Source organism: Vanacampus margaritifer, chromosome 13, assembly GCF_051991255.1.
Source record: "Vanacampus margaritifer isolate UIUO_Vmar chromosome 13, RoL_Vmar_1.0, whole genome shotgun sequence".
Lineage (NCBI taxonomy): Eukaryota > Metazoa > Chordata > Actinopteri > Syngnathiformes > Syngnathidae > Vanacampus > Vanacampus margaritifer.
The window spans coordinates 10,011,233-10,155,411 of NC_135444.1; the positions used below are offsets into that span (position 1 = coordinate 10,011,233).

At 38.6% G+C, this 144,179-nt stretch overlaps 7 protein-coding genes and 1 long non-coding RNA gene across 22 annotated transcripts; 2 read left to right on the forward strand and 6 right to left on the reverse strand.

Moving 5' to 3' along the window:
* Window positions 1–17,984: 17,984 nt before the first annotated feature.
* Window positions 17,985–34,666, reverse strand: LOC144062857 (uncharacterized). The gene is made up of 5 exons (XM_077584632.1): window positions 34,532–34,666; window positions 32,486–32,605; window positions 32,309–32,387; window positions 30,780–30,917; window positions 17,985–18,728 (listed from the first exon to the last, which is right to left on the reverse strand). The coding sequence occupies exons 2-5, from the start codon at window positions 32,564–32,566 to the stop codon at window positions 18,676–18,678; spliced, it is 351 nt and encodes a 116-aa protein (XP_077440758.1). The 5' UTR covers window positions 32,567–32,605; window positions 34,532–34,666; the 3' UTR covers window positions 17,985–18,675.
* Window positions 34,667–35,176: 510 nt separating this feature from the next.
* On the reverse strand, window positions 35,177–63,099 carry opa1 (OPA1 mitochondrial dynamin like GTPase). Of its 9 annotated transcripts, none has more exons than XM_077584621.1 (31): window positions 63,031–63,099; window positions 62,872–62,952; window positions 53,878–54,196; window positions 53,416–53,512; window positions 53,163–53,270; window positions 52,050–52,103; window positions 50,866–50,942; window positions 48,275–48,433; window positions 46,870–46,923; window positions 46,605–46,709; window positions 46,384–46,470; window positions 46,148–46,261; window positions 45,951–46,031; window positions 45,797–45,871; window positions 45,626–45,697; window positions 45,283–45,382; window positions 45,050–45,180; window positions 44,787–44,859; window positions 44,609–44,681; window positions 44,392–44,507; window positions 43,326–43,390; window positions 42,766–42,842; window positions 40,868–41,033; window positions 40,431–40,583; window positions 40,219–40,327; window positions 38,938–39,017; window positions 38,710–38,850; window positions 38,506–38,622; window positions 38,323–38,416; window positions 38,046–38,156; window positions 35,177–36,786 (listed from the first exon to the last, which is right to left on the reverse strand). In XM_077584621.1, exons 3-31 carry the CDS (start codon window positions 54,193–54,195, stop codon window positions 36,722–36,724), a joined length of 3,072 nt encoding a protein of 1,023 aa, XP_077440747.1. In that variant the 5' UTR covers window position 54,196; window positions 62,872–62,952; window positions 63,031–63,099; the 3' UTR covers window positions 35,177–36,721. The 9 variants fall into 9 exon arrangements, with proteins under 9 accessions (XP_077440747.1, XP_077440745.1, XP_077440744.1 ...); XM_077584619.1 differs by lacking the exons at window positions 62,872–62,952; window positions 63,031–63,099 and adding an exon at window positions 54,990–55,214 and having other exon boundaries at window positions 35,177–36,469; window positions 36,715–36,786; XM_077584618.1 differs by lacking the exons at window positions 62,872–62,952; window positions 63,031–63,099 and adding an exon at window positions 54,990–55,214 and having other exon boundaries at window positions 35,177–36,626; window positions 36,715–36,786.
* On the reverse strand, window positions 56,247–85,545 carry atp13a3 (ATPase 13A3). Of its 2 annotated transcripts, XM_077584615.1 has the most exons (34): window positions 85,339–85,545; window positions 78,431–78,516; window positions 75,695–75,782; window positions 75,431–75,604; window positions 74,340–74,570; window positions 74,076–74,146; window positions 73,782–73,865; window positions 72,483–72,552; window positions 72,222–72,356; window positions 70,867–70,939; window positions 70,096–70,227; window positions 69,833–70,015; window positions 69,421–69,578; window positions 68,961–69,149; window positions 68,747–68,808; window positions 67,072–67,222; window positions 66,789–66,905; window positions 66,587–66,604; window positions 66,075–66,228; window positions 65,741–65,861; window positions 65,433–65,557; window positions 65,127–65,287; window positions 64,839–64,967; window positions 64,680–64,759; window positions 64,558–64,600; window positions 64,371–64,480; window positions 64,177–64,273; window positions 63,869–63,941; window positions 63,618–63,795; window positions 63,207–63,385; window positions 63,031–63,119; window positions 62,872–62,952; window positions 62,212–62,295; window positions 56,247–60,591 (listed from the first exon to the last, which is right to left on the reverse strand). In XM_077584615.1, exons 3-34 carry the CDS (start codon window positions 75,743–75,745, stop codon window positions 60,403–60,405), a joined length of 3,792 nt encoding a protein of 1,263 aa, XP_077440741.1. In that variant the 5' UTR covers window positions 75,746–75,782; window positions 78,431–78,516; window positions 85,339–85,545; the 3' UTR covers window positions 56,247–60,402. The 2 variants fall into 2 exon arrangements, with proteins under 2 accessions (XP_077440741.1, XP_077440742.1); XM_077584616.1 differs by lacking the exon at window positions 62,212–62,295.
* A 3,518-nt stretch (window positions 85,546–89,063) lies between these two features.
* On the reverse strand, window positions 89,064–90,868 carry LOC144062858 (sulfotransferase 1A1-like). Of its 2 annotated transcripts, none has more exons than XM_077584633.1 (3): window positions 90,596–90,868; window positions 89,401–89,581; window positions 89,064–89,146 (listed from the first exon to the last, which is right to left on the reverse strand). In XM_077584633.1, the coding sequence occupies exons 1-3, from the start codon at window positions 90,635–90,637 to the stop codon at window positions 89,097–89,099; spliced, it is 273 nt and encodes a 90-aa protein (XP_077440759.1). In that variant the 5' UTR covers window positions 90,638–90,868; the 3' UTR covers window positions 89,064–89,096. The 2 variants fall into 2 exon arrangements, with proteins under 2 accessions (XP_077440759.1, XP_077440760.1); XM_077584634.1 differs by lacking the exon at window positions 90,596–90,868 and adding an exon at window positions 90,465–90,558.
* On the forward strand, window positions 90,091–101,039 carry LOC144062859 (uncharacterized). Of its 2 annotated transcripts, none has more exons than XR_013296460.1 (4): window positions 90,091–90,439; window positions 96,322–96,467; window positions 97,017–100,039; window positions 100,108–101,039. It is a non-coding gene; the product is annotated as an uncharacterized LOC144062859 (long non-coding RNA). The 2 variants fall into 2 exon arrangements; XR_013296459.1 differs by lacking the exon at window positions 90,091–90,439 and adding an exon at window positions 95,235–95,337.
* tmem44 (transmembrane protein 44) lies at window positions 91,996–98,458 on the reverse strand. 4 transcript variants are annotated; one of them, XM_077584631.1, is made up of 11 exons: window positions 98,274–98,458; window positions 97,494–97,620; window positions 97,341–97,431; window positions 97,038–97,198; window positions 96,584–96,670; window positions 96,327–96,497; window positions 96,114–96,239; window positions 95,908–95,973; window positions 95,721–95,792; window positions 94,002–94,065; window positions 93,639–93,927 (listed from the first exon to the last, which is right to left on the reverse strand). In XM_077584631.1, the coding sequence occupies exons 1-10, from the start codon at window positions 98,456–98,458 to the stop codon at window positions 94,045–94,047; spliced, it is 1,107 nt and encodes a 368-aa protein (XP_077440757.1). In that variant the 3' UTR covers window positions 93,639–93,927; window positions 94,002–94,044. The 4 variants fall into 4 exon arrangements, with proteins under 4 accessions (XP_077440754.1, XP_077440753.1, XP_077440757.1 ...); XM_077584630.1 differs by having other exon boundaries at window positions 95,661–95,792; XM_077584628.1 differs by lacking the exons at window positions 93,639–93,927; window positions 94,002–94,065 and adding an exon at window positions 91,996–92,263.
* On the reverse strand, window positions 99,158–105,822 carry lsg1 (large 60S subunit nuclear export GTPase 1). The gene is made up of 14 exons (XM_077584626.1): window positions 105,586–105,822; window positions 104,485–104,611; window positions 104,203–104,323; window positions 104,039–104,125; window positions 103,864–103,950; window positions 103,719–103,779; window positions 103,464–103,640; window positions 102,756–103,097; window positions 102,511–102,612; window positions 102,279–102,422; window positions 102,062–102,185; window positions 100,090–100,169; window positions 99,812–99,976; window positions 99,158–99,727 (listed from the first exon to the last, which is right to left on the reverse strand). The coding sequence occupies exons 1-14, from the start codon at window positions 105,682–105,684 to the stop codon at window positions 99,548–99,550; spliced, it is 1,896 nt and encodes a 631-aa protein (XP_077440752.1). The 5' UTR covers window positions 105,685–105,822; the 3' UTR covers window positions 99,158–99,547.
* Window positions 105,823–106,552: 730 nt separating this feature from the next.
* On the forward strand, window positions 106,553–108,518 carry fam43a (family with sequence similarity 43 member A). The gene is made up of 2 exons (XM_077585140.1): window positions 106,553–106,608; window positions 106,711–108,518. The coding sequence occupies exon 2, from the start codon at window positions 106,740–106,742 to the stop codon at window positions 107,766–107,768; it is 1,029 nt and encodes a 342-aa protein (XP_077441266.1). The 5' UTR covers window positions 106,553–106,608; window positions 106,711–106,739; the 3' UTR covers window positions 107,769–108,518.
* The last annotated feature ends 35,661 nt before the right edge of the window (window positions 108,519–144,179 follow it).

The window sequence follows — 144,179 nt, forward strand, 5'->3', positions numbered from 1 at the left end:
CGTGTGTACACGTTAAGACAACATGCTGGCGGGTAACCCCAATCCACCGGAGGGGTTCCTGCTCATTACCCAGAGGTCACAGCCCCCGCCTGACCACTTCCTGCTCGCCTCCCCCTTCCCGCAGATGCGAGCACGCTGGGCTGCGGATCACGCGTGCAGCTCACTAACAATCCGGCTTCCTGGCCCAGATGGAGGGAAGACACGTCGTGCCAGAGAGCGCTGGCTTCTATCTGCTCCTTGCTGTGCTCACTTCCTGCTCTCTCACGCTCTCACTCTCATTCATGACCCTCCTGACAATTCACGACAAAATACTCTCAGGGACATCTTGTTCCAAACTTTCTCCCTGCTCTCCTTCATATAAAGCGTGACTCATATGGGCCTCAATCAGGCTTGAATGAGGAACTTTCCACAAGTGGGCCTTGGAAAGCGAACTGGAGGAAGTGAGCATATAAGCAAATTGTGCTATGAATGGCTTGACCTAATGATGTGTGTTTGATTTATGCAGTCATTGTTACAACAAAACAAAGAGTAAACAAGGAGGAACAGCCATTTATGCATTGGTGTTGCACTTGCCCTCATAAGAGCAGGTGAGCTGGAGCCGCCGAACCCACCTGGCACACACAATGGATGGTAAAAGTCTACACACCCGTTTTCAAATGACACGTTTTTGTGATACCTTAGGCTTCTGCCAGAAAAGCCTACTAGAACATCCAAACTTTATTTACGGTTAATCAGAGGCGGTTGTGTGGTGACTCCCATTTAACACAACTTTGAATGTGATTGGTTAATTCTGAACACAGACGCATCCGCATTAGCTAAAAAAAGAACATAATTTAAACAGGGGTGTGCACACTTTCTATATACAAACAGCCATTCACATCTAATACACGTTAAACTAGCATACACAAAGAAAGGCCATGCAACACAAAGAGACATGGAAACCAAAAAGCCAAGCTGAGATTTGAACCCAGAACCTCTCAACTGTGAACAAGTCATGCTAGCTAGTAGCTACTACATCTCTGTAATTTACAACAAGGAACAAAGAAAACAAAATTCCACATAGAAAACGTTGAAACCGTTCCAGGGTTCAAGTGTTTTATTTGAAGTTTATTTTCCTCTTTTGAGGGTCATATTTTGCACTAACAAGGCGGTTAGCTTCCAATCGAACATGCATGGCTTTTAGGGTGTCCAAATCTGGAGTTTTTTTTTTCCCCATGTCCACTCTGTCCTCTCCTTTAAAGAAGCACATATTGCGCCTTGTTTTTCTCCTTCTTCCTCATTTTGTTGTTGTTGTTCATCTAAGAAGCTTGGGGCGCTAATTAGGGAACTGACAGGCTTCCCGTTCACTGTTATGTGTTATTTTTGTGTTTCTTGGACTTTCGTTGTGTGTTTTTACATGGCCAATAAATCTGATTTGGATTCAGGTATGAAAGTTGCACTGCACTGTAAGCATGACAGCACCTTAGTAAATAACCAACTACTGTATTAGTTTCTAGAAATTACTGTAATAATAATAATAATAATAATAATAATCCCACCAATTTTGTCGTCAATATCTTTCACAACATCTCCCGTGCGTTGTCAGCTTGAAATTGTACTGTACATAATTCCCACCTGATTCCCACAATTCTTCCGATCGATAGCATGTGTCTTTTTGGAAGTGCTAGCCAACAGCCAGCATCCAGTGAGGCGCTAAACTAAAAAAGGCAGTCAAAATGTAGAGTGATGTGCTGAATGGAATCCGAGGACATCTTATTGATGCCAGATGGGCTTTGTGATTGCTCGATTGGCCCCGAGAAAGAGAGCTTGCACAAACATTATTGTTTACCGGCGCACGGCCATTGTCGGCGCGGCGTCCGCCGCTGACGTAGCAGCATCCTGCCAAATTAGAGCGCAGCGGCAGGGGTGCTGCTCTGCCTTTGCTTTCATGGTCGCCGCAGGACTCCGCACAGGCTCTTTTGTGATTGGCTAGCAGCCGTTACAATGACCCTCCGGGAGACTGACCCCCTGACTCACCGCTGGAGGCCCAGCCTAGGTCCGAACGAGGTCAGACGAGTAAAAGCCGCTGGTCAGGCCGGTCCGAGGTTGTTGACTCGGGGACCTGACCCTGGACCGCTTGCCTCCCGCAGGGTCAGGTCTGGAACTCAGAAGACCTCGGTCTCCCGCTGAGACCAGGGGATGAGCAGCTATTCAGTGGACCTTTTGTCCGGATCAGCGCTGACCAGAGGGGACCTATCGGGTCAAGCGGGCCGGGATCCCGCTGCTGGCCGCGGAGAGTGAAATCAGACGCTCTCATTAGAGAAGCCATTCTACTCAGGAGAAATGTGTGAAAAGTTCCAATTAGCTGGAATTAGTGGTAGGGATGCCCCAATTGATCAGATTGATCACACTCCTGGTGTTCAGTGCAATTCCTCATATTCACCAAGGCATGATGGCAGCATCAGCCATGCAGCACTAACACCGGAAAAAACCACCAGATGGTCAGTCCACCTTTAGTCATCAAAGCAGCTGAATGCCACTAGGCCTCTTTGGAACATCTCAAGATCCATGAAAAGAATTGACCGTTTGTACAGATGATGCATTTAACAATTTTGGAATATTCTTAATAGTGCAATGTTAGATTCATTAACAAATGCAATGCTTTTCTTTAAAAAATTAGGACATTCCTAACTCTTTTTTTTTTTTTCTGTCTGTACAACCCCTACCACCAAATGGCCCCTGATTTTGAAGCTCACACACTCTAAAAACAGTTGGGTCAAAAATGGACCAATCCTCTACTAGGGTCAATTTGACCCAACTTTGAGTCAAGAAATGGGTCTTTTAGTGTAAAACAACTCATAAATATTGGTCAGATCCTTTACTTGGGTCAAAAAATTTATATTAAACAACCTAGAAAGTTGAGTCAAATTTACCCATAAAGTGGATCGGTCCATTTTTGATCCATAATTGGGTTACTTTTTGACCCAACTGTTTTTAGAGTGCATGATTGGGTCAATAACTCATCTGTAAGAACTTGACTTTCTGTGGAAAAGATGTAAAAATGTCAACTAATTGTTTGGAAAGATGATATTCTCCTTCTTGGCTACTGTCAAGGTGCCCTTGAGCAAAGCACCATCCCCATACCCAGTCTTTTTCTTAGGCAGGGAGAAGTTAAAGTCCAAAACAAAAGGGTTTTATTAATTAAACAAAAACAAGGTGGTGCACAACGTGCCGACAAAAATCAACAAAGTCCTAAATCAAAGCAAACTCAAGTGGCATGATGAGGAACTAGCAAGACATGGGAGAAACGACAAAACTTGGAAACGACAATGGACTGACCCAAACACTGGACAAACACAACAGACTTAATACACCAACACTAATGAGACACACCTGGCGAACACAATAGGCTGAGGGCACCAATTGGTCAGACACACTGGGAAGGGAAGAAACACAGGTGGACGTGATCAGACATAACGAGACAAGGGTAGAAATCAGGAATACTTAACAAACACCAACCGCAGACAAAAACAACGAACATACCCATAATAAACAAAATCCAACCCCTACAAAACCGAAACATAACAAAGTGCTTGAAAGAAAGAACCGCTGTTCGGCCCGGTTCAAAACGAACCGTGCATTCAAATTTGTTTATTTGCTGTGACGTATTCTTCATGACGCCACTCTTTCATAACATTCAAAATGGTGCACGGGGGAGACAATAGTTTGTTTCATCCAACATGAAACTCAGTTTTTAAATGACCAGAAACGCACACTCATTAAAACTCCAGCAGCTGACAGCACGAGAAACATTTATTTCAAAAGAAGACGAGTTTCAAGAATATACTAACAACCACTGGCGGCCATTTTACGATACCACTTGATAAGGCCGCCTAATTTGAATACAAAGATTTCTCCACAGCGATTTTATGTTATTTTTTGTCTTTGGTGAAAATGCCTCCGTGTATGTACGGCATACGGTTGTACTGATAAGATTGGGAGAAGCGCTACATGCACATTTAATCAGTAAGGTCGGCCATATTTGGCTGCCAAAAAAATGAATTTAGCACATTCAGTTACTTCAATCTAGACAAATGTATTGGATTTTTTCAAGTCAATACTGGAGGAAAAAAATCAGATCTATCGTTGTCATTTCAATAGGTTGAAATCACAACAAATATCCCCAAATGGTGAAAAAAGGTGCAGAGGTGAGGAGGCGACTTGATAAGACATCAAGACAGGCGGTGTCTTGTTCCGCACGTCCATCTCCCCCTCATCCATCCGTCAAGCAAGCGGCACATCCATCTCTCTCTGTCAACAAGCGATGACCGGGCTCAGGGCCGCAGAGGAAGCCCCTGTCAAGATAGCCCCCTTATCACGGCCCGCTCAGCCCCGCCTGTTCCCATCATCCATCAGGCGGGCAGCCACCTGGACGACTGCTGACCCTCGCTACAAGCTGGTTGGACGGTAAGGCGGAGAGGACACACAGGAGTGGAGGAGATAAGACAGATAAAGGGGCTTGCTTACATTCTTGTGAGTCACCAAGTTGGGATGTCCACCGCGCAATTTTCTACCGATATCTTAAATGAGATGTTGTCCTTTTTAACAATGAGGGAGCATCTGGCCTTTTCTCAACAAGAAACAAGGAAGCTATTTTTAACTCCATTTATGATTGCTCAAATTAGTTCATGGGATTAAAGAGCTGATAGTTTGCTACAATGTGTAACATCTTGTATTACATTTTCTGTTTCTTCATAACATACAGCCATTAAAATGTAAAGCAACTATTCTCTTTCTCAGTCTTATGAGTCCTCTGGTGCCATATTGAACTTAGAGTAACCAGTACGAGTGTGAGGATAATGTAACACACCTGCACCTTCACCCTTGAGACCTTGTAATGAGCCAGAGGACAGTAGGGAGGGGAAATGGATAACAATTTGAGAGAAAAAAAAATGTTGAGTTCCATTTTCATGCTGATTCCAAAAAGGCAGTTTTTTCCCCCCTCCTCCAGAGAAGAGAACATTCAACTGGTTAGCTGTAGAAAGACTGTAGTAAGAAGAGCTGATTCAATGATTGGACTCATCTACAGCTACTTGGAAACCGGTTGTGCAGTCACAATTGAGACAGCTTGGTAAAAGGTTTGTACAGTTCCCAGTGGGTCAGTACTATCAATATCTGATCAATGCTGACAGAAAGCTAGCATAATACAAATTCAGAGGATTAGTGATGTTTTTTCTATTTCATTCTGAGTTGTTTTTTATTGGTATTATTATTATTATTATTATTTAGTTTTCAAAGGTATTCCATCTTAGAGTTTTATTTACATACATACTTTTTAAATAATTTATTTGATTTTTTAAAGAAAACGGGGATCTTAGAGGTAAAAATCAGTTTGGGATTCCGTACAAAAAAATTAGTTGAAAACCTAGACCCAGACTTGACTCACAAAAATTGTGTTCCCCAGTGTAATTCGGCCCAATTTGGCCATTTTTCACTTAGGGGTGTACTCACTTTTGTTGCCAGCAATTTAGACATTAATATCTGAGTTATTTTGAGGGGCAAGTGAAATGACACCATTACGCAAGGTGTAGACGGACTACTTTGCATTGAAATGCTACGATAATAGTATCTTACTCTTCAGGGTCAAGTGGTGTTGGCACCGACAGGGCTTTGCACGTCATGATTTTTTAGATCAAACACGTCAGACAGACATGTCTGGATCCTGTTTAGCATTGGCAGAGGTCTGCGCTCTACTTTCTATTTGTATTTGAGTTATGGAAAGTCCTGAGACATCCTCTGAGATCTCCACCTCCTCTTTTGTTTGCTTTGTTTGTATTAGCGGCCCGCAGGAGTGAATTAGGGATGAAGAGAGGAGCATCCATCTCCGTCTGGATTTAGACTCCCGCTCGTGCAAAAATAAGTGGCCAATTAAATTGGTGGCAACCGTGTGCGCTTGTCCCTATCTGACTGCAGATTAATGACCGGCCAGCGCTTTCCTTCCCCACGCCCATTTATCAGAAGCGGCAACTAGGTCAGATGATGATTAAATGTCCGGACCGCCGGGTCCTCCTGGGGCCCAGGTCCTAGCATCGTCGTTGGCTCCTGGCTGGATTTAATTGCTGGCCTTATTCCTGACGCCGAGAGGAAAAGGAGGCCATTGCATTGGCAGCTCCTATTAGCCCCAGAGTACTGCGATGTCTCCCATCTTGAAGAGCCCACTTCATTAAAAGATTCCCACTTAGGCACAATTGGACCTTTCTCACACTCACTGTCAACCACCCAGCACACTTTGACACTTTGACACCCTGCTGCAAGTACCAGTGCAGAAGTTAAGAAATTGATGATTTGGGTCCAATTAGAAAAGTGAGGAAAAGGAAAATAGACTTAGTCAAGTTCCAGCTGCTGTGAAGTGATCTTATTTTGAAATGACAGGAAGTTGATTAATCAGGAGGGGGCAAAAAAGAGGAAGTGGCCAAACAGGAAGCAAAACAAAACAGCTGTAAACAATAGAGATGGTTGCTTCTGAAAGATTGTTTGATGCTGTGGTTCACACTTTGTGTTACATAAATTTACTTATTTCAAATAACTTAATTATTCTAATAATAAATAAAGCGATAATCATGGTTATAATCATGTCAATTGTGGCTTTTTTGCCGCTTGGACCTAGGGAAAGTCTGACTTCCCACCTTCCTCTATTAGCCTAGCCATTATGCTAATGCTAATTTGCTAAACTTGTACAATTTTCAAATGTTCAAATAATACTTTAATGCTACTCTATTAGCTTTGCAATTAGCTTGTTGTGCTAATGCTAGCGTTAATTTCTAATTGTCAATGCTAGCTATCATATGGCCTGCTAATGTGATAAACTGGAGCCATGCTAGCATATCTTAGCTTATCTTAGCTTATGCTATGTGTTTATTTTCTTTGGTAGGATGAATACCTGTACAAATTTTTTGTTTATTTAAAGTAATTGTAATGATAATCAAAGTCTGTTTCATGTTCTTTCATTCAATGGTTTTCAAATGTTCGAGTTAATGCAAAAAAAAAAAAATGAGGCAACCGCCAGATAACTTGACACTGTTCCTGGGGTAAGTTTGTTCCATTATAAATACGTAAATAACCATACAGACAAATGTCAAACAAGTTTAACAAAAAGCTTAGTTACCTACTGATAAGCATGATAGAAAATTTATTAAAAGCACATTTATTTTCTATACCACTTATCCTGTTCAGTGTTGCAGGTATCTATCTGAGCTAACTCAAAAGCAAGGAGCTCAGCAGTAGCACTTTCAGTGTGTCACTTTAGGGAGCCTGCAAGCGCACACGAACACTTCATGTCTCTTTTAACTCATCGATCAGCGGGTGCTCTTGAAATGTGATTAGTGGGTGCAAGGCAGCGAGAGACGCTTGATGAAATTAGCCTAGCGGGCCCGTGTAATAAAATTAACGTGTGTGTGAGCGTCTAGGGGGGTCAGCCACTCTCACATGAGCATCTGTGTCAAGAGTCTGACTATCAGCTGCTAATTGACTACTGAGTCAACAAGCAGAAGCGTGTATTACTCTTAACTACATAGATACTTGTTTACACTCTTCTATACGTAATATATTTGCACGTAGTGTCAAATCTCCACTTAATTAACCTTTAAAAAACACAGAAATTTAGAATGTATTTTTTTCCATTTTAGTCCCCTTTTCATGTACGAAAATAGATTTTGAGAGGAAGAAAACTGAAATATTCAATCAGTGTGGTTTCACATCTAACCGCAGCGTAAGTTTGGGTATCGTTGGCATGTGAAAGGGTTCCATCGTGACCCGGGCCTTTCAGCCCCAAAGCTTTTCAAGCGGCGGCTGGCCTGACAATACGCCACTGGACTCGGAACGGCCCCTGAGCCGATTATGAAGCACTAACAACGGCCATCTTTCTGGTCCTGTGAGGGGGGAGGCGGCACAGGGGCCAAGGTCAGCGGCCGGGATGACCTGTGATCTCCCGCCATGTTTGGACACGTCCACGCACAAAAGCGTCTCATTAGAATATGCATGGAGAGGAAGGAGGGCAAGAGGGCTCCGGACTGTTGCAAGCGTTTCCATGCGCGTCTACGTATGATGTTGGCATGGCGACCTGGTCAGTGACCGCCGGACCACCGGACCGTCTCCCCTGCATGTGTCCTCTCTTGTCCGAGGTCTCATTGTTAGGTGGCCAGGGGGAGGAATTACACCAGGGATGATCCCGTATTACTGGGCCGGGCCGCTATTCAGGTTGCTCTTAGTTTTGTTGGCCTGCTCTAGTTTTATCCTCCTCCCTGAGTCGCACCACTGAGCCTTGCTCTTTGATGTCCTCATGGAGTGACCACCACGAAACCCAGCGCTGGAAATTCCCTGACTCCTGCCGCACACCTCAAATGCAACACTAACACTTTGTTGCCTTTGGAAAGTTGAAATGACAAGCTGTCGTGTGAATTTTAATTTTCAAATATCTAAATGTAGGCACTTTGAGGTATTAGTTACATTATATATAATACAGAGCAAGTATTTGTCATCAAATGAACATGTGAAAGAAGATACTAACAGTCCTGTTTCTGGATTGGACATGACCAACATATTTTAATCTATAATCAAGCATCAAATCAGAAGCCAGAAAATAACTGTTTGTTCAACTATTTTTCAATTTATTTTAGGGCTGTCAAAATGAATGTGTTAACTCTGGAAATTAATGTAAATTAACTCAGTGTAGGACTCACTGGTGGGAAGCTGAATAAACAGACTCAAGGTAGTTTTACTTTCTGATTTACTTGCTTGTTGGAGAACTCCAAAGTAATTTGCACACTTTGCAGAGTCAAATTCAAATAGCACATTATTTGTAAGCCTTTGGCGTATCATCTGAGGGCAAAATATCCTGCTGAAGTTACCTCAATGGGGCCTCGCAAATCAATGCTGCTGGAGTGTAACAAAATCTTGAAGTTCTGAGAATTGTTTCTATGACAAAAAAAAGATGGCCTGTAAAGCAGAGCCCATTTTGATCGTTTTAACAGTTGTATTTTACAGAAGTATTCTATTTAGGATCAAAGAAAGCGATTACAACAGTTTTTGATTCTAAATATACTTTCTATTTGATAGTTTTACATTCATTTCAAGAATTTACCCAAGTAAATATCTGTTACAAGAAAAAAAAAGTAGAAGCAGAAGTAGGAAAATTAATTAATCGCGATTAATCACGGAAAATTGTACCATTAACTAATTCACTCCCAGCCATTTTCACTGAAGCAATCCCCTTTGCTCCCTGCTAGTTTACCAGATTTTGACTGATTTTGCAAGACTCATTGAATATTGTGTTCTATTGCTATAAAAACATGGAAGCTAGCAAAAGAAAGATTAGAGTATTTTCTTTCATCAGGAAAAAAAGTATATTTGTATCTGTTTTGCAGCAATTAGCATTAGAATATAGTGTCATCATTATTCACAAATCTATTTAAAACAGTGGGGGAAAAAGCTTTTTTGCAACATGGCTCTGGTTGGTCTCTTATACTCTGCTGCTACCTGCTGGCTGTTTTTGTAATAACTACCATTGCTTTACGCGTTCTCTTCAGGTCAGAGGCTGCATCAAAGCCTTCTGTATGCTCTAGCATTAAACAAAAAAAAAAACAATAATAATTTTGAGACCATGACAACATTTAAAATAAAACGTTTTTGTACATTCTTGAGAGAAAATGAGTTTATTAATTTTAATCGTTTGAGAGCAATAATTCATTTTAAAATGCTTGCAATATCTCACATCTCAGTGTTGTTAAAAGTCAAGAGAATTTGCAAGAAACAAGAAATCGACACATGATTTGCCTTTGTGGGCCCCTGGGCCTCGAGTTTGATACTTTATAATCTTTTGAATATCAACAAATGTCAATTGTGTGAGGGATCAGGTAAAATAAAATCAAGCACATTTGTGTACAATTTATATTTACTTAAAAAAAACAATTATCATACTTTTAATGAAGTTTCATAATGACCAAAGGCTGTTGTTGCAGTACAAAGAGAAATTAGAATTTTGAAAGTCAGTTCAAGGGCAATAGATTTCTTGGTAAATAGATGAAAAAACAGAATTATTAAAAAAATTATGTTTATTCAAATGATATCGATTTTTTTTTTTAAATGTGTTTTTTCCCTTCAAATTGAGTTGTAAATCTTAAAGGTCACATTAATGGTTGACAAAGTTTTCAAATTATTCCATCTGCCATTTAAACAGGGGTGTGCAGACTTTTTATATCCATTGTGTAACTCCTGATAGCACAGAATGGACTGATCCTATTAAAAATGATGATACGTTCGCAACCGTTTGAATGCGACTCCTCATCTCTATAGCGCCCCCTACATCATCCAGCTGTTACGACTTTAAACAGCGACCTGCAACTAACCTCCAAAGCAGTGCGTGCGCGTGTGTGCGTGCATGCGCCAGTGGTCCATACTGTTTTTATTGCTCACGTCATACACAGCCAGAGGGTGTGTATGTGTGTGTGTGTGAATGTGTTCATGTGTGTCAGGAATGGCTGCCGGGGGTCCTGCTCTGCGTGTACTCATTCAGCACAGAGGTCGTGTGTCAGGGGTCAAAGGGTGTATGCGGAGCGCATGAGGTGGCTTGAGGTGCTGGTGACCTTAGGTGGGGGAGGGGCGTGATGTGGGTGCGTGAGCGTGTTATGAGCGCACATGCCCTGAGGCAGATAGGCTATCTTAATTGGCCTCTGGAGACTTTTTGTGTGCATGTGTTTGAAAGTGTTTGAGGGGAAACCTGCTGTGACTTATTGGATATGTACGTATATACTGTAGTATGATCCTGATCTATATGGTATTGAAATATAGCATTTGAAAATCTCCGGACACATTATTAGGTACACCCGCCATGCAATTCAATGCAGACACTTTTCCATCCTCTGACGCCACATTGGTCGGAAGTTAGAATTATGATTTATGGATCATTACAGGAGACATTATGGATTTTTTCCCCTCCCATAATTAAGAGTTCCAAGGGGTCTTAATTTACAATTGTATATAAAAACTTACTTGTACTTTTTTCGTGTTTGTATTTGATGACTTTTTAATAATTTATTTGTAGGTCGATTCAAATTCTCTCAGAATATATATATATATATGAATTGATTTTATGTACGCTATTTTACATCCTCATTTATAAGACATTGTCATAAGTTGATCATATAGTTGGTATAAAGCAGACAAAATTATTGAATTACTTCAATTTTGCTCTCCATAATATTCTCAATTTATTGCGATTCACCGGCATGTCCACATGAAAAGAATCACCCTCGTCTTGTTAGCCAGTGTGTGTGTGTGTGTGTGTGGCACTGTTTGCTGAGGGCCAGTCAGCAGGCTGAGCACATTATCCACCTATTAAAGTCCTGACATTATTTACCTCGCTCCTCTCCAAGGGATCGCCTGATGAAAGGCCGCCAAGTGCTTGTGTGTGTGTGTTTCACTCCAGTCTGGAGAGACGACGACAACTACAGTCGTTTCGTGTTGGCAGAGCAAACACTGCTAAGCATCCGACAGCACACACACACAAGTGAAACAAAACACCGCCGCTAAACAATTAGCTGAAAGCAGTTGTTAAAGTGTGCAAATGTTTTGCTACAAAATATGCATGTTGGTACAATTTTAATACATTTTTACAAAGAATGATTTTGAACAGAAGTCAAGGAATAAGCTTTGGCAGGCCGCATAAAATGACTTGGTTGGATCTTGCCCGTGAGCCTCGACTTTGACACACACGACTCAAGTAGCTGATTCGTGGTCGCCATGACAACATCAGCAACGCTACTCCCATGTGTCATCCAAATGATTTTCTGTTGATATTTTGTTAACGGATTTCTGCTCTAAAATGCCCGAACAATAAATCATACAGCTTGTGTTCAGTTATTTTTTTATTTATTTAACAACACTACTAACTGGAACTCTACTGAAGAAGAGCCCACACCGCACATGAACAAAAACATTCCGATGTAATGTGTCTGGGGTTTATTGTGGTCCGGTTGGCTGTCAAGCTGCTCTAAGATGACCAGTAAACAGTTCTGCGTGACTGGCTGCTCTCATGTTTGCCAGAGCAGAGAAGAAACGTGTGGAGGTCAAAGAAGGTCAGTGGGGCAAAAGCAGTGACCTTTCATCTCGGCCACCAGTGACCAGCAGGTGAACAAACAGAGGCAAGGAGGGTGGGAGCGAGAACGAGAGCGACGGAGTGTGTGTATGAGAGAGAGAGAGAGAGAGAGAGAGACAGAGAGACAGAGAAACAGAAACAGAGACAGAGACAGAGAGAGAGAGAGACCGAGAGAAACAGAGACAGAGAGAAACACAGAGAGAGACAGAGAGAGAGAGAGAGAGAGAGAGGAGGGGGGCTGAATAAAGACAGGTAGAAAGAGAGAAAGAAGGGCAGAGAGGGAGAGAAAAAGAGGATGTGACAGAGAGAGCGAAAGAGGGGTGTAGAGAGAGGGGTGAAAGCAAACAGTGAGGTAGAGAGAGGGATTGGGTGAAATAAAAGGGGTTGAGAGAGAGAGAGACAGACAGACAGACAGAGAGAGAGAGAGACAGAGAAACAGAAACAGAGACAGAGACAGAGAGAGACCGAGAGAAACAGAGACAGAAAGAAACACAGAGAGAGAGAGAGAGAGAGAGAGAGAGAGAGAGAGAGAGCGGGATTGGGTGAAATAAAAGGGGTTGAGAGACAGACAGACAGACAGAGACACAGAGAAACAGAAACAGAGAGAAAGAGAGAGAGACCGAGAGAAACAGAGACAGAGAGAAACAGAGAGAGAGAGAGAGAGAGAGAGAGCGGGATTGGGTGAAATAAAAGGGGTTGAGAGACAGACAGACAGACAGAGAAACAGAAACAGACACAGAGAGAGAGAGACAGAGAGAAACACAGAGAGACAGAGACAGAAAGACAGGCAGAGAGACAGAGAAACAGAAACAGAGAAACAGACAGAGAGAAACACAGAGAGAGACAGAGACAGAGACAGACAGAGAGACAGACAGAGAGAGAGACAGAGAGAGAGACAGAGACAGAAAGACAGGCAGAGACACAGAGAAACAGAAACAGAGAAACAGAGACAGAGAGAAACACAGAGAGAGACAGACAGACAGAGAAAGAGAAACAGAGAGATTCCCTTTTAATTGCATGGCACCGTGTGGTCAGCAAATTTCCCGCTTCTCCTTTACTGGTCATGTTAAAAAGTTTTGATTATTCCCATCGCAGGTGTGGGTCAATAGGAGTGGTCAGCGTGGATTCATAGGATTGAAATATTAGGTTTTTTTATGGGCAGCATGTGTATTAGTGTTTACCTTTATTAGAGACTCTAAATTCTTCACTGATGTGAATGTGAGTACAAATGGTTGTTTGTACATATGACAGGCGACCAGTCCCAGTCCCAAACTCAGCTGGGACAGGCTCCTGCTCACCTGAGACCCTAACGAGGTCAATGCTATAGAAAATCTTTGATCAATATTTTATACTTTACTGCAGTGTCAAAAATAAATTAAAAAACCGTGTACAGTATTGCTAATATTTGTAATTTTTGGGTGACTTAAGAAAATACTTTTTTTGCAGGTAAAAAAAAAGAAAAACTGGAGATACATGCAGACACATGTTAAATAGCCACAAACGAGCTCATTTGCTTAAATCGTCCTCATAATCCAATTTGTAAGTGTCATTTGTGTCAAGGTCATGTGAAAAAACAATTTGTGTGTGCGGCGCCAGGATTCCTGACGCCGCTGTGCATGTAAGCATGGCAATTCCCTGGTCTTAATGTAGAGGGACGCTTGGCATGTTGGAATTGAACAATGGTGGGAAACATCACACATAAGCCTGTTTGTCCATTTAGCTGGCAGAAGTCATGTAAAACAGGCCTGTAAATCAAATTAAAAGACTTGAAATGAGATTCCCTGAAAAGAGACCCCCCAAAAAAAAAAGTTGACGCTGACTTGGTCAGCCATGTTTGTCGTGTGATGCCGCCAACATGGCGGCGCGTTGTTTACATTTGGTTTTAACGCCCGCTAAATCACTATTGACGGCCAGTCAAGTAACCTCACCAGACCGTTGTTGGTCGGACACTTAGGCGATGAAAGGTGGTCCTCGGCATCCCCCCTCCGACAACAAGTGACGGCGGACGGATACAATGTCAACCTGGCAACGCGGCCTGGATCTGGCAACCGGGATCAGTGTTTACCTAAAGGCTCAGGCGGCTCAGGCCACAGCTCACCTGCCGTCCTGAATGGCTTCATAATCCTCCTTAATAATCCATGCAAACCCACACAAGCTTCTCGGGCCTAAAGCGCCCCCCCTTACACTCGATTAAGAAACACTTTGTGCCTCCATCACTTGTTCCATGGCAACTTTGCAGAGAGAGAGAGAGTTCCCACCCAGCCCATTTTTACACACACAAGTCCCTTTTCAATGCTTGCGCCTGTTCCTGCATTACATCACTCAATCACTCTTTAACTGACTGCTTGACCACACAGGCCCGATTGAATATATCTTTACACATCGTTAGCTGGGGATTGTCTTTTTAAACTTTATTTATACCACACAGTTTAACTACGAGATGTACAGAAGATGGGTTATTTTTTAACTCATTCACTGCCATTGACGCCTATAGACGTCAAAAATTCATTTGAACGATTTCTGTTAGTTTAACATTTTTTTCCACTTTTGTTAAACGTATGAAAACCCAGAGAAAAAAAAATATTGCACATTTAGAACAGATATAAAATTTGTTATTAATCGTGAGTTAACTAGTGAAGTCATGCGATTAATCACAATAAAAAAAATTATCTCCCGATGCCCCTAATTTATAATAATCTTTTATTTTTTAATTGTGAGTTAACTAGTAAAGTCATGCGATTAATTACAATTAAAAAAATTAATAACCCTTAATTTTTAATCATCTAAAATAAAAAAGGCAATTAAAATTTGTCATCGTAATTAATCGCATGACTTCACTAGTTAACTCACAATTTTTTTCTGTTCTGAATATAAAATAAAAAAAAATCTAGTTGTCATACTCTTGTTAATAAAAGTGGAAAAAAAGTTAAACTAATAGAAATAGTTCAAATGAATTTTTGACGTCTATAGCCGTCAATGGCAGTGAATGAGTTAATAGATTAGCTTTATGCAAAATGGACAAGCTGCAGTCCCATTGGTAATCAGGTGGACACAAGGCCTTATTTCAACTTATAGGCGCTCGCAACGACGGCCGATACCTTTTAGACGGTTTTACGATGAGAATTTGACGTTAGAATTTAGAAAAACTCAAAATTGCCATTAATTTCATGCAATTTTAGGGGAAAATGCTTTATTGGAGATTTCTTTAAAAATGACCTGTCAGATTTTTGAGGGGGAAGTTTTCTGAATCAAAAGTACTAGTGTTCGTAATCGTTACTGGTGATTATTCGAGTTGAGAAATCATACTGGTATCTGTCTAGAAAAAAAGTGGTATCAAACATCTCTAATTTTTATACCACGCTTTGTTCGATACACACAAAATTTATGTCAAATAACTACTTTAAAATACAATTATATATAAAATATTTAAAAAATTAACACACACATATTAAGTTGACCAAGCATAAACTATGAAAATATTAGGTTACTTACAACAATGCTATTCAAACAGAAATATTAAGAATACCTCAATAAAAATAATTTAGTTACATAATAAATTTAATTGAGTAACAAGTTGACATGTAATATTTTAAATAATCTAAATGGTGCATCATTTTGAGTGTACAAAAAAAATGTAACCGTACAATCCAATAAAATGAATTAATAAAATACAGTGCTTTTATGCCATCCAAGCAATGTTTGTTTGTTCACATAATAAATGTTTACATTTAAATGTGTGTGTTAGGAAAAAAATACATAACTGTTAGGGGTGTAACAAAACCTAAACATTAAAGAAACTTAAAATAAGGCTGTCATTGGCACCGATACCTGGTATCGGTACTCGCCCATCAAGACTTACAAGTGTTGTATTTTAGTAGGCAGATGAATGTTAAAATAGCATTTTAAAAGACTGATACTTACTAATTTGGTCTGTAACATGTCAGAACATTACATACAGTATGGAAAAATGATGATCACTGTTTTCCAAAATAAAAGCAGATGTTTGCAAATGTGCAAATTATGAGATTTAGATCATTTTAAATTAAACAAGATATTTAAACAATTAATGGACTATCAAAATAATTATAATTGAATTTGGCAATAGACTAGTAATAAAAAAAAATGTTGCACCAAATCGTTCCATTTTTAACCGTTAACCGAGATTTACACTCCTAATAACAGTGGAATCAAAGCAAAATAAGTATTAGAGGAAAAGTCAATGTTGACATTTTTAAAAGGCTAAATGCTCAAATTCAAGATTTTATTAAGCTTTATGAATTTTATATTTTGTTTGTATTATTTAATTATTATTATATTCTTCTACATGATGGAATGACATTTTCAGCGACTGAAGATTCAATTTGTTAAAAATATTTATTTATAAATTCTGTTTCTTTAAAAAATATTTATAATTGTGTATTTTTACAAGTTTGTAACTATTTCAGCAGAAAAAATATATATACATGTTTTTAAATTATACTCATTTTTAATGGTCTATAAATATTAGCTTTTTGGTATGCTGTGTTTTATCATGCATTCCATATCATTGGAATCCCAGTCTAGCATGTGTGTGTGAGTTTTTTTCCCCCTGTGGGTGCGCATGGTAGACGAACGATTAGCTGAGATGAGTCGGAAAACACAGACAGCGCATCACCATGCCACAAAGGACTGATTCATTTGTGACGTCTCGTGCGGGGAGACGCTGAGGTCATCTTGCGAATTCTTGAATGGATGAGATCATCGTCTAACTGCACGCACACACACACGCATATATTAATGCATACTGGACCACCTAAGAATTCACACTTCCATTAACTTGAAGCTTTAAATCTGCTCATAATTTATAGCTCACACACACACACACGAGAACAGCCTTTTCTATATGTGTGTGTGTGACAAACAAAGGTCAGTAACCTCCATGACTTGGCTAAAATCCCCACGGGCCCAATTCAACGGAATGGACCCCACAACGCAATGGGAAGAAGGCCCGGACATAATGAACACAAAGGGCAATTGTGACGGCGCGCCGCAAAAGAACGAGGCCCCGGGGACAGTAGACGTTTTGTGGGCTGAAGGCGAGAAGCGAGATTTGGACTCCAGTCTCAGATAAGATTCATGCGGGAGGTGACTGTTTACATTGACATCCTTTGTGTGGATGGGACGCCGCTGACTCAAGTGCTGACAAGTGACTAGCATTGGCCAAATGTAGTGGCCTCTACGTGGCGAAGGGTCACTTGACTTCCTGTACAGTGTGGACAATGCGTGCTTGCTGGTCAAAGCTCAATACAACAATGCTACTTGAAAGGGAAACGGTTCTAGAATTGAATATCACAAACGTCGACAATTATTATAAAACATACACGAAAGGGAGAGCTAAAATCGAAAATTCTAAAACCCAAAATATTCTGAATCTTTATCGGACTGAAGGGAATATAATCCCAAAGCACAACCCATCAGTTATTTAATTTTATTTTTTAGCACAATTTAAAAACAGTGCAAGGAGGGAATGAAGCCGAAACGGCTTATGCAAGATTCCACTCCATACCCAAAGTGTCATTTCAAATTTGAACAAAAAGATTCATTCGAGATAATAAAATCTCCCTTATGAATAATTAAATAAGGAATTGTGTATTACATTTGAATATACACTAGTCCCTACTAGAAAAAAAGACAAGTTTAATCAATAAAAAAATTCACCCACTCTGTGTCATTATTTTGTTGCTATGTGCAAGGTTGTTGTTTTCCCCCCCAGCTCCATACTGTGCTCCTCTTTAACCCTATAAAGCCTGAACCATGAAATATGAGAGAAAATTCAGATTATTTGTAAATAATGTATTTATTGGTCCCTTTGAACAAAAAAAAAATAATTAAAATCAACTTCCACATATGACTTTTAATTTGTGTCATATTTGATACATCCGGTCACAATGCTTTTAAGTCGTACATTTATAACTGTCAAAAATAAAATAATAAACAGACATATTAGTATTTCCCAAAATCAGAAAAAACATTTCACAGTATTATTATAGAAGGCTATAGGTGTATGGAGCCACAACACTGACAATAAGATTTGGTATTGGGGTAAAAAACAAAAAAACAAAACGCAATTTTCTTGAAGCATATTTTTTTGTATTATAAGTTCACCAGGAACTCCTAAACCACCTGTAAGCCACAAGGTTATAATTAGTTATATATTATGTTACGTGCCATATGTTACTTGTGGCGTTAAAAATACCGTGTTTGAAATTACTTTATGTATCATGTCATGCTAATTTAGCTAACATGCTAACTGGTTTACTAGAAAAACAATAACACTGACTCCACAAGGTTAAATGTAGAAAAAAAGATTTACAGGCGGTATAGTGTTTTTTTAATATCTGTATTTTATTTTTTCAATGCAACCTTTTATAATGCCAAAACTTGTTTCAATGCAGCTTTTTCCACAATATATATTTTTTTTCATTACGAAATCTTATTATCAGTGTTGTAGCTCCATATAGGTGTCTCCCCTTTCTCAATTTGGGCGATCTTCCAAGGTCGGAGTCTTAACTGTGCTTCAGGTTGCTTCTTATTTGGATATCGACCCGACGTTTGGAATCTGTGCTTTGGAACACAAATAATTTGTCACTCTGAGCAAATTGAAATGGAAAAATTTCCATTAACACACCCCACACCACATGATAATCGTCCAAAAGACATCAGGGGAAATGCTTAAATTTGGCCTGATTATAAGTATGTGTGCACACCAACAAGCGTTTGTGATCCTAAGTCATTCACTGCCATTGACGGCTATAGACGTCAAAAAATCATTTTAACTATTTCTTTTAGTTTGCTAACAAGAGTATAAAAACCTAGAATTTTTTTTATTGTACATTTAGAACAGATATAAAATTTGTGATTAATCATGAGTTAACTAGTGAAGTCATGCGATTAATTACAATAAAACATTTAATGGCCTGACACCTCTAATTTTTAATAACCTTTCCTTTAAAAAAAATTTTTCCTTTTAAAAGAGGAAAATATTCTTTAAAATTATCGACGTCAGGCGAAAATTTTATTTTAGTTGTAATTTTATTTTTTTAAAGAAAAGATTATTAAAAATTAGGGCCGTTTGGAAAAAAATGCTAAACTAATAGAAAAATGGATTTATGGCAGTGAATGAGTTATTAGTAAATTTTGTCTGTAAAAAAAATAAAATAAAAATGGGTGGACCTAATTTGATCCACAAGCTCAATTAAGATCTCCATAAGAGAGGAAGAGAACAAAGCCAGTGTTGCCAACAAGAAGGCAAACAAATGCAGACATGGTTGCTAATGTCCAAAATCAGCCATCCTCACTATTTATGGCCTTCTTTCCCAAGACGTATTCACACTTTCCATCATATACTGACCAGTGCCACGCCCTCTGCCACAAGACAAAATGCATCTGTGTGGTAATGTGGGGGATTTGGAAAAAAATGAACAAGACGGGCTCTTTTATTGGGAAGAAAGACTAGAAATGATGCTTTGTGCGCATCCGCCGCTGTGGCACATTTGACAGGTCTGGCCCGGCAGCTTTTGTGTGTCCAGCATAAAGGGGATTGAGGGAGAAACACAAACTCAACTAGTATGCCGTTGTGGCGCAGGCTATTAGTCAACGTGACGGCCTTTGCAGATGCTAATGGCGTCTAGTGTGTCCCGGTATGCCTCCAGAACGTGGCCATGTGATAGCACAAAGGCATCCTGACGGAGGTTGACTTTCAACCACGCACCCCCCAAACCCCTCCCTCCTCCCTCTTCTTTTCACAGCTGCTACATAGTCATTAGACACTTTTCCTTCGAAATTGCCGCACTGAAGAAGCATGTTGACGAGAGCTGTCTAAAGCCTCAGGTGATGGTATTGCCCCGCCCGCTTCGGTGAAAGAACTCTGGTGGCTGACTTGATCATCATTCAAGCCCTCATTCAGATTCACGAGCAATCTCAGGGGCCATTCATTTGATGCCTGAGAATCCACCACACACCCAGCAACATCACTGAAAACAAATTAACTCGCGTTAAGTGCAAGGTTTGGCAACTAGTTTTAATGAGTGGCCGACCGCTGGTCATTAGTTTCCAAAATTAGAATCGTGTATAGGCTTGAAGCTCGAAATAAGTGGTTTGGCATCGAAATTGGAGCTAAACTGAGAATGAACTACTTAGACAACCGCTTAAAGAAAGAAGGACTGTTGTGACGAGATTGTCCCAAAAAACTTTACTGAATTAACGTCATCTAGCGCGGGTTGTCAGAGGTCGAGCGAAGCCCTGTGCTAGTTACGCCGAATATGCTAGCTAGCTAGCTAGAGTGACAAAACACGTTGCGTCGGTAATCATCGCCTCGATGGAGGTGAATGAGATACATTTCTGATAAGTATCGTCCCGACAGAGGGATGACGAGAAACGACAAAGACGCCATGCTAATTGCTAAGCTAACCTTAAACTGACACGGCTTGAGATTTTAACACCGGAATGAAGTGCTTGTGAGATTGAGTCCACTTTTCACAGACATCTGGATGGAACTGCATTACAATGGAGGACATTCAACTTTAAATAGAAGGCAAATTAATAAACTGAACTCTGAAGAGAAAATTATACTCGCTAAAGGGAATCGGAAATTAATGAATTTCTGTTACGGTGCACGTCAGCCAGGAGAAGTGGCCTATGAGCTTAAAGTATGTTACTATACTATCAAATATTGTAATGTTATTTGTTTGTTTTCATAGTAGTCTTGAGTTTTGATTGGTCTTCACAATAAATGTTCTTTTTTGCGTTAGATGTTAGATCACAGAAGGGCTTTTTTTTCCCTTTTAAAATCAATTTAGTTTTGCTTCTAAAGTTTGCTGCTGTACCAGTTGATTCGGTAAAAAAAAAAAAAGAACAATTGTTTATTCATTAAATCTTGCTCCAGTTAAAAAAAACTCCACAAAGTTAAAAAGTTTCTGTAAACTGCTCTACAAAAAACAACTATTTCGAGCCTTGAGTATATAACAAACATGCACAATAAAAACTAAATCACATTTGGATAACCTGCATGTTTTTTAAATGGAGGCCTTTCAAGAGTAGTCCAAGCCCATCAGAGTCTTTCTTCCCTCCAGGTAGAGATTCCATCACATTTCTCACAGCAAAACAGCAGATGGTCCATGCTGACAGGGACAGTCAAACCTTAAGGCAGCTTCTCCATTCACATCATATGATGATGAAGACTTGCACGTGCAGTCTTTCCCAAAGAGGAGAGGCCACATCAAAGCATGTGGTGATACGTAACCGGCGGGCACATGGCTAATGGTCAGAAGGAGATAGCTCAACAACAACATGTCACATGAAAGAAAGAAGGGAGAGATTACTGGAAAAAACTTCCAGTCACTTCCCCTTATGATCACACATCTTTTGTCCGGACATTACATGGGACGAGCGAGCTCTTCACTCTCACGTACCGTCACACGAGATGAGCGAGCGGTGTGAAGCGCTCTTAATCGCTGATTAAACAGTGGCGGAAGAAAGTCGGACTCAAGCTGGTAACACGGCCTCGCAGTCTTGGGCCTGGCTGGCGCTCTACTTGCTAATCTGCCTCGAGCACAAACTCAAACAAACAGTTCTGATGAGCAAACTGGCTGCTCGATCCTGCTCATTTGGCTCCAACCACCTTCAGTGGATTTGTTTTCCTACCAGGAAGCCCGATGACAACAAAAGCTCGAACTCGCCATTGCAAGGAAGATTAATCATTGTGGTGTGGCGCTCAAGGCGACACTGTCCTAAGTGTCCATTTCAGGTCAGGACAAAGGTGACAAGTATGCACGTGCTTTGCAGTGAAACCAAATCTCACCACGGCTTGTGTGTAAGCACCTTTGATGGAGCGCGGCTGCTGAAGTATCTCTTTCCTTACAGATGAAAAGCACACGCTTGTTAGGAGAAATGTGAGCACCCCGCCCCTCTCCTGAAACAGTAGCACAGATGTGGAGGGCTAAATAAGACCTAAAAAACGGAATCGCATACAAATATGTTTTTCCCATAACCTTAACACACTCAGACAAGGTGGCGGAGCATTAGTGGGAGATTACGACACCTAATGGAGGCATTAAGGGAGCCTGTGTGGGGGCACGCCAATAAGCCAAAGGAGCAGGTGTGGGCTCGAATGAAACATGACCCGAGCTCCGCCACAGCGCCACGCGGGTCTCCACAAGCTCGGCTCAAGCGCGACCGGGAGTGAGCCGAGTGAACCACAGGACGACATAACTCAATCCGGGCCAATCAGAGCAGGATTACCAACATCTGTCCACGCGGATGAAAAGGATTTTGGAGGTGGAGGGAAAGTAGGCTGCCAACTGTGGGATCATCAAAACACGGGAAAGCCCCCAGCTTGGGCTTCAAAGCTTGACTTGTTCTGATGTGGCTGATGATAAAAGCATTGCACAGCTCAGTGCAGGTAAAAACGAATAATTTTTTTACTTACTAAGAAGTTAGACTAAAGGGTTTGCGGGAGATCACGGTACCTGCAACCAGACACTGATCCACTACTGATGTTGGACATTTCCTCGCTAGTTTACAGGATGACACAGTCTAACCCAATATCCTCTATCCCGATCTATTCTAAAACCCAATACTGAAATGGAGGATTTACAGAAAAATAACTACACGAAGGGACCGGAAACAAAAATAAGACAGCAGTATTAAAGTGACAAAGTGTAAGTTTTAGCGCCATCTTGTGGTTAACTAATAATTCCATCAATTAAAGAAAACACTATGGATGGATTTTATTTTTTTTTATATATACTTTCTACAGCTGGGGCCTGCACGTGGCCGTCGCTGAGTCGCTTGTCATCTTCTGCTTTGCTCTCTTATTTTTTCCTAGCTTCTCCCGCTAGCCGCTCTTATTAACCACTCCAGCCTATGGCTCCGACTAACTCCCGCTAGCCACACTTGTTAGCTGCTCTGGCTAAAGATGCTCATTCGATCATGTGAAATGGAAATTGGCGTTAGGCTTGCGAAGTTTAGTCTCCCTGGGCCACTGTAGTGTGCTTTGAAGTGTGTGTGCTTGGAAATGCGTGCGCTTCGACTGCGTTCTATGATATAGCGACATCTAGTGGTCACTTATTACTCACTGTCACTTTAACTTACTGGCAATAGTTTTATTATTGAACCTGGATTTTCAGGAGAAAGGCTCGGTAGAGGACCTGTTCATTAATTGTCCAGCCAACGTTTGAGCTTAACTCAGTCATTCCCAGCCATTTTCAATGAAGCAATCCCCTTTGCCCCTTTACTGAATTTTGGCTGATTTTGCAAGGTCCACAGAATATTCTGTTCTATTGCTATAAAAACATGGAAGCTACCAAAAGAAAGATTAGTCTCTTCTTTCATCAGAAAAAAAGTATTATTTGTATCCGTTTCAGTTTTACAGCAGTTAGCATTACAATATAATAGCTAAGTTTCATCATTATTCACAAAACTGTTGAAAACACTGGGAAAAGGAGCTTGTTGCAACATGGCCCTGGCTGATCTCTTATACTCTGCTGCCACTTGCTGGCTGTTTTTTTGTAAAAAAGAAAAAATAGAAAAAGAAAAAATAATAATAATTATAGCATTGCTTTAAGTGACCTCTTCATGGTAGAAGCTGTATCAAAGCCTTCTGTATGCTCTAGCATAAAAAACATAAATATTTTTTTGTGAGTGCAGGACAAAGTATTAAAAAAAACGTATTCATAGGTTTTAGGGTTTGTATGAGTTAAATTTAACGACTAAACTTTCATCACAGAAATCTAGTAATCATTCCCTTTTATCGGGATGCTAAATGACTTCAATATCAGTCTACGTCCAAGGGTACGACTGAATGGTGTCTTTCAGTAAAGAAACAGATATTTATTCCCCCAACCAAGGACTTCAACAGCCCACAACAAGATTTTCTTAGTGAAAAGGCAACAAAACACAGCGGACAGAGTCACCATTACTGTTCCTCCATAGAAGTAGCAGTTAAGATCTAAAACTCGATTCCTGTTTACTTAAGAGATGAGCCCCAAAACACAGTCATTCAACCGCTCGTCCCTTTATCTCGTCATGAATATTCCCATAATCCTCTGGCTTGTATCCCGGAGGCCCCTTCTTTTAAGATGCGGGGAGTTGTGTGGGCTACTCCGGGTGGAGGGATTCCCGCCTATTTACAGAAAGAGAGGGAAGCCCAATCCCTTCTTTCAAGAACTTCTCGCCGCTTGATCTCCACATTAAATGATATCTCGTTCACTCTGTAGGGTCTGCTAAGCCTGCACAGCAGAAGTAGACCTGCACCACAAAGCTGCTAATTGACCTGTAATTACCTCAGACATTGAGATAAAGTTTTTATTTGGGTTTTTTCCCGTTTATCCTGCTTTTTAAATATAATGGGGTAGGCAAAAACCATTTCCATAATATTATAACTAGAATCAACACATCATGAAAATGAGATCGGAGGTTGTAATTCCAAAGGAAGTTTTGTGATTGCACACCGAAGCAAGAATACTCGAAGAATCGGTGAGAGGGTTCACAGAATGAAGGACAGCGAGGCTCACAGCTTACCCAGAGGCCAAAACAAAAATAATCCTCTTTCTAGAGTGGTGCCCACTCTTTCAGACTGGAGGTAAAACAGAAGGATGTCAACGGTCAGGTGCCAAATGTCCAGGCTTCTTTTTCCTCCAAAATACTGACAACAGCAGCAGCAGCATCTCTCAGGATGGTCACTAGAGACGCAGTATGAAATTCAAGTCCCAGCTTGTCATCAAGCACATCTCAACTTTACATCATCTGAGTGCCAAGGTCACGGTGTAGCTGAGGACCTGGAACAGTTAAACATTCTGTTCTTTCCATCTTTTGTAAAACAATCTCTTAATGTAACAAACAGAAAACTCCTTTTTTTTTCCCTCCACGTGAGGCTTGATTTGTTACTAAATGTGGATTGTCACAGTGTAAAAAGCAGGTCGAGCAAAAAAAATAAAAAATAAATAAAGAGCAGTGATGATAGACTGAACACCATGTCAATGACAGAGCAATGAATCAGTTCTCGTACTTGCAGGGCTTATCTAGAAAACAGATTCTTGGGAAAAAGCAGCCAAAGATGAGGAAAGACATGCGGAGGTCTGAAAAGGTTCAAGCTTGAGGTCAGCCACGGAGCAAATCGAGCCAAAACTACATCATGCCGAGGAAAAAAAAGAGGGTCAAAGGCTGTGAATTGGCAGATTATCATTTTTTTTTTTTTAATATACTGTATATAGAAAAGATTGGGAAGCAGCACAACACTGGGAATTTGGATCTGATGGGTTTAACTGAGGTCATGAAAATTGTGTGTCATAACGAGCAGGTTACAGACAATGAGTCGACAAATTGTTTGCATTGAACTCAAGCACGCACATGAAGTTGTAGTGAAGTGTTGAATAACCACACGAGCCTGAGGATGTGACGCTGACAAGTCTGCTGTACATGCAGATCTTGTCATAAATCTCCACCTACACAAGTGAACGCCCCCATAAGGAAAATACCAACTACAGTACCAATTTGTGGGGAAAGATAACATACCATGCACATACTGTCCATAGCTAAATTCATTTTTATTGACATATCAATAGCATTTTCCGAAACCACGTACCCTCACTTTTTAAGTAAAAGTAATTCAAAAAGGGATATCCCAATCATAATTTTTTTTGTACGCGGGTCCGAGTCTCTAGATTTTGAGCATCTCCCAATACCGAGTCCCAAGCCAATATTTCGGCAATGCATCAGCAACAAAGTAAAGTACTAGTTTTAGTTTTAGTGTACGTGAACTACGCTCGATTTTGACATTTTTACTTAGGGGTGTACTCACTTTTGTTGCCAGGGGTTCAGCTTTTAACAGCTGTGTTAAGCGTTATTTTGGGGGAACAATACATTTACACTGTTAGGTAATAGGTCACACTAATGGTGGTCTCACCATTAGTCTCATTTATTGATATAACACAAACCTGGTATTTGAACAGGGATCTGTACACTTTTTTATATTCTTATGTGAAGGACGCTTAGAGGGTACCATGAGGAAAAATGGGCTACATGTGACCATTCCGCAGCCTCAGCCACACCGGCCCACTGTTTTATGGAAACCAAGGGAAGTGATCTGATGGAATCCAGAAAATGGAAACATGTTGGGCATTCCTGTGTACGATCCGAGACAACCAGAGCGTTTCTAGAGTCCTCCTCTTCCCCATTAAATCAAGAGAAAACGTGAGTGAAAAGACTCATTATCACTGTTCTATAACTAAAAGTACCCCCAACATCTCTAGAAAAAGTTTTCCTGGAAAGTTAGTGGAGCCAAACTATTGTAAGAAACAATTTTCTATTGACTTCCTGAACATTAGCTATTGTCAACATTGCCATTATCACGATCTTTTAGGTGTCAAGGACCCAATTCAGATTCAATGTCTCCATATGGTGAAGGGAACACAATCTGTGTTCATGGAATAAGAATTAAACACATAACAAACCCGTTTTCATCCATCTCAATGTGCTGATATTTTATTTTGCACCACCTGCTGCTTTCATTTGACGTCAAAGTGCCCTTGACAGTTGGATTTAGATTTTTTCCTGAATCCACATTCGGAAGAGGCCAGATTCCAATCTGTTATGCTGCCATGACACATATCCGAATTGTGTCACTTTAACATACAATTTAAACTGAGCCTTACATACACACAGGCGACAAAGATCACAAATACTGTACAGTTACGCTCATACAAACTAGCCGATTAAAAACAAATACATCGCAAAAAAAAAAAAAGTTTAAGAATGCTAAACTTGTTCCAAATAGTCATCTACCTCCAAGACTGGCGATGTATGTCCACACAAGCATCTCACAATGACGAACATGACATCTCACACTTTATTAGCGAGTAGTCATTCTAGAAACATGCTAGCATCCTGCACTTTTTCCAGTGCAATACGCACAAACGATCGTTTCCGATGAGGTGCGGCCAAAACAGCCAAGCGACATCCCAGTGGGTCTCCAAAGAGGCTTGTGCTCGCACGTTCGAGTCTGGGCCTCGCTCCAACGGAGGCAAGGTGCCAAACAGCTGGTCTGGCACACGCTCTTGTGAGTGTACACACACACACACCTTGTGCGTTGTCGTTTGAACCAAGTGATTAGCGCTGCTTTCACGCGCTCACTAATGCACAAACCTAACCCCGATTTGCAACCTGAGATGCAGCAGGCCTTTCTGCAAGTAGGGGCAAATACAAGTTAACAGCAGAAAGCCCCTAGGAGCAGATTTCTGCCTTGGTTAAGTGTTTATTCTTCCTCCCACCTCCTTTCTCTTTCTCCTGTATTCCTTCGCTTGTGGTTATTTCAGAGGTGGTCAGGTGGAGGTGCAGCCTGCTCAGTGGGCTGACCGAGGCTATTTTCAGGTCATAGTTTAAGGCCTGAAGTAAAATGATCTCTTGGAATTTTATTCCTTTCAGTGTATTAGGAAAACAAGTAGGGTAATAACTTAATACACGTTATAATACAATAGAGTCAAATAGGTACAACAGTGCAATATAAATAATCTGTTTGGGGACTCTAGCTGACCTCTGTTTTGTAGATAATTATGATTTAACATTCACAGAGGAAATAAAGAAAAAGGAACTTATCTACCATTACAGCATTGTAACATTTCAACATTCAGGTTAAAAAAAAAACAATCTTCTAATACTCTGTAATAAAACTAAAGTGTGTTCACACTTAGTTTTGAATGACACCAAAGCCTTAGAAAATAAAGTTTGGACAGTGACAGGAGAGGGCGCCATCTTGTTACCCAGCTTGACATAATGTCACTATGTAATGTAATTGACTAGTGTTCCAAGTTGACTTTCTTTAATATTATTCTTAGTTTTATTTTATTTTTTTGTTTTATTTACGCTTCTACTGAGCCATTAAGAACCTACCGCCACCGCCACCTCCACCCCGCCCCCACGCCCACCACCACCATTCTGAATATTTGTTGCACTTAAATTTAACCTTTAAAATGTTGAATAAATACCGAGCTGATGATTTTTTTTTTTTTTAGGCTACGTTCATAAATTAATGTGTGGATGGATGCGCTCCTCGACACCGCATGAGGACAGTGATGACGAACCACCATCTTAAAAACTACGTTCAAGTTCGTTTGTTTTTTTAAAATCTTAAAATGGCTTACCAGAAACTGGGTTACTCATGTCCCAAATGAAAACCCGTGATAGAGTGAAACTGCAAAAATCGAACAGTTAAGTAGTGGGGGAACACTGCATTTCCAAAACGTACGGCATATTTTCAAAAGAATCTTCACGTTAATCTGAGATTATAGTCATGGACAACTATAAAAGAAATGGGCTCCGATTCTTAAGAGAACATACCGGTAAACTTTTTGCTTGTATATATAAAAAAAAGAAGTATTTTCTCTCTCAAGATGAGTTCATAATTCATCTCTTGAAAGTAATGATGCTGGATTGATCTTTTTCAAATTAATGAACGTAGGGTTTACCTCCCATACCCACAGTTGTCATCTTTTGGAGTTTTTTCGATAAACAATGCATCCGCACAGCTCGTCCAGGTTGAATGAAACAGCCTACAGCTGCACAAACGACCATTTTTCCAAAAATCCACTGAAAGAGCATAATGCAAGACAACATAGCATCCGTAAGATATAGTATGTGATGTGGATTTAATCAATGCGGAGCAGCGTGGGGCGATTGAAGAGTGAGTGCCCAGTTAACATGTTTTCTATGACTTTGACTGACAAATTGCATATAGGAACGCAAGCATAGCCAAAAGTGAGTAGACATGCATGAACTCATTGTTGCTTTGGTCATATTGTCCTGAGCAGTAAGAACATAGACCAAATTTGCCCATTATACTGACACGAGATTGCAACATTTTTTACTTTGTGTATCAATGGCCATCATGACACTTTTCCTGTGTGCCATCATCCACGAACCTTCGTGTTGGCCCAAAAAAAAAAACAGCAGGAAAAAATCTAAATCCACTTGAGAAGTTGAACTTCGATTCTCACTGTGCTGACATTATGCAGATTTTCCAGAAAATCTGGGTCAAATTCCAAACTTTTTGACTTCATGGGTTCCATGGTTTTCCTCATTTTTAATACAAATGACTGCACTGTCTAAAACGAGCAGTTAAAAAAAAAAACTGTTTAATTTTGAAGATGAAGATTGCCATTATGGGCGATCTCCTTGACAGCTTTTTGATCACTTCACTGAGGCTGCTGGAATTATCGAGCTATGTGGCAACGATGCCAAACCATAAACAGGACTACAAACCTGCGAATGCACTTAAAAGAATAGCAGTAAAATGTTTCTGCAGACTTTTGCAGTTGGTCCAAGAAACCATTGTGCTTTGGGCCGTGTCAATGAGCCAGCCCATCCGCCATTCTCAGTTGAGACTGGACTGATGCAGCCCACATATGCGCACACACATCCGCAAAGTCTTCAGCAGAACAAGTGTCAGACAGCTGATGACCCACAACTGCCACTCAACCATTACCCTGACAGGCTCTGCAAGATGACGTTTTTGAAAGAAAAAGAAAAGAAAAAATTCTGTCAATAACTTAGAACAATAGTGCAAAAAAAAGAGACACCATGTTTTTAATTCCGCATGAAGTGTACATGGGTGTGTTGCGCTATATGGTTCAAACTTGCACAACACATGAGACATTCCAACTAGCGCTTGCATTTCCACATCTGTTGCCGAGTAGGATTTGGTTTTGGGAATTGAGAATGTCAAGTCTGTTTGGCGAAGTTTGGGATTTACTTGCAAGGCCAGGTGGGTGCACGCATTCCCACGTGTGTGTGACTTTAAGGGAGAGAAAAGCGTGCTTGTTCGTTGTTCTTCGTTCGGATGTCGGTTTTAGGTGGGCTTGCCCTTCAAGTTTCACTCTGCAAACCTGAGCTGTTAATAAACATTGCACGAGATCCATGTGTATTTAGACAAACTATAAACTTTAGATCCTGCTTCTTAAGGATATGCGCATGGGTGCTTGGCAGTACCAAAAGAACCAATAAAGGCCTTTGTGTGCTTTCTAAGGACAATTACCTCTCCTGGTCAAGCAAACCAAACATTGAGATAGACCAAAAGGCCTTGTTTTGATCAACTGTCGCATTTTACAATGACCCCTTATCAGGATGCCAGGATACACGTTTTAAGAGGAGCATAAAAAATGGGTATTGTATTCTTAGTTTACAAATTTAAATAAACGGTTTTTTTTTAGGGTTTACTATGAAAATATACTACTAATTCTACTTACTTTTAAGTCAAAGTGTTCTGGCAAAACTGCATTTTCAGAAATACACGGTACCATTTTCTTCTTCTCTTTTTAACAAACGTATTATTGACTTCAAGACAGTATTGATACTCGTTATTAACAATCTTGTTGGCAAGGGCATAAAAGGTTTTCCTTTTTTAACTGACTGGTCTGGCTCACTGGCTGAATTTTACCACTCTAGTTCCTTTCTTAGCCACTGCTGCCACCTACTGACCACTTTGACAAATGTTATAAGTGTTGCAATCTTACACCCTTCTAAAAATGTAGACTTTGATGGAGAGACGGTGCACATATACACACACACACACACGCATGCAATCTTTCACACCTACCGACAAGTCTGCAATTAAACTTACAGGCAGGTTTTTCTAATGTGGGCGGAAGCCGGAATACCTGAAGGGCAATCCATGCAAACTCCACACAGGAAAACCGGAGCCCAGATTCGAACCCCGGACTACTGATTTTTTGATATAGCTGATGCCATAGTCTTTGACCTGGAGTGAAAATCAAAGAGTTACTTGGTGGACCACAATATACAACAATTATTAAAGTACTGGTACATTATATACAGTTGTGTTAAAAAATAATAGCAGTCTAACATGATTAATCTTTTTTTTTTTTTGTAGAAAATCTATTTCGACATGGCAAACAATTTAATAGTAGGTGTAGTAGAGTCACAGAAAACTAACAGACCCAGCCCCTTGATATGCATGGTCCTAAGTCTGTGCAATTAGATAATTAATTGAAAGGGGTGAGTTAAAAAAAAATAGCAGTGTGGAGTTCAATTAATGAGGTCAATCATTCTGTGAAAAAAACAGGTGTGAATCAGGTAGCCGTTATATAAGGGTGAAGTCTGCACCTGTCCTTCCTTTTAGAAAACCTGAGAAAAATGGGTCGCTCCAGACATTATTTAGAAGAACAGCAGAATCATTGCAGAAGGGAAAACATATCAAGAAGTGCAGAAAATAATAGGCTGCTCGGCTAAAATGATCTCCAATGCTCTAAAATGGAAAGCAAAACCAGAGAGACGTGGAAGTAAACAACCATTCGAACGGATCGAAGGATAGACTCAACCAATGATCAGCTACAAGGAGATCAAAGATGGTCTGACTGCGAGTACTGTGACAATTAGAAGACGCCTGTGTGAAGCTAATCTATTAGAAAGAAGCCCTCGTAAAGTCCCACTGTTATTAAAAAAAAAAAAAAAGAAGAAATGGGCGTTTCAACAAGACGACGACCCCAAACATACCAGTAAGCCAACAGCATCTTGATTCCAGAACAACAAAATTACAGTTATGGAGTGGCCAGCTCAATCCCCGGACCTCAATCCGATGGGGCGATACCAAAAGTGCTGAGGAAAAACCAAGAAATGCAGAGGAACTGTGGACTGTTGTCAAATCATCCTGGGCTGGGATACCTGTTGATGGGTGCAAGAAGTTGGTCGACTCCATGAAACACCGATTTGAAGCAGTTCTCAGAAACCAAGGTTATACAACTAAATATTAGCCTAATGAGTGACAGGAATGCTAAATCCAAGAAAATTTGAGTTTATAAAAGTAAATAATCAAATCTGTAAAGAAAAATACAGACACTGCTATTTTTTTTTATCAGCACAATTATCATTTTCTTAAAAGCAATTAAAAAATTGAAAATGTCTTCATGTTTTGATTTAGAATATGATCTGCAGTGTTCCCAACGTATAAAAATAAAAACTATTGGACTACTACTTTACTATTTTAACCTTTTTAACACAACTGTACATATCATGTAATTTTTTTGTACAAATTAGCCCATGTGATTAAGTGTTGGTATGGTATTCAACATACACAAGAGATCATATGTTAAGCGTGCTTGTGGGTGGGAAAAAAGCTTCCAAGACACATACCGTCTTTGAGGCGTGACTGCAAGGTTTGTTCGATGAGCAGAAATGTTGCATCCCACTCAAGCTCGTCTGAGATCACCCTCTGATGGACACACACCACAACAAGAACATTGCAAAAGGCCATCTGACATATAATGACCTTGTATTCAGTTGGCCAGAATATGCTGACAAAATGTTTACCAGGTCGTCGTTCCACTTGATGCTCTCGTCCTTCAGCTTGTCAAAAATGTCACCCTGGTCTTTGCCTTTGTACTCAGCCATGAAGCGAGCAAATTCCTCCTGTAGCGTTTCCCAGGCAACCTAAAAACAAGACCATCATTGTTGAACAAATTAGATGTAAACAAGTAGCTCTATGAGACAGGTGAGAGTCCTAGGAGAGGAACTAAGGAAAAGCTATGTGTAAGTCGAGTGTCTAACTACACTATAGCGGTGGTGGTATCAGTTAATGAGGTGACAGTGAGAAAACAAGCATGAAATGCTTCCGATTGACTCACTTCCAAGTGTATCCCCACAAGTGCGGTTGCACTTGACTGTAGATTCCAATACAGTTTCACTATGGCCAGTTAAGTCTCCCCTTATGGAATTTTGACAATGGAGCAACATCACATCATGTCCCCATGAGACCAAAGTCGAGCTATGACTCATTTATCACAAAAAGATGCTCATATTTCAATATGGCTCCCTTTTGTTGTGGATAGCCATCTACACTGTCAATAAGCATGATCTTCAATAGTGCGGGTTGGATAACATGTCCATGGACCATCCATCAATGAATGCCGTTAACAGCAACTCCCAGACTGCTAATGGTGCTAGTTTAACAAAAATCAGATGATGACTTAACACACTTAAGTACCTCTAAGGATAAGAGAGGATGGGGACTATTGCACACTCTTGTCAAAATTCTGTAGTTAATTTCTCATTTATGTGACGGCTTCTACACGTATACACAGCCCCACATGCACCCGGTGCCAAGCCACTGATCCCTATTCACAGTGCTGATTAGGCTAATTGCTGGATTGCGGGGCTGCAGTGGCGCCAAACAAGGATGGTGGCTGGCTGAGGGGGATTTGATGGGCTGTGGGATCGATACAATACACAATGGACCAATGGGAACTGCAGGAGCATGGCTATAAATCTTTGGTTCTCTTAGCCTGTGATTGTCTCAACTAATTGCTGCAGGAGGGCAGAGCTTACATAAGAAAAGTGGCAGGATAGCAAACGTATGGCCAATCAAGTGGGCTGGAAAAGGGGGGTTGAAAGGAGTAATAGTACATGTTCCGTTAAAGGACAATGTCTAACCGGCACTGTAACCGCCAATGGATTAACTCTTTGACTGCCAGACGTTTTCAGAAAAGGGATGCCGTGGGTGCCAGCCGATTTAAGCATTTTTGACTGATCTTTCAAGGTCCACAGAAAATTATGTGTTTGGACTATGGAAACACACATACTACCAAATGAAAGATTGGACTCTCATCTTTCATCAGAAAAAAAAAGTTTGTTTCTACCTTATTCCGTTTTTCAGTAATCAACTATAGAAAATGGTTAGTTTCACCTCTGTTTTGGAAAAAAACGTATTTTGACGTCTTTGGCACTCCTCTATAGGATTTTACTAAACGTTATTTAACGTTTTTGGCAATCAAAGAGTTAATAGCTTAATGAACAATAAGATTAGTTGTTAGTCAACAGTTCACTTAAACCTACTTTCAATGAGGATAAATTAAATCAGCGCTACTTTGCTTTTGCCACGAACAATGACGAGAAAGCTAAGCCCATCAGGAAAAAATACATATCAGCAAATAGATTCTATTTGCGGATCAATAATTAGGAGACTGTCGGTGACTGTTAGTCACATTCAAGATAGTGAGATAATATACTCAAGAGACTCTCAGGGATCCTGGCGAAAAAAAATCATTTTAACAGTGTTGTCAGTGAGAACTTGTAACAGTGGGAACACGTAACAGTGGGAACACAAGATGGCTGCCATCTGACTTCAGCCACAAGAGGCCACTTGAGTCAAGATTTTTAGACATCCGTGGCAAAAACTAGGCTGGACTTGAAATACTTCCGGTTTTCATTCTTCTTTCAAATGTAGTGTCAAACAAGAGTACCATCAGTGAGTGGTCAGCATTGTTAAGTATACCAAAATAAATGTGTCTCTCTAGAATGGATAATAATTATATGCCGCCCATTTCTGCATGTGTTATGCAAACTTTCCATGATACTAACCTTTTGAAAAAGTTATGAAAGTTTGAAACTCGAGCCGACAGATGAGCCGGGACATTTGCAAACTGTGATGTCAGTTTCAGTTGACAGCAGGTACCAGTGCAGGAAAAAATGGCCGCCTCTCAAATGGATAAAAATGAGTTCATTTTTCTGCTTCATTCATTAAAAGAAAATCTGTACTTACTTACCCAGGGATGGTGGCTGGTGGTGAGTACGTTATCGATCATGCTTTGTAATGTGCAAACATGCTAAAAAAAAAAAAAATAAATAAACAAATGAAACAACTGATTTTAATAATCAACCGTTAACACAATAAATTGTTAACTCACCTTCAACTCTAGAAGCTGTCAAACATGACGGAGGATTATTACATCTTGTTCCTGGGTGGTGAGTCTCTTCACATAAGAAATAAAACACTGTTCTATATTCTTTTTCTTTTTTAATCCAGTGCTGATTTTGTATGTCACAGTAAACATAGCGAATGTATGGTCTTAATATTAGCATCACATTTTTCCTCTTTGCATCTTGTGTGGTTTTCGCTCTCACTACTGTTGGAATTCTAAAATGCAATAAATGACCACTTGATCATGACAGCGAAAAAAGTTTTCTGTGAACTGTTAATTGAGAAGTCGTGGGAAAAAAAACATCTCTCATTTGTCAATTTTATTCTTTCCTTTTAACACAAACGTAATAAATAAAGAACATCCGCTGGGTCACACCATGCAAACATGACTTTCAACATAAAAGATTATTTAGCAACCATCTCACTGGCTGGCTTTGTTTTGGACAAGTGTGCTTGTCCTCATATGTATGATGCAGTGACATGTGTGCCCCTAATTTAACATCAATGTACCTGTTTGACAAAGCACAGGCTATTATGTCTGTAGCCAGCTATTTAAACATACGGTACATACAGTACAAGAATACTGTGCACATAGCCTGTCCGCACACCCTACGTCAAAAGTAGGAAGAATGAACGTTTACATGGGCGACAGTCAAAAGTGTTCCAAATCAATGTGATATGGGGAAGAAAACTTGATCTGGCTTATAAGAGGAAAAAGAAACATGTTTTCTATTGTGGTTGACAAAGTGCAAAATATTAGAAACGGCTGTAGGTACAATTTAGTGCACTTTCTGCACCGTTGCAGACTACAACCAGATCGGTAGATGCTTTAATATATTAAACATTATGTTAAATTAATACCAATAAAAAGTGAACAATTACATTTGAAAGGGCATCATTTTTGTTACAATACAGTATTTGTGTTACTTAGTAATCATGTGTAGCCATTGCTGTGTTCCCAAGTAGACCAGAAAGAAATGCGGGCCTTTTCCCCTTTATCTATTATGCTTTTATTACATTATTCTTAGTTTACCATTTGTCCAAATTAACACACAGGCATGCTAACCTTTTATTGTAACAATTGTATTTACACATTTAAATAAAGTGGACTATTTTAGTAAAATCTTTTGGAACACTGAAATATGCACCCGGCTGTGAAAGGTTGATGATGCAAACACAAAGGCACACATTCACAGATAAACAGAATATGGAATATGAGGGTATATATTGTATGGACTTTGTGGACATAATAAAATAAGTACTTTCTGAAAGTCCAGTACAGCAGAGATGATGCTTTAAATTATTGTGTGTCCAGGTCCACAGTAGATTCTGTCCAAATGGTGCCATTACGATAGTTGGGGATCCAATGTGATGCAAACTTCAAGGGACAGCACAAATACTTTGAATCTTTAGTGCAACCAAACGGGGATGAAACGTTCAAAAGGGGCAAACCACCAAAAATGTGTCTTCCTCCAGATTTACCTACAGGAGGTTCTTTCCTACTCCTGACCGGGACAGCTCCCCCAAAAAATGGAAAAGAAAAATATATTCCAAGAGAAAGTCTTCCTTCTATTAAAGGTCCATCTTTCCACCGATGTCTGAGGAAGTCAGGGAGGGAAGGTGTGAATTTTAAAATCAGATGAGTGGGCTGTGGGTGACGTGTGTGTGATCCGGCAGTCTAACACGGTCACATTTGATTAATCAGTGCTTTTTTTTTTTCTCTAAGCGAAATATTACCAATAATTCTCAACAGTTCTGTGAAACAGAGTAGGGGAATAAACAGACATGAGACATTCCACATGTAAAATGAAACATTTGGTTTCATATCTCCTAACTAATCTACCTGTCTTTTATTTCTCCTTGTGTAGAGCTTCTATGAAGGCTTCAAGCTTCTCCTGGATCTCACGAACTTTCTCTGCAAAGAATCACAAAAATCAGGTTTCGCTTAGACACATACTCAATAGTCACACATTTGAGAGAAATGACGAATGCATTTTACAGAGTGTCATTTGCAAAAAAAAAATTCCACTCAGACTTGTTTTCAAGTTCCAAAACAACATTGTCACCAACATGGACAGCCTAAGATAGAACCCACTTTCTGCAGTCGGAAGGAAGAAACCTAAAAATTCCAACCTTTAATTGTCTGTTAACACACTCTGATTAGGTGGCACAGCATTATTGGGAGATTACGACACCTAATGGAGGCATGCTAACAATCCAAAGGAGCAGATGTGGGCTAGAATGAAACATACACACGGGTCTCCACAGACTTTGGGCTCAAGTGTGACTGAGTGTGACCACAGCGCCAATCAGAGCAGGATTACCAACATCTGTCCACATGGATGAAAAGTCCTTTGGAGGTGTGAGGAAAGTAGGTTGCCGACTGTGGGATCATCAAAACAAGGGAAAGCCCCAACTCGGGCTTCAAAGCTTAACTTATTCTGATGTGGCTGATGTTGCATGTGCTACACAGACTCAGTGGGCTGTTCAGCGCAGGGAAACATCAAAATATTTGCATATTACCAGTTGGCCAGAGGGCATATGAGGACTTGTGGGTGTATTAAGGTAACTAAACTGAAAGGAGACACTGATTCACGACTTGATAATGGACGACAGACACCTCACAAGTTTACATACACAATCTATTTTAGGATTACCCTCTCTAGCCCTATCCCGGTCAACTTTCTGTCAATACTTTTATTAAGTCAGCATTGTTGTAGAAACCACCAAAATATTTGTTAAGATATTTTAAAGAGACACTTCCGGCTGCCAAGAACAGTCATTTGGGTGGGACCACTGAAGCCCTCCTCTCTTTTTGAGGTGGGTTTTGCATATTACTGGCATCGGGTCAATACCTCCATTGTCCAAAGTTTCAAGTCAATTTCAGTTTTTTTTTTTTTCTATTAACTAATCGATACTATTGGTCAGTCCCGACATGGTTATGTTATTTTGACAAATTCTTAACCAAATTGACCAATCTAAAGTGTTTAAAATGGCTTGCTCTCTTTGACAATCCAGTGTTAACCATCCTTGAACAGAGCTGAATAGTTTCACATTAGCCGCTCCGTTAAACACTGCTGCCACCTACTGACCACTTGGAGAACTCCTTTTATTGCTGCGATATTACACCCTGCAAAAAAATGAATGTACAAATTCGTTCAAATTATGTCTTACTGAGATCCTCGGCTAGTTGGACTCGGCGGCCAGTAATCAGCTGAGATTTCTTCTCTGTATCCTCTCCAAAGTCCTCCAGCACCTCCTTAACATTTTTCTCTAGTCGGCGCACTGAGGATGATAAGTATTGAGTGAACAAGTCCAAAACACACACAACAACAACTCATAATCTAATAACTATATATTGTGACAATCACTTCAAACCAAAGACTAACTGACAGACAAAACATTTGGATATTACAGAATGAAGCCAGATATCCAAAGTTTCTATGTTTACCTTCAGTGTTGGTGAGCTGTTGTCTTAGTGTGTTGGCTGTGATGACCAACATCCTCTGTATTCTCCAGAACAGAACGACATCATTGCACTCCAACTGGGAAAACGTGTCAGAGTCACTCACCGAATATAGCTAAACCGAAGATGATAATGACAACCTTAGAATGTGTCTTCTCTTCTTTTTACCTCCGAGTCAACAAAGTGCCTCTGGTAGTAGTAGAAGCCCCTTTTGCAGAGGTTACAGTGGGAGAGAGCTTTTTGCAAAAAGTGTCGTCGATATAGCTGATGCCATGTATCTTTGATCTGGAGCGAAAATCACAACGCTACTCAGTGAAGCACATTATAGAGCAATTATTCCCGTACAATAAAAAGTCAGTATCATGGACTCACTAGCACTGGGTCTACTTCTACCGCTCGTCCCTCCAGGTTCTTCCTGACAGTGGTGACCTCATCATTGGCTAGGTAAGCAGTGTGCTCATCGTGCAACTTCAGCAAGCGCTCAAGCTCTGTTTTGGTTTCATTTCGGATATGCTGAAAAAGTGAGGCAAGTTGAGCACTTAATCATGTGTTATATTAACTTTAATACAAAAGAGCCAGTGAACAGTGTAGAAACACTACCTGATCTGCTGTTCGGTTCTTCCAGTTCATCCACCTCTCCTTCCAGTCTGGACCAACCATATCTTTGATTACAGCTTCGGCTGCAAAATACGGACAATGATAAGGGAAGATTAACACAAAAAAATGTCTATTTGGTCCAGTGTTAGTGAAGTGGCACCATACATAAATATCATCAAGCATATAGTCACAATATAAACTTTTCCGGAAAACAAACAAACAAACAAACTCTTCTTGCTTGAGTTACCAGACACCGCATTGTTAAAGTTGCCAGCTAGCTAAAGAGGAGACTGAAGGGAGAAACCCCCATAAACAAACAATTTAAAGAAGTCGGGAGTAAAGGCCAGGAAAAGCATTTCAAATGAAGTACGGGTTGCAGGCGTGATGCAGTTATTGCAGGTAAGGGTTATTCACGTTCAGTTAATTTAATAATGTCTTTTGCAATAGTTTTGTTCACTTGAAAAAAGGGTAGGTTCAAAAAATGCTGCACTAATCATAATTGATTAACACAGCTAGATGTAAATACTATGAAATAAAAGCTGGAATTGTTTTTCTAATAGTACTTCTTTTGATCTGAAATGCAAATGCCTTCAGTATACAACAAAAACAAAGAAACTGATGACCATTTCAGCACTTTTGGAGGTGACTGTATTTAAGTACCAATGGAAATAGCAACGTAGGAAGATTTTGCAAAAATCACAGTCAAAATGCAGAGTCTGGTTGGAATTGCAAATTCAACCTGCGTAGAAGCACCAAGAATTTTGAAAATCAGATGATGGATGCCAAGAATTTTGAAAATCGGATGATGGGTCTGGAGAAAATTATTTTTTATGTGCATGGTATTTTCAGGCAACATTTTTGTATGATATCACCTATAGAGAATCTGGTCAAAAAATACATTCAAATTACAATAAATCAGTATAACTTGATTTTTTCTCACCCCCATCTCCTTGACCCTTGTATTTCATCTGCTACTTGGAAAACCCCCTTCTCCAACTTACAGACAACTTTCAATTAAAAATACTCCCAATAAGCTCATACAGGCCGAAATTCTGAGGGGTTCTCCAAGACGATCCGTCAAAATTATTGCGTTGTTTTAAATAGTGTCACTTGCCCTAAAAACTTGACCTAAATATGCAAATGGAAATTGCAGTTGAATAGGTCGTCTACTTTTTGGAGGCGTTTGAAGTGTGCACTCATATTTTTTTAGAAAATTCCACAAAGGCGGGTCACTTGTCACATCGCTAACAGAATAAAGCTTCCAACACAAAGCACGTCACATACTGTCTTTGAGGCGTGACTGCAAGGTTTGCTCCATGAATTGAATTGCTGCATCCCACTGAGGCTTGTCCGTGATGGAACGGTCTTCTAAGGCATTGTGCTGGATCACCCTCTGATGACACACACCACAAAAACATCGCAAGAACATTACAAATGCCAGCTGACGTATATGACCTTGCATTCAGTTAGCCAGAGTATGTTGACAGTCTGTTTACCAGGCTGTCCATGGCCCTCTCGTTCCACTTGTGCCGCTTGATGCTCTCATCCTTCACGGCCTCCTTCAGCTTGTCAAAAATGTCATCCTGGTCTTTGCCTTTGTACTCAGCCATGAAGCGAGCAAATTCCTCCTGCAGCGTCTCCCAAGCAACCTAAAAACAAGATCAGTGTCGTTAAAGCTGAAGAAGAAATATGGAGGAAGTTGTAATGAGGTAATTTGCTTCTCAACATTTTAAATCTTCTAGGTAAAAACAGGAATTTAGGAAGGTGTTTGTCACTCAATGTTTACAATAATGGGGTAAAACAAACAGACATTAGTCCATTAGAACACATTTTTATACAATATTAAAAATCCAAATGTCAAACCACACATTGGACTCAATCACAGATTGAACGGCTCGATGAATGCATCGACATCTATGTTGAAAGTCTTTACCTCAAGGGCTTTGTGTGGAAGCTGCTTGTCAGTCCACTGCTTCAGTTTAATGTCTACAGTGGTGTTAAAGGTCCCCGAGTCCATTGTTTGTGCAGCAGGTAGATAGATGTTCTCTATCACATGCGTTGAAACACGCTCCCACAGCTTCTTCTGCAGGATGGCTTCCCTGTTACGGTATAAAATGAATCATGCCAACTTCAAGACTCAACATAAAGGGTGACAGCATTTGATTGTTAATCGTGGTATTTGATCGTTAATAAAAGCAGGCATACTCTCGACTGTACATTCCTATACAGTTTCACTATGAGCCTGTTAGCAGTTAAGTCCCCCTACTATCCCCTCATGGCAGGCTGACAATGGAGCAATACCGCCCTTGCCTGTGCACCAAGTCCCAATACGACCAAACCATAGCTATGACTCATTTATCACAAATGGATGCTCATATTTCAATATGGCTCCCTTTTGTTCTGGATAGCCATTTACACTGTCAATAAGCATGATCGCCAATAGCGCAAGTTGGATAACAGGGCCACCAATGCTCATGTCTGACCATTCATCAAGAAAATTGATTGCAAAGACATGATGGAAAGCATACTGGGCACAACAAACCAGTATACAAAGATTCCTATACCCTTCAATACCTCCTTATATAGACTTACATTAGCTTCCCCCTTATTGAGCGATGGCATTTTTATTAATACCAAGATGCCTTTTCTTGTTGTCCAGAGCATCTTTGCGTTTAGTATGCCTTGAAAGACTATGCCTTTTCTCTGTTCCATGTTCTCTCCTGCTTATCTTCGGGATCCTCACCTTTTGCAGCTGACTACAGGTTGAACAGTGGCAAGTCAGCCACATAGCAATTATAAATGGCGCACTGTGGGGAAATTATCCATTTATTACACTCACTTCCATCAATCTTCTCAGTTTCAGAGACATTTCAAACCCTGTTTACAAAAGCCTTATTCAAATATGTTTTTCTATTGGAGTTTAATTGTGATGTATCCATATCAGGCCAGTAGTTGGTACAGTAGTCTGAAGTTCCTGTTAAGTGATTATAAATGTGCCCTCCAAATTTGACACGTCACAGAGATTAGTGTTTTTAACAACCCTGCCAAATTTGGGCAGATTGTAAAGTATATAGAATGTCAATCAAATACTACAAAAAGATGGGAAAAAATTCAGGATATTTCTTATGCCTACACATAACTATTTGTTTAAGCTGGGAAAATATGTCGTAAAGCCGCCGTCGTATGAAATACTGTACTGTATATCCCCACCCAGACGTCACTGGATTTTTCCAATGAGGCACTTGAAAGCGGCCACCCCAGCGCAGTACACACACTGACTATCAATCAAGTGCGTCAAAAAAAAAAAAATTGGAAAACTGAAATGGTGAGAATTTGTTTAATGCTATGTCTCCACAATTAAATACTACATAGATCTTAGTCTTAACACATTAAAAAAACATTTTTTTTCAACTTTTGTCATAAACAGAGCATTTATTTATCCAGCCTGTTATTACTCCCATTGACCCCGAACTATGGATTGTTACACACATCTAAACTTAGCCCACCATCATCTTTCTTCTACTCGCATCTAGTTCTTTGCTTCTTATATAGTGCATAAGCACAAATTGGGGCTTGGACCAACTTTGTTTTTAAAGCAGAGCCAGTGTCAATTTCCAATAGCATCCATATGCAATTGCTAGGTTTGTAAAAATGTTAATCTACCAAATAAAAGTTGTACATATACATTGTATCTTACCTTATACAAAAAAAAAACACTATATATATATATATATATATATATATATATATATATATATATATATATATATATATATATATATATATATATATATATATATATATATATATATATATATAAAATTATCTTACCAGTGCTGTGGTGTTACTTGACTCAAGCTGATGACTTCATCCAAGATTTCATTCTTGGCCTTTTCATATAGTTCATTCTGTAAAAATATATCTGCACAATTAGTCCAGTATCAGATTAATTCATTTAGTTTGTTCATTAAAGCATTATTTCTATTATGAAATTATTAGTTCATAACATAGCTGCAGTAATTTCTGGACTACAAGCCGCTCCTTTTTTTTTACTTGCATTCGACCCTGGGGCTAATACAAAGGTGCGGCTTATCCATCAGATCACAAGGGCGTGCACTATAAATGAAGCGCAAGAGCGTCAGGCAGAGCAAATCAAACCAAGTGAGCCCAAATACAGTAGGAGAGACAGAACGAGAGCAAGACAATTTGCACCCTCATTACGGAAAAGAAAGTAGCGGTAACCCGGTGCTAGGGCGGCTTATAGTCAGGTGCGCCATGTAGTCCAGAAATTACTGTATATGTGACCGTTTGTTTCCATGTCAACAATTTGTATTTCAGGGGAAAATGTTGTAATATTGAAGAGGTTACACTGTGTGTGTTTTTTTTCTTACCCGGTCCAGTTCTCTCAAACGAGGGTAGTTGTTTTTCCACTCCGTTTCCAGGTTGAAGCGGGATGCTAGTAAGAAAAAAAAAGGTATAGTACTTGAATTCTGAACATATAATTCATGAGTATCATTTTAATTTAGAATAACATGAAGCCGAAGCCAGCTGGGATAGGCTCCAGCACCCCCGCGACCCTTGTGAGGAAAAGCGGTCAAGAAAATGGATGGATGGATGCAAGGAAATTAAAATTTTGAGATAATATTCCATTTCCATGAAAAAATGGTTTGCAAATCAACAGCACAGACATGACATGAGCTTGTGTGTTTCACGTGTATGACGTAACAGCAACTCCTAGACTGCTAATGGTGCCAAGCTAGACTAAAATCGGGTAACGATTTACACACTTACCTACCCCCTAAGGACAAAAGGGATTGAGACCATCATCCACTCTTGTCAGAAGTCAGTGGTTTAGTTCTCATTTATCTGAATGGTTTCTACATGTTTACACAGCCACACACACAAAATGGCAACCCACTGTTCCTTATTCAAATTGGAGAATGGGCTAAATGCTAGGTCTTGGTGCCACAGTGGCTCTGAACAGGGATGGAGACTGGCTTAGTGTGATTTGATGAGCTGTGGATCGATACAGCACACAATAGGCCTATGGGAACTGCAGGAGTATGACCATAAATCTCTGGTTCTCTTAGCCTGTGATGGTCTCAACTAATTACTGCAGGAGGGCAGCACTAACATGGGAAAAGAGGCAAGATAGAAAAAGTATGGCCAATCAAGTGGGTTAGAAAGCAAGGCTGGGTCGGGGTAGAGCACATGTTCTGTTAAGAGACAATGTCTGACTGGTACTGGCACTGTGAAAACCAATAGATTCATACCTTCATGAACAAGGTAATGGAGCTAGTTCAACGAAAAGGGAACAGTGTTTTTGTTGTGTAAAATGATTTGAGTCTCTTTGGAATGGATGAAAGGACAACATTGTATGTAGGGGATATGTGAGGTCGTAAGCCAGCTTGTTTACTGATTGTTTTTCCACAAAAGTAATTGTTTTTCTTACACCACCTTTAAAGACGTCAGCTTGCTGCTCTACAGACTCTCTGACCATTTTCCAGAAGCAGTCCGAGACGGCCAGACTCAAGTTCTTTGTGGTCACCTGGTGGGCCTTCAGCATGCCGTCCCTAGTGACATAGGGCAATTAATTGGCAGCAAAACACTAATGAATGCCATAAAACATTGCATTTAACCCTTTTAACAAACGTATAAATGCAAGGACGCTTACCGCAATAATCTGGAGTTCTGGAAGAAGTCCTCCTCATAGTCCTTAATAGAGTCAATGCTCTCCCCACTGCTTCCTATACATGGATCAGCAGCAGGAGAAATGCCGTCATTTCTGGAGTTATACTAAATTGTATTACGAAATAACATTTACTCAAAACAAATCAAAGCCAAAGAATGACCTTTTCCTGTTACGACAGCAAAGTATCCCAGAGCCTTCATGGGAAACAGCTTGCCCTCAACTATCTGTTGGATCTGAAATAATAGATTCGTTTTTTTTATACCCAGCAATCCATGAGCATCAGATTCAACTAAGGATGTGTGCCCTCTTGTGGAGAAGCAACTTATAGCTATAATTGATCAATTTCCTGGCCAAATAGAGTATTTCTGTACTTCAGTCATATGGCCTGCAAATATATTTCAAAGGACTCTAAAGCAGTCTTACTCGGTTGGGGCTGGCCAGGTTCTTCTCGGCCAAGTCCACTTTAGTCAACACAAAGATGGTCCTTTTCCCGTGGGGGTCCATTTGACTAACCAGATCGGTTACAATGCTCCGCTCTGCATCCACGCTGCCATCTGGAGGGAGACAGATTAAAAATAAGGTTTACGCTGCCAGTCACTGTTACCTCCTGGCTTCAATATAGTAATTTTAATTGGAGATGCAAGATCACAGCTCACCCTGAATGCAAAGGATGATTGCATTGGGGTTCTGCATGTAAGCCTTGCTAATACTGAAGATGGTCTCCTTAGTGTCTAATGCCATGCCTGTCGTCACCGTCTGGGAAGGACGTATAAAAAAACACTTAAAAGGACTGCACTCAAAAAAAAAAAAAAAAAAAAAACATGATAGAATGCAATTGATGTCTATGTGGTCTATGATTGACTGGTGGCTGGTTCAAGGTGTAATCGGCCTCTCGCCCAAAGTGAGCTGAGATAGGCACCGGCTCACCAGTGGCACAAATGAAGATGAGTGATACAAAAAATGGATGGACAACAAAAGACATCAGACAGGTTTACTCACACTGATGACCCCTGGCAAATCAACAAGGACCATTCTCTGGATTCCTGGGCCTTTGACACTCAAAGATATTGTCTGTTAATTAAATATACAATCAAATTCACAGTTAACACACTAAGATGGAAGAACCAACATCCCATGCTTTCAATTCAAATGTAAAACTAAAGGACAAACCTCGCAGCTGACAGTTTGTCCTTCTTTCACGCTCTTTCTCATCCTCAGCTCAATCTCATGCCTCAGAGCAGCCAGCTGCACAGAACAAAGAAGACATTTAGTTTTTCTGAATATTTGTGCCAGATGGACAGAAAAAAACAAGTTTGTGTCTTACATCTTCTTCCTTGGTTAAGTCAAACTCGCGGCCACTGTCTTTGAACAAAGCCACATGGTGCGGGCCTTCACTGAGGGTCACCTGCAGGAGAAAAAACCCCATAGTGAAATAAATAAATAAATAAATATACATTGCACGTATTTCCAAGTACTTAAAAAAAAATTGCAACAAATGACATTCACTCAGGTCCAATGTACCTTAACAGGCGAACGTGTCATCATCTCTCCAGATCCTCTAGGGAAAATCCTGGCCTGTGCAATCATCTCCAGGACGCTCGTTTTGCCAGCACTCTGATCGCCCACCACAATCACCTTTCAGGACACAAATAGTGGGAGAGGAAAGGATAGGAAAAAGGATGCAATTCTGGTTAGGACAATACAACGCAAATCTTCACTCATTAATCAGTCATGCAGTTTACCTAGTGCATTCTTACCCTGGGTAAATGGTCCTGTGTGTTGTAGTTGGCGTCATAGTCAGATAAGATGTCCAAAACTTCAGAATACAGATCAATAAGGGATTTCTACAAACACAACAAAGTGAGACATACTTTGACATTCCTGTTATCTTTGGCGTAAAAACAATTGTCCATTCAACGATTGAAAATACTTCCTAAAATAGGTGGGTTTCAAACGGTGCGTTTCTAGAGCAACCCACCTTTACTTTCCTTTGGTGAATCCCTTTATCGTCTTTTTGCAGAACAACTTTTCTCAACTCCTTGTTCTCTTTCTCCAGTCTCTCCAACATGCGCTGATACTTAAGCTATGAAAGAATGACAGAAAACAACCAGTGTCAGCAAGGTCCTCACATTCACTTGAGAACAAAACAATAGGTATATACTGTATTTTTTTAAATATACAATTGCAGCCAAGTAAGGTATTATAGCTTCATGCAGTAAAGAAGTGAGTGAGTGCGAGTCTACCTGGGTACGAAGCAGGTCCTCTTGGAGTTGGTCTACCCTTTCTTTATCTGAGGACTAAAAATCAGAGAAGAGGGGGAAAAAAAGCAAAGAACAATAACAAATTGAGTTAACGCTTCCTTGCTGCAGGACTTCGGATCTTCTTTAATTCTGCATAAGCATGAAATGTGACCATTTCCCACACAACATGCACATTGTAACAAGAATAATTTAATTGTGTGATGAAGAATAAAGAGACAGTGGGGGGATGGAAATTAGGCACACAGTCCTTATTCTGCTAGAGTTCTGTTCCTTTCACCTGATGCAAAACAAGAGCTCACACTTCACACCAAATGACATAAGCTCTTAAAATGATTAGAAGATCGCAACATTTTTCACAGGCAATTCAAGAGTGACTGTTGATTCAAATCCCATTCATTTACATGATTTGTACATGTGCAGCAGATTTGTTTAAATTATCACCAACAAAACAGGAGACAGCTCACATGAATAAATGGGAATTGGCAGGAGAGAGTAAAGACAAGCAAACAACTGCAGAGCGAAAGACTGTTACAAACTTGATGAACTGCACAAACCGTATTAGATTGTTTGTAATGTTAATAAATAAGAAAGCATTGCATTTAGAAGTGATAATCCTGCACACTCCTTGACTGCACCAGAAACATTTCAAAAAGTACAGTTCACACCATGCAGATGTTTTCCATTCTTAACCCCATGCTCCCATTCACAAAAAGAAGTAGTAGTAGAGTGACATCTGAGACCAGACAATGAAGGTCCATGTTTGGCCTGCCAACAAGCTACTCACGTAGCATATTGTAGCTTGGCAATATATAGCTGAAGGTGGTGGGCAAACGGACATTCATGTAGGGGGGTTAACTAATAGTATAGATTTTATTTATACAATTGCTCAGCTATTAAATATATAAATTAAACATGTTGCAATGCATTTGCTGAAAAAGTTAACACTTCCACTTCCTTACGCTTATAAAATGAGGTAACATGACTTTTGGAAAGGCACTGCATCATACTGAGAGTGGTTTCTAAAATTCCGGCTACTTCATTTAGCATGGGAGTTAAGATATAAGAAGTATTAGTATTAGTATTAGTTTTTTTTGGGTGTGGCAGTAAAATGCAATGTTGCGTGTAGTTACAATAATGCTTTACTCAACATCTTGGCAGGATTTAAACTTCAGCTCCAAGTGCCCAATTTCGATTTAATGTCTTTACTTTATTAGATTCACTTGAACCATGCAGTGTAATACTAGCCCTTGTTAGTGGCGTACGTTTAATGCTTTTCATCGAACAACGCACTCGGCCATTGGGTACATGATTAGATAAGCTGTGAACCTTCTAAATGGGATTTGTTTTTTGATAGGGTGGCTCTTGGCGCGGTGGGACCGGGGTTCACCTTGCGTGTGTGATGAAGGGGGCTGGGGTTCGGAGGCGGAGTGGGAGCAGGCTCTGGCGGTGGGGGACGCGCATAATTGGCAGCAGCAGCCCGCCGGACCTCCTCCTCATGCTGTTGGATCTGCTGCTGAATAAGAATGAGCTCGCCGAGCAGACCCTGCTGGGGTACGTCATAGTGAGAGACAGGCAGGAGCACCAACACAAACAGCAACCAGCCCACAAGGCCATTGCTGGATCCCAACACAGAGCTGACACATCGCACCATTCAATGGTACGGTTTCTGTCAATCATCACTGGGTCAAGGATTCAATTATGAGAGTCTTGCCACCATCGTCAGTGCACCGCAACAAAGTCTGAGGCCAAACTTTTCAAAACTGACGGCAGGAGAGGTGACTAATACCACAATTAGCACCTCTCAGCAAGTGGCATCATTCGGTTCCCTCATCGCTCATCATGATAGAAGAGCTGCAACGGGTGTCGTGATTGTAGGCTGCTTAAGACACAACATCATTTGTGGTAGTACTTACTATTGCAGATTAAAACCATATTGACACTGAAGCATGGTGAGGCTGACAATGATTAAGCAAGCGCAGGATATTACTCCATGAAGCGGTGAAACACATACTAGAGCGCATCTAATGAAATTTAGATCACTCCACCCCCATCATGACAATATATTTGTGCAACATTAAGCAGTGTAAACACATCTGTTAACTTATCAATTCATCATTTATCATCACAATATGGACACAAGTCATGGGGGGCCCTCCCTCAATGACTTATATTCAACCTTTAAGACAATTATTTGCTTCCAACTTTGTAAGACTGTGCCCCAGTGCACAAAGTAAGGACTATTCACGTATGCTTGGCTGAGGTTGACATGGAAGGATCCAACCAACCAAACATGTTATGAATGAACGATCAAGCCAGGCACTCTTATTGTCCTCAAACTCTTGTTTCAAGTCTTCCTAAAAGAGAGGATGCTGTTTCAGCATCACAACTTGAAGCATTCCAACTTTATCCATGTATTGTATGTTGAGTAACTTGTGTTGTATGCTATTTTATGCGTCATGTAGGAGATGTTTGCAGATGGGGGGGGGGGAAGGCACATCAGGGGAAAAGAGCAACATTTTATAACCATTCACATACAAAAAAAATTCTATACATAAAAAAAAACTGGGGGGAAAAGGGACAGAGAATAACAAAACAGTACAAGTGGGATGAAGCAAAGATGACGTGATACATGAAGGAACAACTCAGCAGTGTGCATAAACAAATACTGCCGCACAGTGAGTACAATTTGGGTCCTCGATTTACAATGGAGGTCTGTTTCCCAAGCGGGACATAACATAAATTTGTACACAAGTTGAAACCACTAACTGAAACTAATAGTAATAAAAACATAATTTAAGTATACTAATATATTGTGGTAACTGAGCATGCCTTTTTCTGTGTAGTGTGACAACGTGTTCTTCGACTGCTGCCCAAATGAGTTCATTGCATGCTGTTTGAAATCTCGTATCTCTTGACCATCTTAAACCAAACACCAAATTATGTGATAATATTGAACTGGCATTCTTTTACATACTCAGCACCGGTCTTCCCCATCCACTGGCATCCTTTAAACATGTTCATTTTTCTAAACCATAATCAGTTTATAAAGGTCTTTGGTCAATTAATCAAAAATACATACCAACAATCGTGTCATTGCCAAATTTGAACATTTTACCTTTCAAATCAAAGTCAGCAAAGGAAACATCCTCAGATGTCTCAAAGATTAATGTCAGAGTGATTATCTTGGGGGTGTGTTAAGAGGGATTATATTTTTATTATTTTTTTTTTTTAAATATCTGGTTGCTCAACAATCAGGGACGACGATCATAAAGATTTAACTCATTCAACACAGAAAATCCTTATATTTGTGGTCGACACAGTTGTTCTGCAGTTGTGAGTTTCTATTTTTTCCAGCACTACTTTTTTCTTCTTCGTATTTCTCACAAAAACAGATATTTGGTTTTGGGGAGAATCTAACTCCAGATGCCATTACGCTGACTGTAATTATTTGTGAGTGGCCCTTTCAAACGGCAAGACCCCATTAGCATGCAGAAGCGCTAATCACAGGTGAAAAAAATTCACTGACAAGTTGTTGTTTTTTTAAACCAATTAATATATACTATCATGTCCATGTTCAGCCAATGTAGTAAGGGCACATTGTGTGCACCTTTTCTGACTTAAGCACACAGGAGTGGAGAATATGCCCCTATAAGAGCAGTAAGCACAGACATGGTGATGTTGTCCACATCATGTGGGAGGTCTCAAGTTTTTATTTTATTTGGTGAGATGGAAAAAAACTGGATATGTGTGTACCCTGCTTAACATATTTCTCCACAATCAGTAGAAAACAAATTGTGCGCTCTGAGCATGTCAATGTCAACATCTATAGTCAGGGTTGCTAAATGTCATCCATATTCACTCTGTCTAAACAAAATAATATTATAAAAGATAGTTTGCACCTTACATCTTGCAGTTTTGGTGAGCAAAAAGAGGCAAGTAGCAGGAAGCAGATATGAGGCCGAAGGGTGGTGAATTTACCTTTTTGTACTGCTTGTCATCTTGTGAAGCAGCTGTAGAAGCATCTGTAGCTTTCAATGGCGGCTCCCCTGAAGTTTCTAACGGAGAAACAATCGCATTAGATGTGACTGAGAAATATTTTCTGCATAATGTATACATTCTTCAGGTGACGATATTCATTGCTAAATGTCAGATGTGTGGAAAATCTATCCGATATTTTTTTCATAAATTTTAAATGTACAAAGTGTATACGTAGTGTGTGAATTTGCATCTAATGAGATCTAATAAAGTATTCCAAGATTCTGCACCCTGGCTGAGAGGTTGTCATTTAGCAATACTGTATGTTTATTAGTGGGGTTGTAGTTTGCAACAGAAATCTAATTATTTTTGTCATTAGATTCAGCTAAAGCTATTTTCACAAAATTCAAAACACATTATCAAAACGTATAAACAACTCATGGAGGTGACAACAGTGATTTAACATTTAATGGCTATGTTTAGGTGTAAATGCCTCAGGATAAATAAATGTCATTACTAATATGAATACAGAGAAATCACACACACTGGCCAGTAGACCGTTATACCAGATTCCTTTTGTGTTTTTATGACTCACAGTTGTCCACTGAAATTTTGTTTTTTCTGTCTCACTGGAAACAAATTCACCTCAGAAAAATGTGTATTTTCCAAACATCTGAGCATTAACTAGAGAGAGTGAGATTGTGCAATTTAAAACAGAACATACGGAGCAGAGGATAGAGAGGGTGGAAGTCAAAGGAGGCATAAACACACTAGTTAGCAAAGGGTAAAAAAAAAAAAGAAGATTTTTTTTAAAAAAGACGAGGAAAACATCGTGGGTGGGGGTTTAGAACTGAATAAAAAGAAGCCATCCATGTCCTGCAGGAATTTAAATTTAATTTGTAATCTAGTAATAATTGGATTCAAGCAAATTCAAAGGAATGCTTGAGACTAGTTTGAACATTCAAAAGTTCTATTCCGCGCAGTGAGAAAACTACTGCACACTAAATTCAGAACCTACATTGACTGTTTGATAGCAGTAAAATAGAAGCCAATATCCAAGCATGGCAAGGACTCCACAAATGGACAGATGGGCCACCAAACCACTCGAAAATGTTGGTTTAAAAAAAAAAAAGCAGCAGAAAGAAAAGCGGTAGGTGGACAGCACTAATGAGTTTTGGTGTACACACCTAACAACAGAAGCAGGCCAGAAGCTCCTTTGACTTCACTACCCAAACTCACACCTGCGAATAATGTGGAGGAAAACAGAGGGGCATGGGAGGAGGAGAAACACAAGAAAAAAAAAATCATGAAAGACAGAAGCAGAGGGATGATGGTCAATGCAGGGCCACAATGAAATGATGTGCAAAACAACGCATGCTTATGCAATTGTTAATTGTTGTGTCGTTAAGTTAAAAAAAACATGATTAGTCTGATTAAATGTCTCTTCTTTTATTGGCTATATATCTGGAGCGATTTGTATTCGTCCACAAGTCGATTACAGACTGCATCTGCTGCTTAATGGCCGCTTCAAATTTAACGTGTTTTTTCGTGGCTTTCAATGACATTCACAAATCTCATATGAAGAATCCATGCTTCCATGATGTGAAGCAAGACCTCATCTGTCAATAAATCACATCGCTGATGTTTCCGCCTTCATTCTCAGTATATGTGTGGTGGCTGTGTCAAAATTCTAAGCAGGAGAACATGCATTAAAAAATGCCAATGCCTGTATATGGGGGTCTCTCACATTTTAAAGATGTTAAAAATCAGTATGTGTGTATCCCGCCTAAGTACCAACTATTGTAGCATATTACCAGCTGCTTGAGTTCTAAGAGATGGAATGTTTCTTTTTTTTCTTTTTTTTTTAAGATTATATTACAGGTTGCCATGCATACAGACAAGTCACATGCACTGGACATGAGATGAAACACTTATTAAGCAATCACATTCCTTTCATGTTCATATGAGTCACAGCAAATGTGTTCGCTGACATTTATGTATTTCTACAAAACGCCGGGAATGTTGACAATTTCATTTCAGAAGAGTGTGCATTTTGGGGTCTCATGTCTTGCTCCCACATTCCAGACAAATTTACTGGAATGTGCAGATGACTATGTTTGTTTCACGCACTATAAAAAATAAATGGATGGACATTATCAGTTAGCTGTAAACTAATAATAAAGACCCTCCTTATTGGTCATTCAAGTTATTGTTTTAAAATATAATTAAAAATTTTTTTTGGGGGGGGTTGACTTTTCAGGAACATGGATGAGGCATGTTAAGAGAATCTTTTGACTCACCAGAGGACAGGAGACTTTTGATGAACGTGAAGTTCTCTCCTATCTTGTCAAAGTCAGGCAGTAGTTTGGCTATTTCCTCCATCTCCGGGAGAGCTTTGGCCAATTTATCTGAGGACAAAAAGACTGAATTAAAAAAGTGATTCAATGAAATACAAGCATAATTTTCCCATCAATCACTATATTGCACTGTCACACTGTATCACCAAGTATGTTTTTGTCTTTCACTATAGGGTACAACAATGTCAACACTTACCAAGATCTATTTGTTCGCTCAGCTCCCACACAAAGTCAGGAATGACCCAGTTGTATTCGCTAAAATCAGGCAGCATATCCTTCCACTCTTCGTAAGTCTATAAGTGAATTGACACAGGTGAGCAAAACACTGAAATAAAGACCAATAAAATGTTAGCTTTTATGAGGAGTCTTGTTTTTGCATGGTGGCGTAGAATTTTTGTATGGCTGCAAATGCACTGATTCCTAAATGTGGGATGTGTAGACCCTTTCTGAGTGCACCATTAAGTAAAAAGGTGTCCTAACCTGTGGTATACTTCTTGATTGTTGAATAATTTTGACAAAACATATCACAAAGACATGAAATGTCAAATTGTGAAAATGAGTTTTTAAGCTTTATATGATAACTTTGCTCTGAATGGGAATTGGAGTGATGGTTACCATACAGATAGACAACAAAAAAAAAACAGACTTGCATGCATACCTTTTTAGCCGTGTATCCTCCTCCCACAGCGCTGCCAAGCAAAATGTATCGCAGCTTCAGCAGCCTCGCAACGAGTCGGCCCACCCAGAAGTTTCGCTTCTGCTGGTAGCCCCTGCCCCCCGATCCCGGCTTTGGTGGCCGCATGGGCAACCGTGACATGGAGGTGAAATACCGGGCCGCCGTGCGATGAGGAGGACGCTGAGAGTTTGTGTTTCCATAGTAACGGTGGTGGATGGCACGGTACAGAGGGTGCAGTTTCTGAAGTGGTATGCGAAATTTTACCCCCGTCCTGGTGGGGACCAGATTCCTGCATGCCATGCTAAAAGAACAAAACAATTCGACATGATTCTCTCATATTGTTTCACCTGTTTATTGAAGAATTGTACAGTTATTGAACTTTCCACATTTAGAAGAAGTAGAAGACACGATTGCTGCATTTGAAAATATGCGTGTGTGTCCTACTGCCTGATGACCCTGCCCTGAGCGTTATGGTCTGGGTTAGGCAGGCAATGCCGATAACAGTCTATTTTCAGTGGCAAAACAAACTTCGTGAAAAGACAGAAAAGGGGTGAAGCAGGTAGGTACCGCCGCCCAGTGCATGACCCAAGCCAGGCGATTGACCAATCAGAGACGTTCACGGTAAAATAAAGACAGCAGGACAGTTGCCGGTCACGGCAAAATGTCCACTGACTACACTCCATTTTCGAACCGCTTGTCATTCTGACAAAATTGTCTGCGTATAATGATGACGATGACGAGTTGTGATAGAAGTAATGTATTAACACGTAATTCACTCAAGGAGAATATACATTGACTTAACTAAGAGTCAAATCATTCGTTATCTTTATCAAGCTAGCTGTTATTCTAACCAAGCTAACAACATACACCAGTCCAGCTCACGCTACAGTATTGTAAATATTGCTTTTAAAGAATTAGCACATATTTCAGCAACTACATGTACATAAATATTTACTGAGAAATCTAATAAGAGGCGATTAAGATGTCTCTTCTAAGACTGTCAGCTAGGCTAACGCTGATTGCCTTTTACCTCATCGTAGACGACTGGCTAATAGTATTAGTATTAACAGTTTCTTTATTAAATGTAAACTTACCATGCAACTTTACTCCCAACGCGCAACATGGTGCTGATGTTACCAGCCGAGATGATACAGATGTATATATAAGTCACACATTAAGCTTAGCCCAATGCATCTTTACACAAGATACACACCCGCTTGTCTCGTTAGCTAAAGGACACAGGCTAGAATGACAGCCGACTTCCGGTATCCCGGTCCCACAAACAAATCGGCCCTGACGGAACACGCCACGGTAGTTCCACCACAGATTCAGAGTTCAGCGAGCAGTGAAAATATACTCTCAATTGCCCTCAAATTGCCCAAAATTAATTAAATAAACATTAAATAATCCAATGATTAACAATCTATTAATTGAAAATTGCATCAAACAATTAAAGTGTTAAATAATTAAAGACCATTTGAAATATTCTTCTGTTCAATATAATACAGTATTTCACTTTTTAAATTATTAAATTTCTACATTATTCATATTTATATTATTTATATTATTTACATTATTTCGAAAACTCTTTGCTGTCATTTACATAAATGTCATTATTGTAATAAAAACTCAATTAAATGTTTATAGTATTTCATACTTTTGAAAAATTATTTTTTTTAAAATTATGCTGGCATTTTCATAAATTTTATATGGGCACCAAAAATTATTATTGCAATAAACACAATTAATAATTGACAGCACTTACAGGTTATATTTACAGTAATGACCGCTATGATCTGAGTACAGACCGTCAGTCCAATCAGTGGCAAACGGATGTTGGGGCGACCGGCCAATATTGATGAATAATTTTTTTTCTTTTCTTTTTCTGACAGGGTTTGGGGGAGCGTACATAACTTTTGATAAATTTATGGTCATCAATCACAGCAGGATTTTGGTGGTTGCTCCACCCTCACCGTGGTATGAAACATGGTACTTTGGAATCCTACCTCCTCTAGCATTAACCCTAACTTGAAACACAAATCCATGTTTAAAACCCTACTTTGAAACCCCAAACCTATAGTTTAAAACCATACATTGAAACCCTAACCCCAGTTTGAAACCTTAACCCTAGTCTAAAACCTTACTTTGAAACTCTACTTTGAAATCATATCCCTATTTTAAAACCCTGCATTGTAACCCTTATGGTAGTTTAAAACTCTAATTAGTTCTGCACCACAGATTGTAAAATTCTACTTCATGGTTATCCGACTCATAAGAATATCTGCTTCATATTTCTAATAAGGATATTTTTCGTACCCGGACCTATATCACTGAATAAGCATATGACATAATTGTTTGAAAACATTTATTGAAACAAAAAAAAGTCTAAAGAACAATTTTCAGGGGTAAAAAGACAAACATAAATATAAAATAAATTATTAAGTAGAAACATTTCAACACAATGTACATCTCTGCTGATAAAAAAATATATATATACAACCAATCGAATGGATCGCTGATGTGTAGAAGCTGTCAATAAACGCAGATCCAATTAGCTGTACTGGTGGTTGGTCAGTAATAAAGATGCCTCTGCATTCGACTATCAACTTGGATCATAATCTTTGTTATACACACCCTGAGGAAACATCCATCTGAGCCTATACACTCAGTGGCTGACTCAAATGCCATCCAACCGTTTGTCAACAAAACATGAGAATAGGAAGCTAATGCTGCCTGTCAGCATATTATTGTACCTATGTTAAAGCAACATCTCTACATAAATCCAGGGATTCAATATTGTCACCAAAAAAAGGGGGGGCAATTTTTTAGCATAGAAGAAATGTTCATATTTATACTCAGCAACAACATATTAAAGTGACATTTGGTTTTAAAAATTAAATGTGCATTATGAAGGTGCACAGAAAATGAACACATTTGTTACAAAGCAGTGGCAAGTGAGTCAATTCATGGATGTTAGCGTTAATCAGTTTTCACTTTCTTACACTTCTACAGTAGAAATTTGCTTTATCGTGTACATTATAGACCCCAGCCAGACAAATATTGAGCCAAGTAATAGCAGCAACCTAGTTCCAATTTTAAAATAACACAAATGCCCATGATTCATTCCCAAGTGAGGAAAAGTACAAATGAATCCAACTTGATATGAAAGTGAACACACAAATAAATATAAAAGAATGTATAAATTAATCAAAACTTGATTGTAAAAAAAAATAAAAATAAAAAAAAAGTACCACAACACCAGCCCTTAATATTCCAAAAACCTATACAATTTTAGATAATCATATATTCAGATTTTTATGCACACAGAAAATGTACATCTCAAAACATAATAGACAGAACCCAACTTTTCTTATTACAGTCAACATTTGTTTTGCTAAATGTATTTTGTACAGAATGTCTATACAACTTATTTTGTTTCTCAAATAACCAATCAAGATAAAAACAAATGTCTGAAGAAAATAACAGCTTTGCATTAGTAGCATGTTACTCTCTTCATAACAATACAATCGTGCCTTAGGTGGTCTCGCCATGAAGGAACTGTTAAAAGGCTTGAGTACATCAGGTCCCCGAGCAAAGTTTGTGGCCTGATTTTTGAATCATTCTGCAAGGAGGCAAAAAAATAAAATAAAAAATAATAATAATCCCAACCATTGTGTCAATGCATACATAACAAAATAATCTACTTGTTTTAAAAACTGAATTTGTCACAGGTTAAGACACATTTGTTACCTTAAAACGTTATCTTATCGATTAAAAATGGCTTTTTCACTTTTAATGGCACCCAAAAAAGTAGTGATGCTGCAACTGCTTGTACTGGACAAAAATTCTTAATGATTAAGCTACACACGATGTATTGTAGCAGCAAAATATGCACAATCCTGTTACATTATTATACAGACTTTTTTGTTTGGACACAGAGACCAAGCGACTACATTGGGTTGGCCACTGAAGTAGAAGAAGAATAAAAAAAAAAATAGAAATACAGATGTCTGTGATCCTCAGAATGAACTTTTTCAGATATTGGAGCCTACAGCTTTGTGTCCTTGTTTTAGAGTCATATTTGAAGTAATACTATTTCAGCATTCTGCAAAGAATTATTGTCTTAAATTCTATGCAGTGCAGCATATCTTTCCCTTGCTATTAGTCTGCTATATACCCAAGTAGTGAACAATCTATATATTACCATCACATGTAACCATCTGATTCTACCACACTGTTGGCAGCTAAAAACATGTGTTGTCTCCAAATGATACATTTTTGAGGAGCATTGATTTCAAAACATAAGGGCATTGAATATATTGGACAGCCCCTTATATAAAACATCATGTGTGGATTTAAAATGACAAACGCTTTCAGTGTTGCACTAGGGCTGCTTGGCAAAGCAGCGATTTGATGAGATGCAGAATGCATAAACATTGCACCTTTAATGATTCTTCCATGGGAAGAGATTTATAGCCGAGATGAGCACAGATTTTTTTGGAGGGTGAAGTAAAAAAACAAACATAGGAGTGGCTCGCAGAGTTTGTAGTTACATTCCCAATGCACAATTGTACAGTTTTAACCTCATTTGCTCTAAGAGCTCAACAGCATTTCAACATCCTGCAAATATGCATCGTGTATGTTCTTTCTGAATGATCACATCATTTTGCCACTGAGATGACTACATACTGTTGTGGAATTTTCATGTCGCCGAACTGCTGAAAATTCCACAACAATACTTTGAGCTTTAGACAAGATTAATGATCACACTTATGATCAGCAGCAAAATGGTTTAGCTGGTAAGGCGCAGAAAAGCAAAAGTTATTTTGAAAAATTAGGATATACGTTCACACTGTTGTCTCAGAGGCAGGTTGTTGGTGGCATGACATGGTCTTTTTCATGTGACAAATTAATTGTTGGCTGGTTTCAAGAAAATATATCAGTCTCTCACTGTCCAGAAAGTCATTAGTGTTCAGTGCTTGTTGTGCTTTGTTGTTGAGTATTTGATGCGATTTAAACAGTATTTCACTAGCTTTTTAGGTCCCTGACACCAACTTACTTATAAGCATCCAGGATGAATATATATAGTGCTGCGTTAAACTTGCAAAAATAAATACAGCAGACATCTATCTAAAATGTAACTATACACTTCTTTTTTTGTGTGTGTATTTCCTTTCAGGTATCAGTCAGAGAGGTGTGAGGCCATCCGCATTTAACGTCTTGGTTTTTGTAAGAACATCACTACTTTGCCCATGGCTTGCCAATTAACATTGGTGCAGTGTTAAAAAATTAACACCTGCCAATCAGTTTCCCTGTCCATGACTGCAGTTCTGCCCCAGTTTGAGAAGTTTAATGGCCGCCAGAGAACATAGTGCAATTCACCCTATTCAATACAGGATTTGTTCTTAACAAACCACACAGTGAAAGGTCTGCTATTACCATCACTGCTGAAAACAAACTCTTATAGCAAGCATTTGCACAAAGCCAGAGAAAGTATCCGGGCAAGGCTGCACTGACCAGAACTGCAGCCAGCACAAGACATACTTGTCACGCGGCAATTTCACAATGCTACTTTAATCTCAGTTGAAGTGTCCTGGGCAAGGAAATGATACAACATGGTTTCTTAAAATGACAAGATGTGAAACAATGATGACATCAGGCCTGTCCGAATGATATCCGAAAAGAAAAAAGGAAAAAATGAAGTCTACAGCAACTGTGGACACTGTATGATCAAGCTGACTACAGCAGTTAACAATTTTTTCCTGCCGTTTCTGAATGAAAACCTCGATAACCAAAGATCTTGTTTCAATTTAACTTCTACTATACAGTAACAAGCAGAACTTGCAGCAGGACACCTTCAACCAAATCATCTAATCCACTTTGTAATAAATGCCCCTATAATATCGTGTCACAGAACTGTGATAAAACTGAGCAATTTAACATTTATCCTATAAGTCCATTCACCTATTTTAAAGGTACTCTTTTAGTCAGACTAGGTCATGGATTTGAAAGAAAAATGGCTCCCCAGGAACCTACTCTTAATTACTTTTTGTCATGAAAACCTTTCCAAGACTCCATCCAATACGGCACTGGGCTCTTTCATAGTCTGACTCTTAATGCAGCAGTAGCCTGCAAGCTTCAAAGATACAAATATATCTTTAAGTTGCATTTCTGAGGTTTCCAATATATGCATATGAACCTCAAAATATTAACAAGACATAGCTTTTAACCCTCTGCCAAGCTTCACTTCCAATATTAAGGGTACAATTATTTAATTTCATTGACTCAATCTCAGTCCACAAGTTGCTGAACCAGACATCATCATTCAAATGTGTTGGAGTGGTTGAATTTGTTTGATCTACAGCATTTTTACAGAATACAATCATCAAGACCAGTGACAAGCAGAGATTACGTGATCACCTCAATAAGTTAATGCGCAAACATACTCTTTGCTTTGATAGTTCCTGTATGAAAAGTGTTGGCTAATGGTAAGGGTTTTTGGGGATGCTAGGAAATGTTCTTAATTTGATAAGAGGAGTCATTTTCAGGAAAGGCCTTAGCTTCAGTAGTAGTGGTTGGTTTGGGGGGCCAGTCAGGGTCCACGCTGAGCTCCTGGGCCAGATGCATGTAGCGTGCCTTGCGTGTCACCTTGCTTGGGCAGCATACATACTTGTATGCCAACAGCTCAATGCCTTTCTGAAATGTCCACAATCCCACACATAAATTATTCATTTAAAAACATTGAAAAAATGTGGAGGATTTAATGAACTGATGTCACATAATGTGGAGTTTTTTTTTTTTTAAAACATTTGAATCACAGGAGACAAAGATATACTCGTTTGCATGCAACAAAAACATCTCTATGGAATGCTCTATTCTGAATTAAAAAATATATATATTGCCCAAAACGATGAAAATGTAAATCTCTTAAAATACGGCGAATATCCAGGTGCTTGTTTAAAAAAAGAAAGAAAAGAAAAATTAAAGTGAAACTTAATTTGTTTCAGCATTTCAATTCAAAAAGTGAAACTCATCATATAGATTCACTACAAAGCATAATTCTGAAGAGAACAGTTTGCATTTCAAGAATTTAGAACATTATAAAAATCCTTTTGAATGTTTGCTGATCTCAAGGTAGGAATTGACCTTTGTAAACGTGCAAAAATAAAAAATAAATATTAATAAATTAAATAAATGAATAAAAAATAAATAAATAATTTCAGTGTTTCACTTGTTTTGCATTGAACAACTGAAATAAACTAACTTTTCCAGGATATCCCATTTAGTGAGACGCACCAGAATTAGTATTAAAACTGGTTTGCAATGCATTGTGGGGCGATGTTTGAAGGTCGCACAGGACAAGATTATTCAAGATGACGACCCCAACCCCCCACCCCCCACAGTTGTCTGCTGGAACAAAACAAAAAAAGCCAAAAATAAATAGTTACACAGAGCCAGCATGTTTAACTACCAAAACAAAAGCCATGTCCTAATTAATTGGACACAGCCCATGTGGTCTAAAGTCACGTCAATCCTTGTTAAATGCAGCAGTCCCTCAAATGTCTAAGCTCATGTGATTGCAAGAAAAAGTCACTCGTATAGTTAATTATGCTGCCCTCTTTCATTATGGATTGAAGACCTTCAAAAGTCAGAAACCTGAAATGCATTGCACATCAGTAAGATGTCAGCCTTGATTTTTGTAAACTGTATCTTTAGTAGATAATAAAAGCAATACATTGGCAGACTGGATATTGTTTCCTTTTCTGACCTAATAAATACATTTGTAACGCTTTAGGCAATAAGTGTCCTACTTTTTCACTACAACAGACTTGCATGCACTTCAAGAACCAAAATTGAGCATAACATTAAAAGAGGCTTGCTGAGAAAGTTTTTCTGTCTAACACAACCCGTAAAACTTCAAAAAGCGTATGGAGTAACAGATAAAACAAAAGGAGTCAAATATGAACATATGGGTGAATGAAGACATTGATGATTAGTCTTCTTCAAACACACATTTCACTACGGTAGCAAGATGGGTAATTGGTTGAGGGAATTAGATAAGCACTCGTAATAAGGAGTGAAAAGGCAAATGCAGCAAGTAGAGCTTTGAGGCTAGCAAATTGCTACGGGAGGGGTAGCAGACTGAGGGAGCAGGTGGAATATGCAAACATAGGTCCGAGGGGGAAAAAGCCTTGGTAAAATGACCATCGCAAAGATACTACTGTTGATCATGATGAGCCAAAATAAAAAGGGGAGGGAACACCACACAAAAGGGAAATGAAAGGGCTAGAATAGGAGATGTCATTTTTTCCCAACCTGTGGTGGTGGGGCAACAGGAGCGATGCCCTGCTTGTCTCTGCTGAATACAAACTTCCATAAGATGATGTCAATGATGAAGGTCTGTGGCGCAGTGGGCAGGGACAGAATTACAGAGAGGCTAATTTGATTTCATTTAGTTTTAAAGATATTTTTTGCAGGGTCTTGTGTTTTTGTTCCCTTTTATTATTGCAATTAAGTCATAATTTGGGCAAAAGCAACTACAAAACCAACAGGACAATGCACAAATGTATTAGCTCACAAACAATGACAAACAATTTTGATTGATTTTAGTCACAATTTGGTTGTAGTTAGCAAAACAGTATCATCTAGGGTGTGCTAAGCATGGTGCGGATGCAAAGGCAGCCAAGTGTTAGGAAGCTCAATTAAAACTGCTCCACAGAGTGTAGCAAGAATGACTACCAATTGTCATGCAATTGAAAAACAATACAGTAAATAAATATTTCCACTGAAACGCAACCAATCTGACAAATATCAAGTGTATCGAGTGTAAAAAAGAAAAAATTGCATTTTAGAACATATTTAAGTGATCCTGCTGTCAAGAGAACGGGACAAAGATGAGGACATTGCATGACAAACAAACAAAAAATCATCATGAGAAAACCACCTCCTGTTACCATATTGGTTCATGAGTCTTACCTCTACCACGACAGAGACGGCAGCATTGACCACGATAATAAGCAGGAGTTTTAGTCTCCAATTAAGAGGAACGCAAACAATCTGTGAAGACCAAAATAAAAATGTTCAAACAAGAAACTCCTTTCATTTGTGTAGTCTGATATTTCTACACTTTTTTACCTGTAGAAATTCATCCATGGCCTCCGCAGGGTAGAACATGTTGGCGAAGAGGAAAATGTACAAAATCAAAGTGGTCACGACAAAAGGCCCTGGCAGAAGCATATAAAGAAAATATACCGTTATGTAAATGCCCAACTAATTACAATGTTGTTATTGTTGAGAAGCAATGATCATACAATTCTTGTAGCTTGGTTGCCTAAAAGGTTTGCCCTTTGAGAAGACGATTGCAACCATAAGGTACTGGAAGCAGGAAACATAGAAAAGGCTGGTGTTCTCATAATTTTGGATGTTGTGGTCATCAACTTCAGTTTCATTGAGGTTGGACATATTTTTGTGTGATGACAAGTTGCAGGCACTGAAAAAATAAGGAGATGACCACTGAGTCTTAAGATAAAAATTATAACATTTGCATAATCCTTTTATACATTCAACAATTAAAACTAAAGAATTGCAGTCATTTTCTATTTCAAATGTACATATTCCAAGCTTTTTCAACAAACATATAAGTTTTCCAAGCACATTAAAGCTATTTTTAAATATATAACTGCCAAGAACAACTATGATCGTGAGTGATGTCAGGTTCTCACTCTGACAGTGGTGTCCAGACAGTGTACCAGGGCTGGACTTTGACCCAAAAAAATGCAAACATCTGGAAGCCAAAGCAGATGAGGATCTGGCTCAGCACAGAGAAGAGCAGAGGTCCTGAGATCAGGCCTGATGGAGGCGGATGTGCAACTAGTTCTTTCCACGCTGGGTTCAGACTCACTGAAAAGGGAGAAATCAACCACCGATAAATAACACTGTTTATTTTCTGAAATGTATTTGGTCAGAAACTTACTGGTAAAAACGACGACAAGGATGATGGCTATATCGATGAAAAGGAACTGGAAATCTCCAAGGTTACTGAGAATCTAAGGGGGAAAGAGAACATTTACTTTGTATAAGGCAATTCACTGCATGAATCCCACAGGCAGGAGTACCGTAAAAGAAGACTCTAGGGGTGCATGACTAACAGGGGCCAAAATATAGTATTTTCAACTTGCAGCATTGTGGAACAATAGTGATATTTTCTCTCACAGTGCCCCCAATACCTGGCGGCACCCCTGCCAATAGGAAAATGATTGTGAGCAGAACAGTAATACATACGGAGTATAGGAGAGTGACACTAATGTACTGGATGATGCTGTAAAGGGCCATGAACTTGAATACACAAAAGGAGGTGACGAGAGCAGCACGGCCCTCCCTGCAAAAAGCCAGCGAGCACTTGTTATTTCACTATCCCATTTAAAAATATACACTTTAAGTATGCATAAAAATAAAACATCAAATGTGAAACCAACCTAATGAGGCTTGGGACACAAGAGATATTAGGTGTTCTGGAGGTGAAAGGAGAGGCTACAGAAGCCTCAAGCTCTGATAAAGAGATGCCACTATGCGCCCTCTTTAAAGCCTGAGAAAAAAGAATGGCAAAAATGATGTTTATTATTATCCCTCTGATGTTCACTTATGAAAAGGCCTGCAACATACCCCGCAGTCGTTTGCTCCATCTCCACACATCCCAACAAAGTAGCTGTGATAAAAGGACATTTAAAAAAAAGTGTTTTATTTTGTACTAACATCACAGATTTTATAAATGTTTTTATACTGACTCCACATCCTGTAGTGCCTCAATGAGTTGGGTTTTCTGATCCGGGGCCATTCTGGCAAACACCGTCCCATGTAGCACCAACTTTAAGGCAATCATAAAACAATTATTAGAAGCAAATGGTCTTCAAATATACAGTAATCCCTCTGTTAAGCCCTCACACCTTTGGTAGCATGTCTGGAAAATGCTCCAAGATGATTGCAAATGACTTTCCATTCATGGCAAAATGGTACCGCTCTTGCTGTTTGGGCTCATTTATAGAACATACATCCTCCAGACTAATGTTCACGTCCTAAAAACAGTAGTTATAAATAGATGAGCACATTTCACAGTTTTATTAAGCAATGACATTGGGGCAGACTCTTCAATTTTGACAGAAAAAAAACAAAGCAAATACGGTTTCTAACTAAGTACAGTAGGTCATTAGTGCACGTATTTGCAGTTGTCTCACCTCCAGATGTGCTGCCTTACTTGGCTTGTCAGCACACCTCCAGGTGATTCTGGCCGTCTGTCCATCATGTGGTGGGATGGCGTCTGATATTATGACCGTGTCCTGTGGAAGAATCATTCCACAGTCCCGAGCCACAGAGATGGCTGTCAGCATGTTATCACCTAAAAATCCACAAAGCATACATATCATGATTAATGTAGTGGTTATATTGGCATCTGGTTTTCATGTCATCTTTCTTATATAAATAACACACAAAAAAGTGACATTATTGCCTTTATTTTTGCTATGCTGGCAGTTCATTCTTACCCGTCACCATGACAGTTCGGATGTTGGCTCTGTGGAGATCCTGCAGAACTGCTGGCGTTTCTTTTTTCAACTTATTCTGCATTATTATTAAACCCAGGAAGTCCATGTTTGTCTCGATGTGATCTCTAGTATATGAAAAGATACAAGTACATATTTTAAGTCAGACCCAAATTACATGCTGATTCCAAGTTCGATATTCAAAGATGTTTGATTACTTATTTTTCAGCACTGCAATACAAATCAGGCCAAATTACACATAACAATCCAGATTGTATTTTCTATTTGTTAACAGTAAAAAGGCGCTTTACCTGTTTACATTCTGGACCTTGTGCCAAGTGAGTTTGGATTCAAGACGACGGTGAGCCAAAGCTATTACTCGGAAACCTTGCTTGGTGTAGCCCTCCAACACCTCTGCAAAATTATCTGGCACTACAAAGATACAGTGAAATAATGAAGAGCTTTACTATTTTTATTGAAGAATAAAACAAACAAACAGTAAAGGCTGACAATCTATAGCCCATTTCAGTAAGTTTTAATTATGACTGAGCCACAGCAAAACTGCATGCATTAGACTAGAATCTTATATAGTAGTATTTTAAAAGAAAATAATCACAGACATAGAAGGGAACGTTAATAGCTCACCTGTCTCTGTCTTGCAGTGGCGAGCCACCACCTCTGGTGCTCCCTTCATGTAGGCATCCATACGTTTCTCCCCGAGCAGACGAGCAACCACACACATCCTCTGGAGTGCAGAGGAAAAGGGAAACTGCCGTACGATACCTATCTCATACTGGGACTACACAAAAAACAAACAGATTTTTAAGTTGTCTATAGTATGTCACTGAAAGGTAGAGTGAAGTGCCCTAAGAGGCCACAAGTTACACATCCTTGGCTGATTTTAAAAAAACAAAAACAAAACTGAATTCTATACAAATAATGTCAACTCCAGAAATCTCCCAAATTCTTAAAATCTTCTGAAAAAGCAGGAACTCTAAATTAAACAAATCTGAGAGCCATTATTTTATGAAGTTAGTTGAATTAGATCTTACTCTGTCATAATACATTTTATCAGATTAATATTTCCAGGAAAACCTAGGAACAAAACAGCAAGAAGAAATTTGATTGGTATATAACAAAAAAAGCGTGCTACTTACAGGCAGGTCATACAGTTCCTAGAATGAAGGACAGAGAAGAATAATCATTATTAGAAAGAAAAATAGTTTGTTTTCTGCAACTGATGAATGTTTGGCTGGGAAATGTGATTGAATCAATCATGCTTAAAATAGAGCACTGTTGTATTTCCAACTCTTTGGGGTCTCTCATCACAACCACCCATCAGAGAGTTAGATTACTTACCATGTCCTGCTCTGATGATATGGCCTGCGAGGGCAGCAACTGCTTTGTGGGTCTGACCACAGTCGGCATAATACGGTTGTGGAGAGCCGTTTCTTCCTCAGTGGCTTCTTCCAGGATCTGGTGTGAAGAAGTTGGAATTTATTATCTAGATTTAAAAATCTATTTTTCTCAACGCTCAATTAGCTGTTTCAGTACAGCATTAACTGTGCAACAAAATAACACAAGTCACATGTTATTGTACCGGACTGTATTCTGTAGACCAGTATGCAGGGACTGAACTCACCCAGCCAGTAGCCTCAAACATTTTGAGGTCCAGTGGGTCTCCAGACAACTGGCCCTCTATTTTGGTCAGAGAATGGCATGTAGCCATGCAAGCAACAAACTGGGACTTTACTAGACTTTCCTTGGAGGCTTTTTCATCAGATTGCTGGAAACTGAAAAGGTCAATAATCAAGGGAGATCAGTTTAATGTTAGGAAAAACACACATTCACAATTTTAATTGAATAAATAAATACAATTTCTGGGAAAAATTACGAACAGCGCACTATATCCAGATTGGTCATAAAATGTAGTCTGATCATCTAAATCACAAAAATAAATAGCCTGCTTAAAATAATACCCCACAAACATGTAGCCTACCAATGTATATATACATGTTTTTATAGAGCATAGCATCAACATTCACATGAAAAAATAAGTGAACCCTTGGGTTTAATTAACTACTTCATACTCCTTTGGCAGCAATAATCTCCTCTAAACGTTTCCTGTAGTTGCAGATCAGACGTGCAACGATTAGGATGAATTTTGGAGCGGACCATTCCTCTTTATACAACTCTTGCAGTTCAGCAAGATTCCTGGGATGTCTGGTGTCAATAGCACACTTGAGGTCATGGCACAGACAACACCTTAAATCAGGTAGAGGTCAGGACTGTATATACACTTGAATAAAGATGGATAAGGTTACAGAAGTGTCTAAAAGTCTTGATGTTTGTTTATCAGTCCATAGTTACACAAACTGTCTATAAATGGAGGAAGTTCAGCACTGCTCTTCCAAGGAGTGGCCATCAACTAAAGATCACAGCGCAGCATGCTCAATAAGGTTAAGTTATTATTTATTTATTCTTAAAGGCAACCCCAGTGTCAGATGAAGACTTACATAAATCACTGGCACATGCCAGTCTCTCTGAAAAAAACTGATAAAGCAAAACATTCTTGCACAATTAGTGTTTAATTTAAATTAAAGAGCACTGCTGTTCTACAGCACTACTGCCAAAAATATTCTGTGGACAGATGAAGTCAAAGTTGAATTGTATGGGAGGAATGTGTGGAGAATAAATGGTACAGCGCAACAACAATTAAGACCTTATCCCAACTGTGAAGGGTTGGGAGTATCATGGTTTGGACGTGCTTTGCTAACTCAGGGACAAGAGAGCTTGCTATGATGAATGGGAAAAAAATAATGTAAAGGTTTATCAAGATATTTTGCAGAAGTGCTTGTACTCAACAGCTGAAGCTCAAAAGAGGGTGGGTGCAACAGCACAATGATCCAAAAGACAGAAGCAAATGGCTTCATGTTCTGTAGAAGCCCAAGTCAAAGTCCTGATCTAAAACCAACTGAGATGCTGTAGCATGACCTCAAGAGAGGTATTCACAGAAGACAGACACACCAGGAATCTTGCTGAACACCAACAGTTTCTTAAAGAGGAATGGTCCAAATTTCATCCTGATCTGTGTGCACGTCTGATCTGCAACTACAGAAAACAATTGGTTGATGTTGTTGCTGCGATGTCAACCGATTATTAAATCCAAGGGTTCACTTACTTATTCCTCCCTGTCCTGTGAGCAATTACATAGTATGCTTTAAAAAAAAAATGCATACCCTTTCCCATCCCACTGTATCAACTACTCAACACTCATTTATTCTGTATTGTATGTAGCCTGAATAGTATGAGATTACCTGCCATTCTCTACTCTTTGGACTCCCCAGAGGTCTAAACCATCTTCAGTAAGAGTTCCTGTCTGGCATAAGAGTGAGGTACACAATCATCTACATTTAGCATTTTAATAACCCACAGTGAGATAAGTAAACATGATCAAATGAAAAAAAAAATAATAATTCAAAAAGGGTTGGCATTGCAAAGCATTTATCATACACTTGGCTTGGTACTCACCTTGTCAAAGCAGACCAGATTGATCTGCCCACAAATATTAATCCTTTGTGGGCTAATGCAAAAAATGCCAATATTTTTAAGGCGTCGTTGGGCATACACAATACCAGCCGTCATGGCTGCGGGCAGAGCTGGGGGAACGGTAATGGTAATGATGTCCAGGGATTCAATGATGATGATATTGGGTGGCACCTGGGAAGTCAGAAACGATTCACGTTTTATTTAAAACTACAACTTAGTATGTAAATCATCTGGAAACTGTTGAGGGGCCCTTTTAAGTTAGTGTCAACAAATCCAAAAACTGGTAAACAGAATACATATGTGGTAACCATTTCACTTGCATTGTTACACTAGTGTGAAAAGCTATATTCAAATCAATCTTTGGAAAGTGCAGAATGAAGAACTTTTGGTTTGACTGACGTCACTTCAGAGTTTGCTACCTTAATGTGTTCACAAAGATTACCTTGTTTCTAATGCTCATGGCGATGGAGTAGACAAAGCCAATCCCAGCCACACCCACCAGACACAACAGGAAAAGGTAGGCATCACGGTACAGCTTGAAGTCTGTGGGTTTGGGGTAAAGGATGGAGCGTACCAACTGGCCTTTGGCTGTACTGAAACCTACGTGAGATTAGGTGAAATTTATAGTGTTAAACATGTAAATGGACAATTTCTTAAGAGTTATCAACATGGTCTTTGAATCACGTTTGAAGTATTTAAATCATATTTTAAAGGCAGTATGGGTTCATCAGTGGTTAGACCTTTGAAAAATGTAGTAAGATGTGATGCAACAACTGTTAAAAAAAAAGAAAGAAGCCTAATGGTTATTTATTGGTGGAAACAAAAGTATCAAAACTCCTGAGACACACGCCTACCTGTGCGGACTACTACAGCTTTGACGAGTTCGCCAGTGTAAAAACGTGTTTGGATAACATTTGTGCCGCAGAAGAGTGTGTGTCTCTTATGCTCATCTATGCTGTAGGCACTATTAGCCTCGTCACCACTCTCCTCTGGTAATTGGTTTGGAAGGTTGGTCTTTGTTACTGGAACACTTTCACCTGTTGAAAGGTAAACCGGCATTTGTGCATGTCATTGGATTTTGCAAGCCTCTTTTAAAATATTAGATTCTTTTTCTGACCTGTAAGCATGCTTTCATTGACAATGCATGTGCCGCTGACCAGCACGGCATCGCATGGCATAATGGTCCCATTACTGGGGATGACTATCACATCCCCAGGCACCAAATCAGTAGACATAACCTCTTCAATATCTGTCAGAACAGAAAATACATGAGAACCAAATAATGGAAATTTTAGGAAGGCAATTTGATTGCCATGATTGGAAAAAGCAAAAGAGGATGGAGTATAAATGAATAGGATTTAACATTTTGCAACAATGATCAACATTATGCTCATTTTCTGACAATGTTACGGACCAAATCAGTAACTGAATCATAGCCCATTAACGGAAAAAATAATTGTAAGTTCAATCTATTATGAAAATAATTATTCACAACCGTAGGAGGAACAACCTGAGATTGACAGGTGAGGACAGAATGTTAAGCAGCCTCAGCAGTCTATAACAAACTAGTAGAACTTCACATTACTCAGTACCAAAGAAGTAGCCCCGTTTCAAAAAATGTGGTGAGGATAACATCACTCACTCTCATTTTGCTTACAATAAAAGTTAAACAATAATCAAATATTTGCAATAAACTAATGTAAAATACACGTGTACCGTATCTGAAAAAAGATAAAATAATTCAATAGCTGCATCCGTATTTCAAATGTATAGTATGCACGATGCAGCACATATAGTACAACTTCTGCCAAACATGTATCAGGCACAAACACTGAAGCCAAAGATGATCTTTTGATAGTAGTAAAATATTAAGAAAAAAAATACAAACCATTATTGGCTCGGCATACAGATACACGTACAATACTGTGAGCTGCCACCATATCGTGAAGCATGACATATTGCTAGGGAATGGAGACAAGTAAATATAAGAAATTGCACACAACCTTTTGATTACAAAAAAAAAAAAAAAAAAAGCACAACAGCCTTAAATATTGAGGGCAAATGTGAAAAATATGATGACAACCATTATACCATGAATGGAATTTATGGTGACAATGAAAAGGGTTAAATAATTATGAAGCAGCTGCAAACATCTTTACAATTATTACACTCCACTTCTAATTACAGCCATTTATGACAGTGACATTAAAATGTTACTGAAATGATTGAGTAGTAATAAAGGTACTTGCGATAGGGAACGTATCAGGTTGGAATAAATTAATTCACAATCAATAAGTATCAATTAGAAAAATTATTTTGATATCACAACAACCATACAGTCACCAAGTGACACGGGAACAGCTTGTGGATGACCAAGTGTCTGTGTATTAATAGTTACTATAACATGACTCAATTCAATCCACGTAATATTGAAATATTGAAATGACAAAAACATTATCAAAATCTGTTACAGCAGTGGTTCTCAACTGTTGCGACCCTAGGACACACATTTCCCAATTAGTGGTATAAGTCAGGGGTAGGCAACCCCGGTCCTCGAGAGCCGCAGTCCAGCGTGTTTCAGATGTCTCCTTCCTCCAACCAGCAAACCCTGGAGAAGCCTGATAACAATCCTCCCTTGTGTTGGAGTGTGGAGAGATCTAAAACACGCAGGACTGTGGCGATGATGATGATAAATTATTTATTTTTGGAAAATTAACCAATCAAATAAAATCTGATTTTGCTTTTGAATTGAAAAACAAATTAATTAAATAGGCTCTGGACAAAAATCATAGTACCTTTTTGTGACAATGTCTGATTTTCATTGTTCTATCTTTTTTTCTTTTATTAAAATAGGGCTACCAACAATTTTGTTCATGTGTGTATTTTTAAATACAAGACCATTATTATTCAGTATGTGTGCGGGGGGGATCTGAAAAATAAAAATCGGTCATGAATCTAAGAACGGTTGAACCCCCCCCCCCCCTTTTTTTTTTTTTATTCTTATTTTTTACTGCCTGACCACGACCAACCCATAATGAACCTGTGACCCAGTTTTGGGTCCTGACCCACTAGTTGAGAATCACTGCGCTAGAGAGTGAGGGGTTTAATTTATTTTCTGCCCATTACCTCGCTTTTGATAAGATTGTTGACAAAGTCCACTATTTCAGAACCTGGCACACGTTTTGTTCTTGGATCAAGTTTGACACAATGGTTAAATGTGTTTTAAAATTTCAACATGCTTACCTTTTTGATGGTATAGAGAGAGGTAGCTATGGATATAAATGACATGATAACAATGGCAATAGCGTAATAGTAATATTCGTCGGCACTCCACAATATCACACTGAAGAGTTGGAAGATATAGAAAGGATTAAGGACCTATAAACGAAGGAAGAGATAGATATCAGATGGGCTAATGCAGCAATGAGAGATGTGAGAATTGGAATTCTGAAATTGGGAATTTTTACAGCTGAAACGTTTTTACAAACTCCTCATGGGGCCTACCTCTTTTATAAGCAGCTTGAAAACAGAAGGCACTTTCACTTCAATTTCATTCAATCCAAAAAACAGTCTCCTAAAAACATAAACAAATGAAAATGTTGAACCATTCTAATGCCCATTTTGTCATCAAACAGAATTCAAATTACGATAAACTGGCAAATAAAGGAAGGTCACAAACTCTACCTGTGATCATATAGTGACCTAGTAGTGGTGGTTTTTGGTCAGCTAAAAAGTTTGCTTAGCTGATGTAAAATGTGCAGCCAGAAAACATGACCAATACGGAGACATCATGGCAAACAAATGTAATCATACATATAACATGCCTAAAAGGTCCTCTTTAGTGGGCCGAACATTGGCACTTAATTTGTAGGAGGGAAAAATCCACCTAAAACAGTCTGTTGTAATTTTAGGCAGATTTGGGAAATCTCACAATGTTGAAAACTGTCATGTGTGACTAACGTTACAGGGGTAAGACAAGCCCAATTCCACATAGTCTGTGTGTCTAGTAGGGATGTAATGATAACGGTAATATCGTGATACAGCGATATTAAAACTGCCACAATATATCGTCGTCGTCATGTCACGATATTAAAAGCAGAACATCCGTTTTAAAAAATCTGGTTATTTTCCATTTGTCCAGTTCTAGCACCCTCTGGCGGCTAGTTTTTTAGTGCAGTTTAATTTTCACAAGGCATGTTTTGGCCCTTCCATGTTTAAAATCCACACTTATCGTCAGAGGAAGGGGAACGTAATATGCTTGTTAACAGAGTCAATATGTGGAGGAACTCAATGTGTGCTTGCATTAGCAACTAAGTGCCTCAATATATATATTATTATATTTATATTTTTTTATGTATTTAATATTTGTAATATTTTTATCATATTTTTCATTGCTGTAATGTACAAAAGCACAATATTGTGGTTCTTTTTTAGTATAAGATCATGTTTTTACAATATTGTGACCTTTTTTTGTACCTCTGCCCACAAAATCGTGATAATTATCGTATTGTGACCTTCATATCGTGATAATATCGGATCGTGATGTTTGGATATCGTTACATCCCTAGTGTCCTATTTTAGTGATTTAAAAAGAAGCAATTATTTATAGACTGCAGCCAAAATGTATTGATATTATTGAAAATGAATGTCAGTTTCCTTTTTCTCAGCAAATAATACATAATGTGAGCATGTTAGTGAAAAATTGACCTTCTTGACATTATATGTCCTTGAAGAGGCTAAATGCCAACTGATGAATGGTCAGGAGATGACCAGCAAAAGTAAACATTGTAAACCAGATATTACCTGTACTCTTGCTGGTTCCTGGTTAGGCCTTTGCTGTGCTCTGAATGTAGAGTGGCAGCGGTAAAATTCAGATAATCCAAGCCACTGTCGGACAAAGTCACAGCATTGACTGCATAGTAAAGATTCACGTTGACACTGACAGCAATTCAAGTATTAACTGTCTGTCAAAAGAATGTGTATTATTTAACAAAGATGTAGATAACATTTTGATGCCCATTGGTTTACACAGTTTGGTGAAAACTCGACCAATTTGGCTAACTCATATATCACAAAAGACAGTGAAAAAACACTTACGATAAAACTTCAAAGTTCTGCACTCTGTCATTCCAGTAATATTTTGTGCTGTGGAGGGTAAAATAACGTATCTGAAAGGCATAAAAAGAGAAGAGAAAATTATAGTTGCTGCTCATGAAACGTTGCTTAATACATATGTCAGCGGTCAGGATTTTATTTTATTTTTTAATATTCATAATGTTTTCTGGTTCCAATCATGATTGACCATAATTGTAGAGGTTTTGTATATAAATGGAGCACACCGAGGAAACAGGTTTTCCCTACCTTTGCCGGCTGGTAATCCACATATCTTCTGATGAGGTCCCGAGCGGGGATCCCATCAGAAGAGTGCCGTGTGTCTCCATTGGCCAGAGACTGGGAGGAAGAGGAAAAGGGACAAGAAGGGGAAGAAAGGGAGGAAGGGGAGGTGGTCTGGGTCTCCAGGCGGTGGAAGGGGTTGCTTCCTGGGGCTAGAATCACTCGAACCTTAGCCAGGAACCAGCGCCGGAATTCATCCTGGTTAAAAGTACAACTTTAATTGATAAAATGAGCGCAAACGTTAGGCTAGATTATGGTTAGAACTAATGTATCCCCGAGTGCAATGTTGGACACAAGAGAACTACCATAGATAGTATTACGTGCAAGTTGGCCAAGTACAAAATTCCTCAATCTTCAATCCAGTGCTGCACCAAATAATTGTTCATTTTCTCAAGCACTACCACTGTCTTCTCCAAAGGTTCCTGCGTAAATGTGGCAAAGTATTTTTTATATAATAGTACTGCACAAGAATTAAATTACAATAGCCATTTTCTCTGATAAGTTTATGAATTACATTTTTTGTTTCAATGTGACATTAACTCATTCGCTCCCAGCCATTTTCACTGAAGCAACCCTGTTCGCTCCCGGCTGTTTTACTGGATTTTGATTGATTTTGCAAGGCCCACAAAATATTGTGTTCTATTGCTATAAAAATATGGAACCAACCAAAAGAAAGATTAGAGTCTCTTTTTTCATCAGGAAAAAAAGTACATTTGTATCAGTTTCCGTTTTGCAGCAATTAGCATTAGATCATAGCCAAGTTTCATCATTATTATTATCAAATCTGTTTAAAACACTGGGGAAAAGAGGTTGCTGCAACATGGCCCTGGTTGATCTCTTATACTCAGCTGCCACCTGCTGGCCATTTTTTTTAAAATAATAACTACTATTGCTTTAAGCGACCTCTTGAAGTCAGAGGCAGAATCAAAGCCTTCAAAACTAACAAAAAAGCATAAATACAAATGGAACCACAGTGGATGGCTAATGTCATTGATCGCATATGTTACATTTTAGTCAAACATTAATAGCCTCACAAAGCTTTTTCAATGATTACAAACCGTGGAACGCAGCAACACCACTTCGGCATCACAGGCTGTGGTAGGGATGCAGGTGGCCTTGACGCACCACTCTGGCATCCAGTAGAGCAGCAGGAGTAGGAAGCCCCCTGTACAGAGTACCCCAAGTCCCACAAGTGCCAGCCGCCAGCGGCACAAACGGTAGCCTTGCAACTCCTTGAAAGTGGAAGTAGAACAGAGTGCACTATGTAAAATCTCTGAAGAATTTGCATATTTGCACTTGACACATCAATTAAGGACGCTCACCATCTCTTCTTCTTCCCCCTTGTTGAGGACCTTTAAGTCTTCCTTCTCCATGATTCAAAGCTGAATGCAAAGCACCCTCCCTATGTCACTGCAGCGATAAAAACATACAAAAATGATTTATGCGCCCAATGTAATACTTTGCAAGAGTAAGATGCAACCTTTTGTTGACCTAGTACATTGATGACATGACAAACTAATTTCTTCAACAACATCAAACTGTCTAGTCATTTGTGGTTATTGTCTTATTCAATGTATAGATTCAGGGTTGGGGAATCCAGGTCCACAAAAGTAAAAACCCTGCCACAGTTTGGCTTAAGCCATTGGTGCTTCTAACTCAACCGGCAGGTAAACGAGCTTGTTTTCACCTGTTGAGCACCTGTGGCTAAAGCCAAACTGATTCAGGGTTTTCACTTTCTGAACGTGGATTCCCCAACCCTGTATAAAGTCAGTTAACTATAAAAGGAAAAGTAAACACCAACAACACACCAAGAAATACACTAATTCCACCAAGCCTGACATGATGTACATAAAGGGCCACTGTTGCCTCTCCCACCCGCAGCTGATCTTATCAACCACACTATACATGGGTGGGCTGTGGAATCCAGCAAAACATTTTGCTTTGGACCAAACCCTTCCTAGTACTGGACAATAGCAGCCCTTTAGCACTAAGAAAGAACATACCTTTCCTTAAATTATCTTTTTCATCTAATGATATCTATGATTTATTCGGTTATAAAAAGATACTAAATCACAAACAGCAAAAATAAACATGAGAAATGGCACAAAAAGAGGCTCCTAAATGATCTGTACAGTATGACCTCAGTGTGTATCATATGGAAACTAGATGGGGCCCAATTTAATGCCTGCTTGTTGTTGGCAAGTGGTGGAAAACATTACTTTAAGTACCAACATAACAGCCATTCATTTTCTCTTGTGTCAATCATGATCAATTTGTACGCTTGATTTTTATTTATTTTTTGTTTTATGGTAACCAAAATGTTATTAATCGATTTATCATGTGATGCCCAGCTCCAACAATAGAGGTGGAAATATTGTTGCCTTGAGGGGATTCCCACTTCTTGAGGATGATTTGAAAGCATAGCTCATAATATAAAATTATCTTTATATTACTTCAAATTTGAAGTAACATGCATATCTGTAGTTCTCGTTCTTTTTCTAAAATTGGTGCTCTAATTCTAACATCTAAATGATAAGCCAGTTTTATCTCCATGGTTTAAAAAAAAAAAAAATCACTGTGCTAGCAGGCCAACACATTAACTTTTCTGCTCGAAAGGCCAGATCACAGGAGTGTTTGCTGTTAACATGTTTCAACCTCCTAGGACGATGTCTGACTTAATAACTTCTGTCGTTAAATGTGTGATAATGAGTTGTTCAATAGGTATACTGTATATAGTTAATAGTTTGGTGCTAGTACAACAAAATGGCAAAAGTTTTGACTTTTATGTGAGAAGATAGCGTTGCGCCACAGTATTGGCTGGAGGAGCTAGGTGCAGCATTAACTCGGTTTTGAGTTTGAATATGTTTTCACTATGCATTTACATGCTCACTGGACGTTGACATGCCACCTTACACCTAGCGCAGAAGTGCTGTGTGTCTACAGTCCATTCATTGCCCAGCAATTGCTGGAATCAGTGTGATCCTCTCGTGGTTATGGTATGCGCATGGATTATTGCTCCCTGCTATATTCTGGAAACTCGATTGCCTGAAGTTGAAACAAATTTACAGATGGATGTTCATTAAGCTGAAGGCAAGGTGCCAACAGCAGTAAGAGAAGCATCTCTCCCACAAAAATGGACTTGATTATATGGGGCTGTCATATCAAAGTGTCAGACAGCTGGTTTGCTATTCCTTGTTTTATAGTTAAAAGGTAACCTATTTGATACCACATCCTTTCCATTAATTTCTTTATGAAGTTCCAGATCTTCTCAGTCAGGGTTTACTTTTAAAACTTGCAAAAAGATCCAGACAGATTTTTATTTATTTTTTTAAGATTAGGGGTAAGTGATTACCAGTCAAGGGTGAATATGTACTTATCCAAAGCTGTATCCTTCAAGTTGAGGGTGAGGATGGTGATACCACATTTGAGTATCTGGTCATCATTTTTTGACAAAACCCTATTTTGTGATTGTTCTATGGATAGCAAATCTTTAAGTTCACTTAAAAGCCCATGTTTGCTCACTCCCAACAAAGATATTGGAGTGATGATGCCAATTCCTTGATTTTCTCTGCTGAATGGAAAGCTACCCGGTTTACTGTCAACAGTTGAATCGGTTAGCTTTTATTGTTATGTATTTAGATCTCGAGTTGACACAACTTAAGACACCTTCTTCTTCACCTTCTCCTTGAATGCAGGCATTTCTCATGCAAGAAAAAGTACTGGAATTACACACAGAAAAGCACATCATCATATTGAAATTATTATTATTATTATTTTTTTTTTTTAAAGAGTAAGAAAGTTTTATGACAGGTATGGATTTGCGCCCTTCTCAAACTGTGAAATAAAGTTTACTCACAGCAAGCTAGTCACCTGGATATGTAAGCTTCCTAGCAAATATTACCATTTAATAAAATGAACAAGTATAACTTGAATGAGCTGTTCTGTCAACAGGCTTGTAAGGGCAGAGGCACTTCTGCCGAAGACAATGAAACCACCAACGCCCACCCCCTTCTTAAAACATCCTAAGACTGCATCATTTTAAAGAAGATATCACTAACCTTCCTGCTTCTACCTTGAGAGCCTAGGACAAACTGCCCCAGGTGGTCTCCTGCAGATACCTTGCTCTTCCCACCAACCTGGAACCCTAAAGGAACAAAAAAAAAAAAAAAGGTCACAAAAGCTTCACATTAACACATCATCATGAGGAAAATGACAATTAAGGTATATTGATGTTATTAACCTTTCATTGAACACTATTATATATTACGAAATAAACCCCACAAGATGACAGTTGGTCATTACAGGGGTAAGTTTACTTGAGCCAATTTACTTATTTATAAAAGCTCATACAGAGACATAATCACCTGATTGTTTGGTATCCAGTGGGGTCAACACACACTAAAAGTGGTAACTAAACAAGTGTGGCTAGGAGATTGTTGGCCACATTTTGTAAGAGGTGACCCAGTGCCGACCCTAATTGAACTCATTTATAATGCGTCAATAATACCTCTCATATCTTCATAAGAAACAAGTTCAATATCTAATTTAGCATGGCCAATCACAATAATGTATTAAATTATAGAGATACGCTGATAATTATGACATTACACTGTTTTAATTAATTTGAAGGTGTTCTGGGGGTTTTGTCACATGTAGCTACCAAAACTTGGCTGCCGCTAAAAGAAAACAATTGTCTCAAACATTGAAGCGCATCGTTAGTATGATTTGTACTCAGCTCTCGTTATGACTATGGAGCAGTGGATCAACATCTTAGCCGGTGCAATAGCAAAACCTTTGCAACTAACAATGAGTACAAATCTAAACAAACAAGAGCTAAAAAAGAAAGAACTGGAAAACGTTCTACCTTATGTCATGTGAAAGGTGTTGTTTGAAAAAAAATAATACATCAAAATGATAACATTTCATTTCTAGCCATACTCCATCATGACGAACACAAAGTAGCAGCCCCGGCGTGCTGCCATGCACGTGCATTAGTGAGCTGGGGGTGTTATCTTTGGGCAGCGATGCAACGCAGTATGGAAGTGAGGTGGCAAGTGAGGAGATACAAATCTTGCGAGCAGCTTCATGAATGCAAACTAACTTTATTTTTTATTTTTTTTTAAACACTATTTCTGACATTTAAAGTGAATAGAAGCAGCTGAGGTCCACACACACACTGAAAAGGACGGGGTTTTGTTTGTTTGTCTTACAGATTTGTCACTATGATACCTCAAACTGTTAAGCAGTAACAGTTAAGTCCGAAAATGTTTCATCTTTGTACAAGTGCTCAGCATTAGTTATAAATTTTACACAAGATGACCTCTACCTTTCTGTACTGTTCTTAAGGAGAGACACGAAAAGGAAAGGCGGAACAATGAGCCATGACCTAATGACAAAATCCATAATTCATGGAAGCATTTGGAGGAAAATGCATTTTGTTATCATCATGCTGTGACCTCAATGTGCTTTCTTTATCACTTCCCCCCTATTCTTGAGCCATAATAGCAAAGCTTTGCTCCCCTCAAGGACCAATCATGTCGTTTATCAAAACAGGCCTTAACAAAAAATCCATGACCACTTACCCTTCCTCTTCTGCCTGATGGACTAAACAAGTCATCACCTGCCATTCTTGAGCATTTATCACCTTCTAACAATACTGCGAGTGGTTATTAGCAATCAGCTAAGGAAAGACTAGACACATGTAATTAGTAGGAATGTGTATTTAATTAAGCTTAATAAAGATTTTACATCAATGTGGACTTACTCGTGATAATTGTTTCAGCAGCTCCACCTCACTCTTAAGGGTTGTTGTTTTTTTGTTTTTTTTACTTGTTTTTTTACCTTGTTTATTTAGTCTCTTAAATATCCGTGCAGTTTCCCTGGGATTCATTCAAGCAGCGGCAGCCCGTCATTCCTAAATCATAGCCGGCCCTCCTTCAAATTTCTAATTAAATCAGTTAGAGACTGGAGGGGAGGGGAGTGCAGCATGCAGCTTTACACCGCATGCATAGTAAAAAAGATGACCAGACATCATTAGGAACTTTGTGAACGGCCGCCATCCCAAAATCATATTCAATCACTAATCAAAGACTTTTTTTGAAAAGATTTTTGACAACACAAAATTGGAAAGTATGGCAGACTGGCTAGCCCGCCGCTGCTGAAAAAAAATCCTACAGGAAACACTCCAGTGAGTTTCTTTCTAAACATGGGCACCTGGTTTAGGTGGGCTATGACTCCTGGTTGCAGTCAGGATTTGTGTTTTTCTTTCTTTTTTTCCCCCCTATATCCACTATTGTTGCTGAAACAGTGTAAAGATCACCATTTTTGGATGAATAAATGTTATATTATCTTGATCTTGATCCTCAGATGTATTTTAATTTCCTTTCTTCCTCCATGCCTAACTGGATTAATAAAGTCTGTCATGTGTTTCGAGCTGGTAGGCAACCACTTAGTGGTGCAATCAAATACGGTTTAACATTTAACCTACACTGTCAGTAGCCATTCAATATACATTTTGACTTGGGTGTGATTTGTGCATGGAAGAAGTCCAAGATGCAGTGAGAGCAAAACCAATCTGGGTATTTGGAGGCAAAACCTGGGAAAATACACTAATCCTACAGATCTAAAGTTTAAATCCAACCACATGCTGTTGGATTAACAATATTTCTTTTACAAAGATGAAAGTAGAGGCTTGGTACTCTCAAGTATTGTGTCACATCTCATGCTGACATTTTGGAAAATCATATGCTTCCATCTTTGCGTGAACAGTTTGGGGAATGCCTTTTTCTCTACTGAACTGGAGTGACCTACAGACACAACTGAACTCCATGTCACGGCTGTTTGATATACGTTTGAACTTCACAGAAGCAGAATGTGTAGTTCTCAAATGAGCACCAGAAGTTGTTGTTTGACTTTCATTTTTCAGGCTGTCAAATGCTTCAACGTTTTTAATCATGATAGCTGGACAGAGAACAAGGAGGACAAGTGGGCCATGGTGCTGATGACCTTGAATGCCTGTCGGGAAGACTTCTCCACAGTCCTGAGAAGGTTACTAAAATATTATGTGTGGTGGTAGAGTGGTGGTAATGGTAGCTATTTTATTCGTGTGAATACGGATTATTTGTGTGATCAACATATTTTTAAAAAATGCTGTAAACACTGAACTTGCTATAGAAGAGTTGGTTGGTAGGCTTTAAGCTAATTGCCATGATGTTTAAAAGGCAAGACATGTCTCTGCCAAGAGGATTCAATCAGACACTCGAGCATCTCTTCATTCAGATACAGTGGAACATCTGATAAAAATCAGTGTAGAGGGGCCAAGTCTGGAAGATTTTGATCCTAGAGAGTGTATAGCAATCTGGTTTAGGCCAAAGATCAAAAAGGCCAAACTACAAGACGAGGGGAATGTGATGGATAACAGAAAATAATTTAGAAACAATGAGCTAATTCTTTACCAAATAGCAAGTAGGGCTGGGTTTAAAAAAACAAACAAACAAACAAAAAAAACAAATAATCAATATCAAATCGATTTTCCTTTTCAAGCCTGATATTTATTCATAGAACCATGAATCGATTATTTTTATATCTCTTTTTCCCATAAATTCCAAAGAAAATAGAATTTTTAAGGCCAAATATTTTTGTATCTTACTGTTTTCTTGAAATTTACGGTTCACGTGAATTTAAAAGTTATTTCTCATCATTTATGAAAGACTTGACTTATTAACCTGGCAGTAGCCAGATTGGATATTGTGATTCACTCAAATCCACAATAACAATCTGAGAATGCTCCACCTTGATTTGCTTGGGAAAGGCGGGACTTTCTGTACAATACTTCGAGCTGATTGGACGATGAGGCATGCGCGTTTGTTTTGACCAATCACGGCCACGGATGAAAATGACGTCTTCGTTCTCGTCGAGGGGGGGCACGAACATCTATAAATGCACGAAGCGCCTCTCACTGTTCAACTTTCAACAAGGAAAAGGTGAGTAATTCTGAAAGAACAGAATTAATTGCAGCGTCCATTCCATCGGTACAAGATGTATTCTCCGGAGTTTGTGAACTCACAAATACTGCGAAAATTCATCTTGCAAAGCAAGGTTACTGACCTATTGCACTTCAAGACAATTCAGAATCTTTTCAAATAATATTTATTTTTAAATTAGAATTATAAAAATATTTGTTGTTATATATTTTTGTCAATGTTTCTGTAACCACTTGTTACTTTCATTAATAAACTAAATCATTTAACCAGTTGCTTCCTCAGCAATTTTTTATTTGGAATTTAATGTTTGTTTTTATCATGTCCTTGATATTTAAGATTAAGAAGTTATGTTCCATAATTAATCAATATCGGATCGAAGTTAATCAAATCGGGGGGGGGGGGGGGGCTAAATCGAATCAAACTGAACTCTTGTGAATTGAAATCGAATCAACTCAGAAAAAATTTGAATCGATACCCAGCCCTAATACCCAGGTTTAACAAAAATGTAGTAAGTAACCACAAGTGTGACCTTATAATGCTAGCAGGCTGTGACAAACAGGTGAAAGCTAATGTGTCTTACATAAGTTTGTGAGTTCACCATGAATTTTACAGTATGATATGTGATTGCAGAAATGTGTTAAACACCTATTCCCAAAGTTGATAACAACATTTATCAGCACTAACAATCCTTCCCTTGGATAGTCAAAGATTAGACAGTGATGAAACAATTTTCCAGGTTAAAACATTTTTTTTTTGCCTTTTTAATTATGTTAATCACTGAACTCGTACAAGTTGGGTACCTAAGCATCATCATAATAATCATCAGATTTCCCCAAAATGTGTTGTCAGAAAAAGGTGGAAATGAATGCCAATGTGTTTGGATTTTTGCTACACTGGCCATGGAAGGTCAAGCTGGTCTTCCAGGCACCTTTCTAAACATTAGCAAAAAACATTGGCAGCTGCAGTGAAATAAAACATTAACTATGCACATTCCCTGGGTAACTAATCAAGTGTTGGCTCACTTAATGTTTGACATACTTTTTTTCAATGGCTCGTATGATGTATCTGTATATTTGTATGTTATTTGCATTTTATTGTTTATGCATGAACCTCAGGTCTGTCACTAAAGCTGATTGATAAATACGTTGACTGCATTGTTTAAGACATTACACTCAATCAACTGAAACTTAATCAAACATTAGTGTAAACTTAACAGTAAACTAAGTGCTTTGCATTACACCCATTCTGTTACTATCTCCTGTGTAGTAAAAGCGTTTTTGTAAAAAATAGTTTTATAACTAGATGTATTTTTTTTTTTTTTAAATAGTCTTGCTAATCAAATGTATGCATAGTTACTTCAGTCCAGTTCTGTTACACTGATGGTATGCCTCCACTTTGACCTTACACAGCCTGACATTGCATGATTTGTTCAGCTGCTCCATGACTTTACAACTCAACCGTATATTCTTCTCAGTGTAAAACGTCAACTTATGTACAGTTACAGTACTACAGTACTTCTCTTGTATTGTTATGCCTCTATTTTCTTTTCCTTTTTAGCTCTTTTTGTATTATTTTATCTTTCTCTTTGTATTTTACATTGTGGAATCCATGTGGACAGAAATGTAACACGCTAATTGAACAGGGTAAACACTTCCCCTACTATTATTAGCAACGTGACAAGTAGCTGCCATCTTCATGGAATTTTAGATTTAAAACAAAACATGGAATATGCTCTTCAAGCAGCTCTATAATCATGATATATAATATATGTTAAATTCACAAATTGAAAAAATAAAACTCTACTGCAGTTCCCACACTGGTCTTCTCGTGAAAAATGTTCCATTTGAGCTATTGAAGTTGAGTTTTTAGCGCAATTGATGCTGTTTGAAATATCACAGTGATTTTGACGTGAACCCCTCGGACCATATGAGCTTATGTGTGGATATTTTTAACTGAAAATTCTCAGCAAATCCGAGAACGGGTTTACTAAGTAGCAAACAAAACAAGAGTCAAGGAGACTTGTTGCGAAATATAGAAGTGACACTGTGTTACCAGCACAAAAGAAGATTTGAAATGTTTCTTGGTATATGGGTTATGATATGACTCACTCAAGGATGTAAGGATTTCAAAATGAAATGATTTGATTCAATTCTGTGGGATTACGATTTGATATGTGGTGCAGCTGTAGCTTTTGTCATGAATATGCAACAACACATAAAAGCTCCTCGTAGCCCAAACTATTCAAGTTGACCAAATTCAAAGAAACAACAAATTATCAGCTACGTCAAATTGATTTATACTGACTGATACCTGGTGCACAGCTCTGGTAAAAGACAATTCAATATATATCTAAATACATAGGGTGTGATATGATTCAAGGATGCAATGATTACAAAATTCAACAATTAAATTGTGCTTGTCAAATAAACCCATTTTCCGATGCAACACGAAGTTTGAGTTGGATAATTACGTTGATAAATACTTCGAATCTTGAATTTGACATGTCGACAAGATAAATAAAGACTGTACTTTACTAATCGCGCGAGGGCAATCAGATAAAAATTACTAAACAGTGAATAATCCTTTGATGATTGTAAACCTTTTGAATCTCGGTTTTGCTTTGGTTAACCATCAAGTTTAGATGTCACGTTGAAGACATTCCAAACATTAAGCAGAACTGACTGAATTTCGTAGAAGCCGAAGTGGGGGAAACATTGCGCGATGTTAGCGAGCTAGCTGGCTAACGTCGGCGAGGACGGAGTTAACCCGCCACCCAAAACAGCTTCTATACTGAAGCGTCCACCATGTCGCGACCTTACATACTATCCATAGTCTTCATCTAGTGTTTCATCAGCCTCATGCCGGTGCCCTGTCTTCAACGAGGGTCTCTCACTTGCGGCTGTTAGCTTTTAGCGTTAGCAAAAGCTAAATAGCGACTGCTGCCACACATGTGTGAAGATGACAGCAGTATCGCTCACACTCACCCAGAACCACCGGGACACGCTGAAGATCACCTTCGAGTCATCGTGAGGTATGAGCAGCTGCTATCTTGGGGGGCACGTCGTTGAAGAAGAGATGCGGCTCGTGACGGCGAAATGTTGCGTGGACACAATACCAGTGGGGAGGCAGTGCTGTGTTGACAGCTCGGCTCAGCAAGACACTCCACTTTTGCGCGTTGTGAACTGGCCTGAACCGGCTTGTGCGTCTAGCTACAGGACGTGACAACGTTACGCTTCTGACGTCACAGGACATAATGTAAGGAACCGCGTCTGAATATTATTATTATTATTATTATTATTATTATTATTAGCATTATCATCATCATTATTATTATTATTATTGGGTGAATTCTGAAGCTCATTCCACACTTCACAATGGAATTCTCACATTTAAAATGCAACATAACTCTTGGTGGGGTTTACTTACTTATTTTATTTTTTTTGGAAAAGGTGAATTTCAGACGGCTGGCACATTAACGCATCAAACAAACACATACATGGGAAATATTGTGCTTGTCCAAAACGGTTGCCGTCATAGTGTGTAAAACTCTATGATATCAACCAATCAATCAACCAACCAACCAATCAAAGCCTAGTTTGACAAAGGAGTATAGGTGCACTGCGGTACAGGTATCTTTTCCCAAGAGTACTTGATTGAGTAAACATAAAAAGTAAACAAAGAAAAATGTTGCTTTGCTTGTTTTTGGAACATGTTGCAGGCATCAAATAAGATGAGTACACTATTTGCAAACAAATAAATAAATAAATAAAATAAAATTGATCAGTTTGAACTAGGGCTATTACCATCGAATATTTTTAGAATCAAGTTATTCTATCGATAATTCAATCAATTAATCAAATAATTTGAAAAAGTGTAATTTTGCATTAGGGTGTATTATGAAATGTTTTTCTTGATTACTATTTATTAACCAAATATTGTTGTTTATTCAGTATAGTATAGTATAGTATAGTATAGTATAGTATAGTATAGTATAGTATAGTATAGTATAGTGACTAAAAACAACTAAAGAGTAATTAAGCAATATCACTGACAAGGGCGTGATGTACTCACCAACCTTTCTGAAACTGATCGAGTTACTGGTTTAGTCATTGTTTTCCAAAGTATAAGTAGATGTTTACAAATGTCTTATTTTGATGAAACACAAACGATATATCTGCTTGTATGAACAATTATAGAAATCAGAGAATAATTACTGTTAAGAGGCTGAAATCAGAAATATTTGGACAATTTTAAGTTAAATAATGCCGCTATTGATTACTTGATTATTAAAATATGTTGATTATTTTGGTAATCGGTTGTCATTTCTTCAATTAATTTTGCCACCTCTATCGCTCTATATGTAGTAGTAGTAGTAGCAGTAGTAGTAGTAGTAGTAGTAATCATAGTAGGCATGCAGGACTACATGTCCCATAATGCTTTGTGCTAAAGGATGTAAGGACTTCCGGGTTATAACTAAAGTCAAGCGTGTAATTACGTTCACACAACGTCCCAAATTAATTGGCATTGAGGTTTATATATAATGAACTTTGAGTATGTTTAACTCAATGGCATTTCCAAACATAGTCCAATTCATTATTTACATAAATGTTTGCAGCTAAAGATTGGCCTTTAGTTCCTATTGTATTGTATTCTCATGTTTGACAATGACTCAGCTTTTTTGTATTTATTGTGTCTAAAGCAATTGCAAAATTTGCAGAATAGACAAAAAAAAAAGTCCTGCGGGCTCAGACAATATGGCGTCGACCATGCCTTCAGCAAGTAAGGCGATCGCTGACGTACGGGCCAAGAAAAACACAACGGGCCTTTGCAAACTGTTGCTTGATGTCCTAATCCGTGCCCCTCATCCCTTCTGCAAACAGGATTCCATCTTTTTATTTGGGACACCATGTGTTTTCCTTTGACACCCGATCTTGAAAGGGGCAAGAGGAGGCCCAGAGATAGATATGCCAACTCAGCATTTATGATGACATCAGTCTACGTCAAACGCACACAAAACTGGACCAAGCACATGAAGCACTGCAATAAACGACTCATTCAAATAGTTCAGTAACTAGATACTATCAAAGAAAATCAAACTGATTCCATCTGTTGTGTTTATTAGACAAAAATGTTAATGAATATAAGGTTTAAAAACAAAAAAATGAAGCCTTCCTTAGTATGATTTTTTTTTCTTTTTACAAAAATATAATTTTCAGCAAATATCTCATTAAAACGCTATGTAGGAGTTTTTTTTTTTTTTTTGAAGACTTGAGGGTTTTTTAAATTTATTTGGACTTTGCATCCACCCACAACTAAATTTGCAAAAATGTCATTATAATTGTTAATAATATTCCAACCAGTGGGAACTGCTTCAGCGCACTACATTTGTTTTTGACAGTCATTCAAGGAAACATAACAGGAAGGAGTACAAATGTGCTTCATAAAGTTTATCTAATCATTGTATTGTTCTACAATCAAACTTCAGGAAATTGCTCATTTAAAATGTGCTTGAGCACTGCTGTTGTCATGAAGTAAAGTTCTGGAGCAGGCAGATGCTGGAGAGGACTGTGGAGCTCTGGTCATCTAGTCTGCTTCTTATCTACACCCGTCACCCATCGACTATTTTACAGTCAGACCAATCGTAAGGAATTAAACTAATGGCATTATGGAATCAGTTACTGCATTGCAATAGTCGTCTAGCTCATACTACTGGAGACAATTTATTTGTGTGTTTTTAATGCCACTAAAGATGATACTGATTAAACGCAATCAAATGGTTCCTTTGTTAGTGGGGACGTGAATTAAATGTTCTTTCTATAGAGAATTCACACAAAGCAGAATTTACTGTAGCCAGGAAAGGACAATTCCGAGCTTAGGTTACAAGTCAAAATGGCGGTCTCACTCGGTGAAAGGAAGTTCTCCGCTCAATGAAAAGCATTGGACTTTGGATCATTGTAATTTGATTTGTGAGGATTATTTTGATTTTATAACAATCTGTCTGGTTTGTATGATAGTCACATGCAAAAGCAATACAATACGCAGCTTGTTTTTTTTTTTTTCCACCATGTAAAGCATGCAACAGTCAAAATTCAAAATTATGTTTGCACTGCATTTTCCAAGTAGGCTACTGTACCAGTACAGTAGCTGTTTGTCTGGGTGTGAACTTACTTGTCACTCACTTATCTTTATTTCATTCAAATAAGGGACAATCAGTATTGAAACAAGTACCGGTAAATTACATTGTAAAAATATTATGTGTAGCACTTTAGTTGGTGATCTCACCTTCTTAATTGTAAACACACAAAAGGCTACTTTTGGCCATAAGCGACACAGAAAAATAAGAAAATAACAGCGAGACAAAGGTAGCGACACAAGCAACAACTCTCTAATGTTTGCCTTGTGTATCTTACGACAATGCAGATGGATTGTAACTGCTTTTTACTCTAATAAATTACATTTATTTTACAGAGTGATTTTTCTCAAGTTCTTAAAGTTACTTATTTTAGAAACCTGTGCAACATTGTGTAGCATGTTTAGCTATAGCGCCCCCAAGACCGGCGGACCTGCATAACAAATAGTCTCATATCGTTGATATTTATAGATTTTATTTTACTGTGGTGTTTTGCAAAGGTTATAACAAGCAACAACAGAGAAATAACTCACTCTAAGCAGAAGCCATTGAAATCTTGCCAAGCCATTACAACTGTGTTTGGTTCATTTTGTTCTCGTAGTCCTTCAATAATCAAACTCCCTGGTCAGAGGTAAAATTATTTTTCCAATCACCAACTTCTCCTGTTGAGGATAAAACAGATGCATCAGTTTGTTATATTATGCTAACAAATATTAATTAAAATGTAGTTCAAGTGTTAAAATTTTGGAATGAGGAACTTTGGCGGAAATGGCCCATGATAGGAACAATTCCCACCACCCGTTTAAGACTTCAAGAAAATAGATAGATGGTTATTGTTTCAATGCTGTTGTAAAATTTGGTTTAAAAATTGACAGTAGCTTTATGGGGCTTTATGGCAACAAAAAAGTTGAATGACCTTTTCTCATGAAGCTGGAGATGGAAGTATTAAAAATCTCTTTGGGAACGAAGGTGTAATTCGTCATTGGATTCTCCCTCATGTTCTTGAAGGTGGTCTGGTCCACGTTGCGGCTGATGATGTCATCAGAGAGGTACAAGTCCAGGTACTTCAGGATTCGCGTCACTTCACGCCATGGATTCTGGGTGGGCAGACAAAGTGAAAAACAAGAGACAATTTTCCCACACATAATTACTGTATTGTTTATGTCAAGTCTTGTAGGACGCTCACGCTCTTCTTCCGCCCACAACTCGTAAATACCTGTCCTGGGAGCCACAAATACTAACCTAGCTCTTACTTGATTAGGGTGATTAGATTTTCTAAATCAAAAACCAGGCCATTATAATTTCACTGACAATCAAATATATAATAAATTCTCACCAGGAACTATTAAGCAAATTTAATCGCTAGTCAATCTGGTTGTGTTATTGCTTTAGTGAATGCTTAATGCCATCTTGGTTGACAGTTCAACCAGTATTTTTTGTTGGTGGAAAAGCAGCAATTGTAACATTGGAAATATACCACCAGAAAAGCTCAGCTTGCATTGGGTCTGACCGGCGACCGCAGCATTAGGCTAGTAGGACTACATTTCCCATGATTCTTAGGCAGAGAAGCAGTTGGGTGAGGTAATCCATCCATCCATCCATTTTCTTAGCCGCTTTTCCTCACAAGGGTTGCGGGGGGTGCTGGAGCCTATCCCAGCTGGCTTCGGGCAGTAGGCGGGGTACACCCTGAACTGGTTGCCAGCCAATCGCAGGGCACACAGAGACGAACAACCACTCTCACAATCACACCTAGGGACAATTTTGGAGTGTTCAATTAACCTGCCATGCATGTCTTTGGAATGTGGGAGGAAACCGGAGTACCCGGTGAAAACCCACGCAAGCACGGGGAGAACATGCAAACTCCACCCAGGAAGGCCGAAGCCCGGACTCGATCTCACGTCCTCTGCACTGGGAGGCGGACGTGCTAACCAGTCAGCCACCGTGCTGCGGGTGAGGTAATATATATAAATAAATCACTACCTCCTTCATGTCGTCATAGAAGAGGTAAATCTTTCACATGATCGTACCAGGAGCCATATGCCACTGCAGAGACGACATTCAGCAAGTCGCTACAATTGTCAAATAGTCCTAATGATTTTCATTGTACTTACATTCTCCATGCATGAAGTTTTGGATGTAGTAATAGCCTCCATTGATTTGACGTAGTGATCTGAAATTCAAACTCCTTTTACCATGATAATGTGGGAGCAACGGATGACTGTCTTGTTTTCTGACATGACCGAACGTTTTGTGGTACGAAAAACAAAATGATGATCTAGTCCTTTCAGGATACTGTTTAAAGTCCTTTCTCCTCACCAATGCCAAAGATCCATTTTCTCGGTACTTTTATCATTGAATATTTAATTTAAAATCCGGCAGTAGAGCCACGCCCGAAACGTAATTAAGCGAAGCCTTACGGCAGTGATGTGGCTGCTATCGGAAATTTGGGAGGCCAGTCTAGACCAACATGGTCCAGGTTTTTGTTTTTTTTGTTTTAGTAGTCCCTAATTCCTATACAATTTCCAATGCACACAGCCGTTTTTACCTTTTAACAAAACATAATTACAGACTGTTAAACAAATTCAGAACAACTTGCATGCACAAATGAGTTTTGTATTAAGTCTCTAAACACAATATATTTGAAACAAAAAAATATTAAATAGTTTATAATAATTGGTGTTGAGTGGTAGTCTTGAACAACTTAAGTAAAAAAAAATAAAATAGGGAAAATAAGTACAATAAATTGACTAATTTTTGTGTAGTTCCATGCAAAAAATGTCTTCCAGCAATCACTGTTGATTTAAAAAATAAAATCCAGGCATGCCAATGTATGGTTAAAAAGTGTGTGCTAATTGCATCCTGGCTTCTAAATATTAAATAATAAAAAGGAACAATCACAAAACATTTAAAAAGTCAAGTATATTAATTGAGATTCAGCAATAAATGATACATCTACTTTAATTACTGAAAAGTATCGGTTTCGGTATCATGATTCTGGCCCTATGCAGGATTTGCTTGGTATCAGATCAATACAAAAATATGCAGAATAACACACCACAACTTTATAGTTGTTTCCTTCTAAACAATATTAAGAAAGGGCTTTTGATAACAAAAATTACTAGCAATTTAATGTACTACAATTTACTCTCATAAATGACTTATAACATATAAAATCTGTGCTTGTTTAGTGTAATGGCAAAAGTGAATACACAGCTTAATGTACCTTCTCCCATATAGTGGAAGAGCATTTAACCTGCCTCTCACTATACATCACTGGCATAGGTAGATGGAGATATATCATTTGGAATAAATAATCTTTGAACCAATTGCATGAAACTGGACAATTTCCTACTTCAGACCTCATGATCTCTCGGCACATTAATATCCCGTTACAGAGTGATTGGGAATCACTGCCCTAGAGTGACTTGCAAAATACAAGATGTAACCCAACAACCTGAAAGTGCAGCAAGAGAGACATCTTGTAATCGTTTAAAAAACAAATCTCACAGTATTCAAGATCACATGCTTTTTTTTAATTTTTTTTATTGAATCTCAAATATGCATTATAATCCAACTATTTGAATGAGAATTCTTTATCATTTGGACTGATTGACAGCCTGGTTACAAGACACATCATTCCGAGGGAGTATACATGAGGCGTAGGTGCGTATGTCAAATGGTTTGGGGTTGCTTGGCCACTCTTGCAAGGGGAACGCCTCTCCATTCTGTGGTTTCGTGTTTGGTTCACTCCACTGTGCATTTCCCTCTTCAAAATCCCACTAGAAAACAAGGAGAGATCCAGATATAATCACTTAGAATCTGCAAAATCACACATACCTCACGAGCTGAGCATTAAGACAAGGTCACCTTACTTGCATTGGGTCCATTTGTTTGTTAGTAAACATGCTTCTTCCTTACTCATATAGAACAGAATAGAAGTTATGAATGTAGCATTTTTCATTCCATTCATTTCAGAGTGAATGATTGTCAAATTAATAAATGTTGTATCCACACCTTTATCCAGATCTCAATCAATAATATAATGGAGATACAAGTGCCACGTCTATGTCAAATTTTACTGAAATTAGTTGTGTACTTTTTGTATCTTTACCTCGTCAGTCGCACAAACCAAAATTCTTCACAAACCAAGGTGTCCTCAAAGCAATATACCGCAAGCACAAATTAACTTTTCCACATGAAAGATTAACTAAAATACAGAAAAAGCACAACACTGATTCATCCAAAGCATCTGCTAGATGCTACAATGTACTGTATGCGCACGAGTGCTTTGCAAACACCTGTTAGCATGAAAGCTTTATTTGGACACTCGCTACCGCAATGCTTTAGCACTCGAGTTGGCACTCATTAGCTTCCTGGTAAAGCCTTCTTGTAAAATAAAAATAAATAAAATTAATAAAAATATAGACAATTTTAAGTACAGTTTTTTTTCCTCCCCCATAGCTGAGCGAGGAGAGGTCAGACAAGTCTGGGATTGATAACGATATGAATCAATGACCTTCATAATCAATGTATATGACTGATTCCGTATGGTAAGAATCGATGGGGACGGCTTATTAATAAGCCACGCCTTCTACCCGTCAGCCCTTCTTTCGGATGTCAATAATGCAAATGATATGATGTGATCGATGTAACCTGTAATAATGTGTCCAAAAGGAAAAAAAATGAATAAAACTAAACAAACAAACAAAATGTCGCTCCAGAGTACAAGTGACAGCAAAAAAAAAAAAAAAAAAATCATCTAGAAGGAAAAACATAAACTGCACTGCACTATAAGTCACATTTTATTTATTACAAAAACGAGGGCCAATAGCGCTCGGACTCGTACCCAAAATCCCTGTTCGTGTAAAAGCCAGCAAACGCATTCCGGTTGGAATAGGAATTTTGCTTCTAACTACAGAAAAGTTTTTCTTTTTAGTTTTAGTTTTATAGTGTTTTTTTTTTTTTTTTTTTTAAATGACTTACCTTAACTAGAATCCCACATGGCCAAAGGTCAAATCCTGATCGCCTACTGCGCCTTTTTGGTGATGTAAATAGTACATCCTCGTTGTGTGCTTGCACGCTAAACTAGTGAGCTACTTTTCAAGTTACAACCAAATATAAGTCGAAGGAATGACAAAAAATTGTGACTTACAGTTTGATAAACACAGCATTAATTTTATTTTACCAGACAACAAACTTGAGTGACTCCTGAGAAGGAGAAAAAACATCACCCAAAATAGCAGCGCTTGCGGGTTCCCTATAGAAAGCGGCAACCACTTTCCTATGCAGACGCGGCCCGCCCAGCATTGGGCTTTAATCAACAATCTGTCACAGGAGAACAATTGAGCAGCACATAAAACGTCAAACATTTCCCGGCCTCGGGCCTACTCTCTGGTTCATCATGATGGAGAAACTGCACAATAATGGCACATTCCATGCCAATCTACCGGAAGAAGTGAGTCAGAAGTATTAGCAACATGTTGAGTATTCACAAATGTAACTTCAAAAGTAATGTACCTTTTAATTGTTTGGAATGCATTTTAGTAGGCCAACTGCGACTCTAGGTCTCATATGGAGGATTCTGCATAAAAAGGATTTAACATGTGTGTCATTTATTGGACCAGAGTCCTATCACAGAATAAGGAGACACACCCAACAATAAGACACAATCAATACTTGTTAGGGATCAGAGGTTAGTTGTTGCTAAAGGTCTGTAAAGATACATGAACGTTTACTTTATATGGTCCTCCGAGTCGTTAGATACAACTTATCACAAACACACTTGCATTTTGCAGGAAAGTGGGACGTGCGTCAAATGAAATGCATTACGCAAAGTTGCTTGACTTTCTCTTTGTTCAGATTTTTGAAGGGAGAAAAAAATGTTCCAAAGTCAAACTGTTGCCATAAAACTTTTTGAATCTGTACAGGCATTCTTAAAAGCAGGGATTGCCGAATAGGCCACCAATTTGGTATCGGGCCGATACCTGGCCTTATTTCAAGGAATTCATACTCGCAGCATTTCACAATCAGGAACAAAAGGCATATGTCTGACAGATGCCTACTAAGATATACATTGTACAACTACATATGTTTGATTGGGTCTTTTTCTGACCAATTGATTATTAGTTTGATTTTATGTATTTAATACAATTCACTTTGTGCGTTCTACACAAAATATGTAAACAGCATTATAAACAAATGCAAAAAAAAGATCTTAGAAATTTGCCATTAATTTCATGCAATTTTAAAGAAAAAATGCTATATTAGGATATATAGGTCTTTCAAATTATTATCTGTCATTGTTTTTTGTGTGGAAATTTAATGTATAAAAAGTATTTGGTTTAAGTGTGACTACTCAAGAGTTGAGTACTTGTCGGGGGAAAGGGGGGGGGGGTAGACAAACCAAATAAATTAAGACAAGCCAAAACAGATCCAGTATTAATCATTTGATACTGAACTGAGGCCAAGTCAGGTACACAGAAGAGCTCTTGGGTGGCATCAAGCATGACGGTAGATAGAAATGGAGCATTTCCAACCCAAAGAATGTTGATTGAATTGCCAATGGTACCACATTTAACTACAGTGGTTCCGCTGTATCAGGTATGCAAAGCTTACCTCTTATGTTTATCATCCCTAGCTTTATCAAGCCATGATTACACGCATTCCGAGTTCTCGCTGTAAGCATCTTATCAAACTTGCTGACCGCTTGTCTCGTGGAAATGACCTCTAATAACTGGATGACTCACTCAACACAACAGTCATGTGAAAGTCTGATTATTACTTTCTTAGACATTGCAAAGCAGTTGCGCAACAGCTAAGGACATCTAATGCATGAGCTTGGATTGACACTTTAGTAAGTATTAATTCAGCTATATGTTTATTACCATTGTTGTCGTTTCCATTGTACAGCTGTATTATATCATACTACAAACAGAATTATAAGCATTTTAATTATTATTTATACCTCCAAAACTGCTCAGTCAAAACTGCATCGGTTGAGTGTAAACTTTTAGAGTAGTCAGGCGCCATCTAGTGGCTTTTCCTCAGTGGTACTCGTAATAGCGTGTGATTACAGTAGTATTGTACTGCACTGGTACCCACGATGAGAAATTTTGTATTAGTGATCATCCCAAGTAACAGATAAGGAATGAATATTACTTAATCAGTCCTACCCACCTCTAGATCAGAACTGACAATTGAAGAGTCACATGATGCATCACAACCATCAACTCGTACCATTGGGCCTGTCCCGCTCAGAACCTGGTTGTCCACCACTTTCGCACACTCTGTCGCCTCTCTGGGGTACATCTGACAACAATATAGTATGATTATATATATTTCTTTACACACTGAAAGGACACTTTTTTTTTTTTTATGTGACGTAATGAGGACAGTGTTTGGTTTGTGCGACAACATTGCTTACTTGTTTTGTGGTGTCAATACTGACGTCCATGTAGCCGCCCATCTCGTTCAAATGGAAGTTTTTGCCCTTTAAAGAAAGAGGTTCCAACAACATAATGATCTTAGTCAAATTAAAAAAAGCAACATTTACCTGTATACTAAACAAAGAAAGATTTGATTTTTTTGGAACATCTTCAAAAAGGACCTACTCAAAGAAAAGGGACCTACTTGTTTACTAAGATGCTTCACGGCACCTTTGTCCTTGGACGAGTCGCCCAGGAGGCTCTCCATTTCTAGAGAAAAACTCATAGGCTGCTGCCTGGTTCCCATGTGACACAAGTGGATAACCATAATCTGACATGCGTGTCAAAGGTCATGATCATGGACAAATGTGTGCTTTGCAAATTTTAGATTTGTATTATTTTTGTATTAACAGGATACAAGAAGGTCTAGTAAGGCCCCACAGACAGCAGCCAGCAGCCAAGGCATGACCCTGAGGAGGAAGCTGACCCGAGTGTCGTAGTGAAGTATGGCAGCAGCATAAAGGACAGCAGCCAGCAAGGACAGCATGCCAGTACAAATGTAAGATCTTGACAGTGTCTTCCCTCTGTGCTGCATGTGGGGGAAAAAAAACAAACATTTTATTTGAAAGCTATTTCCAGACTGATGACATGGACTTAATGAATAAAATTACTTACAACTCTGTAAAGTTTGGGGAACTTGGAGGTGGAGGTGATGACAAAAGACAGCAGGCCAAGGGTGTACCCCAGGATTTCAATGTTGTCCTAGTACAATATCCAGGTGTTGGAAAAGGAAGTAAGAGGAAGACAGACATACGTGTAGATGGTTCTCGAGGCTCAAAGAGGGGCAACAAACAATTTGAATCCTCTTCTCTTTTTCTTTTTTTTAAGAATATTTTTTACAAATGACATCTGCCAAACTGCTGCTTTTTGTGATTTAAGGGCATCACTGTACAGTATATGCAACAATGCCCCCTAGTGGCTGTGATAAGTATATGGGCAGACAGCAGAACAAGCTGATTGGAGTGTGGAGGATTTGTAAATGCTTTTAAAGGTGATGACAAGACATCACTATCTCATCATTGCTCTTCTTTCTCACTTTATATTTTAGTATTAGTAGTCGGAATCTTACTTGCAGGGTAACATAAAGCAGCCTCCTCCCTCGGGGGATCCCGTCTGCTGCTGAACTGTGGAGGATGCCTAACTTCAGGAAACCTCCAGTGAGTGCCGTCAGGAGACAAACTGCAAGAAGGTGAGCTCTCCTGCGTCTCTTAATCATTCTTCGCCTTCTCTCTGAAGCACAATGCCAAATAAAAGCCATTGTTTTTAATCTATTAGACTATTACGAGTGTCTTGAATATTTGGACAATCACTAGTCTAGAAATCTATTGTACAACATAACATCAGATTGGCTATTGCATTATTTCAAACTTACCTGCTTGCAAGTTCCTGCAAAAACACAGTGGAATACAGCAGGAGATAACATTTACCATATCCAAGGTAGCAGAGGTAATTCCCATTAAAACCTGCAGAGAATTGAGACTTAAAATCTAAAATGAGCCTTAAACACCCTGATTGTCATATTTACTTGAATGTGCAGCTGTCTGGACAAAACGGCTCCAGTGAATCCACACACATTACCAAGGAAACAGTAGAGAGGAGTCACGTTTTGTCCAGGACGTCCTCCATATTGTTTGCACCTCTGACCCACAAGACTTGAAACGTAAAGGCAGGAAAAAGGAATAAGTTACTCCAAATAGACATCTAGATTAGGTGAAAAAGCAGACCATCACACTCCATTAAGAGTAGTCTTTGCTTTGGTGGTGCAACCTCATCACGCTGCAAGTTGAAGCAATGGCATTTGGCAGCAGATAAATAGCATAATTTGTATACAAAATCACGATGAAAATTTATTTCCATATCTCAGTCACATAAATAGGCGCTTAGCTTACTTTTTTTTATCTCCTTCACAGAAATAAACATTCATCATCATATTAAAAGTTAGGCTACATACGTTGTTTTGGTGGACATGTTTTCCCACAAATGTTTTGTAAATTGTGTTTGTGTGGGTGAATGAGTGGCAGTAACTCTGTGCATGGTGTAAACTGTGTGCATTTAATGTACAGTAATCGCATATCTGACACACACAATATGGCGGACGCGTTGACGTATAGTAACCCGCTCAATTAGTTATCTATGTACATATGACTAAATGAACACACCTCTTCAATTATTATGCTATAGTTGCGTCTTTTGGTTATATAACGCCATCCAAACAAACTGATCAATCTGATTGATCAATATATATTAACCTAAAGATCAAACTTGGGGGAGGGGGTTGAGAACGTTTTGAGTTTAAGGTACTTACTGCAGACATGAGATCAGTAGTAGCAGAGAAGATACGCAAACTAGCCAAATGGAAAAGCAACTTTGTCCTGTGTTAATACTACTGGTAAAGCAAGAGGTGAAAGAAATGGTGCAAAACTTGAGGAGACTCGAAGGAAACGAGTTGTAGTCTTTGGTCCAGTCATTCTCCTGGCTCGGTGTGGCCATGTCGATACCTGGTGGGACGTTTGCATGCCGTCTCGCGCTTGAAGAAATTGACCAATAAAATGGCACGAATATTTATTTGGAGGTGGGACTTGACAATGGTTAGTTACGTTGTACAATAAATACTATGGACTATATGCCACGGAGGAGGCGGAACTACCGGGTTTTCACCCATCAACTTTGTTTCCGTTTCCGCTTTGTGACGTGTGGGTAGCGTCTCAGTACTTAAGCTTCCGCCTTTGTGCCCCTCAGTTGCGCGTCGACGGGTGCGAGGCTGCGAGTGTGTAGTGTCTGTCGTGTAAAACCCGGAAGGAAGTCCGTGGCATCTACCCCATTCACTAGCATTTTGTTATCTGTCAATTGTGTAACTTTAATTTTAAAGGGGCATCTTTCTTACTTGAGGAAGTGTTTAAACGTTTGCTATGGTTTCACTTGACAACTCTCCATATTCCACATTTAATGTGAACAGTTATTAAATCGCCAAACTATTTATTTGAACTGATTTGCTTTCCAAGATTCCTGTGGATTCTGCAGTTGCTCCAACATATATGTGCTTATGTAGCTGTGTGAATATCCTTATGGGTGTGTCCTAAACATATTTAATTTAAATACAGCCTCAAGCACATCACATACATCATGCATGCAAGTGTGCTACAATGTGAATGTGTGGAAATGGAAAATATGTAACTCATGACACATACATAATCTCATCATTTTATCCAAAACACTGATTTGGTACATAACTCATGTCAAAATGTTCTGTACAATAGACATGGGGTGATGTACAGGTTGAATGAATATTGATGCCTACTGGGGTATAAAAAAAATGAGTTTATGTTTACTAATCCTAATCTTGGTGCTCCGATTTATAATTGATATTCCAGTTGAATGTATTCCATATGTTGACCTACAAATCATAGCACACCATAGATGACGCGTGCCATTTAGTTAACATTAAAGCATAATCATGATTAAGAGGCCTTTAGACCTATAGGTTTTGTTCCCAGTTAACTAATTAATGGCATCTATTGAGTGTTTTCCATCCTGTTCAGATTAGTCTCCATTTGAGATTACAGCTTCACTTTTGAACAATCAGGCATCGAGATGCTTGTTAAGTCGACGGACTTTTTCCTTCTTGTTCCTGTTGCCGTGTTTCTTCCAAGGTTTTCCCACCATCGTTTCAGTTGCAGCTTTCCCAGGAGCCACGATTCCACTGCCTGGTTTGTAGCCCATCACACCCTGGACTCCTTTAGAGAGCGCTCGTACATTCTCCTAAAATAAGCACACAGATCCCATTCAAACTCATGTAAAGTATTTCAACCGTCCTGATAAAATGCTGTTGCTGATGTAGTTTACCGCATGAAAGAAGTTTTTGTCCACCGTATTTTCAATTCTCTTGACTTTTCCTTTTTTACTGGGAAGTTCACAGTTGTCCACATCACTTCTCTGGAATTTACTGTGCTGTGGCTGGAAGTCCTCGGGCTCTATGTGAGGAGGAGGATGGCAGTAGAGAAGTTTTCCCTGTAAAAGAGTAAATTGCTTCACATGATGGTATTGTGGCTTTGAAATGGAACTTAAATGAAGGTAAACTGCCATTGTTGTTATAAATATGGCGCATTTTAAACTTGACTCACATTGACGTAATCCTTCAGGATGTAGCGAGCAGATCTGGGCTGATCAGGCTGACCGTGTGATGTCATGAAGCCTCTCATGTCTGAAAGCAACAAAAAACAAATGGTTGGTGTTGGTAATACACAAAACAGGACAATTGTAAACAGAAGAGTCAAAAACTGAAAACCATCTTCTTTTGTCTTTGTTGGTTTGGAGAAGAAATACATTGCCTGTGGATATCAAGTATCCAAGTAAGAGAATGTGGCACATAGGAATAGGCTAGAAACCATCCAGGATGGAATATGATTTACAAAATACTTTCTTTCATGATTCCATCAATAAAATAAGTGACTGTAACAGATTTGGAAAGAAACAAAACAACATCCATCCATTTTCCAAATCGCTTATTTTCACAAGATTCACAGGCATGCTGGAGCCTATCCCAGTCAGCTGTCGAATAGATTTCAAATATCTGGTCAATAAATCACTGAATGGTTTGAGTCCTGAATATATTCAAGAAATGCTGATTGAATACAAACCCAGCAGGGCTCTGAGATCTACAGACTTGGGCCAACTAGTGGAACCCAGAGTTCGAAGTAAACATGGTAAAGCTGCTTAGCTGTTTTGCTGCACAGAAATAGAATAAGATGCCAACAGAAGTGAAGTCAGCCCCGAGTGTTTTTTTTCTCTTCACAAACCTTTGATTAAGGTCTTTTAAACAGTTTTAAATCATGTATTTTCTCTTTTATTATTATTATTTATTTATTTTTAATTTCCTTATGCTAAATGTTTTTAAAGTTTGCTGTCTAATGTTTTAACATTGTCAATGTATGTTCTTTTAGTAAATTTTGTAACCTACTTTTGTTTTCTTGCTCTGTTAACTACTGTTTGTCAATGCTTATTTCTTTGTGTAAAGCACATTGAGTTGCCTTGTGTATGAAATGTGCTATACAAATAAACTCCCCTTCCTTGCCTTGCCTATCCCAGCTGTCAATGGGCGGGAGGTGGGGTATACCCTAAACTGTTCGCCAACCGATCGTAGGGCACACACGGACAAACAGCCATTCGCACCAACAATCACACCTACGGACAATTTAGATTGGTCAATCGGCCTTCCACGCATATTTTTGGAATGTGGAAGGAAACAGTAGGACCCGGAGAAAACCCACGTAGGCACAGGTTGAACATGCAACTGGGAGGCCAGAGCCGGAATCAAACCTTGCACCTCAGAAAGTGAAACTGGACAAATGTGATATCTAATATACTTTATGGCCCAATAAGATCAATAGAAAACTTTACTGCATAAAAGCTCATATCAGCATAAAGGCATGCAAACATTTTTTCTATCATGAAAAGCCACCAGTTGACCTCTTTTACTAAAGGAGAAGCCAACCCCCCCAAAAATGTCTTGACAATAATATATTCTATGCAGCCCCACTAGTCTAAATATGATATTCTGGTAAATATTATGTTAGTGGAATATGAGTTAAGCAGCAAAATCCAGCTGTTTTAATCCATCTGACATGCTGTCGACTGAAGATGACATCACAACCAATCACAGCGCAGCATCAGAAAACAGGTGAGCTGTGATTGGTCATGGCCTGAGCCCTGAGCAACTGTGATGTCATTTTCAGTCGACAGCAAGTGGCAAAATGGCCGCCCCCTGAGATGGATAAAAACGGCTGGATTTTGCTTCATAACTCACATTCCACAAATGTAATATTAATCAGAATGTCATGTTTAGACCAGTGGGGTCACGTATAACATATTAAGGTTGACTTGTTTTCTAGTTCCTGGTAAAACTGCTGCTATGACAACAGTCATGCTAATACAATCGAATAGGACTCTGGTGCTTTTACTTACCAGTGAAAATTTCAAAGTTTAAAGTTAAATGTATTTTTATGCCTGCTTTGAGAGTCAAGACTTTTACTTATGACATCGCCCGTAACTGATGATTTCCACTTCTATTATTTTCCTGTAAGGAAGTAGTCTTACATCCATACGCCATAAGCAGCTCCTCCGAAGTGGGGTGTCTGTCGGGGTCTTCGTCCTCTCGTGGCCTGATGATGTTGATACCATACGTGCCCTCCAGTACATGCCGAGGGACCGTTTGGCAGACTTACCACACTCGTTAAGTTTATAAAACTGTTTTGAGAAGGCGATACCGTGACATTTTCGGAAATACGTTTCTCTGTCGTAGTGCAAAGGATATGAGAGAGGCTGCTGGTACATGGTCTCTCATCTGGTCAATTGGCAGGATCCCACAGCAGATCATATCAGCTTTGGTGGAGACGAAGGAGGGCATAACCAGACCAGGGCAGTCACACAGGCACAGTCCTGGCTCCACAAACAAGGTCTGTGAAACATGAGGCGACACTCACATTAATCACAAATCGCTCGACTCTACAGTGCATAGTGATAAAAGAGGCGGTTGCGCTTTGCACCTGAAAGTGTTTTGTATGTCCAGGAGTTGCAGAGACTGACACTTTTTTGTTTCTAAGAATGGTGTTGATAGTTGAACTCTTCCCCACATTAGGATAACCAACCTGTTGAATGCGTAATGGTGAAAAATGGTTCATTTCAGCTAGAGACGCACTCGACAACTAGTCCACTCTGACCCCACGGCTTGTTTTGATTCCTGATACACTGAATTAAAATACAAGGGAGCGACAAATAAAGATGTACCCACCAGTCCGACTGTAAGTTGCCCCTCTTTACATTTGGGCCCATCGTGAACCATCTTGAACATCTCCAACAACTCGTCCTTGTGCAACAGGCGAGAGGAATTACGGAAAGGGGTCTCATTCGATTTGCCAACAATATCCTCCTCATCCTCCCATTCATCTTCTGAGGCGGTGAACCACTCCTCCTCTTCAACAGTTATCCTTTCCCGCGGTTCCTCGCTGTTATCGCTGTCTTCGCTCTGCTCGTCCTTGCACTCTGCGCCCTTCAAGCTCAACCTCTCATTGTCTGGCTGTGCTCCATCTTCTTGGTCACTCTCTGCAGATTCTGGCTGTTCCGTCTCCATACCCTGTGGAACATGGAGGAGAAAAGTTTGTTGACTTCAGTAGTTCAATTACAAAAGAGTAATTCAAAGTTGGTTTTTTTTTTTAAGTAAATCAAAAGTAATCAGAACTATGATGATTAAAATTACATTTAAAAAAATTTTTGGGAAATATTTCATTCTGTGTGTAGAGAATCTATAAAAATTTAACTTAGTTTTTTTTAAATAAATAAATAAATAAGCTTTCCATGATATTCAGATGTATTTATTTATTTGGAGGTGGGGGAGGGGGGTTATGGCACTTGAACTCTATACTCACTCAAAATATAAACAAGTATAATACAGGGTCCTTGTGTATGTTTTAATCTATAGTTGGTTTCCATGCGTGCTCACCTTTTCTTCTGCATCCAACCTGTCACTTTCCGCCAGGGCGGACCAAAAAACTGCCCTCAGGCCTTCTTTCTCAAAGTGTCTGGCCCAGGCTCGCCTCTGCTCCCTGGTTAGCAGGTCTGCCTTATTCACCAGCAGCATGTTCACCTTATTTTCCGACACCTCTTTTACATATAACTCCTTGTAGCACACAATCACAATGTAATGAAAACCACATAATGGAGACAAAATGACTCTGAATAAAACAAACATGCTTACCAGGTCAGGACATCTGAACAGTGACGGGTTTCTGCCATCCACGATCTGAACAACAACGTCACTGTAGAAAGTCACAAAATGGCACCTCGATTTTCAAAGACTGCATTCTGAGATAGACCGTGAAGGTTTTTTTTAAATTTTTTACCTCCTCTCAATGACCCTCCACAATTGCCTCCAGAACTCCAGATTCCTCTCAAACGGAGTGAGACACAACTTTTGTTCCTCTTCCAGCCTAAGGAAGCAACAGTAATTACATTCTTGATAGACTTATAAATGACAGAAGTTTAAAGCACATAAATAGTATGCATAAGATGACTCACTGTGCAAGCTGTCTTCTCCACTCCAGGAAGCTGTCCTTTTCTGCCATCTGCAGTGCCTCGGTGCTGGTGTTTTCATCCCAGTGGGGGCTGGGGAAAAAAAAAATACAAATACTATAATATAAAATAGTAAATGTTGATTTTGTTTATTTGGGGGTTAAAGATACCGTCGAGGGATTCTGAGAAAATGCTTGTTGTCTTCATGAAGATTCTTCAGCTTCTTTCGCTCCTCAGCTGTCAATAAACCTGCTCTAGCTTCTGCTGGTACAAACTTGATGTTGAGTTTCTCTATGATAAATACAAGAAAATACAAGTTAGAAAGTTTTTTCATAAAAATAAAAATGTTAAATCATGGCATAGTAATTGATGCCTTACGGCAGAATATGAATGAAATTATGGAAATGATGGTTTTTTTTGTCATTACAAGAGTGCATAATAGGATCACTTACCAGCTACAAACTCTGTTCCTGCTAGTTCCGCAGTAGCCAAAAAGTCATCCATGGAACTCTGTTCAGTCACTGACTGCAGGTTCAACCTTCCCCAGTCATAGCCATCATTCAGCTCACTGGTGTGCAACTAGAAACATAAAAAGTTGCCCAATAAGAATTAAATGACATACACAACATTGGCATGAGAACATACCGCTACTGTTACACACACCATCCACAACATTCTACCCTACCGCAACAGTTGTAATACTGCACTCAGTTCGGATTGGCACTCAAGTAATTCAGTAATGTTAGACGTACTTTGTCATTTGAATTGTAAAATTTTGTGTAGGGGTGCACCGATCGATCGGCCTGCCGATTTCCTTAATTTTGGAAGATTGGTGATTGGTCGATCCCTTAAAAAAAGAAACTGATCTTTTCCACCAATCTCATCTCCCTCCTCAGAGGTCTGAAAAAGTCAGCCACTGTCCTGTTCTGCTGAGATGACTGGTAGGATGTTCTTTTTTTGAGAGAAGTACTTCATGTGCAGTTAAAACAACCCATTTGTATTATTTCACCGATATTGTTCAATGTTTTCCAATAAAACAAGATTGGAACACTGAAGGTATATGTTGTTTGTAATGGGAAAAAAAATCGGTATCGGCAAAAATCGCCAGTCAGACTTTTTAAAAGATCAGGGATCGGCCAGAAAATTGTGATCGGTGCACCCCTAATTGAATGTTGTACCTAATAGTTTTGTTACCTCCTTTAGCAACAGTAATATTATATACACCTGTCAGCACGTTCTATACTGCAGTTGCTCAATGCTCATAGCGGGAAATGCAATCACAAACGTCCAAATCAGCCATGATTATCTGTAGTGCCCAAATACAAAATTTCTTGACAGTCACAACGAAGGGCTTACTTAACTTGAAAAAAATTAACTGAGTGACAACCTTCTGACAGAAGGTTCTATGTGGAACGACGTATTCACTCCCACCGTGTTTACTTAAATACTACTACTGCTACTACTACTTAAATGTCATTAAAGAAAACTAATTAAAGACAAATCTAAGTGATAAATCATCCCGATTAGAGAACATATCTGTGTAAATGTCGTACCCATGTGTCGCCCCTCTTTTTGCTTCGGCTGGTCTGAAATCTCTCTTTTATCAGAGCTCTGCCCAGTGCGGGTCCTCCTCCAGCCTTCTTCTTACCCATCACACCTTTTACAGAATCACTTCACTCTCCCAAAAAATTATTTATCTGGCTGTAAAAATACGAAAAATCACCACCTACGGAGGTACATGTGCAATGGGTTGTTGACGGAAGAACCGGAAGTGGAACATACCAATTCAGTAAAAGCTTGACAATGACAACTTCTATGTTGTGTAAGAATCATATTCTTAGAATGATGTATTCGAATACAATAGAACAACATTTTTTATATACAAAATCTTAAATGTATCACTTATTTTGTAGCCAATCTGTGTTATGCGGTTGTGGAACATTCCAAATATGTGTCCAACTATCAAAGATGTCCTGAAAGGAAACGGGACGAAAGCAAATTTGTTCCCCTAAAAAGATACAGGGAAAAAGCAGATACAAGAAGAAAAAAAACATATGCTACAGAATTTTAGGACGATTAGTAAATTTAACTCAAAATATTACATACAGAAACTAGACTAATTTGTTGTGTTCTATATCGTATCTATATGTCCATCTAGCAGAGAATGTAGAAGGAAATGCAACATTTGCATTTTAAAAGTACCATATGTAAATTGTTTTTCTTTTAATGGTAAAATAATAATGAATTTTCATGGTTTATTTTAGTACTTCGGCTATATTGTATTTAATTTCGTCATAATAACAAATGCACAGTACCGTACTGTACTTGAAGATGTAGCTCTCGTAATAACCGGAGGGTGGCGTCATACATACGTGAGGATGACTCTTGCCTTATGAGGCTTTCGTTTCACAACATTCTCAACATCAGCATCCTCATTTGGTTCGGTCCCTCCCCCCTACACAACCGAAATGGTTTGTGCCACTATAAACGCTTCAGAGCCTAGTCGGCTCGCCTTCAGTTGACAACTTCACGCACAGCATGCTGCGATGGATCACTTTAGAGGATGGACACATGAAGTACGGCGTTTCGTAGAGTAGCTCGCACATGACTACGATTAGAAAGCACTAGACATTCACTAGACTTTTTTGTTTTAAAGTTCCCTTTTCCTTCTCTCTCAGTCGAGGTGCTCGCTGCGAACGGCTCTAAAATGCTGCCCTGGAAGAAGAATAAGTTCGACCTGATCGAGGAAGACAAACAATCCAAGCAGAAGGGCTATGCGGTGAGTCTCAACTACTCGGCGCTCACCTCCTTCGCCAAGTCCTGCCCCGAGAGCGCGCTCAACCGGGTGGGCAACATGTTCAAGTCCAAGCGGAAAAAGGTCAAGATCACCAGCGACGATCCCACGTACACGGTACTCTACCTGGGTAACGCCACCACCATCCAGTCCAAGGGGGACGGCTGCACCGATGTGGCGGTGAGCAAGATCTGGGGCAAGAGTGACATGGGGAAAAACGGCACCAAGATGCGGCTCACCATCAGCTCGCAGGGCATCCGCATGGTGCACGTGGATGACAAGACGAGGAGACCGGGACACTTGTACCTGCTGCACCGGATAACCTACTGCGTGGCTGACCCGAGGCTGCCCAAGGTGTTCGTGTGGATTTACCGGCACGAAATGAAGCACAAGGCGGTGATGCTGCGCTGCCACGCCGTGCTCGTGTCCAAGCCCGAGAAGGCGAAAGCCATGGCGCTGCTGCTCTACCAGACCTCAGCCACGGCTTTGGCGGAGTTCAAGCGCCTGAAGCGGAGGGACGACGCCCGGCACCAGCAGCAGCAACTTATCGGGGAGCAAACAATCCCCCTGGCGCCTCTCAGGAAGCTGCTGAACGGCCAGTGCTGCTACAAGCCACCGGTGGAGCGCAGCCGGAGCGCGCCGAAGTTGGGTTCCATCACGGAGGACTTGCTCGGGGAGGAGGAGGAGGAGAAGGCCATGCACTTTGAATGCGAGGACATTCTGGACACGGAGGAATGTGTAGCCAATGGTAAACAAGAACTCGCTCAGATTATTAACGATTTGGGGGAGATGAGCATAGGCAACGACGTGCAGACATTGAAAGCTGACCTCAAAGTTACCAGACTACTATCAGGGGAGAGCACGGGGAGTGAATCGTCCATAGAGAGCAGCCATGAGCTCCACGCACTCTCCAACGGCTTCGAACAGATAAAAGTACAGTGAAATAATATGACACTAAGCCATTGTTGTGTGTTGAGCCAACGTGTTTCCTCCAAGACACAAAACCACCTGTTGACAGCATGGACTCTTTCTTTAAATGTGTGCCTCTACAACAATGTGAGGAAGGTTTAGAAAAACATTCACACGGGATGCGTGTTTTTAACCTGCCAAATTGCAGGACTAATTCCCGTCTCTTTTATTTAAGAGGATTTGCCTCAACATTTGTTTACCCAAGTTTTCCCAGTGGTGAAAATAACATTATCTGTTGAAAATGTGATAACTAAGATCCAAAAATATATATTTTTTAGTTTTTATTTTATTCAGTCCTTGGTCCGCAGGCCTTATATGGCATGCAAAGTGCATTTGTTCCCACCTGCCATGCAACATTTCCCCCACATATGCTCATTGGTTGTATTTTTTCAGGTTACCCACCCCTGCCTTAGTGGAGCCAAACATTTTTATTTTATTTTTTTAGCTGAGAACCCCATCTATTGTTTAATTTTGCACTCTTGTGGACTTTGCTCAAGTGTCACATTGACTACAATGTACATTATGTCTTTTTTTGTTATGTTGTCTTAAACATGAATGTAATATCTTTGCTGTGCAAAAGAAAAACACATTTTATGTAAAATCGGTCAGATGTTTTAAAGTATGGATATGTATTTTTTCTAAATAATACAAAATGTGGTTTGTTCCGTGAACCTCATTAATAAATAAAAAAAGACAAAAGTTATTAAATGTGTCAATTCATGAGTTTTGTGTGAGACCACGTGCTCTTTGTTGCTCGCTTCCTGTTTGTGTCCAATGAAAAGCATATTTCTCCACTTTGGGTGAGTTTTGCTTGTTATTCAAAATCTTTTTTTTAAATTATTGCATCAATCAAATGCACAGATAGACACTGTTAATACGTATTCAATGAGATTTCCCTTCAATAGATTTGCGTGTGTTTTCCCCCAATGGGAATAAAATAGGCTTATGAGAAGTTATTTTGCAAGGCCACTGAGGTCTCATTCATTGTCACCGGCCTCGGGGCATGCACCGAGCACACGTCACAGGCAGTTTGAACATCCAGTTTGAACAACATGGCTCTTAACGACTACGCAACAGAAGCACTGGGGTTAATAGGATTGTTTTATTGTGTTATGTGCACAAACACAAGAGTCACATGGTCGTCAATGTCTGCTTTGCACAAAAAAAGCACTGCCTATCTCGAGTGGAACTTGCCCACAAATCAGAAATGAACCTTAAAAACATGTGACTTTGCAAATTGTTGACAAGCTTTAAATATACTGTACATTCATAGTTGGCGAGCAACACAAATGTGCTTGTCCTAGTTGCCCCTCATTAGGCTCAGTGATATAACAGCTCGTCCATAACACACATCTCTATTGATTGTATTGATGCATGTAGCGCGGTATGCAGTGCAGAAATGAAGCAGCACACAGTCACAGTTGAAACATGCACAAGGAGGGAGACAATAGAGCCAAAAGAGGAAAATACTGTCTGCATGGCGACCTTTATCTTGTAAGGACAGCTGATACAATCCTATTGGTCACGCTAGGCTAACACAGAAAACAATACTCTCCCTCTTTATGGATTTAGGTAGAGAACCAAAACACACACAAAAAAATAATAATAATTTGGAGTTCAACAAAGGGATTGAAACTGCTGCTTTATCTGCAGTGCATTTTATTTGACTTCTTTTTTTTTTTAATTTTTATCCCTGACTGCAATAAGATTAAATTGCTTAGCGTTTACTCAACAAAAATATGAATGCAACACTTTTGTTTTTGCTCCCATTTTTTATGAGAAAAACTCAAAGATCTAAAACTTCTTCCACATTCACTATATCACAATTTCTCTCAAATATTGTTCACAAACCAGTCTAAATCTGTGATAGTGAGCACATCTCCTTTGCCGAAATAATATATCCCACCTCACGGGTGTGCCATATAAAGATGCTGATTAGACACCATGATTAGTGCACAGGTGTGCCTTAGACTGCTCACAATAAAAGGCCACTCTGAAAGGTGCAGTTTTGTTTTAGTGTGTGTGTGTGGGGGAGCACAGAAAATCAGCGTCCACAGATCCCCACCTCACCCCACCCCTTATGGTGTATAATCAACTTCTTGATGTGGCACACGTGTGAGGTGGGATGGATTATCTCAAGTAACGACCAATCACAGCTCACCTGTTTTCGGAGTTTGGCAATGAGAAGTTCACAAGCTGATTCTGATTAATCAGAATGCTGTTTTTAGACTAGTGGGGGTGCATAGAACATTTTATTGTAAATAATTCATTTTTAATTATAGTAAATAGCAACATGTAGTATTTTTTTTTTTTAAATTAACATTAAAAAATCTACTCAGTTGAAACAGATCATTACAATTGTAACAAGTTGAAATTATTTGAACAGCCCCTCATTTCTCAGAATACATTGTTTTTAAAATGGCTGCCCAAACATTTTGGACATTTTTTTTGGAGCACCCTCGTGATATACATAATTGTCTCATTTTCACTGATATGTGATAAGAAAGAGTTTCTATGAATTGCATTGCATTTAATTCCACTCATTGCAATTCAAATTCAATTCAACATCCTGTGGAATTGAATTGAATTGAAGTGAAGTGAATTCAGAATTTTTGCAAAGCCCTTCTGCGTAGACAGGGTGACGTCGTCATGTGCCCTGTCGAGTGTCGTCTGTGGCCATGGCCTCACCCACACAAACAGAACACTCGTCAACAGCAGCTCGATCCGGTTCTAGGTGAATGCATTTTCCCCTGACCTACATTTTCACAGCTGCATCTGTTACACCGGAGCGAAAATCATCAATGTTTTCACAAAGGGTTTACTGAACTAAGGCTATATACGTTAGCGTGTGCCTATTTAAAAACGTGACAATGTTTGCGATGACGAATGCTTTTTCAAACATCCAAAGGTGGCAATGCATGCACTACCTTACTGATAAGGAGAGCCCATCGACGTTTACTTGTTAAACAAACACCTAGGTGTTTGCTCAACTCACTATTTGGCGTGGAAGCATGAAAGAGGCTTCCCATCAAAAGACAGCATTAATCAAATATGATCTGCGAGTTGTATTGACTCATGTTGCCATGTTTAATGTTATGGCTCTCAGTAGAGTCTCCAAAATAACACTCATGTGACAGTACTGACTGAATCTTGAAGAAATACAAGTTGGGAGTGTGGAACACTGGCATTTGCTTAGCCTTGTGTGTAATGAAATGTATATTAATTTGATGAACATGAAATACAAATTGAAGTAGTCTTTTAAAGCTGGTTATGTTTTTAAGCATGTTTGTATAATTTATGAAACTTTATACCCTCATTCACAGACCCCTTTGTAATTGGAAAAATCAAAATGTCAAATTCGCAACAAATACAGTATATTTAGTGCACAAATTAAAAGACACTTCACTTGCACAAAAATCAACATTTTCCCAAAGCAAAACCAAGAAAATATGAATTTCACACACACAAAAAAAATACATTTGTCATTTAAAATTTACTGCAAAAAATCTGTTGCCTTTCACCTTGCCAAGTGCCCCACTAATTTCATTCACTCAACATAATACAATCCTAATGGATCAAGCCAAAAGGAAAAGAAGAACCGAGTGGTTCCTTTTCTATGTTTTTATGTCTACTATCTACTTAAAAGGTTTGTCCGTTTGGACACGACTAGGGCAAAGCTTTCCCATATTTGGAAGTGGTTGCCTAGCGGGCTACCAGGAAGTATCATGGATGCTTTTTACCGTTTGCTGGTCTATTTCTCTTAGCAGTTAGCACTTTGAAATCACTCTGCCAACCCCTCTCCTATTAGACAAACTACTATCACAGCAGCACCACTCACGAGTTGTGACGGCAAATGCCCACCTTAAGCACTGCAATGTGTTGTCATGCCCTCACGCACATACATAATAAATAGGTTTGTCAACGGCAAACTGTGGCCTGCTACATTCACATTATTTCTTCTCAGTAGAGGTTAATATATATATATATATATATATATATATATATATATATATATATATATATATATATATATATAGTAATTAAAAAAATGTAAATAAGAAAAAGTAAACAACATTTTATAAATAAAAATAAATTCAGTCTGTGCCAGAATTAAGCATGTAAAAGAACAAAGTTTATTAATTTGAAAAGAGTGTAACAAATCTTCTGAGCCAAAAGATGATTACAACTAATGGTTTGCTACCAAATCTTCCTCTTTATCATTCATGAGGAGTCTCACAATGAATGTAATGACACTGGCGATGTCGCAGTGGTTTGAGTCAGAGCTGTCAAGCTAATGTGCGGGAACAGTGCCAGAGACTGATTGTGACAAGTTCATGCGCACCGGGAGAACATAATTAGACGTCTCAGAGTGGCGGCACTGAAGAACTCCTGGCAAGTGCTGAGCTTGACGCTGCCATCCATGTTGACGCAGCGTGTAATTAACACACAGACTTTAATTAAAAGCATTTCAATGTGATTTCAATGAGTCACGAGGTGGAATAAGAAGAGGGATTGCCGCCTTATTAAAGCGCAGACAGCTTGACACAATGATATCCAAAGGCGACACCTACTTTCAGTTTGCATTCCTCTGACAGTTATCTTTCTGGACCTGAGGGTACGTGTGCGTCATTTCAGTCACATTCGTAATGAATATTTAGTGTGTTGCTCTCAATGAAGCCTCAATGAATTCCTGAGAAGTGACACCCAAAGAAAAATAATGGTCATTAAAAAGTGTGGATGCCTGCGCAGTCATTATATTGTACCTTGGCAAAAGAGTGGGCACGTGATTAGGCTGAGACCTGCTTGGGAACAAGCCCAGACCTATCCCTAAGGGTGGACCACAGGAGGTTCTGCCCACCCCCACTTGAGGCACAGGTTTCTAAAAATAAACTTTATTTATTATTATTTTTTAATATAATTTTTGTCCTTGTTTATCACAAAGATATTAAAAATGCAAAGAAATAATCCGGTGATTTGGTTTGATTGACGGTGATTCTTATCTACAACAGCCAATCACAGCCTTACTGAAAATAAAAAGTGAACCTGCACGTTTTTTTGGGGGGGTGGGGGGCTGACATTGTGTCATGATGTTTGTTAGGGTTGAGGTCAGCATTTTTGACACACTAAATTCAGTCATTTCTTTATGGACCTTGCTTTGTGGACTGAGGCATAGAAAAGGGGCCTTCCACAAACTGTTCCCATCAAGTTGGAGGTATACAATTGCGCTATATTAAAATGTCATCAATCTTGACTCACTGTGGGAAATGTGTGCAGGTGCAAGGTGGGCTTCCACTTCCTTTCACCGTCAAGCATGCACTTCTATATACGGTATACACAATTTTCTTCCGCTCTGCTTATTGTATGAGTGGTTGACATCCGAGAGGATCTGACCATGTCATGATTTGACAACAGGTGTTACTGTTTACACTGACCAATATCCAGCATAAGGCTAACCTTGGGAACATACTGTAGATGTTTGCCACCTAAAACTAAAGAATATTTCATAGCAGAAATACAAAGTTGACTGAATGACAGCAGATTTTCCAATATATTTTTCTATAATATTGTGACTTTATTTGTGATGTTATATGTATTATTATTTCTTGTTTGTCACTTGCAGGTATGTACAGATTAAATCAGTTCAGTGCCCCTCCGTCACCATTGAGTTTCAAACAACATGGTGCCTTTGAGACCCTAATGCTAAGTGTCACACTCATCACTGGCTCTCCTTACAGAGTGCCCGTTGAAATAAGTGGTGTCTGTGTCCGTTGACTCACTCCCACCAGGCCCTGAAACTTTATATCTCACAGTGTCCCATTCAGCGAGTGGCGCACTTGTTTTCCACTTGCCGCAACACAAAAGCCTTGCCCCTGGAGAGCCATAGATTTCAGCAGGGTTATTTTTGGTCTTTCCGCTCACAAGGAGGAAATGGAATAATAACCTAGCATAGAGAAAAGAAAAATCGCTGGGTGACCTCATGGACGCTGACTGTCTGGGGGTGATGTAGCCTGGGGGATCCTTTCATGAGTCTAATCAGATACCCATCAGTATGTTTTTGAGCTTGTGCTGTTCAGTAATGACAGCAAGCGGGGGAAGTAGGCTGTGTGTGCGCTACCTTAGTTACCAGCAAGACTTGGCCTACTTTTCTCATGTCGAAATCCTCATGTGTAATTTTCCTGTTTCAAATGAAGGCAGGCATCAGACGAAATGCCAAATAAAAGGCTTGATAGTGTTGTCTCATAAGTTGCACTTTTACAGTCTTTGTGTTTCTTCTGATCCAGGCGTGGCCAAGTTAGGTCCTCGAGAGCCACTATCCAACCTGTTTCCTGTTCTCCCTCCTTCAGCGCAGCTGAATCTAATGATCAGCTCATCAGCAAGCCTTGTAGAAGTCTGATAACGATCCTGATCATGAATCAGGTGTGTTAGTGGAGAGAAACAGGGAAAACAAGTCAGTTGCTAAGGGCGCAGGTAATGACCAATCATGGCTCAGCTTGTGAATGTCACATGACCAAACTCAGGAAACAGGTGAGCCGTGACTGGTCGTTACTTGAGCCCTGCGCCAACTGGGATGTCATTTTCAGTTGACAGCAAGTAGCAAAATGGCCGCCCCCTGAGATGGATAAAAACGTGCGGATTTACCTGCTTAATTAATATTCCATAATATATCACACATCACATAATTTGAACCTTTATTAAAATCAGCAAAGGGCTGATTGCCAAATGGCTATAAAATAATATTCTGAGTGTTTATTGTGTGGGCTGAGATGAGTTAAGACTAGTGTTAATTTTGTCAACAAAAACTAAACCAAAGTAAATTCGTCACACACATTTTTCACTGGACTAAAACTAGACTAGACTAGACTAAAACCCTCTTTAATAAACAATAACTGGGACTAAATCAGCATGCATTTTCGTAGACTAATAAAGACGAGGCAAAAATGTACTTCACTTAATAAAAACTGGACTAAAATCTATGGACATCTTAGTTCATGAACAAAAACGAGACAAAAATATATGCTTTTGCAAAATCTTGTCTCTGCTCATCTGTCACTGTGACACTGTCATGTCACGCAGTGACACACCCCCTTTCAAATCTGCAGCTAGCGGTGCAATATGCACAAACATGGGACAGACAGGAGGTGGATTCACGGTGAAAGGTAAAACAAACAAAAAAGTAAATTATAGTATAACGTAATATTAATTCAAAGGCTATAATGTTACAACAATAATTGTTGTTTTTCCGACCGCTAAGTTACTAATGCTGGCTAATTTACTAGCTCATAGCATGGAGCCATAGTAGCCACTGTTGATATGCTGTAATTGTGTGTGAAGTTGTTTTTCATCAAAAAGATGAGATACAATTTCATGTGAAATAGTTTTCGATCCGAAATGTTCAACATAATCTGCTGAGGGGAAAAAAAAACATCCAGGGGTAAAATGATTGTCCTGACTAAAACAATACTAAAACGTTGACAGTTTTTGTTGACTAAAACGAGATCAATAAAATTATTTTTTCCTGGACTAAAATAAAGACTAAAATGTTAGATTTATAGTTGACTAAAATGGACTAAATAAAAAAAGGATGAGGTTAACTAACTATGATAAAAACTAACAAGCGTAACTAAAACTAGACTAAAACTGAGACTACATTTAAAAATGGCGGATAAAATTAACACTAGTTAAGACTGATTTTTTTTTCCACATCTGTTCTGAAAACGGTTAGAAACGACAATCATAAATGGTACACCTGTTCAATATTTACAAATGTAAATTCTTAAGTCTGTGGTCAACGCTGAGTTCAGCCGATAAGCGAACTGGAGTGGAGGAACAACCGACTATGTTGAATGTTAGGAAAACATGTCTTATCTCAAGTCATTCACCAACAATACACTTCTAGTATTTCTTCTTTGCATTTCCCATAGTGTCATGTGGCTCCATGCTGCCTCTCATAGGTCAGTCTTGGTATGACGGTGTTTGTCATCTTGAGTACACCTCATGCTATAAAAGCAGGAAACACAAACAAGACACTTTTTCCTTGTCATGTATGGACTCACATTAAAAAAAAATCTGTTATGATGTTAAATAAAAATTGTTATGAGTGTACCGAGATGACCTCACAGACAAATAAAGGTCTACAGTGCTATAAAACCGGACTTATCTACGCTGTGCTGGCATGGTTACATAAACGACTATCACTGCAACACACGCCTCAATACTGCACTTTGTGCTTGTTGTCTAATGTCTTCTGAACCGCAAGTTATTCTTCAATTGATTATTTAACAATAAGCGTACCCTCTGAGCTCACTGACACATTTACTAACACACTCTAGACAATAGAGGCAGTGATTACATTGGCATGGGTAATCGATGATATTTTTTTCCATGGGCTGACTGAGCTGCACACCAGAGACAAACTGTCACTGATGGATGAGTGCCATCGGGCACACTGCTATTGGCTCACTGTGGCTGTTCAACTCCCATTATGAGTCCAACGCTCGTCGATACAGAACCAGGCTGACTGGTGCAGTCGTCCCAGTAATTGTCCAAAAACACATTTTTTCCCACCCATTTACCACACACACACAACACAATGAAGACATGAAATGTTCAAGCAAGACTGAAACTCACTAGTCATTGTTTGATGAACAGCACATATTTACAAATCAATTTCGATGTATTTTGTGTACAAATGCAAAATTTAGCATTTTTGAGCTTTTTGATAAAAAGAAAAACATCTAAAAATTGAAGATGCATACATGTTTTCAGGGTGAAGCAGCAATGAGTTGTCCTGTCACAAGTCAAAACAATGAAAGGGAAAAATCGTTGTTTGTACTTCTGGTATAAAATGTATCTTTTGAAACACCAGCCCTGTTCTAACACACCTGGCAAATGCTCCCAGAGAGAAAAGCACATGCCAGCCGTTTTGCAGTTATGTAGCAGTAGGAGCTGGAGGATCTTGATAGCATCTTCCTTGCCCAAAGCACAAGAGCAACAGGACTGAACCTTCGGTGTAGTCACATGAAGAGAGCAAAGAACGATAATTGTTGGAAGCAGGCAGTGCCAAAAATGTGTCTCCCTCCAAGGGGGAATGCAATAAAAAGTATTTTGATTGCCGAGATCTTTGCGATGTCCATAAAAGAACAGCAAGACTAAAAGTGTAAGCATGGAAAGTTGCCTCAGGTAAATTCAAGTCTGTGGATAGTAGTTATACAGAATTGTGCTTGGATTTTCCTGTTAGAACCTTTTAAAAAGAGCATGTAATGTAATCGGGGCACTCACTCACCGCACAGAAATGTGTCATGGCACACTGGCTGGGAATCACTTTTGTAGATAATACTTTAAAGGGCTACAACCTCAAATATAAGGAAAATAAAAGTTAATATCCAATGTAACAAGTGTAATCTATTTGATCTATTTTCAGTAATAACGTATTCTGATGTTTTTATAAAATGTTTATACGTAAACCACAAAAAAATAATTTATTTAATCATTTATTTATTAATTATTTAAACTTTAACATCGGACGTTTGCTAGTAACAAATCAATATATAACAATGACAACAATGTAATTAGTTTAAAACATACTTTATTTATTAATAATATTTATTTACCCGCTTGAAAAATTAAACTGCTGTATTGCTGCGAATACGAATAAATCTACACATGCATTTTACAATTATTTAATGACACCCTGGACTGGTTGCCAGTCACCATTTATTTAAATTTAGTCATTTTTCTATTTCTTAACGCCCAAAACTAGATTAAAAGTACATTTGCTAATTTTTCTACAAATTTTATTTCTAATTAAAATTTTGAGTATTTTTACGAAATTATTTAAACTTGTATTGTTATTCACACTATTTTATATATTTTTTTAAAGTCACACAGGGGGAAAAAAACAACTTAAAATTGTTTTTAATTGCTATTACATGCTTAAAAATATAAATAACAATTATCAATTAACTCATTCACTGCCATTGACGGCTATAGACGTCAAAAATTAATTTGAACTATTTCTATTAGTTTAACATTTTTTCCCACTTTTGTTAACAAGAGTATAAACTCTAGATTTTTTTTTATTGTACATTTAGAACAGATATAATATTTGTCAACTAGTGAAGTCATTTAATCACCTGACGCCCCTAATTTTTAATAATCTTTTCTGTTTTGCTTTTTTTTTTTAAGAAAAAAAAGAAAAGATTATTAAAAAATTAGGGGCTTAGTTTTTTTCATAATTAATCATATGATTTCACTAGTTAACCCACAATTAATCAAAAATTGTATGCATCTGTTCTAAATGTAGATTTTTTTTTTTAGGTTTTCATACTCTTGTTAACAAAAGTGGGAAAAAATGCTAAACTAATAGAAATAGTTCAAATTCATTTTTGACATCTGTAGCCGTCAATGGCAGTGAATGAGTTAAAGGTTTTAATTTTAACAATTTATTTATTGATATTAAATTGTGAACTTGCTGCAAAGGTTTTCATCCGGCTGCTTCTTGCATATTGAGACTAAGAGGTGGCACAAAAGTTAAAAGCCTGGGCCAAGTCTGTGTTCCGTGCTTCTTTTCAAACTCCCAGTTTGACATCATCTGCATGTGTGACTGGCTGCAGAGGGTTTAGCCAGATGGCGGCTCAGCTCCGTGAAGCCTCTGAAAGCCTCTTAAGACGAAGGTCATGAGCGCCAGGAGACAACGGAGCAACCGTGCCGCCCGACTGTAATTCCCCTGCAATTGGTCGCAACTGCCGCCGAATTAGCATGTCATGGGCTCCCAGGAGCCAAACACCGTCCAGGAAATGCTCAGCGACTGCGCCTGTTGCTATGCCCGCCTCCCTCACCCGGAGCTGAGCCAGCTTTTACTCATACAATGAGGGACCATGTGTTAGACTTCTGCTTTGGATCACAAAGGGCAAACTTTTTACGTAACACAGCATTTTTTTTTGTTTATAGGGGAAGTTAAGTAAAAATGTAATATAGCATTGATTAATATTACATTTGTGGAATATGAATTAAGCAGCAAAATCCACCTGTTTTCATCTCAGGGGGCGGCATTTTTGCCACTTGTCGACTGACAGTTACTCAGGCTAAGATAACGACCAATCACGGCTCACCTATTTGAGTTTGGTCAAAGTGACGTTTGCAAGCTGAGTTATGTTTGGTTTCCAGTGCAATCCAAACTGGATTGGTCGGTTGAAATATTGTTTCACATGAAACTAGCCCATGGTGCAAAAAAGGGTTGAGAACTGCTGATAAAATCTGACTCAAGTGTGTTTCGCTTTTTCCTTTGTTTTGTTTTTGCTATACCGCTTCACAAGTGTGTGATGATTAACTAGAGCCAGAAATGACAACACGGGAATAGGTCTGGCTGTTCAGTACATAATGAGCAATAATGTACATTTATCATTAATGTTATAAACACTAAAATGACACCTGGAGATTTTAGCATTAAAACTGATAACTAAGGCAGTATAGTGAGCAGCTTGAGGTAGCTTCTAATTTCATCTTGGGCTACCTTTACTAGCTCTATTGATTTGTCTGATAATTACACTACAATTACTATTCACTGCTGGGAGTCAAGGAGACAAGCAAAGAAGATGTCAAGCACTTGACAACCACATGTTAATAATATGCAAACAGGACAGAACACCGACCACATTCGACCTAATTTCAAATATAAAATGTGTATATTATATTATTAATCATACCTGGAAGTTATAATCTACTGTTTGCTTATAATAATAATAATAATAATAATAATAATAATAATAATAATAATAATAATAATAATAATTATTATTATTATTATTATTATTTATTTATCCTTTTTTTTCTCCATACACAATTGATCCCCCATTGACATTTTATTCTGGACCTCTCTTTACTTTGGAACAAAACATTTTATGCACTCTGCGGTTCAACAATCCCATTTAGAGTGGATTGAACAAAATTTGAATGCAGCAAACGTACAATTTGCAGACCAATCGAACAACATTATGGGGGGAAATATGCCTGACATGTTTTTCTTTAAAACCTTGAAACTTGGGAGCACCCTCAACAAGAACTCTTAAGAGAAAAAAAAAACATGCAGATGAAAAATCAACCCACATTTAAAGCCGTAAGTCACATGCAAATGAGACATCGCTCATATGTCTCCCTGTTACCATGATTACCAAGGCTGAAAGCTTTTTTAAACCTCATATTTTTAATCTTCCAAAGAAAAAGCCAGAGTAAAACACCTTCCGTAAAGACTAAAATAATTAATGGCATTTTCACTGGTGGAGGCAGCACTTCATTACCAAGCTGTTGAATTATGTATCTACATGCAGCAGACACGTTGCCAAACACAACTACCGAAATGTCACATTTAAATATAGTTTTGAGGTATTGATATTAATTACATGCAAAAAAAACACACACTTTAAGATACCTGTACAGTTAATGCATGCTTCATGATGGCAATAGGTTGACCCTGTATTTACATTTCCATTATGTCCCATACAATCACACACTATGTTGTCTGACATGGTTGCAAAAAAAAAAAAATCCCGACTGAATGCGTCCCCACACTTACAGCCGCGCGTGTGCAAATATGCGATAACAAACATGCCAATGACATTCTTGCCGCGACCTTTAACCTTCCATTGACATTCCTTTCTTGTTTGTGTGTCTCTTCCTAACGGATGAACCATAATTACCTCAGAGCAACTTCTCGTTCAAGTGATCTTTAAATACACAAACTCCACGACTCTGGCAAACTCCCCGACTCTGGCTGGAAGTGTTCGGTTTAGGTGAACGGTATGGGATTTTTTTAATAGGTTTTAGGTGAACTAATGAAGACACACACACTCACACGCACGCACGCACACACGCACATACACATATTCACCCACAAACAAAATAAAATAAAAAATTAAATAAAAAATTAAAAAATACATTTTTTTTAAAAAAACAAACAAAAAAAAACAAACAAAAAAAACTAAAAAAACACACACAAAAAAAGAGAGCAATGATGATGACATGTCAAATCGGTAAAATTACCGAATGAACAATACTGAGCTCTCCAGAAAAAAAATATATTTTTTTTTAATTTTTTTAAAATAAAAAATATATATATTCCACTGTAGCGAACAAGCCAGTGTTGCTTACCCACTTCATTGATGTAAATTGTATTTACTTGTACAGTATACTTACTTACAATGTTTGTTTTGTTCTTATTTTACTTATCTTTTACTGCATGACCGATTTCTGTTCCAAGCACTTTGTATACAGCAATGCTTGTTTTAAAGTGCTTTATGAATAAAGTTAAGTTGAGTTGAAACCCCTAATCGATCACAGCAACGCAACTAACTCCCTCATTATTTTCGTTATCTCCTGGCTGTTATGTCTGCGTACCGAACTTTTCATTCTAGTCACAACAACAACATAGCATGCATGTGTGTTTGTGTGAGTCCAAGTTTCCACACAGGATGACAAAGGCAGAGTGGTAGTTGTGCGGGTTCAGAGGACGGCCTTCGTCATTTCCTTCCCGTTTCCTTGATTTTATTCTCCGGTCTCCTGCTGCAAACTGCCCCCTCTTTCCTCCACCTGGAGACTCGCATAAACGCTCCAACACAAATTAAAGAGCACAAACAATGTACAAAACTAAACACGCAGAAGTTCAAACCTGAAAAATTGCATGACTAATTAACAATTGCCACCCACCAATTTGAATCTTTTAATTAACTTGCCTGGTTCAGTGTCCTTACATACCTGGGACAGGTGTGTGACATTAATAACCTTCTAGGTGCACTTGTGGATTGTGCATGACAACAATGCAGCCTTTCAGGTGCAGCAAGCTATGATAAGGTGGAGACGAAAGTCCATGGTTTTGCTCTAATACTGGAACATTAAGTCCTGGACAAACAGTTCTCACAAAAAAATTGGGATAATCAGATTTCCGGTGACATTTTAGGGCCAACCTACAATGTACTACTGTAAATTTACATTCCCTTAATTTGTCTAACTCTTCAGTGAATGTCAGAGTGTGACAGTGTCACCAGCATGTTGCAACACAGAGACCGGAAGAGTCACAGAAAGGCATAGAAGTGGACATCCCCGGAAACCTCCATTTTCCTTGTACCTCCAAAATAGTCATTTTCAGGAGACCCCAATAACGGCATAATTGTTCAACCATTAACATTTCATCCTCCAAGATAGCAAGCCATTTTCAACACTTTAGATTAAATGGTAGAAATAATTAGCAAAACAATATGTTTAACCCATTCACTGCCATTGAAGGCTATAGATGTCAAAAATTCATTTGAACTATTTCAATGAGTTAAATTTTGTTTCCACTTTTGTTAACAAGAGTATGAAAACCTAGGAAAAAAACCTTATTGTACATTTATAACAAATATAAAATGTGTGATTAATCGTGAGTTAACTATTGAAGTCATGCGATTAATTACAATTAAAAAATGTAATCGCCGGCCGTACGTGATTTAAAAAAAAAGATTACAAAAAATTAGAGGTGTCAGTCGGTTATTTTTTTTTATCGTATTTAATCGCATAGATTCACTAGTTAACTCACAATTAATCACAAATTTTATATCTGTTCTAAATGTACAATAAAAAAGTATAGGTTTTCATACTCTTGTTAACAAAAGTGGAAACAAATGTTAAACTAATAGAAATAGTTAAGATGAATTTTTGACGTCTATGATGGCAGTGAATGAGTTAATCATTTTAAATAAATAAATAAATAACAATATTTTGAAAAAATATGAATTATGGTTAAGGTTAATGAAACTAAACAGGCTTAATGATGAACAATATAAGATTTATTCCCTTCAAATTTGAATGAAAAATTCAAACATATGTGGCGTTCATAGCCGATCACGCCCGATCATAACCCCAAATACGAACATTATGCTTATTGACTTTGCCATTTTTTTTATGAAATATAGCCTCATTACCGAACATCAGATATTCCTTGAACTCGTCTTTTTCAAGTTTCTCTTGCATATCAATCCAAAATTGAAATCCACATATCTTTAAATTCTGTTTACTTTCATTAACCTTGATCATGTAGTTTCTGTCAAATTTACATCTGAAATGAAATCAGATTTTATGAAACACCCTGTATATGTGTTTATTATATTATATTAACATGTTTCTTCTTTGCCGCCACTGGTATGGTTCTGTGATAGTATAACAGCGAAAAAGCAAAAGAAACCACAACACTTGCTCATGTTTTATGGCATTAGAGACATATTTTTGACACTGGGCTGGTAAATTTTGACCGGGACGTGAATTTACTCAAGTTTATGTCAGGTCAATAAAAAGATGGCGGGTTATCATGTGAGAAATGGAATTGCCAGTCCCAACGTGTACAAGGTGGTGCCTATGGGACGTGGGAATGCAGAGAAATTGCGGTGCACTGGCCTGAATGCAAAAGATCAACACGAGGCTCTATAATCCTTTCATTTATGAAAATGAAATTGACAGATACTATTGTTTGCTCCAATAAGCAAAATACACTGACTTAGCGTGGCAGGAATGTTCCCAGTCAGGATACATTAGATTAAATGGGTGTGTGTGAGCGTAAGCATGTTTTGAATACTGGGTGTGAACATTGAGAATCTTTACACTTTTGCTTTGACGACATAATCCGGCACAACCAAATTTATAGACATTAAAACCAAATAAAGTAAAACAGTAAATAAAGTCAATACGCATGGCACAACAGAGATGTTCAGGAAGTAACTTAACATAATTAGACAGTGACCGCAATTTAGAGACAACCCTGCTGTGTTACAAGCCGCACTTCATAAGAAATATAAGAGGCTTTAAAATGAAACCAATTACTCCAAAGTGCTCTTTTAATCTGCCTCATATTTAATCCAAGGAGTGCAGAGCTAATAGGATTAACGCTGTCATTTCATTTCAGCTAAAACGGGCAATATATATGAAGGCACAAATAGACTACATAAGCAACAATTTGGGCCCCTCTGCATTAGGGGCCCAAAATCCATCAATTCATGTTCTATGCAACTGATCCTGTTCAGGATCGTGGGAAACTGGAGCCTGTAGCAGCTGACTTGGGGCAAAAGGCAGATTTACACCCCAGACTGGTCGCCAGGCAATCGCAAGGCACATATGGACAAACAATTATTCCCGTTAGTTGGTGTGTTCCCTCATAATAATAATAATAATAGTTGTGTGCATGTTCTACTTACTTATTGTGTCTTATTTTGTGGCACCTTAAGTTAAGATGGTGTTGTGTCTAGTGAGAACGCTGTTTGTTTCTATACAAGACAAACTCACTTTAAACTGACAATTTGATGGTGAATGCTCAGTAAAGCATTACAAGAGTTGTGCATTACTATCCAATGTTCGTCATAAAAGTTTGTTATCAAACTGGGAATGTAATCGTTCCAATAAGAATATCGATTTGTTCAATTTGTAAGTTACCATCGTTGAATGAATTTATCGTCATTCACTGCCATTGACGGCTATAGACGTCAAAAATTCATTTGAACTATTGCTATTAGTTTCACATTTTTCCCACTCTTGTTAGCAAGAGTATGAAAACCTAGAAAAAATGTATTGTACGTTTAGAACAAATATAAAATTTGTGATTACTCTTGAGTTAACTAGTGAAGTCATGTGATTAATTACAATTAAAAAATGTAATCGCCTGATGCCCCTAATTAAAAATAAGGGAAAAAAAATATGATAAAAAATTAGGGGCGTCAGACGATTTAATTGTTTTAATTGTAATTAATCGCATGACTTCAATAGTTAACTCACGATTAATCACTAACTTTATATCTGTTCTAAATAAACAATATTTTTTTTCTAGGTTTTCATACTCTTGCTTTTGTAACACATTAATAGCTTGCCGGTCATTGATAGAACATGGGTTCATTAGCGTTGGTATGTAGCTTTATTGTGCTTCCATCACCCCAAGTGAAAACTTTTGTTCGCCACAATGAGTTTCACAAAGGGCGGGAATCTCCGTCTGGGCCTGTACCAGACATTCGGGTTAGGTCGGGAATAATATTCTTGATAATCAGTCTTGAATTTCTTGATTTATTCACATTATTTCCAGCTCAGTAGAGTGCATGACATCAAACTTCCCCTTCATGCACTTATTCTTCTTCTGTCTAAGTCATGTACGTCATTGCGTTGGCGCCCGCCAGTGTTCAAACCGAGACACCACAATTCAATTCAATAGTAGCTAAAGAACGAGATTAAAAACTTATAAAACTTGGGTTAAATGGTAGGTATTCTTAAATTTTACTTGAAGCACTGCTTTATTCAGTTTAGTTATTTGCACTTACTGTATTCCTTGAAAATAAGTTGTACAACCACATATATATATATATATATTTTTTTTTAAATGGTCTCTCTGTATTATGGATTTTACACATTTTATTATCCTTCCTATTGTGTTTGAGTGAAATGTAACTATTTTAAAATTGGAAATAAAATGAATATAGCCCAGTTGTTTTCTTTACTTGCACAACAGGTCACAATAACTCATGAACATTTTCGATTTACCAAAGAAACAAACAAAACAGGAGGGCTAACAGTCTAACGTGCAAACTCTGTGATGTTCTGATGTTAATAAATAAAAACAACCACAGATGCTTGGCACACCATCACAAGGCGTATGCGGAATCCTCTAGAGTCTAGAGATCCAACCTGCTGATGTTGGCGTAACTTTGATTTGACGTTGAAAAATGTTCAGTGGCATTTCAAAGTAGCCGTCAAGCGCCATAAGCGCAACCCTCGCTCCCATGGATAAGCTAGACAAAAAAGCATGACAATCAAGCTCGAAACTGCACAAGGTAAAAGTAGGCCGATGTCAAGCGCTGTCCGTTTTAGAGCAATTAAATGCGGTGTTTTAATGGGCTTGTCAAGAACAGCAACTATAATATCAGCAGGGTGGAGCCAGTTTCTGTTCAACGACAAGAATTGTGAGAATTGACCTGTTTGGTTAGTTTCAATTCACACTTTCGATAGACTCATGATGAAAGGTATGCATGACATCACTCTCGGATGACAACTACTGCATACAGCAGATGCGTCAGACACGTTGACTATGTTTACATGCAGGAAATAAACATTTTAAAACCTGAATATTGGCAATATTTGGGTTTTGTAAGGTCATGTAAACATGCGCAATAACCCGAATATGGTCTTATTCGGGGTTTTAAAAACAAAAAAAAGAACCCCGGCTTACTCCTTTCATAACCGGAATTCTTGCTCATATACATGCATTCGGAATACCTCGAACGATCGTTTTTCACTGTGCTCATGCTTGCTATTTTCTTCTTCGTCTTCTTTTCTTCTTCTTTGCTGATTTGATTCACAAGTAATCTTGGTCTATGTAGTCACGACTTGCTAAAGGAGCCTCTCTAGAATACATTGATTTCTCTACTGCGTTTTCATATTATTTTGTGTCTCTAAGGTGAAAACGTCACAGTTTGTGCCTCTATACACATATAGTAAAAATATATAAGTCCGTACTTCTGACGTGTATATACTCAAGCCGTTGTTAACAAACATGACGCTAGCAGCAAAGAACCACACTTCTAGAGCGAGGAGGAAACCGACTTTATTGTGCGTGGTGGGTGACATACGGTAAATGTAATGTCTTTTATTGAACGTTTAGTAAGCACATATAAGCACATATAAGCATGTAAACGGGAGTAACTTCCTTTCCGCCACGTATGTAAACGTGTTACCTCGATTGTTTCAGAAATTCTGACCTTAACCCGAATATTGACTGCATGTAAACGTAGTCAATGCTATACATTAGCTTGTATATTGTGTGTTAGCATTCAGCTAGCGGAAGCAAAGTTGCCTGGTTGTTTGAAATGTCTTTGTTTTCCGTTTAAAGCCACTTAAACAATATTATTATTATTATTATTATTATTATTATTATTAATAATAATAATAATAATAATAATAATAATAATAATAATAATAATAATAATAATAATAATAATTGTTCACTCTTTGCCAAACTGCTGCTTGTTGTGAAGTCAGTTATGTTCACTGTCCATACAACATATGTATCTAAAATGTTTGTTCACAAATCAAAGACAAAAAATAAATAAATCAGCCTAGCACTAGCTCATATCTCTAAAAACGGATGAATTGTGTCACTCGTATATCAAAGCAACACTGTCTATTTACATTTGTCAGTTGTTATTTGTGGCAGCAAAGAAATGCTGCCTTAAAGTTACAGTAGTGTACCTTGTTTTGGGACAGTATAATGGAAAGTGGTTGGCATGAATGTCTGTCTCAAAGTTCTGTGGTCTTGGGTTCAAAGATCTGGTCCTCTTGTCCTGTGTGTAGTTTACACATTTCCCCCATGCTTACATATCTCAAAGTAATCAAGCTTCCTCCCACATTTCAACAGCATTAATTCATTTAGTTAATTGATTAATTGCAGAAATTTCCATCGTGTGGAAGTGTCTAAATGCACTATCCTAATGAGAAAAAGCATTGTTGAAAATGGATGGATGGATTAGGATTTCATGTTTGTTAGCAGGGTAATGCAACAACTACCTTCGGCAATTACGAGAAAACTTTTCAAAACACTACGAGATTGATCTTTTTTTCTTTAATCCACACTGAATAATTCATGAATCTTAGGCCTACACTACAAGACAGGAGTATAGGATAAATGAATGCTTGTGTGCCTCCGTGTGTCAACCCAGTGATTGACAGGTAGAGGGTGTACTCGTCAATTACAGCTTCCCTGTAACCTGAACAAAACGTACGCTCTAGGAAATGGATGGCATTTTACAAGTTTGTAAAAACTTCACACAACTATGAACAATTACCTGACACCCAAGAGACTATTCTCCTTTTTAAAGCCAGTGTACCATCAATGTGGTTCCAAAGCTGTAGCAGTTTAGAGGGCTTTACTATATGTCTATGTAGGCCTATGCATATGTGCACACATACACAAACGTGTTTGGGGAACGGCTGAGCCTGAAAGAATGTGAGCGGGAATGTGCATGTTTGTGTTGCACGTGTATCTTCAGCCAGGCTCATTGTTGTTGTGCAAAGGCTTCCTGTCAACCAGAATAGCAGAAAATCTCTTATCTCCTCAACTGGATGGGAAACGTGGCTTTACAGCATTTGTGTTAGCAAAGCCACAGATCAACACATTGGAACACACAAAGCTGACTCTGCCCAATATACACGCGGGAGTTTATAAATAGGTACACATCTCTGCCTGTCCACCGTCGTATCATCGGCTCGTGCTTGGGTGTGAGGGTGACTCCCTTTGAAGGTTTTCTTTGTTTTGTCTCTCAACACTTCCGGCAAACAAGGAGAGCAGGATCCTGCCCGCAAAAATGAGATGGCCAGATTGAACACAATCGCTTCCGTGATGCTGATTTTCCACATTTAAAAAGCATTTTTACCATGCAAAATAATGTCAAGTTAATTCGGTTCACTTTATTTAATACTACCTGCGTGTACGTTTAACACCTGAGATTCGGTGCTCTGTGTTGAATACAATTGTCTCAATACTGTCATCAAGTAGCGTTTTATATGTACCACTTGAAAGTTGTGCAGCGTACTCGATATATAGTAAGTTTATTTTGCCTTCTCATTTTAAATGCGATCCATTCTGGCTAAAGTGTTCACATGTCCCAGGGTCTAGTCTCGAATAATCGAGAAAAATAAAGCGTACGGTTACAATTTTCCATTTTGAGATTTCTCCAAAAAATAGTCCTACTCTCCTTCAGGTCTCTAATTTCATTTCCAAGCAGCCCAAAAGTAAAATTTTAGTCGGAGTGTAGGAATTAAGTTATTAGTAGACAATGTGCATCATTTGCTATAAAAATACTTGACTCATTGTGCCACTTTCAACAGTAAGAAGGTAATATTTTGTCTATAATGAATGTGATAACTTCATTCTTCTTCTTGAACAATTAATAACTATAAAAATAAATTTTGCCACTTGCTGTCGACTAAAGATGACATCACCCGTGCTCAGGAAACCGGTAACGACCAATCATGGTTCACTTTGCTGACCAATCCCAGAAAACAGGTGCGCGGTGATTGGTCGTTATTCGACGTCGTTATATTTCCTCAACACAGGTGATGTCATCTTCAGTCGACAGCAAGTGGAAAAAAGTTTTTTTTGTTTTAAAAGGTATTAATTGTACATGAAAATTAATGAAGTTATCAAATTAATTGTGAAAAATACATTTTTTCAGCACTTAAAATGGCTTAATGACTCAAATATCCTTTTATATAATTTCGCCAGAGATGATCAAATGTTTGGTAAAATTAGTATTAACTCATTCACTGCAATGAATTCATAAAAAAAGAAAAGATTATTAAAAATTAGGGGCGACAGGCGAATAACATTTTTTAATTGTAATTAATCGCATGACTTCACTAGTTAACTCACGATTAATCACAAATTCTATATCTGTTCTAAATGTACAATCAAAAATGTAGGTTTTCATACTCTTGTTAACAAAAGTGGAAACTTATTAATTTATTATAATAATAATAATGGTTCAAATGAATTTTTGACATCTATAGCCGTCAATGGCAATCAATGAATTAAAAAGAAAAGAAGAAAACATGATTAAAAATTTGGGGTGTCAGGCGATTAAAATTTGTAATCATAATTAATCGCTTGACTTCACTAGTTAACTCACAATTAATCACAAATTTTATATCTGTTCTAAATGTACAATAAAACTTGTTAACAAAAGTGGATTTTTTTTTTTTAAACTAATTGAAATAGTTCAAATGAATTTTTGACGTCTATAGCCGTCAATGGCTGTGAATGAGTTAAGAGGCAATGACATATTTTTTGTCTGTTATCTAATATTTTCTATGAGGGAACTCTAATAATCAGCACATCATAATGTAAATTTTGGAAAACTTTCATGAGCTACATAAAATAACATGGAGGGCTGCAGTAGGCCTGTGGGCAATGAACAGAAGTCTCACAAAATGTTGCATTTGATGATGATGGTGTCAGGTTGACTTTTGAGCAGAAAAAGATCTCTGCTTCTTTTCCCACATGTACTTCCTTCTAGTCATTAGAAGTAAGTGAATCCTCCTGGGCCTGAGCTGACACAATGACAAAGTGTTTTATCTTTGGGTTGGTGTATGTATGTGTGTGTTAGGCTGAGAAATAGGCCGTAAAAAATAGATACATAACAGGGTAGACTAATAAAAGGACACTTTTTTTTTTTAAATAAAGGCACGCGCACACACACACACCAGCTCACAGACACAGGATGTGTGATGGATAAACAGGCGTCAGGCTAGAACAAACTGCTCCACTGCAATGTTTTTCTTTATGATGTGACCTGCACTTGTTAACCTTACACATCATCACCTTTGACACATCTCCAAATATAGCTTCACAACTTTTCCTTCTCTTAAATGCTGTTGTCATATCCTTAATTGGATAAAAAGTGGAGACTATTGTTGGGATTTTGCACCATGGGTGAAATAGGACCTAAGTGAAAATAGCCACGCCATGAAGTGTAGTTACAGTTTAAGGAAGTCTTTATGTTTAGACTATTTCTCAAATTTGTTTCATGAGAGGTGTCTCCTATTTTGAATTCTTACTTTATTTATTTACAGGTGAGGTAAAAATAACATTGGCTGGCAACCAGTTCAGGGTGTACCCCGCCTACTGCCCGAAGCCTGCTGGGATTAGGCTCCAGCTCATCTGTGACCCTAATGAGAACAAACTGTGGAAAATTGACGGATGGACACATTTTTAGACTCGTTAGAGGGGCAAAAAAGTTAGAGAACCGTGAAGCATTGCAGTTTTACTTCACTGAAAACTGCACCCACAAATGGAATACACTTTAAGCTGTTCATTTATCTACAACACTGAAAAGACAAACAAAAAAAACTGAAAAAAAAGCTCTGAAGCTTTTTACAATGGCATCTGTCAAAAGGGACCTTTCAACAAGAAACCAGGTCAAAATAAAATAATGCCAATGAGGATATTGCCTGTGATGTTGATGAAATCTGGTCAGAGCTAACGAGGCGAACAGATTTATAATATAGCGCCATCTGCCGGGTAACTAATAATTAATACATTTTTAAAACCAGGAGGTCACTAACTACCGTGACTCGGGCTGCTTTGTTCTCGCAAGTTTTTACTAGCTTTTTCTTAACTAGCTCCTCCCGCTAGCCGCTCTTGTTAGCCACTCCAGCCTATGGCTCAGACTAACTCCCGCTAGCTGCTCCTGTTAGCTGCTCCGGCTAATTCCGGCTCACTCAGTCTTTCGGCGTCGCTCGCCGGACTTCACAACGGCTGCCAAGTCGCCGTCGCTCGCCGAGATGCTCGTTTGTTAACGCAAAATAAGAATTGGTGGGAGGATTCCGAAATGTGGTCTCTCTGAGCCACCGTAGTGTGTGTGTGTGCTCCTGCGCGCGTCTAAAGCTATTCTTTGACCACTAGATGGCGCTGAGGACTACACAATGGGTCTTTATTTTATCACTTTTTCTTTATTTTTTTCCCCTTTTTTGGGTTAGGGTTAGAGTTAGGGTTAGAGTCCTAACTAACGGCTTCATATAGGTACACATTTATTTATTTATTACAATTTCACTAACAAAAAAAACATAATCTTGGAAAAATTATTTTTATCTCATAAAATTGCAATTTTATTGTCCATTTGCAATTACAATTAGGAATACATTTTTTTCGATGTAACCACGATACTCCACTGTCCAGTCACAATGACATTTTGACAAGTGGCACTTTCTGCAATCAGCAGGATGCGCACTGGCTAGAATGCGGAAGTAATGAAAGGCCAGTTATGGTGAAAGTGCGCACAAATTCATAAGCCAAAGCCTGCCAGATCATCTGAGTGAAATGGAACAGATGATTTGCAAACAGGAAATGGACGTGTGTTTTCAGGCTCCTTCACACTGAGTCGATTGTTCCACTCGAAGGCCTCGTACATAAGTGTGGACAATAGCGCCTCGCGGTAAACAGGAAACAGGACAGCGGTTTGGAGAATGTGTTTGGAAGCTGGATGACCTGCCAGTGGCCACCACTCGTCTCCTTTGTCAGCCTGTCTCGATGTATTCATCATCTGGGCCTCATATGATTAGATATTAGATTAGATATTAGATAACAAGTGTGTCTCACTGTATTTATGGCTCGACTATCGACTTTCTTACAAGAGGATCAGCTGACCACACACACACTATGTAAGAACTGAACTGTCAGTTTGTGGTTGCTGTTGCGTAAATGTATTTATTCTGATCTTCATTCAAACACATCAACAAAATAAAAAATAGCACAATCCTGATTAGTAATAAGTAAGGCTAAAATGAAATAAGAGTGGAGCAAAATATCACGCTGCCTTCTGTGCCTTTTCTAAATCATCGAATTGATTATATTTACTGTATTAGATGTCTTGATTTATTTCAAAGCAGAAGTTTTTGGAGTTTGTATACATTTGCGTTCTTAAGTCCTAGTGAGTGAAAATTGGATTTAGCCACTTATGTAAATGTAGACACAACAAAAGACGAATGCTTCAAAAGTGGTCAAATTTGGATTTTAACATAAATTTGCATAAAAACATCCATCCATCTATTTTTAGGGATATTCAATACAGTTTCCCCCCCAGACCGGTACCTGTACGAGTAGTAAGTACTGAACTCAAGAAGTCACCAATACCGATACCAAGTACTGATACTATTAATACTTTTAAACCATAAAACTTTACCACCCAAAAATGACATGTTTTTAAAGATTTGTATATATATACAAATACTGCATTTTCCTTAAGATTGCATAAAATGAATAACAACTTTCCATTCTTCTAATTTCTAATTCCTAATCGTAAAACGGAAACAAGAGGGTGTCTGATATTAGTCTCAGCTGATATTGGTACTAATCCCTTGAAATTATTGGCCTGATATTGCTCGCCCATCTCTATTTATTTTCCACTGCTCCTGTCCTCATTAGGGTCGCGGGTGAGCTGACCCCATCCTAGCTGAGTTTGGATGAGAGGTGAGGTACACCCTGGGTTTGTCGCCAGCCAATCACAGGGTGTGTGATATGTTTTGCTTAACTTTAGCATGGACATGAATTATTTTTTAATTTTATTTTATTAATTGATCTCATTAAATAATTGACTAATTGCTTTATTATGAAGAATCTAATACAAAATAAAAATAAACAATTTAAACATTTCAAATTCAAAAACTTACATACATAATTTTTTTTTTAAATTAAATTAATCACAATTATACAATTTAAAAATCTGAAGCAATTATCGTCAAGGTATCATCATGTGTCATTCCTTCCAAATTGTATAATAAATATAACCATTTGACCGTTCAACATGGCTAAAAAAAAAAACAAATAAATTGATTTCTTCCAGCTTCTGACTGGTTAAATTATTCCTTGACAGTTTTGGATTCTCGCACCTCTCACATTTGCACACACGGGCCTGAAAATGTGTTTTTAAAAGTTATTTTCCAACAACATTATGTTAACGACATAGCATCAGGAACAGGTGTGGGTGTACACATAACTATACTCAAGCATCAATCTTCTGACAACATATCCAACAACGCCGCCACCCGAGTACATGACGTAAACGAAATTAGGATCACTATGAACACGCGTGGATTCCATTTAGCGGCGCTTGAATGCGCTGCTGCCGGTAATTGAAATGTCTGACCCCCGTTTCTCACATAACAGTGAGCATGAAAGAAAAAGAACACTATGTAGGTGTGCGTGGGGGTGTGCTTTTCAAGTATGTTTGACGTTAAATGACACGGACTTTGAGAAGAATGGTCCCTCTCGTGTATATTTATTAATGACCATCATTAAAAAAAAATAACAATGCATCAGGGTGTGCATGACAATACACTGCTGTCATGAGGTGAAACACGTTTCCAGTGCAAACGTGCTGTGAAAGAAACTACTCAGTTGAAGGACTGACATTTTCATGAAAATACGTCATTCTAACACTAAATGTTTTCCAATTCTGTTTCAACCTTGAGACCTCCTCGAAATGGCAATTTGAATGGCAATGCAACATAACTCATATTAACATTTCACAAGATTTGCCTGTTGGTGAAAGAAATGTAAAAAGTACTCTTGGACTGTATTCATTCTATGTACTGGAATTCTCCCCATCTATCTCAGACCTTGGTCTGTTTATAGACCTGCCTGGGTCCTAACCCTGATTTGAACATGTTCAAATTATTATTTTTTTGCGACAAGAAAAACTGTTTGAGAGGATAAAGACGGCTTGAGAGAGTGTGTCAAAAGGCTTTGCAAGGTTTTGCAACCTTTTAGGAAGCCGTCAGAAAAAGTAACGCTCTCTACGTGCACGGAACCTCCCAAACCTGCGCCACTCATTGAGATACGGGCTTCAAAGAAACATTTTTTAGATGTCTTGAGACGCGTCTAAATCAAGACATGGATATGTCTAGAGACGTGAGTCTTAAGATGTCTTTCGATGTCTTGAAAATATAAAGATATATCTAGAAATATGTAAGTCTTAAGATGTCTCAATATGTCTTGAGATGTCTTGATTTAGGTTATTAAGACATCTTAAGACATCTTGAGACACAATGAGTACTTGCGCCACTTATTGAGATACGCGCTTAAAAGACACATTTTCTTGATGTCTTGAGACGTCTTTAAGTCAAGACATGGATATGTCTATAGACGTGAGTTTTAAGATGTCTTTAGATGTCTCTAGATGTCTTGAAAATATGAAGATGACTTTAGATGTCTTTGGAATATGTATGTCTTAAGATGTCTCAATATGTCTTGAGATGTCTTGATTTTGGTTATTAAGACGTCTTAAGACATCTTGAGACACAATGAGTACCTACACCACTTATTGAGATACGGGCTTCAAAGACACATTTTTTTTTTAGATGTCTTGAGACGTCTTTAAGTCAAGACATGGATATGTCTATAGACGTGAGTGTTAAGATGTCTTTAGATGTCTCTAGATTTCTTGAAAATATGAAGATGTCTTTAGATGTCTTTGAAATATGTATGTCTTAAGATGTCTCAATATGTCTTGAGATGTCTTGATTTTGGTTGTAAAGACATCTTAAGACACAATGAGTACCTGCACCACTCATCGAGATATGGGCTTCAAAGACACATTTTTTAGATGTCTTGAGACGTCTTTAAGTCAAGACATGGATTTGTCTATAGACGTGAGTCTTAAGATGTCTCTAGATGTCTTGAAAATATGAAGATGTCTTTCGATTTCTTTGAAATATGTATGTCTTAAGATGTCTCAATATGTCTTGATGTCTCAATAAGTCTTGATTTTGGTTAGTAAGACATTTTGAGACACAATTAGTATGGAGACGAGGGGCCCAATTTTCATAGACTGGCATAACTTCATTTTGGTGCAAGTCTACTGACAAAGCTGCCGCACCCCAAACACACCTGATATTTTGCTCACAGAGCGTAAAAACCGGCGCATTTTAATTTCCGGGCTGGGTCAAGTCGTGTTTGTGACGTTGCATCCTGCAGACCAACAAACAACAAGCAAAATGAGACTTCTTGCATTTGTGCTCTGCGAGAAGAAGTATCTTTTACAGGCCACAGTGAGTGGTAGGTACGTTTGGTCACCTGTATCTCTGCTTCTATAATTAGCAGCAGCCTGCCATCCCCCGCTGAGGCCGATCTGCGTCTGGCTCGTGCAGGGCAACCTTCCCCCGTGTCTCTGCTGATTAGCAGCATGACTGCAGAGGTTTTGGCGGAGACGACGCCAAGAGCAATCTGCTCCGACTCGGCCTGCTCGTCTGGGCTATTTCGAGCTGCCGCCAGTGCAGGAGAGGAAAGGAATCAGAAGACCCGGCTCCCGGCTCCGGAAGAAGCCTTCCAAAAGGTGTTTAAATCAGAGCAGCCTCTGACGCCAACGTCCTGATCATGAACCCGTGCCTTTGTTTCAAATGAGGTGGCGCTTTTTGATCAAATTCAACACAAAGAGCCATTGAAGAGACAGGATGTTTGGTCATCTCATGATGCTGGCACAAGAACTGACACAGCATCTTTTGGTGGTTTACTAACTCGTTTCAAGCTGTCATTCATTAACTGCGCACAGCAAAACAAGGGCAGGAGTTAAGAAGAGAATGTTTATTCATCGCCATCCACACCCGCCCGCGTTTGTTCACACTGACAACAATCCAGTCCGCCTGCCCCGACCTTGATTGTACTCTCATCATGTCTTCCACTTCCACTGTGTGTGAGTAGTCTACACAGTACTCTAGTCAGCCTGAGGTTCAAGTAGGGGACTGGTGGTCAAAAGTTAAAATGGTGGCCACGACTTAACGGACCGCAGCTCAGCTCCGCTAATAACTTGCTGCAGAGATTTTTTTAAAAGCACTTTTAAGCCAACATTTACTGATCTGGCCTCATTAAAAGTTTCACAGTGCACTCAACGGCTTTTTAAAGTTCACAGCACTGAACTCAAGAGCATAAAAATCTGAAAATGGGTAGTTTTTCGATTGAAGCTACAAAAGAAGACGCACGCAAATGTATTATGGTTAAGGCCCCGCTATCTGCATACCGATTTGGACCGGTGCCACCCTGTGAATAATGAAAGTCCACGCAATGGAAAAAATTAAAAAGAAAAAAAATACACAAAAAAAATTATATCCACATATATCTTTTATTTTTATTTTATTTTTTTACCACTGTTAGTACATGTGATAATGGCCTTGTTGATACGTGAGAAAATCACTTCCTCACATTAGTGTGACATTTGTCTAATGTTAATGTTGGCAGGATGTGATAATTGACACCACAGGAGAAAATAAAGCAACCTTCATGTTTGATGTTTTTTCCTCGTTGGCTGCCAGGACTTTCAGTTGAGTGCAATGAAACATTTGGGACTTTTCTCTATGCCAACTGACCCTCAGGGGCGAGGGGGGTGTCGGGGGGGAGCTGCATGCTTTCTGCACAGCAACGCACACCGGTGGTCGCACAATGACAACAGACGCGGTTTGCCAAGTATAGCCCAATATTCCTATCTCATTACACAGCATAACTGGCTCTCACACACACACACGCACACACATACACACTGATAGTCCTGTTGTACTGTGAAGCCCGATCCAGCAATAGTCAAAACTATTCTTATGCTTATCACACATTCATGCAATGAATAACTGATAACTAATCATTTTCCATACTGACCTCATTTCCTGCATCTTTAGTAGTTTTTAACCTCAGTAGATTCATTCAGGGCTATAAATGGCATGTCTTAGTATGTACAGTATGATTACACTGCTGCTTGCTTATTGTTGAAGTTCAATAAAAAATATATAATATCCATTAAAAATTTTTTTTATAAAAAATAGATATACTGTATATATATATATATATATATATAGCTCTTGTCTGTTAAGTTCCTAGTTCTCTCCCTGCCTGTTCTGTCGTTTTTTCTTTTTTCTTCCAGTCTCCTTGGAGGGCACTGGTGGGCGGAGCTTCCATTGTTGCACATGTGGTACACTCTAAAATGAGAATTGTGGAACCAATTTAAGATTACAAATTGAATTGTTGACCAACTTAAAAAATATTTCAAATGAGTTCATTAAACTTAATATATTCATAAACTTATATTAAGTTTATTGAGTCCTTAATTAATTAAGCTTAATATATTCAGTTTGGATTAACTTAAATCGTGTGTTACCAATTGAAGTGATTTTTTTTTAGTCGGTCAACAATTCATTTTGCAATTTGTAATCCTAAATTGGTTCAAAAGGTGTTAAGTGTAGCATCATTGTCTAGGCTGCAGCGTTTAGAGTGTTTGAAAAAAGTAGCATTTTATAGTCATTGAGTACGTGTGGGATTTTTTTTTTTGTGTGTGTGTGTGTGTGTGGGGGGGGGGGGGTTATATGGTGATTTTTATATTTTTTGTTCTTGTCATGTTTTATAGGGGAGCTCCACAATTTGTTAGAGATTCAAATGCAGAAGTTCTCGACTGTGAGGCTGATCATGTGCTGTAGCCCTTTTTCATACTGCATTTAGCATAGCGCAGCACGGCGGCGTCAAACCCATTCATTGTGAATGTGGTGAGGGGCATTGACCACGGAATGGAGCGTGGCTGGAAATGTTATATTCAAGAGCGGCTTTGTGATGATGTCAGACAAGCACCTCAAGTTGCAGAGGAGCTGACGGAGTGATTTATTGTCATTTTGGTGGACAAGTTCCCACCGAGCCGTTACTTTTACTTTGCTTTCCTCATCCTACTTCTTGAAATGAGCAAAGTTAAAGCTTTCTTTTGCAGCAATGAGAGATATACGTCTTGTCAAGGCGCGGTCTAATCAGCAGTAAAATCTGTTTTTGCTTCCTGGTATGCTGCTATGTCAGCACTTTCAGCCGCTGGCAACAGATAAATAGCGAGAGCAGTGTGAAAATGTCTTAATTGTGGCAACACTGTGTTGCCTGTGATAAAAAGGATCTATCACATTTACTGTCATTATGATTCATTTATTGTCCAACTCTTGTACAATGTAAACTGATGTTTCTTTAAGAGTAAATGCTGAGTCAGCTCTCATACAAACAAAAAGATGAAATCCTCATGTTTATCTCTCACGTTTTCACCTCAATATTTTTTGGTTTAAGGGAGATATAATAGGCATTTTCCCAAAATTGAAAACATATCCCAGAGTTTGAGAGGGTCTGAACAGGAAAATGAGGCTAAAAGTCAACAGCAATAATAAAAAAAATAAATAAAATAAAATAAAAATTATTATTGTTATTATATTCCATATATAATAATAATAATAATAATAGTAATTACTCTTCAATGTGCATTCCATTATTATTATTATTATCATCATTATTATTATTATTATTATTATATATTCCATCTAATAATAATAATAATTATTATTATTATTATTATTACCATTATTATTATATTCCATATAATAATAATAATAATATAATAATAATAATAATTATTATTATTTTCCATATATAATAATAATAATAATAATCATAATAATGGAATGCACATAATGCAATAATAATGGAAGAGTCAACTATGTTAATGTGTTTATGTAAAAAGATTAATTGGAGTCGCTCTTCTGTCTTGTATTTGACTTAATGGAAAGTTTCCCTGTTATTTGGAATACTCTTCAAGCGGGCATATTTGAACATGTCATGTATGAATGTTCTCTGACTCCAGTTGAATGTACAGTGCTGTTCTGTCTTTGCCAAAGAATATAATATGAGTGTAGGTAGCACTTGACTAACGTTTTTGTGTTGGAACAGGTGATGTCACTGTCTGTCATGTTCTTAAATAAACAGCACTGGCAGACAGATTATATAAGAAAGAAAACTACCAAAATTGATGGAAGAGAGCCTCTTAGTTTGTTAGTATGAGTTGTATTACATAATGAGTTGATTTATGAAGCTTTCTTCAGTGTCAAACTTTCTCTGGACAAGTTTCAGATTTCGCAATGAACATGTGACATACAGTCTGTGCACTTCCTCAAATATGACTAAAACATTCCACTACCTAAACTGAAATACCAGCAACACCCTGCTACTAACTCTTTACACTGCAATTAAACTTTTAACAGTACACTGCTTGAATGTTTTTCTTTTTTTTTTTAAACTCGCCAAGCTGTGAGTATTTTTTGGTTGCCAAGAAACAGATGTCCACTTCTACAACAGAAACCGAGGCGCAAAGCAACAAAACAAAACACAACTTCACTGTCAGTGTCCATTCAACACTACATCTGTCTGCAATCGTTATATAAAAAGATGGATGACATCAACAACCACAATTAACGGACTCACTGCTTTGCTACCGTTTATCCTCAGGCTTTACAGAGAACTGGAAAGGTAAACATGAGGTATTTAATAGGATTTACACAGAGGCACATCATTGCACGGGTACTGCTGAGGAAATGGTTCTTGTAATATAATTAATGTGCATGCAAAAGTATGAATGCTTTTGTCCCTTTTTTCATTGATGCAAATAAAATAATAGTGGGAATCCGCGGAAAATGGCTACCAAAATGGCCGATTTCATGTTCAATTTCAGACATGGGTACCTGAGACTTTTTCTCATTCACTCATTCCTTTCTTTTCTTTGGTCCTTTTCCTGGTTTCCTGACGGCCTCACAACTCTGGCTGGAAGTGTTCGGTTTAGGTGAACGGTATGGGATTTTTTTTTTCAATAGGTTTTAGGTGAACTAATGAATACACACTCACTCGCACGCACGCACATACACATGATCACCCAATAAAATAAAATAAAATAAAAAAAATTTTTTTTTTAAAAAAAGGACAGCAATGATGATGACATGTCAAATCGGTAAAATTACCGAATGAACAATACTGAGCTCTCCAGAAAAAAGAAAAAGAAAAGTTATATCTGTTCAAAATGTACAATAAAAAAAATTATAGGTTTTTATATTCTTGTTAACAAAAGCGGGAACATTTTTAAACTAATAGAAATAGTTCAAATTAATTTTTGACGTCTATATCCGTCAATGGCAGTGAATGAGTTAAATACAAGAGATTTTAAGCCCTCTATTTCATGAGTATAATATTTGGTTTTCCCCATTAAAACCCGTGCGTATATGATTTGACACACGCATTGCACAGATAATCCATTAGAGGGCAGTATCACACAGCTGATAGCTTTTTTAGCAACCTTCCACGGTCGCCCGAAATGAGAAAGGAGAGACACCTTATTAATGGTAGGAACTGTTCTTTGATATTTGGAAATACTAATATGTTTGATATGTCTGTTAATTATTATATTTTTGACAGTTATAAATGTACGAATTTAAAGCATTGTGACCGGATGTATCAAATATGACACAAATCAAAAGTCATATGTGGAATTTGATTTAAAAAAAAAAAGTTTGTTCGAAAGGACCAATAAATACTCTATTTACAGAGAATCTGAATTTTCTCTCAAAAATCCAAATATTATCCACCAACTCTGAACCAACAATGCAAACCATGTAAAGAATGAATATTAAAGCAGCAAAGATGACTTAGTATGAATAATATCTTTCCTGTGCATGTTCACTGTTGGTAAGAGTTTCTTGAAACTGGCTTTCCTCTCAACTCAGACACATCCTCCCTATGGCTTTGCAGGTGACCCAGAACAGACCGAGGTGCTGCTATATATTTTAGGAGACGAGGATGCTCAGGATTAAGCAACCTGTCACAACAATCCTGCGGAAGAGCACAGTGTGCTGCTCAGTGTCACTGCGATCTGGAGTTGTACGTGGCTGCAGGCGATGTTCTGCTAAATCCCACAGTTACATAACACACACGCACACACACCTTCTATTTCAAATTTCTCATCCTAATACAAATCCAATATATAGATGTAAATGACCACATCAACGCGTGTCAACAAAGATAAAAGCAGGACCTCCAAAACTAAATGAAACGGCAATATTTTAGAACAAGACCTGTTTAATATAGCTTGCAGCTGTCTTTACTAATTAGCATATGCAATGAACAAACTGTGAGAAAGTGCACCGAACTGTAGTTCCTCCACTGCATGATGCGGCAATTTTTCATTGTGTTTTTTTCAGCTTAAGCATCTGACTGCAGGGCGGCACGGTGGGTGACTGATGAGCACGTCCGCCTCCCAGTGCAGAGGACGTGAGTTCGAGTCTGGGCTTCGGCCTTCCTGGGTGGAGTTTGCATGTTCTCCCCCCGTGCTTGGGTGGGTTTTCTCCGGTTTCCTTGAACGCTCCAAATTGTCCATAGGTGTGATTGTGAGTGTGGATGGTTGTTCGTGTCTGTGTGCCCTGCGATTGGCTGGCAACTAGTTCAGGGTGTACCCCGCCTACTGCCTGAAGCCAGCTGGGATAGGCTCCAGCCCCCCCAACACCCCCCGTGACCCTTGTGAGGACAAGTGCTTAAGAAAATGGATGGATGGATCTGATCTGCAGTAATTTACAGCTAAAGGAAGAAAACGCTGAAGCGCCGGTCGGTCACGAAAGTGTTATTAAAATATTTTTACAATGATAACGATTATAATTTGTTCAATAAATTGATTTCTACAATTATTCAAAGGGATTTCCCCACGCAATTGTCGTACTTATGAAACAAATTTGATAACATGCACCAAAATCACATTACTATTTAGACCTGCTATTACCGAGTCTAAATTGATTTTTTCACCAAACTGGAGACGCACCAGGGGGCTTAGCAGCTCAGGCGGCGTAGCGCGTCTACTAAATTCACAAACACGCAAAACTGGACTTGCCCTTGCACGGCAATGGAGTTTCCCCTATTTACGCTGAGCGCAGTCAACTTTCTGTGACCAAATTGGCAGGACTCAGGGCGAAACGGCTCCCTGCGCCGGAAGGGCAACATGCAAAACCTGCAGGACTCCGGCCCTCGATGCCCACTTCTGCTATAGACTCTTTTTGGTATACCAAAATAAAGCCTTGTGTGATCCATGAGGTAAACTTGAGCAACAAACTGTTAGCTGACAAAGAAAGCCTGTCTGGCTTATTGTAGGTGCGTGAACAAAAGGTGGCCCTGATTGTGACGGACTCATTCAGGTGCTCAACGCCGAGGCACGTGTCAAACTGCTGAGAATTCCTGTGACAAGCTTTTATTGATTTCTTCACCTCCTACTGAGTCGAGTGGGAGAGAGAGAAAAAAACATACAAAGTACATAGTGTACATAATGGTATAATCTGCATGAGACAGGAGAGTCTGCAAAGTAAGCACTAAGCACATTTATATTTAAACCTAGAGGTGACTGCGGAATGTACCCTTCGTCTCCATTATTAGTGTCCCCGTTTTCAAAGTCATTACTCAAACACTGTGCTTATTATTAGACATTCTTCTAAGTGCTGCGGGAGACAATAATTTACGGATACTAAAAATACCCACAGAGACAGGTTAGAACCGTCACGAGCCCTTTCGATGCATGTGCCGCACGCACGTGATATTTCTGAATGAGATAGTTAAACGTCGAAAAGGGCGCCATGTCATTTGCTCGCACACCAACACGTGCCCACAGACACAAAACATGTCATTTATATTTTATGTTAAAGTCAGCATCACGCAGAGAGAAGAATGTTCCTTTATTTTTAAAACAACTCAAAACAATACGTTTATTTCAACACATGATTTGTTAAAAGAAAATGGCGGTGATCGATGATGAAACTTATTATAAACATGCCATGTTGTCATTAGTCGCGTACATACATGCTTTTAGTATTTTTAGTAAAATTATTATCAAATGATGGCAGTAAAAAAATTTTTGTAACAATTCTATTACTTTTTCCAGCCAAGTAATCAAACTTTTGTTAATTTTCTAATATCACAAAATATTAACTTCCATATGCACGTAACATGCGGTATTTCTGACTGCTTATTTTAAGATGCTTATTACCTAATTATCTCATTTGATCTTGGCATTAAGTGTTAACAGTTTTAAGTACTGTGAGATTTAAAACACATTTTAACTCATTCACTGCCATTGACGGCTATAGACGTCAAAAATTCACTTGAACTATTTCTATAAGTTACAATTTTTTTTCACTTTTGTTAAGAGTATGAAAACCTATACATTTTTTTTATTGTACATTTATAACAGATATAAAATTTGTGAGTTAACTAGTGATGTCATGCGATTAATTACGATTAAAAATTTTAATCGTCTGACAGCCCTAATTTTTAGGGGATTACATTTTTTAGATTGTAATGAATCGCATGACTTCAATAGTTAACTCACGATTAATCACAAATTTTATATTTGTTATAAATGTACAGTAAATATTTTTTTCTAGGTTTTCATACTCTTAACAAAAGTGGAAAAAATGTTAAACTAATTGCAATAGTTAAAATGAATTTTTGACATCTATAGCCGTCAATGGCAGTGAATGAGTTAAAGGGATACTTGACTCATTGAGCCATTTTCACTTTTTCAGCAGTAAAAAGTAAATATCTTGTCCAGAATGGATTTGATAACTTCATTATTTTTCATGTACAACTAATAAGTTTAAAAAACTATTTTTCCTACTTTTGCTATATTTTTTTCTATACTCTAACAACCAATCACAGCTCTCCTGTTTTCTTTGTTTGGTCAGCAAACTGAGCCATGATTGGTCATTGCCTAGTTCCTCAGCACAGGTGATGTCATCTTCAGTCCACAGCAAGTTTTAAAAGGTACACATGAAAAATAATGAAGTTATAAAATTTAATTCTAGACAAAATATTAACTTTTTACTGCTAAAAATGGCTCAATGAGTCAACTATCCCTTCAAGATTTTCCATATTCTTTTAATAAGATAAATTATGGAGGGAAAAATACAAATATAAAAACAATCAAGCAAAAAATGCAATATAGCTCTTTATTGTAAGCATTTTTTTCTTGCAAA

Excerpts from the sequence above, each read along its gene's own strand:
- LOC144062857 (XM_077584632.1), bottom strand. The coding sequence starts at position 32,566 with ATGGCTGAGTACAAAGGCAAAGACCAGGGTGACATTTTTGACAAGCTG. Across the intron at positions 32,388-32,485 it reads TCAAGTGGAACGACGACCTG|AGGGTGATCTCAGACGAGCT; the intron begins GTAAACATTTTG and ends TGTGTCCATCAG. Across the intron at positions 30,918-32,308 it reads GCAGTCACGCCTCAAAGACG|GTCAAAGACTATGGCATCAG; the intron begins GTATGTGTCTTG and ends TTTTCACTCCAG.
- LOC144062858 (XM_077584633.1), bottom strand. The coding sequence starts at position 90,637 with ATGGAGGCTATTACTACATCCAAAACTTCATGCATGGAGAAT. Across the intron at positions 89,582-90,595 it reads AAACTTCATGCATGGAGAAT|AATCCATGGCGTGAAGTGAC; the intron begins GTAAGTACAATG and ends CTGCCCACCCAG. Across the intron at positions 89,147-89,400 it reads CTCCAGCTTCATGAGAAAAG|GAGAAGTTGGTGATTGGAAA; the intron begins GTCATTCAACTT and ends TATCCTCAACAG.
- tmem44 (XM_077584627.1), bottom strand. The coding sequence starts at position 98,458 with ATGGCCACACCGAGCCAGGAGAATGACTGGACCAAAGACTACAACTCG. Across the intron at positions 96,498-96,583 it reads TCCCCAAACTTTACAGAGTT|CACAGAGGGAAGACACTGTC; the intron begins GTAAGTAATTTT and ends CCCCACATGCAG. Across the intron at positions 92,264-95,660 it reads TTGTCAGTTCTGATCTAGAG|TGGGATTTTGAAGAGGGAAA; the intron begins GTGGGTAGGACT and ends CTTGTTTTCTAG.
- fam43a (XM_077585140.1), top strand. The coding sequence starts at position 106,740 with ATGCTGCCCTGGAAGAAGAATAAGTTCGACCTGATCGAGGAAGACAAA.
- opa1 (XM_077584619.1), bottom strand. The coding sequence starts at position 55,018 with ATGTTGCGCGTTGGGAGTAAAGTTGCATG. Across the intron at positions 53,513-53,877 it reads GAGGATACACGGCTAAAAAG|ACTTACGAAGAGTGGAAGGA; the intron begins GTATGCATGCAA and ends ATTCACTTATAG. Across the intron at positions 44,860-45,049 it reads ACCTGGCCAGCCCCAACCGA|ATCCAACAGATAGTTGAGGG; the intron begins GTAAGACTGCTT and ends CTATTATTTCAG.
- atp13a3 (XM_077584615.1), bottom strand. The coding sequence starts at position 75,745 with ATGGAGAAGGAAGACTTAAAGGTCCTCAACAAGGGGGAAGAAGAAGAG. Across the intron at positions 69,150-69,420 it reads CCATGAGCATTAGAAACAAG|GTGCCACCCAATATCATCAT; the intron begins GTAATCTTTGTG and ends CTGACTTCCCAG. Across the intron at positions 66,906-67,071 it reads TGTTTGAGGCTACTGGCTGG|ATCCTGGAAGAAGCCACTGA; the intron begins GTGAGTTCAGTC and ends TCTTCACACCAG.
- lsg1 (XM_077584626.1), bottom strand. The coding sequence starts at position 105,684 with ATGGGTAAGAAGAAGGCTGGAGGAGGACCCGCACTGGGCAGAGCTCTG. Across the intron at positions 104,126-104,202 it reads TTTCTCAGAATCCCTCGACG|CCCCCACTGGGATGAAAACA; the intron begins GTATCTTTAACC and ends TTTTTTCCCCAG. Across the intron at positions 102,613-102,755 it reads GGCAACTTACAGTCGGACTG|GTTGGTTATCCTAATGTGGG; the intron begins GTGGGTACATCT and ends CGCATTCAACAG.